Source organism: Thamnophis sirtalis, unplaced genomic scaffold, assembly GCF_051295495.1.
Source record: "Thamnophis sirtalis isolate CommonGarterSnake01/CBP01778 unplaced genomic scaffold, rThaSir2_p1.2 scaffold_8, whole genome shotgun sequence".
NCBI lineage: Eukaryota > Metazoa > Chordata > Lepidosauria > Squamata > Natricidae > Thamnophis > Thamnophis sirtalis.
In genome coordinates this window covers 8,041,672-8,178,828 of record NW_028261388.1, presented here as the reverse complement: position 1 = coordinate 8,178,828, position 137,157 = coordinate 8,041,672, and the positions used below count along the sequence as shown (strand labels likewise).

Genomic DNA, 137,157 nt, shown 5'->3' with positions numbered 1-137,157 from the left:
GCTGTAACGTAACCCTAAACCTAACCCTAAACCTAACCCTAAACCTAACTGTAAATCTTACCTTAAATGAAATCGTGGTTCTGTCGGCGCGCTGTTGTCAGCGCGCTGTTGTCGGCGCGCTTTTTAAATCGCGGTTTTAGCGCCGCGGTGTTGTCGGCGCACTTATGATGTTCGCGCTTTTGACGGGTCACGGCTGAGTTCATCTGGTGTTAACTGCTTATCTGAGTTCCTGGCATCCTCCCAACTAGTTTGATTTACTGCCCTGCTACTTCACTTCTGTCAAGGCTTCTTTTATAGGCACTTGGGTGAAGAGGGATATGACATCAAAGCTCAAGAGTAGTTCGCTGCGTTGTAGGTTTTGTTTCTTTATTGTTTCTATGAAGTGGAGTGAGTTTTGTACATGTGAGGTGATGGATTCTGGATAGGGTTGGAGTTGTTTGGCGAGGAATTTGGCAAGATTCTGTAGAGGTGAGCCTATGGCGCTGACTATGGGTCTGAGTGGTGTTCCTTCTTTGTGTATCTTGGGGAAGCCATAGAGTTTGGGGCATCTGGTGCGATTTCTCCACAGGTCGCCCATGAGGCCAATGATGAAGGAAGACATGGACACGAGTCTTCTCTCGGGATGAGATGACCCAGAGCATAGTCTGGATGACTCTTTTATTGAGCATACACAAGGAAAGGGTGGAGTTGCAAGGTCCATATGGACCAATCATGGTTGTACAAGTCTATGGTATATGGTAACTCATTTACTTCCATGTAGACCTCTGAACCTAGAGAATGCCCATAGTCAGCAAATAAATCTTTTACTAGCATGCAAACTTCTGACCCCTACTTAATACTGCAGAGTCAGCATGCAAACTTCTGACCCCTACTTAGTGCTGAGAGTTAACAAGTTGTGACCTCTGCCCTACTTAGTGCTTCAGAGTCAGCAGTTTGTATTACTGAGCTTATGGTATGGTTAATCATTACTGCTGTTGTATACATGTTCCAGCATAGCTATGCATGCCTACACTTATGTTACAACAATCTGGAAGATTTCTCTCTGGGGATGATTCTTTGCTGGATCTCTTCACTGATGGCAGAGGCTTTTATTTTGGATTTGGTGGTTTTTTTCCAGGTAGGTGGTGGGAGTCTGTGTTTAGAGGTTTGTAAGCATGGTCTTGGAGTAGGTTGGATAGTTTGGCTTGGTAATCAGACGTGTTCATCACCACTGTGGCGTTACCTTTGTCTGCTGGGAGGATGATTACGTTGTTGTCTTTCCTCAGGTTGGAAATCTCCAAAACAGAAAACTTCAGCAAGAGAATAATTATGGAAGCTATTGAAATAGAGAAACACCCCCACAACATGAATAAACGTGACGATACCTCCCGCCTACCAGACATCTGGAAACCAGCCCTAGTCAACAAACGAGCCATCACTCAGGCCATTACAACATGAAACAACAGTAGACACACAGCCAGCACCAATCAGCACCAATGTACCAATCATGATACAACCACACAACCAATCATTCCACTTACTGAAACAAAGGGTCTGCATCAGCCTCCTAGTGCGGGGCTTTGGGTGAAGGGTTAGGGAAGTGCCGCTGGTGGCAAAGAGCCGGAGGGCCTTGTTCCAGTAGGACTGCATCATGGCCTGGAACTGGCTGACCATCTCAGCCTGCTGAGCCTCCAGGCGCTGGTACCTGGCCTTGCAGTCCCACAGGTCTTCCCTCTGCTTGGAAAGTCTATGCTTATAGTCCTCAGTGAGGTGCTTCTGCTGAGCCTCCTTCTCGGTCAGATCTAATTTGAACTGAGCCAGCTCTTTTGCCAACTCTTTCTCCTGGTGGCTGCTTAGCTCCAGCAACTGCTTCCTGTTGGGGCCCTAAGGAGCCTGGGCGGGCAGGTGAGGAGTGGTTGGGAGGGGAGGGGTGAGTAGAAGCTGGTGAGGTGCCCCTCGGCGTGAGTGACATCGAGTTGGCCATGCCCACCCTGTCACATGACCACCTAGCCATGCCCACCCAGCCAATCATTAGGGAGATCATATTAGTGGTCCACGAGATTTATGAATTTAGTGGTCCCTGAGGTCCAAAAGGATAGGGGCCCCTGGTTTATAGAAGGATTCAAAGGGATCTAAAAGAAATAGGGAGGAAACAATTATCTCTGATCAAGTGCAGTGAAGAAACTATAACTGGTGCAAAAATAAGAACAAATCTATATCTGGATTTAGATATGACATAAAGTGGTAGAGTTGCTTGGAAAGCAGCACAATACCTGAATTTTCTGATTCTTGTGTTAAAAACCAAACTTGTAATTTTTTGGGAACATACAGAAATTGAAACTGTTATATAGACAGAAGAAGCTAGCAGGTGATTCTTTCTACTTGTGAATTTAGAATGGAGCAGGAACACTTAGATACATGGTCACGACCATAATTTGTTCCATAACTTTGGTTATGGGTTCCATAACTTCCATACCTTTGGTTCAGGGAAGCCTCCGGAGGGCAAAAAACAGCCGAAAAGGAAGGCCGAAATCAGCTGGCCAGTGCGCGCATGCGTGCTGGAGCTGACAGGGCAATACCTCACGTGCCCTAAGAAATGGCTCCATGTGCCACTCATAGGCTCGCCGCCATGGACCTATACTATATGCCTTAATTAGAATTTGTCATCTTAAGAGTAATTTTGGAATCATCTGGGGTTTTTTTTCCAAAAAAAAGTCGTATCTAATACTATACCTCTTTTTTTTTCCTGCAAGGCCCACTCCAAGGCACAATTAAAACAGGATATAAATACTAAAGCTCCTGGTTTCGCCGGAAAATATTTATTGAGAGGCCTCTTTGTAAAGAATGCAAGCCGTAACATAGTAATTTAAGGTCTTGATCTCCTTCGGATGTGATTCAGAAAGAGAGACATTAATTGCCCAGCTGTTCCCCAGCAATTTGTAAACTGCTGCCTTACTTCTGAAATCATCTTCGTTGGAGGTCTGCAATGCCTTTTCAGAACCTTATCTTTTCAGGGTCTAAGTGCAAAACTGATTTCTCCATAAAATTCATGAAAATCAAAAGAGGGTATCAGCTATGGGTATGTTCCGATCGGTTCTACCACAAAACCGCAGACGACAAAATCGCGGTCGACGAAAGCGCGTATGTGACGTCATCACAGCGCGACGAAAAAGATCGAAAAATGTAAAAATAAAGCTAAAACCTTCCCCTAACCCCCCCAAACCTAACCCTAAACCTAACCCTTAACCTAACCCTAAACCTAACCCTTAACGTAACGAAAAACCTAACGCTAACCCTTAACCTAACGCTAAACGTAACGCTAACGCTCTAACCCTAACCCTTAACCTAACCCTAACCCTAACCCTTACCTTTATGTGAATCGGCTTGCTGTAATTTAATTTTTATTTCAATTTTTCGATCTTTTTCGTCGCGTTGTGATGACGTCACATATGCGATTTCGTCGACTGCGCTTTTGTGGAACGCGCTTTTGACGGGTCACGGTTCCGATCTAGGCTTCCCCAGCAGCACAAAGCTGAGTCTTCGTCCCGATAAACCCTTTTTATTTAATGTATAGTGAATTCCTCTCCAGCAAAGTCTCGGCCCCCAGCCTTTCAAGATAGTTCACAATTACTGACCTTTGTCAGGCTTGGAGAGTGGCCAGGTCGATATCTTTCAGAAGCCGCGATACTTGGCAAGAATGCAGGAATGAACTAAGGGTCTCCCGCAAAAACCCTTTCGCTCCTCTTTTATTCCCTATGGGAGGCATTCACTGTCCACCTGTGGTCTTACTCCCAAGTCGACCCTTGTTCTTTAGCTGTTCCCTTCGTCTGGCAACTATGCGCATGGGCACACTGGGAACAGGCTCCAGCTGTTCGTCTGCCTCACTGATGCCTGACTCCAAAGGCTGATTGTCACACAGCTGATCATTGGAACCAAACAGGTAGTAAAAAGAATGGTACTGGTTCGGTCGAACTGGTAGGATTTTTTACTACTGGTTCAGACGAACTAATCCGAACCAGTAGCATTTCACCCCTGGGTCATATGTGGAAGATTATCTGTATGCAGTTGTTTAAAGATGCAAATTAAGAAAACTGAACGTATTTACAGTGTGAGTGAGATTGGCGGTCTCAAAATGTGGTATCTAATCACATTTTGAGACCGCCAATCTCACTCACACCATAAATATAGCAGGAGAAAATGTTTTACCCTCCCCCAATTTAATCAGTACTGTGTAGAATGTCCTTGGACAGAAATATAGCTTTCGTACATTTATGGTAACTAATAAAGAATCTTTCGGGTCTTGCATTTAGAATTATTCCTCATCGCAGAATATGTATGTATGCATGTATGTATGTATGTATTTAGAGTTACAACCCCTGGTATGCCCAAATATGGCATTCCAAGAATCATGCAGAATTCAATCAGAGTCCAAGGCAAAACAATCCTTAAAGTTCCAATTTAATAAGTCAGACATCTTAGCACTTCTGTGGAATCCCAATTCTGGAAGTTACCTAGGATTCCCACCCAGTTGAAAGTTCATGATCTTGTCCCCACACCCACAAATCCATCACATGGTCCAATCTTCTTCCACACTGGCATCTCCACCCAGCTGGTTCCGGTCAGGTGCAGAGGTGCAGAGACAAAAGATGACCTTGGGCTTCTAGAAAAGAATGACAACAACACATTCCACAATTCTACTCCTTTCTATTCCCCCCTCCCAACTACTACACTAATGAAACAGCATAATGAAATAAAAGAGAGAGTGGCAGGCCAAAGATCCTAGAAGGGATATAATGGCAGGCCTGACAGACTCACTCTTAATAGCCCCCACCCTCCTCAAGAGCCCACAGCAGATGTCGCAATTAAGAGATAAAGAGATAGCTAGGTCTATTCATAGGCAAATGCCCTCACCCAAGATCCCACTAAGATAGGATTAGCCCTCTACCCATCTAGCAACAGAACTCACCACATGGCACTTGGGAAGATTACATCACCCAGCAAGGCTCAACCAAGCTTGGGACTCGAGACACTACACAGTTACCCCTGCATGGCCCCATGGGAGTCTGACAACCAATCAGAATGCATTTCTTACACAGGAACAGGAAGCTCCAAGGCAGGGCCCAAGAGAGATTATAAATCTTTCTGTCTCTCTTTCTCCCACACATGTGCTTTTTCTTTCGGCCAGGATCTCAAACTACGTGGTCCTGTCCACCATTAAACCATCTTTCCAACAAGCTTCCATGTTTTCATTGTCTTTTCTTCCCACTTGGAACTGAACCCAGATGGACATTTCTTCTAAACCAAGAACAGGCCCAGTTCAACATCCTAAAATGGCAGGGTTGTTTTGAGCTGAAAACAGAAACGAAGGCAACAAGATATAATCCAGGAGAGAACAGATGCTCTCTCTTTTTTTAAAACCCTGTCCTAATACCACTTGGTTTTAGGGATTTCCTAGTACATATATTTAGAACTCCTGCCTTAATTTCTTGGCATAATTCTTAGGATAAGACTGCACACGTTCTATAGAATGGCAGGGATCCAGCGGCCATCTCTAATCCTGTCCTTGGCAGAGTGATGTCGCTGTCACCCTTGCAATTCTCATTACCTTTAAAAAAAAAACCACCAGGAAACCAAGGTTATTATAAATATTTGCCAGCGCTGGAATGCAGCCCATTCTGTGGGAGGAAATATAGCAGACTTGCTTCAGATGTCAGCAATTTTGCATAGAGTGTCAAGGATTAGGAAATGGAACATCACACTTCTATAATGGCTAGGGAAACCTGGGAAAATTGCAGCCTTACTAAAAATAAGGGGCTTATTTTCACGTTATGTAAGTGATAGAAAATGATATTAAAGCTCCAAATGTTTTGAATGTGTCAGGATGCAATATTTTGGTGCAGAATATTTCCCCTACAAGGGAGGTAGAAATCCCCCCCTCCCGCTTTGTCAATGAGTTATTAAGGCCTAAGCCACATAACAAAGATCTACCTTCAGGCAGAGCTATAGTAGGAATTGCCCTCACCACATGGCACCTGGGAAGATTACATCACCCAGCAAGGCTTAACCAAGCCTGGGACTCAGGACAGCCTACAGAGTTGTCCCTGCATGGCCCCATGAGAGTCTGACAACCAATCAGAATACAAGCTCAAATTCAAAAGCCCAGAGAGGGTATAAAACCCAGGCATTCTCAGCATCTCCCCTCCTTTCCCCCCAGGACCTCAAACCATGTGGTCCTATCCATAATCAATAAACCTTCTTTCCAAGCAACTTCCATGAATCCAGTGTCTTTTCCCCCACTTGGAATTGAACCCAGATGGTTTCTTCCAACACTAACACCAAAACTTGGCCTCTGGAACAGGAAGCCTGAATCTTTTAAATACAGCATCTGGTTCTGCGACCTGAAAATTTTTGAAAACGGAAGCTATAACTTAAAAAACTGAGGGATTGCATCATCTCTTCCCTGTAACAACTCTCTGAAGCAGGAGGAAGTCCAACTGGCATTTTAGTTACGTCTCATGTTTGCAGAACAGACAATCATGGCCTGTGGTTTCATAGTGTAGGAGGTTAACACCCACCCCTCTCCTAGGAAAATGAGATATTTTAGGAATTATTAAAAGGGCAGAATATTTTCCCCTAAAAGAGAGGCAGAGACCCAGCTTTGTCAACGGGCCATTAAGGCCTGAGCCAGTCTATTCTACATAACAAAGATCTACCTCCTTTAAGCAGAAGCAATAATAGGAATCTCAAAGCCCTTTCATTACATCATCACCCAGCAAGAGTCAACCAAGCTTGGGACTCAGGACAGCCTACAGTTGCCCCTGCGTGGCCCCATGGGAGTCTGACAACCAATCAGAATACAAGCTCAAATTCAAAAGCCCAGAGAGGGCATAAAACCCAGGCACTCTCAGCATCTCTGCCCTTTTTTTTTTCTTCACCCAACATCTTCAAGGTACGTGATCCTGCCCAACATTAAAACCATCTGTCCAAACACCTCCATTGTTTCCAGTGTCTTTCTCCCCACTTGGAATTGAACCCAGAAGGACATTTCTTCCAACAATAGAAAGGTGCAAAGGAGGAGGGTTTGAGTTGGTCAAAAGATGGTGACACAATATCCTAACTATGTCAGAGAGAGAGGGAGAGAGAGGGAGGGAGGGAGAGAGAGGGAGAGGTGGAGAAGGAGAGTGAGGGAGAGAGAGAGAGAGTGTGTGTGTGTGTGTGTAAAAAAGAAAAACTAGAGAAAATTGTTTCCAATAATTGAAAATAAAAGAAACCAGTGTGGCTTGCATGCAAGAAAATATATATATATATATTCCCAAGTTGCAAGTAAATCCGTTCAAAATCAGAAGGCAAATGACTCAATGGTCACCAACCGTGGTCCTAAGAAAGGCAGAATGAGGGGACAAGCAGAGCTGCTTCCAAAATGGAGCGTAAACTTACGCAGAAATGCCCTTCAGAGCTTACCACCTCTTGCACGCAAAAAGATATCCGAAGAAATTTTAGCCACATCTTATTCCTCGTGACCTAGTTTTCGGTGTCTAGAATTTCCTATGGGGGCCATTGAATAAGAGTGAAGTTGTTCTGCCAGAGAAAGATACAGTACACTGCGAATCAACTCTAAAAGATCAACTCTAGGTCAATTTTATGTCCAGAGACCAATGTTTTATTACTATATAATGAGTTTATAGCACAGGGGTCATGTTTAAGACATGGGAAGCTACTAACATTTCCCCCCCTATTAGTATGATGTTATTTGGCATGATTCTTCCGGTGTTTGGAGGGGACCCTGAGCATATTCGTCCTCTTTCCCAAAATATAGACTTTTGGAGAGCCAGTTTGGTCCAGTGGTAAGGCCTAAGCTACAAACCAGGAGACTGTGAGTTCTAGTCCTGCACTTAGGCATAAAAGCAAGCTTGCACGCTCCTCTCCCGGCCACCTGTTGGAATGACCTTGGTTCCCACAGGAAATTTTTTTTGCTTTGACTGCCAGCTAAGTATCCCCCCCCCCATCCCCTCTACTGCCTTGTGGCAACCCTGAAGCCACAAAGATGGCCCCAGCCAGTTCAGAGGTGGGTTCCTACCAGTTCGCACCTATTCGGTAGAACCGGTTCGCCAAATCTACTGAACCGGTTAGAAGAGGTTCCACCAGTGGACCCGGAAAGCAGGCCACACTTACAGAAGAGGTTCCAAAAAATTTTCAAACCCACCACTGGTCCTTGGATATGATTATTCTACACTATCATGCTCATATTTATAAAACTCAGTGCCTCTGTGAAAGGTAAGGATGACTACTGCGTTTGTGGTGCAATCAGAACATTGCGTGTGTTGAAGTTGTTTTAACGCAAACCAAAGATGCCTTTTAAAAAACAAGTTTACATCATCTTCTAATGCATGCCAGTGCTGTGTGTGAGGTGGTTCTGACAAGTGTCGTCGGCATCTTCATATCCGGTCACATGGGCGTCAAGCCACTCCCATCCGGTCACATGGGCAGCAAGCCACTCCCACAAAGGAGGCCACACCCACAGAGTAGGTTCGAACAATTTTTGAAACCCACCACTGAGCCAGTTCCACTTCAGGATTGACACTTGCCTTAGGCATGAAAGCCAGCTGGGTGATTTGAGGTCATTCACCAAGGAAATGGTGAGTTTTAATCCTGCCTTAGGCTTGAAAGCTGTCTCGGTGAACCAGATGACAAGCGTCTAAATTTTGATCACGCAACCATGAGGGTGCTGCAACAGTTGTTGAGTGTGAACAATAGTCCGTGGCATTGTAGCTTCAAACTAGGGGTGAAATCCACTTACCTTTTGGTACCGGTACAGTAGCAATGTGAGCGCGCTTGGACGCTCCCACGTGCCACCTCCGTAAATGCACAGGCTCTTCTGCGCATGCGCAGGGCGTGCCTTCCAAGGTAAGCAAACAGCGAGGGGGAGAATCTGCAATGCCACACAATTTATATCCTGCTTTCTACCTAATATAAATCATGCATCGCAGCTGAACGTCGGAAAAAAACGTTTCGCCCAAACCGGTAGCATTTTTTTTTTTACTACCGGTTCGAGGGAACCGGTCTAAACCAGTAGCATTTCACCCCTGCTTCAAACGGTCGCTTTAGTGAATGGTTGTAAGTTAAGTACACCCTGTATCATAAAGCATGACTCTTTTTGTCCACGTAGCCAGAGGTCTTTGGCCCCAAATGACAGACAGCTACAGATTTAAATTCTGAATCAGTCCAGTTGAATTATGGATATGTCACTTGGGGCTGCTGACAGCATCTTTTGTTTCTGACTCAAAGCCTCTCCCAACAACCCTTTTCAAAAGCAAACTTTGAAGAGTTGTTTTCCATCCGTTGTTCTGCACCATCCAGATGTTTTCCCCAAAGTTACCACTTCGGTTGCGGAGAAGTGGCATTTTCAACAACAGTGTGTTGGCAAACCTGGGGCACACGGAGCCCTCTCTGCGAGCATATGAGCCGTCGCCCCGCTCAGCTCCACCGCGTATGCGCGCGCGCCTCCTGCTGGCCAGCTTATTTTTGGGTCTCTGCTGCGCATGCTGAGATGTGCGTGCACGCATGTGGGGGATTGCGCACCATGGGGTTGGGTGGGGAATGGTTTTTGGTTTCAGGATGCTTCAGAGAAGCCAACTAGGCACAAAATGGGTGTGGGGGTGGTGCATCTCCCCCCATGACCCATTTTCTGTCCCAGGAGGTTTCAGGGAGACCAGCTACACCCAAAATGGGTGTGGGAGGTGTGTGCAGTTCCCCCCCCCCAGGGCCCATTTGTTGTCCCAGGAGGCTTCAGGGACGCCAGCTAGATAGACTCAAAATGGGTGGTGGGTGGTGCAGCGCCCCTCCCCCCCATGGCCCATTTTTTGTCCCAGGAGGCTTCAGGGAGACCTGCTAGGCCCAAAGTGGGGGTGGGGAATGAGTGCGCCCCCCCCCCATGGCCCATTTTTTGTCCCAGGAGGCTTCAGGGACATATTGCGGATTAAAGTTAAAAGATAGTCTAAAGCAGTGTTTTTCAACCACTGTGCCGCGGCACACTAGTGTGCCGTGACATAGTGTAAGGTGTGCCGTGGGAAAATTACTTTATATATAGTCAATATAGGCACAGAGTTAAAATTTTTTAACATTTTCTAATGGTGGTGTGCCTCGTGATTTTTTTCATGAAAAAAGTGTGCCTTTGCACAAAAAAAGGTTGAAAAACACTGGTCTAAAGAACTTTTACTTTTTCCCTAATTTAAATGGATTGTTCTTTAAAAAAAAAACTCCTACATACTACACATAATTTATGCAAAGATGATAAAGGCAATCAATCACAGCTGGATTTGCACAACAGACCAAATAATAAACCATAGTTTCAAAAGTATAGTTTATTTACACAATCTGCTTCTTTCCACTAAAAGCTAAGCTACACTTCATGGCTACACATTATCTGATCTCTTCCTAATGTTAAATTCTGCTAACATTGTCAAGTACTGTTTTTTTCAGTATAACACCGGGAGGGAAGGAACATAAGACCGCTGGACCAAAACCACCGTGGATTAGGCTGAAGCCAAAGCAAATAGGAAAAAAATGTTCTTTAGCTTTCAATACTCATATTTTTCTGCTTTCTTTTTTCCTCTTCCTCCCTCTCCCTGTCTGTCTTTTGACCAGCACAATATTGGGAAAAACATCTCATCAGAAACCTGCTTGTAGTAACTATAGAGTAGTCCAGTGTTTCTTAATCTTATTTTAAATTGTGTGGACTTTGGTTGCAAGATTTGAGCAAAACGATCCAGGGGCCACACTAAGTTAGAAGTATTCTTCCCCAATTACCATATTTTTCGGACTATAAGACGCACCGGAGTATAAGACACACCAAGATTTTGAAAAACAAGAAAAAAAAGTTTTTTCCCTCCTCGGCCCCCAGGAGCACTCTGCAGGCCTCCCAAACCTTCTGCATTTTTCACAAAAACAGGGCACACAGAGGGTTTAGGAGGCTTACAGAGTGCTCCCGGGGGCGGGGAGGCCAAAAACACGACGTGTGTGGGGTTTGGGAGGCAAAAAATGGGCCTGTTTTTCACCAAAATGGGGTGTGCAGAGAGTTTGGGAGGCCTGCACAGTGCTCCAGGGGGTGGGGAGGGCAAAACACCCATTTTTGCAAAAAAAAAAACCAGGTCTGTTTTCTGCCTCCCAAACCCCCACGCATTGCATTTCCCCCTCCCCAGCCCCTAGGAGCACCCCGCAGGCCTCCCAAACACTCTGCACACCCCATTTTTGCAAAAAAACAAGCCTGTTTTTTTCCGAAAACGGGATCCATGGGGCAGGTTTTCCGGAGGCCAAAAATGGTTGTATTCGGTGTATAAGACGCACCAACATTTCCACCCTCTTGGGAGAGGGGAGTGCATCTTATACTCCTAAAAGTACAGTATTTTTGAAGTGAGCACAGCCCTAAAAGTAATACTTTCTTAGCCTGAAACTTAGCCAAGTCTTATCTACCCTGACTGGCAGATCCCCAGTGTTGCAGATGGGAGTTTTTCATATCATCTGCTACCTTATTTATTTTTCAACTAAAGATTCTGGGAGTTTCTTTCTGGAATCTTGCCGGAGCCAAGCAGGTGCTTTGAGCTGTTGCCAAGCTGCAAAAAATTTGAAGACTGAAAGCTGACAGATAATAGCTTGATGTGCACAAATTGGCAGGCTAAGCCTAGGAATGGTTATACCCATTATTTGCATGGCATTCCAAAGACTACATATACAAAACACCCACACTGCCAAATACAACAGCAGGATATAAAATTGAAATTTGTTTCCTGTGTAAGGAGACTTCTGTTTTCCATAATATAAATGTAAATCTATGTAAATATTATGTTGGGAATTTGGGAATGGAATTAAAGTTATATATAGGACACATCGCCCCCAACCAGTAGTGGGTTGTAGGCGGTAGGGCCCGGTACAGGCGTACTGGAGCCTGCCCGGAACACCGGATACCGTTCCGATACAGTGCTCCGGAGGACCCACCCGCCCGCCTGAGCTCCTTACCAGTCTTTTAAGTCTTCTGTGCTTCCGCGTACCCGCATGGCACATATAGCACCTGCGCGATGCTCCAGGAACCCACCCCTGGAATCACTGCAGTGAGTCATATGGTCATTAAACAAATCCATTCTCCCACTGATTTTCCTTGTCTGAAGCTGGGTGGGAAGATCTCAAATTACATGACCATGGGACCCAGTGGTGGGTTTCAAAAATTGTTCGAACCTACTCTGTGGGTGTGGCCTCCCTTGTGGGAGTGGCTTCTCGCCCATGTGACCGTATGGGAGTGGCTTGCCGCCCATGTGACCGGATGTGAAGATGCCGACGACACTTGTCAGAACTACCTTAAATTACCTCACACACAGCACTGGCATGCATAAGAATATGATGTAAACTTGTTTTTTAAAAGGCATCTTTGGTTTGCGTTAAAACAACTTCAACACACGCAATGTTCTGATTGCACCACAAACGCAGTAGTCATCCTTACCTTTCACAGAGGCACTGAGTTTTATACATATGAGCATGATAGTGTAGAATAATCATATCCAAGGACCAGTGGTGGGTTTCAAAATTTTTTGGAACCTCTTCTGTAGGTGTGGCCTGCTTTCCGGGTCCACTGGTGGAACCTCTTCTAACCGGTTCGGTAGATTTGACGAACCGGTTCTACCGAATAGGTGCGAACTGGTAGGAACCCACCTCTGATGGGACCCTGGAAAACATTATAGATACATGCCGTGGTGAAGGGCCCACATTTTGATCACATGACCAGCGGGATGCCATGACAGTTACAAGTCTGAGGACTGGTTGCAATTCACTTTTTTTCCAGTAACTTCAATCAGCCGCTAAACAGATGGTAATAAGTGAAGGACTACAGCTAGTCCTCAACTTACACCAACAGTTCATTTAGTGACCATTTGAAGTTACAGTGGCACTGAAAAAAGTGACGTGATCCTTTTTCAGACTTACGACCTTTGTAGCATCCCCACGGTCATGTGATCAAAATTCAGACAATTGGCAACTGATTCATAATTACGATGGTTGCAGTCACGTGCATGGACACGTGATCCCCTTTTGCAACTTTCTGATGAGCAATGTCAACGGGGAAATCAGATTCACTTAACAACCATGTTACTAACTTAACAACTGCAGTGATTCACTCAACAAATGCGGCGAGCAAGATCGTAAAATGAGGCAAAACTCACTTAACTGTCTCAATTAGCAACAGACATATTGGGCTCAATTGTGGTTGTAAGACTCCCTCTACTACATTTAGTAGCGACTGGAAATCCTTCTGAACTTTTTGCTGAAAAATATGGAATTTATAATTTATGAATTTCCTGATTAAAAGGGTAGATTATGGAAAGAAAGAAACTTACATGGAACCTTAAAGAGATAGAGTAAAATAAAAATGTACTTATTATTGTTGCTAAGATTAGAAGCTACTTATTTATTATTCTTTTCTCCCTTTTTTCTTTCTCCTTTTTGCTGTACCTATACATTTAATGAAATCTATCAGGGGTGGGTTCTAGCCAGTTCTAACCTCTTCTATAGAAGGTTCCACAAATCTATCGTGCTGTTTAGAACCAGTTCCAGCTCCCTCCCCCCCGCCTGTCCGCACCAAGCTTACCCTGCCCGCCGCTCACTGATTGGCTGGCTCCCCAATCGCCCCGCCCACCTGTAAGAGTCCTATCTAAACCTTAAAGTCTTAAAGCTGTCAAGTTTGAACACCCCTGGGGTTGTTTTTTTTTTCCTAAAGGGCTAGGGGTGGAAGGGTCTTGTAACATGACAGCTTTAAGACTTGCGTGCTTCAAATGCCAGAGTTTCTGAGCCAAAATTTTGGTTGCTAAGCAAAAGCGTTGTTAAGTGAGTTTCACCACATTTTACAAGTTGGCCACACCCACCTAGTCACATGACTGCCAAGCCACTCCCACTCAGTCCCATGGCCAGCAAGCCACTCCCACAAAGCAGGCCACATCCACAGACGAGTTTCTAAAGAGTGTTGAAACCCACCACTGACATATGTATGTATGTCTTTGGTTATTTGGGTTTTATCCCGCGTAAAATAGGAATTGTCTTGACGACGTTTCGACGAAATCTCACTCGTCATCTTCAGGCTAGTTTGCTCCTGGAAGAACGAAGCCAAGCAAACCAGCCTGAAGATGACGAATGAGATTTCGTCGAAATGTCGCCAAGACAATTCCAATTTTACACATTTTTATGTGTGTGTGTGTGTGTGTTCCAGCATAACTCTGGAATGCCTCGAGCAATTTCAACCAAACTTGATACACAGATGACTTACTCTCTAGAAAAAAAAATACTGTGGGGGGTAAGACACCTCTAACACCCCTCGGTGTGTGTTTGTGTGTGAGAGGTGGTTTTCAGCAGGTTCTGACCAGTTCTGGAGAACTGGTAGCGGAAATTTTGAGTAGTTCAGAGAATCCGTAAATACCACCTCTCACTGCTGGCCCATTGACCGTTTCGGTGACTCCATCCAGCCACCTCATTCTCTGCTGTCCCCTTCTTCTTTTGCCCTCCATCATTCCCAACATTAGGCCCTTCTCCACTGAGTCCTTCCTTCTCATTAGGTGGCCAAAGTCTTTGAGTTTCCTCTTCAGGATCTGGCCTTCTAAAGAGCAGTCAGGGCTGATCTCCTCTAGGACTGACCGGTTGGATCACCTTGCAGTCCAAGGGACTCGCAGGAGTCTTCTCCAGCACCAGAGTTCAAAGGCCTCCATTCTTTGGCGCTCAGCCTTCCTTATGGTCCAACTTTCCCAGCCATCCATTGCAACTGGGAAAACCATCGCCTTGACTATACGCACAATACAGGATTAGGAAAAATAAATACCTGGGCAATTCCGGGTATCAGCTAGTAGATCATAGAAAGCCAGCTCTTCTTCTCTTCCTGAAGTTTTCCGAGTAATGCTAAATAAGTTATTTCCTATGTCTATTCTGAAAAAAAAAAAGTTCTTACAATCTTTCCCTGCCTCCCTGGGATTTCCCCGTGGTCTCCCTTTCAAGTACAGAGCAGAGCAGATTCTTCTTGCGATCAACCAACTTTGTGCCAGATGCCGGAAGGCATGATTAAAAATGAATGGGAATTCTCTGAAGCAACGCTGCAGCCTGAACATCAAGTCTATATTTATCTCAGGAAACTCCCTTTAGGACTGCAGCAACTCGTGCAAAAACCACGTTAACTGGTTTACACAATGTGAACGAGGCGCTCCCATTCACACGTTCCACCTTTCCGTCCATTTTTAAAATACAGGTAGACCTAGACTTAATTTAGTGACCGTTCAAAATGGCACGGAAAAGTGACTTATGACTATTTTTCACACTTACGACCATTGCAGTATCCCCATGGTCAGGCGATCGAAATTCAGACGCTTGGCCACTGACTCATATTTATGACGGTTGCAGTGTCCCCGGGATCATGTGATCCCCTTCCGACAAGCCAATGTCAACGGGGAACCCAGATTCACTGAAAAAAACGTGTTACTAACTTAGCAACCACAATGATTCACTTAACAACGGCAAGAAATGAGGCAAACATCCACTTAACCATCTCACTTACCAACATACATTTTGGGTTCCCCCCCCCCTTTTCTCCGTGTGATTGATAGGCGGCTTATTTAAGCTTAGGAGTATAGGGCGCAAAGAAATGTTATTTATGTTTAAATGAATTAATGGGGAAATGCAAAAGGAATATGAAATGAGATAAATATTGGTGAAGTTGGAAGAATTTCACCTACTATTTGTATTGTTATTGTTAATGTTGCCCCAAAGAGATTTGACCCAGTCAATGCAACGTCCACATATTATATATGTTTATTATGAGCCGAGGTGGCGCAGTGGTTAAATGCAGCACTGCAGGCTACTTCAGCTGACTGCAGTTCTGCAGTTCGGCTGTTCAAATCTCACCGGCTCAAGGTTGACTCAGCCTTCCAACCTTCCGAGGTGGGTAAAATGAGGACCCGGATTGTTGTTGGGGGCAATATGCTGGCTCTGTAAACCGCTTAGAGAGGGCTGAAAGCCCTATGAAGCGGTATATAAGTCTAACTGCTATTGCTACTGGAAAATTAAAAAAAATATTTGAAAAAAAAAACCAGCCACCTAAATTTTGGCTCAACTGCGGTCGTTAAATCGAGGACTACCTATAGTGGAAAAGGCAGGAAAAAACACCCAGGGAAGGCAACGGCCCACGAGAGATTTCTCGCCCGCTCCCACCCCTCAGGAATGCCGGTGACGTCATCGTCCACGAAAGAAATTGGGGGGGGGGGGGAAGACCGGGCAGAGGAGACGGAAAAAAAAAACCCCGCAGCGGTCCTCCACGCTGCGTCACCGCATTCTTCCTTGTGACGCAGCCCCGGCGGGGCGCCGCCAGGAAAGGGGGCGGGGCGACAATAGGGTGGGGAGGAGGGATGACGGCACGTCACGTGCAGGGGCGTCGGGGGTGTGGCCCCGCCACCACCACCCCCTCCACTGCCTTCAAGGCGGAGCGCGTCACGTGGGCTAGCAATGTTTTTTTTAAAAAGGAGAGGGCGGGCCGAGAGAGGCCCCATTTAAAGAGAATGGTGCCTGTCACGTGATCCGGGCGTCCCGGAAAGACCTCGGAGGCGGCTTCTTCGGCGGCCATTTTCCCCGCCTGTGGTGGCGGAGTCGGGGGGTGGTGCTGGGAGCAAGGAGGAAAAGGCGACGCCCACTCGGGCGGGGAGAGAGCAGAGGCGGCCTTTCTCCCGGGTGACGAGCCAGCCCGGCCCTTCAGGAAGGCGGAGCTCGCAGCTGGGGCGTCTAAAAGGGCTGGGTGGCGGCGTGAGGGCCGGTCGGCCGTGCCTGCCCGCCCTCCTTTTCCTCCTCCCTCCTCCTCCTCCTCCTCCTCCTGCTCCCTCTTTCCCATCCCCGCTTCCCCGCCAGGATCAGCCGCGGCCGCCGCGCCTGGGAGCTGGGCACCATGTCGGGGCAGAGCCTGACCGACCGCATCACGGCGGCGCAGCACAGCGTGACGGGCTCGGCCGTCTCCAAGACCGTCTGCAAGGCCACCACGCACGAGCTGATGGGCCCCAAGAAGAAGCACCTCGACTGTGAGTCCGACGCCGCTGACGCCGCCGCCTCCTCCTCCTCTCGGGGCTGCCTTTCTTTTCCCCTCAAGCCGTTTTTTCCCCCCTCAGGCCGAGCCTCCTCCGCGGCTTTTCTTTCCCCCCCGCTCGGAGTCGAGGGAGGAAGGGGCGCCTCTTCGGGGTCGTGGAGCCTAAGGGGGGGGGGCGCTTTCCCTCAGGGCTCCTTCCGTGACGAAGGGTGGCAAAGTTTCTTAGGGCAGCTTCTTGTCAACCCCTCTGGGTTTCTTTTCCTTCTTATCCGCCTCCTCTTTTTATTCCCCCCCCCCCAAAAAAAAAACTCTTGAAGGAATTTGCCTTGGAAAAAGCGCAGCGTTCCTGTTAATTTGGCCGTCAGGAATATGTGGCTCCTTCGTCCTTCGTGAGGCATTGTTTCATAATAATAATACTCATAATACTACTCATAATACCACTAATAATAATTTTTTGAATATTCAGTTGACTGAGTTTCATGTTTAATGAATAAGGTATATAATAATAATAATAAATATATACTTTATTCATTAAACATCAGTTGACCGAGTTTCATGTTTCATGACTAAAGTATACAATAATAATAATAATAATAATAAATTATTATTATTTTAAGAGGGTACTTGGTTGATACCTAGGCCGTTGGCAGCAACCCTTATCGACCATTAGCACTACTCAATGGCATTTGACACATTCTTAAATGTTCAGTTGACTGAGTTTCATGTTTCATGAATAAAACTTTATAATAATACATTTTAAAATGTGTTCAGTTGACCGAGTTTCATGTTTCATGACTAAAAGTATAATAATTATAAAATAAAATATTTGTGATGCATTTTAAATGTTTAATGGGCTGTTTTATTCATGTTTAATGAATAAAAGAGACAAAAATAATAATAAAGGTCCTTTCAGCACCATTAGGCTGATTAAGTCCCGCTCCCCCCCTCCCTCTGATGCCACGCTGTTCCTTGGGCTTTCTGCGGTTTTCCTTCACTGCTTGACGGGGCTGCCTTTTAATTTTGGCTTTTAAATGAATTTTTCCTGTGCTTCCCCCCCCCCCCTTTCTTCTCCTCCCTGATGTCTGAAATCTGCATTTTTGTGGCAGCTTCTTCCGGGAGTATTTCTAATTAAATCCTGCCCCACCATCTCTCAGGTTTTTCTGATTCGGAAGTTTCACCTCCTTTCAACCATTCGGTTCTTTTGACTCTTGTAGGTATACAGGTGTGATCTTCAACTAGGAAACCAAAAGCAAGAATAGTAGTCCTTGACTTTCAACAGTTTGTTTAGTGACCTTTTGAAGTTTACAACAAGGCACTGAAAGAAGTGACTTATAACCTATTTTCACACTTAACAACCACTGTGGCATCCCCATGGTCACGGGATCAAAATTCAGATGCTTGGCAACCGACTGCTATTTATGACAGTTGCAGTGTCCCGGAGTCATGTGATCCCCTTTTGCAGCCTTCAGACAAGCAAAGTCAACGGGGAAGCCAGATTCACTTAACCACGATTAACTTAACTGCACTGATTCACTTAAGTGTGGCAAGAAAGGTCATAAAATTGGGTAAAATTCACTTAAGAACAGAAATTTTGGGCTTGATTGAGGTCATAGGTTGAGGACTATCTTTATAGAGTTGCCTGACGGCGAGATAGGCCACCTATAAGTTTAATAAATAAATATTGTGGGAAATTTAACCCTTTTTCTCCTCCCTTCCATAATTTTAGTTTAGCCTTGGTTGTTTGGGAAAGTTGAGAACCTGAAACCACTTTTCTGGTTTTGCCCTGGTCCCCGCCTTCAGCACAATAGGGATAAATTTGAATTAGGTGTCTCTAACCCTAATTGCAAAGGCAGTATAAATGATAATTTAATATTTAAGGGATTAAGTAGCTGTTTAGGAAGCCAACAGTAGTAATTCTTCACCTATTAGTGAGGCTTTTACTTTCCTCTGAATTGAATATTTTATTGAAATATTTAGTAGTTTTTAATGAAGTCATGTGGAGGGATATGATCTATATAGTGGGTATCCATTAACATGAGAGGAAGGATTTTTGACATCATATGATGACCCTTGTTGTTACTTGTATTGCCCCTAAAGAGTTTGACAGGGCAAACTTTTCATCCCATTTCATAACCCTTTTCATCCCATTTCATAACCTAAGCTGCACTGCAACATTACAATAATTTCATTTCCTGCACTCTCAAATTAACAAGTGTTGCTAGTTAGCTTTAAGGGTTTCTTCCTGTTAATATGTGGGATCAGTCTTCAACTAAATGGTTACATGTGACAGGGAAAGTTAGCATTTAGTAAAACCACATTTTATTGACTGACTTTTCTGGCTTAAAATTGACTATCACAAACTTGTTTGAAATTGCCTTGTGGTGTTATATAAAGTAGATATTTGCATTCTGAGAACTTAATTGCAATTCAGAACCATCTCCAGCATTTTTTGCTCAATTTATAGTCTAGATCTAACTTGAAGAATGATTTCATATGATTAATTTTCCACAGATTCCATGTTTATAAAACCTCTGTTCTGGATTTATAGTTCATTGACCCCAAACATGTTATTTCCTTCACTTGGTTTTTTTTGCTCCTTATAAAATGTCTGAAAAATGAGGAGAAATAGCCTTTCTGGCAAATAAAATATTTTGACCTATGTTTCAGGGTTTTTAAAAAAAATGTTCATTATATATAATTGTCAGTAAATGCTCTTAGGTGTTGGCTTAAAGTAATAGCAATAGCAGTAGACTTATATACCGCTTCATAGGCCTTTCAGGTCTCTCTAAGCGGTTTACAGAGAGTCAGCATATTGCCCCCAACAATCTGGGTCCTCATTTTATCCACCTCGGAAGGATGGAAGGCTGAGTCAACCCTGAGCCGGTGAGATTTGAACCGCTGACCTGCTGATCTAGCAGTAGCCTGCAGTGCTGCATTTAACCACTGCGCCACCTTGGCTAATGTTTCTCAACCTTAGCAACTTCAAAATGTGTGGACTTCAACTTCCAAAATTCCCTAGCCAGCAAGGCTGACAGAAGAATTCTGGGAATGGAAGTCTGCACATCTTTTTGCTGAGGTTGAAAAACACTGGTTTAGAGAACTCTTGGAAAAATCTCCTACTATTGGGTACTTTTGTATGGTACCTGATAATCTCAGTTTTATGCACGGTTAAACACTAGGCACATTTTCTGAAAAGAAAGCGCTCTTCTCAATATCTCTGTTGAACATAATTCTTTAGTCAAAAGGAGAGCTGAAGGGTTTTTTTTCCTGCACTGCCTTCATTATTTTGAACTATAATTTAGAGCTTTTTGCATTGAGAAGAATACATTGATTGCTCTCCTCAGGATTCAGTGATAGGGAACTGAGCCTAATGTTTTGTGTTTGACTAATTCATTAAGGAAGCAAAGAAGCAAATTTGTGCTCTAGCTAGAAATAATGAAAGCAATAACTTTAGATCTCTTACATGCCACAATATTTATGAGGAAGGCTAGATTTTGTTAATGCATGTGGTCTTACAACCCTATCTAATGCCAGAAAGGAACTTTCAGCTAACTCAGATTGGCAAGCAAGTTAATAGAACAGAGTCGGGTCTTTACCATATAATTTGGCCTATTGAAGCATTGAAAGCTATTTGTACCATTTGTTCAAGATGCAGTTTCATTTATCTTCTAAATGCTGTTTTTAATCTGCCAAGTGGTTCTGTTCTTACGAAAGAGTTCAGAATACTTAGCCTCTTAATCCCCATTCAAACTGCTCCTTTTCCCCACCTATCATCCATAACTAACTGATTAACAGAATAATAGAGTTGGAAGGGATTTTCTAGTCCAACCCCTTACTCAAGCAGGAAACCCTACACCATTTCAGATAAATGGTTGTTTAATCTCTTAGAAACCTCCAGTGATGGAGCACCCACAACTTCTGAACGGAAGCCATTCCACTGGTTTATTGTTCTCACTGTCAGGAAATTTCTCTTTAGTTCTAAGTTGGTTCTCTTTTTGATTAGTTTCCACCCATTATTTCTTCAGGTGCTTTGGAGAATTTGCTCTTTGTGGTAGTCTTAACCCTTAGATATTGGAAGACTGCTATTATGTCACCCTTAGTCTTTCTTTTCATTAAACTAGACATACCCATTCCTGCAATTGGATTAATAAGGCCTTGGTTACTTTATTATATAAATAAAAGCCTGGATTCAACATTTTCTCTGCTAAAACTTTAGATGTAATTTTCAGCTTTATGCCTTATCACTTCCCAAGCTAATATAGTACAGTGGTTGAAGGATCATAGAGAAAATTTGAGTTGCTCACTATAACAAATTGTACTTTTAAATTAATTACAATAGGGAAAGCCTAGATTTTTTTAAAACATAGGTTAAATTTATGCTGTGTCAATAAGATTCAGGGAGAAACACCTGGAATTTTGAATGCTGCAGCCTTCAAATGCTTGATTGCATCTGTCCTTCTTGTGATTTGTCTACTTGTTTTCTGTGAGCCGCATCTGTATACTAAATCCTCTAACTGACATTTATTTGACACTAGGAACACTGCAGCTTTCCAGTAATGCTTTTACCATATGCTCTGCTGTCTTTGGAATCCCACGACTGAAAAAATCCCCTGCTATGCTATTTTATAATTCCCAACACTCGTTCTTTTTTTATAACTCAACTCATTAATACAATAAAAATAACTATACTTAATCAGTATGTGCTCACATTGTTGTAATGCCAGTTATAATTGCCTTGTGGGTTGGACTTGAACAATATCTCAATCTGGACAAGATAATCTCCGGGAGACAGGGCTGTAGGAGATGACCAGGCTGAAGCCGGAGGGAGGGGTCAAGTACATCATCAGTCTCAAGTGCCTACATGAGATCTAAATCCAGATAACCTTGAATTCTTTTGACTCTTATCTGCTGCCAATTTGTTTTTACTATTAGTTCAGATTCTTGTTGAATGTGTTACCAATAAACCAGTTTTCATTTGAACCTGCCTTGATTCCTGATTTCCTGTGCTTGAAAAAGGCTTTGACTAAGACAATTGCATTGGCAAGATCCAACCTGTTTGTTTCACAGGGCTTTTCTACAGTGAAGGCCAGATTTGAACTATGTGCAATTTGGTTGCAGCTGCTTGCTGCATGGATTGTATAAAGTGAGACCTCCAACTAAAGCATGCAGAGTGATTCTGAAGTTCTTATCATTTTCCACTTAGTGATTCTGATGCTTTCTAGAAGGCTTACAAAAACTGATGTGCACTTTTGAGTAGCTTTCAGAGTTTTGTGATGGTTTTGTACTTGAAGATGCCAGCATGTACTTTAACCAAAATGCAGCCTCATTGGTGAGAGATGTCTTTAATTATTCTTGTATTTATTACAGGTAGTCCTTGATTTACAACCACAATTGACCCCAAAATTTCTGTAGTCAAGCAAGATTGTTGTTAAGTGCGTTTTTCCAATTTTATGACCTTTCTTGCCACAGTGATTAAGTGAATCACTGCAGTTAAGTTAGTAACATGGTCGTTAAATGAATCTGGCTTGCCCGTTGACTTTGCTGGTTAGAGGGTCACAATGGGGAATCACATCACCCTAGGACACTCCAATCGTCATAAATACATGTCAGTTGCCAAGCATCTGAATTTTAATCACACGAGCATGGGAATGCTACAAGGTGGTAAGTGTGAATATGCTCATAAGTCACTTTTTTTCAACAGGAATGGTCACTAAACAAATGATTGTAAGTTGAGGACTATCTGTAGCTATGCTGTGTGAAATGATTAACTGTTCTATGGAGCCAATGTCATTTTTCAGGTCAAGAATGATCTAGGAATATCCCAGTTGGTGTATCTTTTGCATAAAATTGATGCTTTGCATATCCCCAAAATTCCATCTTCATCAGTTGCTTAAGGCAGTGTTTCTCAACCTTGACAGCTTTAAGATATGTGGACTTCAACTCCCAGAATTTCCCAGCCATGTTTTAGATTTTCTAGATATTGTTTTCTTTATTGCTTTTATAGCTTTGTGGTAATTTTGTAAACCACCCTGTTTATTCATGGCAGGTGGCATATATATCCAATTAATAAGTGAATTGTTTTTCCACGCTAGGACTATAGTTAATCAATTTCTAACCAGTATTGTACACCTACATGCTTAGGTGCTCTATTAAGCATTTCCCTAAATGAGGTCATGTAAAAAATTTTTTTGCAAGCTTGATTTCTTTAAAATTGAAAATAGAAGTGCCTCTCAAATGAGCTCTCTTGGGGATTGAAATCATTTGGAACAAAGTTGCTGCAGTTGAATCACCTTGTTTTGAAGACTTATTTACACATCTGGGTTGGAATTTGTTTTAGAAATTCTGAAACAATTCTCCACTGCTTAGCAAATTGTGCTTCATCACTTCAATTTGTGTTGTCACAAAAACCAATTTATTTCATGGGGGCCTGATTTCAAGGAATATTTGGACTGTTTATTGATGATGGACAAACAGCTGTCCACACCAGTTTCTCATCCAAAGTAGAAATAAAAATAGCCACCTGGTTTTTTTGTTTGTCTATGCAGCATTGTGGAAATCTGTTTGCAGATTAAATGTTCTGACTGAATGTTAAGTTTTAGTAACCACACATGAACGATCGGCTGTCTGTAGAATAGTCATTCCACCTTGCCCTCATACATTATTTCTAACCTTGACATTAAATTTTTTGTCTTCCTCAAAACCTTTCTTTCATTCTAAAATAGCTAGTTTTAGGACGGTCTGTGTTTTTCATAAAATAGCAACTGTAATTTCAAAATGGGTTTTGTGGCACTAATAACAAGAGACTAAAATATCTTTCGCCTGTGTTTTAGATTACAACTCCTTTCATGTATTATCAGTGCTGCCTGACATTTATGGAGAATTTACTGTAGTCCTGATATCTTAATTGGATGAGATTGGTATGTTTGTGTTAAAAAGAAAACTCCAGTTAAAGGGACTTGCATACTACAGTTTTCCTATTATGCCAGAAATAGATGTGCTTGAGCCTAAGGAGTGACCAGCATTATTGGTCTCGCACAGAAATCTTGAGCAGAGACATTAGAATTGTATTGTTTTTATCACAGTGTACCTGCTGAATAAAGAAATACCATTATTTTTTTTAAAAAGCTAATCCTTCTTTGAACTTTAGGATGACAAACTGGCTTTCACATGGATGGAAAGTCCAGCTTTGCAATCTTGAGGGAGAATTAGTATGATTTATTTATTTATATTTCTTTTATTTGTATCCTGCCTGTATTATTTTTACAAAAAGCTCAAGGTTGCGAACATATCCAACCCACTTTCCTCCTATTTTCCCACAAAACAATTCTGCAAGGTGACCCGGGCTGAGAGAGTGATTGGTCCAAAGTCTGGCTTTTGTGGCTAAGGCAGGACTTGAACTCCTGGTCTGCCACTTTCTAGGCTGGTGCTTTAGCCGCTAGAGCAAACTGGCTCTCTGATGATGATGATGCCAGTAAAAAAAAGCATGAATGAACAATTTATGCAAAATGAAGTTGCTTGGCATCTTGCCTTGAATTCCTAACTGTTGTTCAATTTTAGATATTGTTAGAATTTTAAATTAATTTTTATTTAGTTTGAGACAGATTTCATCACAGTAATTGGCAGATATTTTTATTCTTTGTTTTATGTATGTATGTAAATAACTCAAGGAGGTAAACATATATAATACTGTACAGTACTCCTTCCCCATATTTTCCTCACAACAGCAATCTTGTGAGGTGGGTTTATACAATATAATAGCAGAGTTGGAAGGGATCTTGGAGGTCTTCTAGTCCAACCCCCTGCCTTGGCAGGAAACCCTATACTGTTTCAGACAAATGGCTATCCAACATCTTCTTAAAGACTTTCAGTGTTGGGGCATTTACAACTTCTGGAGGCAACTTCTGTTCCACTGATTAATTGTTCTAACTATCAGGAAATTTCTCCTCAGTTCTAAGCTGCTTCTCGTCTTGATTAGTTTCCACCCATTGCTTCTTGTTCTACCTGCAGGTGCCTTGGAGAATAGTTTGATTCCCTCTTCTTTGTGACAGCCCCTCAAATATTGGAAGACTGCTATCATGTATCCCCTAGTCCTTCTTTTCATTAATCTGACAGAGAGTGGTTGGCCCAAATTCACCCAGCCAGCTTTCATGTCTAAGGCGGGTCTACAATTCATTCATTTTGTTTTTAGCCTGATTCCTTAATCACTATATCAAACTGGCTGTCAGATATCTTAGCAAAGTTTATAATGAGTATCGGGATTTCATTTGACTTTTGTTGAAGTACAAGAAGCCCACGATTTACAATTTATTTAGTGACCGTTCAAACTTAACAACAGCACTGAAAGAAAAACCTCATGACCATTTCTAACATGACTATTGTAGCATCCCCTGTGGTCACATGAGCAAAATTCAGACACTTGTAACTGATTCCTGTTTATGACAGTTGCAGTGTCCTGGGTCATGTGATCCCTTTTTGCGACCTTCTGACAAGCAGTGTCAATAGGGAAGCCAGATTCACTTAACAACTGTGTCACTAATTTAACAGTGATTCACTTAACTGTGGCAAGAAAGATCTTAAAATGCGCCAAAATTCACTTAACAACACTAACTTAGGAAAGAAATTTTAGTCTCAGTTGTGGTTGTAAGTCAAGGACTATATAATTCAAATTATTGTTCACATAATATAGTCAGTTGCATAAGAATCCCTTAAATCTGAGTGTAAAGTGTAAAAAATTCTCAAGGTTAGAATTATGTAGTAATCCTTCAGCTAGTCACCTAATCTTGTTTAATTTTTTTAACATAATAAAGAGATGTGAATATTTATCCTCACCTTTCCAGGTATAGTAATGCTAGGTCTATTATTTAGAATTGTTGATTGAACCTTTCTTTCAAAAATATACATTTCTAATGTACATTTGCTCTCCTTTCTCAAGAGCTCTTTGCTGAATATTTTTTTCCTTTACTTCTTCTACTGTGGCACTTATGTACCTAAATCTACTTTGTGATATGATTGCTCACATGATTGCTTACTGCATAATGTGTTTAATAATATCCTGTGATCAAATGTGCAGTTTCTGGTCCTCTGGGGCTATGAATCCCTTTTAAAATTGAATTAATGGGTGCCAGCTAGAAATATTTTGATATTTAATTTATTCTTGCATTACAGTATTACAGCTGCAATTCTTTTTTTCCCCTTAATATCACATTTTTATTACCCCATATAATCTAGAGGCCCGGATTAGTTTTTGCTTGATCCAATAAAATTGGACAGCCTCATATCAGTGTATGGTACTGTGTTTCCCCAAAAATAAGAGGGGGTCTTATTTTCTTTTGACCCCCGAAATAAGAGCTTGGCCTTATTTTTGGGGAGATCTTATTATTTTTGAGATGTGGGAGGTGGCAAGTGTGATCACCTCATGGCTGCTGCTGTGTTGCAATATTTTTGGGGAGGGCTTATTTTTAGCACATGCGTTCAAAAGCCCGATTGGATTTATTATCTGGGGAGGTCTTATTTTCAGGGGAAACAGGGTAGATTTCACTGGTACAATCAGTGGAGTTTTAGATGCCATTGCATCTAAAATTGAATCAATCATAAATATGTGGAGGTTCTAGCATTCTGTAATAGCAATGAAATTGATACTATCTAGATAGCTTCCTGTTGCTTTTACATTGATGCATGGATTGATATAAATTGCAGTCATTAAGAGTCTGCTCCGTTGTGTTCCACAGGTTAGTGTTCTTTTATTTTAATTCATTTTTTCCCCTGAAATTTTAGCATTGGGATATATAATGTATGTGTAAAATGTAATTAGAACTAGGCTGAAGCTTTTAGTATGATTAAATAACACAGCTAAGGTCAGTTCAAAGCTTTAGTTATATAAAAAAATAGTATTGTCGGCATCAGTTACTCTAATATTGCTAGACAATGCCATATTGTCTATAATACTGTTGGCCGTCTGCCCTAGGATACTTCCTGAAAGTTACCCATTAGCCCGCAAAATATCATTTCAGAAATTCATTCTGAATAATAATGCTTGCATTGTTCTGTACTATAATCATTTAAGTAATCATTCAATTCAGAATGGTCAATTAGCAGTTCTTTTCTCTTGTTGTAAATAGCAATTACCTGATATCAATAAATAAGGTTTATTGCACAGAAAATATACTTTCGTGTAGTAATGTTTTGCTTGGTGTGTATATAATTGTTTTAAGTATAACACACTAAGTCTTCAATTGTCATTACAACTTTGGTTTTTTCACTGGGAGCACTTGTTCCAAGAATAAATTGAGTTCTCTTTCAATTATTTTTCCAGCAGCATTTCTATGACATCTGATCACTCTTTTCAATGAGAGCTCTAGGTTTAGATGATTGCTCACTGGTGCTCTCTTTGGAATTTGGAATAAAGTATTGATCAGCAGTCAGATATTATGTCCTATGATTCCTACAGTACTCCTAAATGATGCTCAAAATTAAAAAATAACATTTTAATGTCACAAATCTCAAGGTTATAACATTAGATCCCAAAAATATTGAGAATGAGATGTACAAATTCTGTTGAGTTTTGCTGATGTTTTAAAAGGATGGGGAGAATAGATATGCTATCATACAGTAAGCAGCAAATGCTACTGTATGATAGCATATCTATTCCCCCCATCCTTTCTACTGGGAAAGATTGCTGAGCCTCCTAAAATATTTATTGGAAATATATGAGGCATTTATCTCCAACCAGTCACATTCACAAAGCATGTGTTCTTTTCCTCCCTCCCTCCCTCCCTCCCTCCCCTGATTGTCCCTCATACAAGCCTTTATTGATCCTACTCCTCTATATGATATGACACACACTGATCTGTCTCAGTTTTTGATCTTGGCTCTGTTTTATGGAGTTAGATGCCTGTGTAGTGTTATCTACGGTATCTCTAATCTAAACCAGTTAGTGTTAGTTGCGGATAGTTGTGACCTTGGTGAGCGATATGGAATAATTTTAGCTCTGCCTATTACAAAACAAAAAAATGTTTTGTATCTTCAAAATCTACAAATAATACCTTATTTACCCTGTTTAACAAGCCTAACATAAATGTGTCGAGATTGTGTAATTGTGTGTGATACTAATGATAATGAAGCAATATCATGCAGAATATGCTGTGAATCCATACACATCTTTTAGATTATAAAGACCTTTTGTTTCAGGCTAAGGACCTTTATGATTGCCACTTTGATATAATTCCAATTCCTGTTATAGAACAAAGCAGGATAGGTTTTTTCAAAATGTATAGTCAAATTTAATCTCTTTGATTCTTTCTAATGGTTGATTCCAGTGATACTTATGGCTTGCAGCTTTATTTGCCAAATATTGTTCCAGATAGTTAATATTTCAGTGATCCTCAAGAAAATAAAATTCTAGGATTGTGCTTCAAAACTAATAAGGGAGGGAAATATGTGGGTTTGAGTTGACATGTTACATAGCAGCCATTTAAAGAAAACCTGCTTGTTTCATAAAAAAATATAGACTATAAAAATATAGTCTCTGGTACTATTCCGGTTACCTATAATTAACTTTGAAATATGTCCACACTAGCAGAAGAGACTTAATTTTCAGTGAGCTGAATTGATACCCATGAATACTCTCTTTAAAGAGGTGGTTACCTATTATTTCTCAGAATTTATATCCTGTTTTTGGACAGTAGGTTGAGGTAAACAACTTGATAGTTTGCTAGGTTTTTTTACATGTATATTCAGTCTGTGATAAAAGTTTCCGAAAGCTCAGCTCAGATGACACACATTTGAGTCTGTCTGAAAATTCATTTCTCAGGCACATGGATTGCTGACTACAGTGGGTTTTCCAATAATTATGTCTACAGCTTTTATGTTTAATGCAAATTGGGATTACTGATGAGATGCTGGTTATCTCTTGAGAGAAGGCTCAGAACATGTTGATTATCTCCAATTTCAAAAGTACTTTTTGATATTTCCATATAAAATGAAAAAGTGTAAAACTAGTTAAAACCAGTTCTTTAACATTCTTACTTCAATACTTTATTATAATAAACTATTCAATCGTGTGCTTTCTAGTAAGCAGTTCACAATGGGAAAGATTACGTGAGAACTAACTGCAGGCAACTGAACCATTGCCTCATTCCCTTTCAAAATTGTATTTAGATTCCCTGCTAGAGAAGATGGAAACATGAGTATATGATAATCAGGAGAAGCGGTCACTGCAAATATGGTTTCACAACTTTTCTTATAAGACTGTTGAGTGCAAAAAAGTGTCATTCACTAGGACTTCTACATAATTGTGCATAATACTATAGAAAACATGAAATGGTGAGTTTGTTAAGTTCATATTTTTCAGTGGTGATTTATTAAGCTATTCCTGTAAAAATAACATACGAACTTAATACAGGATATTGCATCAGTGAGAGGGTCATTTATCACATTCTTTTCAGTTGTATTAAAGCTCTTGAATGAGAGCTTGGCTAATATTCTTCTATCGTTGACCCTTGGCTCCACAGGATATTTAAAGAACAAATGGAATTTTTTTTAAAAAAAAGACAAAAACAAAATTAGATTTTTCCAGATAAGGACATGAATCTGAAGTGGAAATGTCAGGAGATCTCAAACAGTAGCCTATAAGATATATTGCTGTTGCAGCTTAACTTTCTCTTAGTTTCAGAGCTTCATAGTTTTAAGTTGATCTCTGTAGTTAATCCTAGGAAGCATTATAGTCCCATTACAATTTATGTCAATAAAATTGTACAGTTAATGTGTTTATTTTATGATATTGGATACTATCTGAAGACCAAAAACAGACTTGTGAGCCTTCACTTCAGTTTATATGACATTTGAGTTATTTCAGTAATGAGGTAGTATTTAACCCTTGACAATTTCTTGGATGACTGGACCCTATGCCATGAGGGCTTTATGGATGACAACCAGTAAATCAGTTTCTTGAATTACGTCAGGGAACTTATTGCTAACCGTGCAACTTGCAGACTGGAGGTGTGTTACATGGGCACAATGAGACTTGCCCATAACTGCTTGTGTTGGCATATGAAATAGTGTAGAGTAGGTTATTGCCTGCTTTGGATGAACCTATACAAGAAACCTTGGAAAACATGGTATAGTATATTATCACTGAAAAGGGAAAGTTTTTAATAGAGGCATTTGGGTTGCCTTGGATTTATGGATCACAACTCTTATCAGTGAATTAATTACAATAGGTAAATAGAGTCCCTTACATTCAGAGATGGTGGGTGTACCTGGGAAAAGTAAGTGCAGTAAACAAATCAAGGTTGGCAACTGGCCACTTAGCGAAAGAGATTAGGGATGTGGTTCTTGCTTTAATGCATTCAGAGCATCTGCAGTAGAGATGAGCAACCTTAAGTCAGTTGGGACATGCTTCTAAATAAGATTTTTGGCCAGATGAAGACCACAAGATTTCCACCCGCAGTAGTAAACTAGAGATAATTGCTTTCTGAATGGCTGAAGTCAACAGAGTCACAATCCTCTATGCCAGGGATGTCAAACTCAATTTCATTGAGGGCTGCATCAGGGTTGTGTTTCACCTTGGGGGGGACATGGGGGCGTGGCTAGCTCAATGTCACTCGTGTCGGGGGCGCCTGTGGTGGCCTGAGTGCTCTGCCAGGTAAAACCGGCTCCTGAGCTCCATTTTTGCTGACAGAAGCACTACAGGCCAATCCTTCACTGTTTCCAGGGCAGCCCCACAGGTCAAATCTAAGTACCTCGCAGGCTGGATCCAGCCCCAGGGCCTTGAGTTTGACACCCCTGCTCTATGCTGTCCATATTTTATTTCCCTGTAAATTCATAATTGAGCATTCCCCTTCCCACTGATCCCCATCTGCTGAATGCTTGCATTTAAGAAAGTTCATGCTGTAATAAATGCATTCTTTAAGCCGCTTTGCAATTTTGCTGCAGTACATCAAACTGTCTGAAAAGTCCAGTGGAACGAGTAAAGTACACGCTTAGTTCTTTTAAAGCCCACTGGTTCTCCGTGAGGCTCTTATAATATCCTCCTGTTGCTTTCAGTTACAGCTGGGTTTCATTGCAGTGATGGGAATTTGAATCCAGGCTTGGCGGATCCTGGTATGGTACAGTGCCCATTGTGCACTTAGAGGGGCATTGCATGCCCCTCCTCCATGAGGCTCTGCCCCTTGGGCACATACATATTTAAAGCAAGAAATCAAACTACGAAGTAAATTGAAGGAGATCAGAGGCAGCAGCATTCTTAGGAATAGGAATAGCTTTGCCCCCCGCCCCCCATCAAGGCTTCCAGGTTTGGCTTTGCAATAATTAGCAAAAGCAGCTTTGTTTTAGAAGGCCTTTGGTTCTTGATGGATGGAAATGATTGATGCCAGATATGTAGATCTGTTACAATATTCATGTAAGTGAATCAGCTTCCCCATTGACTTTGTTTGTCAGAAGGTTGCAAAATGTAATCATGTGACCCCAGGACACTGCAGCCATCATTAATATATGCCAGTGGCTGAGCATCTGAATTTTGATTGCATGACTACCACCTGAACGGCCACTGAATGAATGGTTGTAAATTGGGGACTACCTACATTTCTGTATTGACCTTATTGTCTAGGTCCCACCTACAGTCTGTTTAAGACTTGGACTGTTTAGAAATTTTTAGCAATAAGTAATATATAAAAGCAAACATCAGATCTTGTGCTCGATACAGTGAAGACTGTTTAACATGCCTGCTGAGAATATGCAGGATGATAATTAGCAGAAAGGTTATAATTACAACTAAGGCCTTTCTTTATCCCCTCCTTTTTAATAACAGGAAGAAAATGTAACTTTGATCAGCTGCATGCTTTGCCATCTTAAGCTTCTGGTGCTTTTAGAACTTTTGATTTCCAAACATGTATTTTCTCTTAATACTTCACTTGTGAAAATGTTTTTCTCATCTATAAAATTTAACCTGAGCTTATATCTGGTGACATATCATTATAGGGAATGTGTATTGTTGTATACCTGCAACAGGCTGCTGAAATACTAAACTGTTAGGTTTCCTTTCTTTTTTCCTTTACATTTCTGTTTGGGGATTATTTTTCTTACTACTGGTCTTGTTGAAGGGATTGGAGTACAGTGACACAGTTGATAAATCACATAAATCACAACTTTGTATTATATTAATAACAGGAAAATGCCTTCCCAAGGGCCATTATTTCTTTTATGTGTCTCAAAGACAGAATTAGCTACACTTCATAATTTTATTTTAGGATGCTTTGAACTTCTAAGATCCCTGGTTCGTGCAAAAATGACATTGTGGTTTAAATTCTAATTTACTAAACAAATCCATATTTAAGACTGGTTTCTTTTGTATTTTATTATACTTTTGCTTTAAATGATAATTCCTGCTTCCTACCTAATGACAAATAGGAATCTCAAGAAAATGTATATTATAATTTGAGGGTAGAAAGATCATCACATGGCCTGTTGCCATTTTATTTTAAAAGAAAAAAATTATTCTTACACACAGCACAACAAATCTAGTGATTTTGAACTAATGCATATTATCTTTTGGAATAAAAATCTGATCCAGATCCAAGGTGGGCAAAAAGACTGGTAATAAAATGGAAGCTGGCTGCCGGAAAGAAGGCCTCTATTTATTTGGTTTTCCAGAAACTTGTGACAGCAGCATGTTTCTGGGGTGGCTGACCAAATGGGGTTGGGATAGGTGAGCTTTTGTACATTCTTTGGAGTTTTGTGATTGAGATCTTGTGTAAGAAGAGCATCCTTTGATATTTTAATGGCTGTTGTCAGATTCCTATGGGGTCATGTAGGGGTCATGGCTGGCTCATCAGACAGAAGGGGAAATGCAAATCCTAGGTGTTTTGTTTGTCTGAGCTAATCTTGTCAGCTTACCTAATTGTGTTGCTTATTTGGAGTCTCTTTGCTTATGACTAGATTGGCCCAGTCTTTCTGAATGGATACAAAATCTCCATTCCAAGACCAGCCTCTAACACAGGGGGTCCCCAAGCTATGCTGTCTGGAGAATTCTGGGAGTTGAAGTCCACAAGTCTTAGAGTTGCCAATTTTGAAGACCTCTGCTCTAACATTCTGCCCCTTTTAATATTCCCCCCAAATATTTCATTGGGGCTGGGGGGCTTCCCACACCCTTGAGTGAAAAGAATGGTAACTAAAAGTTTCCTTTAAGTTGAGCTGACTGATAACTTAATGGACATGTGAATGTCATTATCCTGGCAATAATATAAAAGTAGTTACTGTCCTTTTTTAGGGGCATTATTTGATTTCCCTCCCACCCTCCCCCCGCCAGGATATGATATTTCTAGTGGCATCGCTATAAAGTCCAATTGTGCGTGTATTTTTCTATTTTGAAAATGGTTGCTGTACTTTATGGAGTTGTTACTCTTGAGCAGCTTGCAAATATTTGTACTACTTCATGTAATTCAAATATTAACTACCGTACATTTCTTTATGAGTAATTGCTTTCATTTGATGCACAATGTGCTCTTTGTTAACGCATCTCCATTTAGTATTGTATCACATCCTTTTAAAAAAACATTAGAAACCTTTATAAAAGGATATCACTTTCCATTACTACGTACTTTCCAACTTTTATTGGTTGTCTGGTGAATAGTAGGAATTAAAGATTGAATATTTGAGGCTTTTCTGCAGAATTACAGTTAAAACACAACAGTAATTTATTGCTAGATTAAAAAAGCAAGACTTAAAAGTTGCAACACAAATATTCCGGTTCACAGGACAATTGCTGTTACCCATGTTGTGTGACCTTTGTACATTTCATCTTGCTCCCAACTCATTCTGCTGGATACCTATTTACAAGTCTAGTGAATCCTGTTCAAATTGGATTTTTATTGCTATATTCGCCTCAGGTGGACCCAGACTACTACGGTAGAAAATCAGTATGTGTTTCATGTAGACTGAAAATTTACTTAGTTTTGTCTTAATGCTTATCAGCAAGAGTGCATGGGGGGGAAAAAACCCTGCTGAATCAGACTGACATTCCTCCAAATCACAATTTTGATTTCTAATGCCCAGTCAGAAATGGTTTTAAGAAATGGAGAGGCATTTTGTGAAACTAGTATTCGGAAGCACACATGGCCTCACAGTAAGGAATATTTAATCCAGCCATGATAATAATGTTGATGGCAAGTATATGCTTAGAAGGATCTTCTGAAATTCTAAAGGGAGGCGGTGGCTCAGTGGCTAAGATGCTAAGCTTATCGATCAGAAAGTTCAGCAGTTTGAATCTCTAGTGCCGCGTAACTGAGTGAGCTCCTGTTATTTGTCCCAGCTTCTGCCAACCTAGCAGTTCAAAAGCACGTTAAAAATGCAAGTTGGAAAAAAAGGAGCCACCTTTGGTGGGAAGGTAACAGCATTCCGTGTGCCTTCGGCGTTTAGTCATGCCGGCCACATGACCACGGAGACATCTTCGGACAGCGCTGGCTCTTCGGCTTTGAAACGGAGATGAGTACCTAGAGTCTGGAATGACTAGCACATATGTGTGAGGCAAACCTTTTACCTTTACCCTACTGAAATTCTAGCTAAAAGTATGTGTTAGAAAATGTGCAGTAAGATAAACGTGCTGTATATGACAAAAAAAACCTGTTATAAACTTACAATAGACTCCCCGAGAAAGATACTTATACCCCAGTTCCGTTGTTCCTTCTGCATTTCAGGTAACTGGCTCACTTTTAAGACTGGTCACAGCATTCTGTGGTCATATGATGCAATTTATGATTTTATTTTTAGTGGAAACTGGCCCTTTTAGCTGTAGTCAGCAAAAAAAATCATAGGGATGCATTATCTTGATTCATAACTATGGAATTCACTTAACAACCAAAGCCAAAGAGATTGTGAACCAGGAGTTAAGAAATTGGGGTAAAAACCAGGCGTTCTAGAGGCTCCATAAACACAAAAAACACCCCCAGATGGGTGACTTTGGGCCAGTCATTTTCTCTTTGTTCCCATCTTTCCTCACAGAACTGTCGTTACGGGAAAATTAAGAGGAAGGAGAAGTATTAGGTGTGTTTGCTGCCTTGAGTTACTTCTAAAAATAATAACAGCAGGGTATGAATGAATACAGTTGGTCATGTGGGTGCTGAACTTAATGTTTCTCTCATGACTTATGATGGAAATTCTGGGCTCCTTTAAGGTCAGGATTACCTGTAATAATAAAGCATCTATTCAATTCATATGGAAAAGTTGGAAATTTGTGTGGTTTTGACCACTTTTTGCATCTACCCTTTGAACAATTGGAATGTAAACTTGTACCGGGTTGCCTGGCTTAATGATTACCCTCGGATGATTAAATGTTCAGATAAACTTTAAGGTGTAAGCAGATTATTAGGAGTCATGAAGTTCCACAGAGAAAAAGGCAGTGATAAGTGAAAAGGGTCATCTCAGTTTCCTTCCCTTGTTCTAGATTATTCTGTTGTCCCTCTGTTGGGTTAAGAAGAAGGAACAGACTATTCCTTTCATGCTGAATGTTTCTGTGTGCAGAAACATTTTGAATTTGTACTATTTCAAATGCGCAGAGCTTCGTTTTGAGTTTGAAGCAGCTGTTTTGCATCTGGAGGGGTGTGCTTTGGTCAGCTTGGAAATATCTTGAATTATTTCATCATTCCACTCATTTTTGTTCATTAGTATAAATCCACACTCTTTCATGGCCCCATGGCCCCTTTCTACTGCATTCAAAGCAACATTGACACACTCTATGTCCATTTTCCATCCATTCCAATGGAAGGTTAATTTTATCTTCTAACTTCTTACAGAAGACCCTTGTTCCAAACCATTTAGCATGATCTTTCCCTGTATTTCATTTTGAATTTGGCAGTTCAAATCTCACCGGCTCAAGGTTAACTCAGCCTTCCATCCTTCCTAGGTGGGTAAAATGAGGACCCAGATTGTTGGGGGCAATATGCTGACTCTGTAAACCACTTAGAGAGGGCTGTAAAGTACCATATAAGTCTAAGTGCTATTGCTATATGCAGAAAGCATAACCACAGCTTGGTTTTATCCCAAGCGTGGCCATGCTTTTTTTTAGCAAGCTTGAGTTCTAAACTAGAGACTATCTTAAAAACCAACATATACTGTTGCTTAAGAACAATCCCATGAATTGCTTTGTCCGGGTGGTGCCTTGACAGAGAAACAAATGCAGGTTGAGTTTGAGATGTTCATTTTAGTTTTGAATTATTGGAAGCTCTTACATTGCAAGCTAAAGAATTTCAGTTTGGTTTAATTGAAATTAGAAATGTAGTTCATAATCACTTTTTTAATAATCTAGCCCAGTGATGAGCCAAGTGCTCAAAGCGTGTGCGCACACCCCCAAAACACAATGTGCCCACCCACACATGTTCCCTGCCCCCCACGCATGCCCGCGTGACAGCCCCTGCATGTGCCGCACACCCCTGCACATGCCATCACCTCACATGTGCCCCGCCTCCCTATGTGTGCCCCTCCCCTGTGTGTCTCCCACACATGCACGGCAGAGACCCGAAAACTAGCTGGCCAATGGGAGGCACATGCGCATGTGCGGCAGAGCTGAACAGGGGCGACGGCTCACATGCCATCAGAGAGTGCACTGCATGCCACCTCTGGCACACATGCATTAAGTTCCCCATCACGGACCTAGCCTAAACCAGAGAAGATGGGAAACTGAAAAGCCCAGTTTAAATTACTCTTTGGAAACTAATTGCATATTAAAGGGTTTTTCTTTAAGCAAGTCTTTGTTGGAAGCAGACATGGATGCTAAAGTTCTGAGGCATACTGGATATAATGCTTTTTATTCATTGTGTTTTAATATGTTTATGTATCTAATTGTGTTTAATAATAGAGCTCCATTGTTTGGTTAGTCTTTGAACATATTTGGAAAAAAGGCAGGATATAAATTCCATAAATGAACAAAGCCAGTCTTTTCAATGAATTGTGTGGTTGACCATATCGAAAGCTAGCATTTAGTCATGAGAATCAAGAGGCAGGAAGCAATTTGGTCTCATTCAGGAAGTGGGGACAATATATATTTCCAATACTTCATTTGTGGAAACAAAAATCCTCCACATAAAGAAATTTCATCCAAATAAGATATTAATAATAAGGTTTTCCTCTAAATAGTTGCATATGCATATTTCCTCCTTTTCCTATTAAGTTGCCTTCTTTCTCCTCCTCCCCCCTCCCTTTTTTTTCTCTGACATTAAAACCATTAAACTAAATTTGGCAGTGAAACTGTCTTAAATGTTTGTAATGCTTTTTAAACATTTTTAACCAGCTCAATCACTTAAGTGGATCGGTGGCTGTAAGTCTCTAACCTTGTTATATGGCAACTTAATTCTTCCTAATGGTCTTGGCATAAACCAGCTTAGTTATTCCTAATTGTCAAGGCTGCTTTTTCTCTACTGGTCTACTTTGTGAAGGCAGGTTCTAGTAGAGCCACAATACCAGTGGTAGGTTGCAGGCGGTACGCCCCGGTACCGGCGTACTGGAACCTGCCCGGAGCACCGGATTCCGTTCCGGTATGGTGCTCCGGAGGGCCCACCCGCCCGCCTGAGCTCCTTACCTGTCTTTTAAGGCTTCTGCGCACATGCGCATGGCGCATACAGTTCCTGCGCGATGCTCTGCGGAACAGCCGGAGCATCGCGGAGGTGCTAAGACGCATGCGCGCATCCATGTGGGCCCGTTCCAGCTGTGGAATGGTTGGAATGGGATCCAGAACCCACCACTGCCCAATACCCATGGATAATGCCGAGCAATTTCATAAACTAGAAGTTACTAATACTGAGAACATTAGTATTAGGGTCTGAAGCAAAAAAGCACTTTGGAGTGGGTGTGAATGTGTGATTTGCTGCATTTGTCTGCACATCCTTAAGGTAGCCATGACTTTCTCCATAGTGAGGGGAGGAGTATCCAGGATGGGTTGACCTTATCTTCTCGTTGATTGGACTGAGTCAGGTAAGCTCTTGGTATACATCCCTGATCCACCAGGCACCGCCCAGTTATCGACTCAGTCCCTCAACTGGATGGTTTGCCATTCTGGATCTCTGATAATTTGGAAATAATTTTAAAGAAAGAAATAGAATTAATTCTTCTCCCTAGAGCAGTAGCCGCAAGCGAGCTGGACAGCTCCCTGAGTGGCAAGAAAGCCTGTCAAAAAACCCCTTGGGGCGGCATGCTGCCCAGTGAGACAAGTATCACTCAGAAAAAGAAATCTGCCGGGCAAGCAGGAAACAAAGGGCACAAGCCTTCCAAAGGCAAGCCCTGCTGCGGAGGCTACAGCGGCACCGGAGCGCTCCGCCGCTCCCCACACTTCTCTGTGTCTCATTCCAACCGGGGTCTCTGGTCAAGAAGGTGACCTCCACCACCATAGGCAGGTGGTTGAGAACCTGCATTGCTACGGCCTACCAGTCCCAGGGCACACATTCACCGAGCCCCATCACAGCACACTCCACACGAAGTGCGGCCACCACTGCGGCCTGGGCAACACAGGGCTCATTGACAGAGATATGTAGGGCAGCCACGTGGTCTTCCCCCCTCACCCTTCGTGAGGAACTACAACGAGGCTTCGTTTGGTCGCAGGGTATTACGGGTGGTTCACAGGACAGGGGACACACCCCACCAGGCGTAGTTTGGCCATGGGCCCTCAGTATGTTACCCTCCCTAGGAACGTGTTAGATTTGGTACGTCCCATCCTGGATACTCCTCCCCTCACTAGGGAGAAAGGGTGTTGATACTTAACTGATACACCTCTTCTCATAGTGGGGGAGGAGTATCCAGACCCTCCCTGTCATGGTAATGTAACATGTGTTATGATGGATGTTGCATTAATATGTTCAAGTTATAATTCAATAAAGAACTTGAAACCTTAACAAAAGTCTGGAGTGGATGGCACAACAGGTTGGATAGAGTTTCGCCAATAACTGGGCGGTGCCTGGTGGATCAGGGACGTATACCAAGAGTTTATCTGACTCAGTCTAATCAACGAGAGGATAAGGTCAACCCATCCTGGATATTCCTCCCCCACTATGAGAAGAGGCGTATCAGGTAAATACCAAGGCCCTTTTTCTGGCCTTGCGTGGGAGCTATATGGAACCAGAATGGCAGATATTTAAATTAAAAATTAAGTGCTGACAGAGGGCCAGAAACCTGTTTTTCTAACTATAAGTTGCTAACAAGGCACTAAAAGGTGATTGCCTCCTTAGACCTACAGTTAGCCAAAGGAAGATAGTTCCACAATGGATCAAAAACTCTTAATTCTTCTTCTACCTTCTTGTAAATGTAATTCTCTGTTTTCAACCACAAATTTTTCTAAGCAGATGCCTGAGTGAATAATTCACTTTTACAAGCAGTAGCATGATAGATGTTATCATAATAGATGTTAAGATGTCTAAAAAGCTGTCTTTTGGTGATATAAATTCAAAATAGTCTTTTAGGAAGGTGTTGAGAAATTATGTGAAGATAATGATCTTCACATAATGAAGATAATGTTGAGCTTCCTGTTTGAAACCTATTTTCTCCCTGTGAATTTCATCAGTAGTTTAATTTAGCAGTAAAAATTAAGAGTAGTACATGATTTTACTTAATTTTTGTTTTCCTACTATTGCAGGCAGAGCTCAATTTACAGCCGTTCATTTAGTGACTTTTTGAAGTTACAGCAGCACTGAAAAAAGTGGCTTATGATCATTTTTCACACTTGTGACCTCTGCAGCATCCCCCATGGTCACATGATTTACATTCGGGTGCTTGACAATTATCATATTTTTCAGAGTATAACACACACCTTTTTCTGTCAAAAAAGAGGGTGAAAATCTGGGTGCGTCTTATATACTGAAGACAGCATTTTTGGCTTACTGAAACCATGCCTCCTTTGAAAAAAATGGCCATGCATAGCCTTTAGGAGGCTTATAGAGTGCTCCTGGGGGCTGGGAAGGGCAAAAATGAGAGAAAAATGAGCCATTTTTTGCTTGTTTGTGCCCCCCCCCCCCCGCCCCCAGGAGCACTCTATAAGCCTCCTAAAGGCTATGCTGCCCCTTTTTTTACGAAAACAGGCCCATTTTCACAAAAAAAACAAGCTATTTTAGGGTGGTCTGCAGAGGGCAAAAACTTCTTTTTTTAATTTGCCTCTTCAAAATCTTGGGGCGTTTTATACTCCGAAAAATACATTAACTCGCATTTATGACGGTTGCAGTGTCCCACAGTCATGTGAGTCCCTTTTGCCACCTTCTGACAAGCAAAGTCAATGGGAGAAACCAGATTCGCTTAACAACCGTGTTATTAATTTAATAACTGCGGTGATTCACTTAACAACTGTGGCCAGAAAAGTTGTAAATGGAGTAAAATTCACTTAACACACTTCGCCACAGAAAAGTTGGGTTCTATTGTTGGTCCGTAAGTCGAGGTCTACCTGTAGAGGAATTCTTTGGCGTGGGATCTAGAATGTATTCTATGGAAGAGGCACGGTTTAAATCCAGATGTGCTCTTCTTTCAGTGGCTCATGGGACCCTGGGGGAATAAGAAGCTTTTCCTAATGGAATGCAGCTTGTTTGGCTTGAAATATCAATATGCATTTTCCTTCTTTTTCAGATTTAATACTGTGTACGAATGACATGAACGTAAACATCCCACAGTTGGCAGACAGCCTATTTGAAAGGACAACTAACAGTAGCTGGGTAGTAGTCTTCAAATCTCTCATCACAACTCACCATCTCATTGTTCATGGAAATGAGGTAACACCTGCTTCTCTTATAACTCTAATTAATGCCTGTGAAACATGTTAGATCCCCCTTTCCTATAATTACCAGCAATTGTGGCCGGTTGCTAGGCTGGGGAATATTGTTTTGGAAATACATATGGGTCCTTTTTTCTCTCTCTCCCTGGTGGCTTTCTTTTTGATCAGGGAGGGGAAAAAGATAGTTAAAAAGAATAAAAAGATAAAGGACTAGCAAATACATGTTGAAGAGCAAAATACCAGAATATATCTCACAATCCAATTTACATACAAAGGAAGACTGGTGTATTTTGGTGTCACAAGTGTATTTGCACCTCAGCTTAAAAGTGCTAAGTCTGCTAGTTTCAAAACAAAACGCAGTCTGAAGGACATTGTATTTTAAATGATACTTGTTAGTTATTGTATGATAAACAAAAGAGGGAACAGGGTTCCGGGGGTGGGGAATTCTATACAAATTCATCTGAGAAAAAGATGTGTGTTACACTCCTTGGCTTGAAGTATTTCTGCAGGCTGTATATTTGTGTCCATGTACAACATGCAACTGTGGTTCTTGGTAAGAGGTCCCTTGTCTCTTTATCTCTAAAGGAGATATTTAAATATACCCTAATTTTGAAAGCCAAACTGGTAAAACTTTATCATGGGTGCTTTAGGTTAATTCCTACTTCCATTCAGTTTTTATATTTAGTTCATATGCTGTAAATATACGTGTGTGTGTGTGTGTGTAAATGTAAAGGTTCCCCTCGCACATATGTGCTAGTCGTTCCTGACTCTAGGGGGCAGTGCTCATCTCCATTTCAAAAATGAAGAGCCAGCACTGTCCGAAGAAATCTCCATGGTCATGTGGCTGGCATGATTAAATGCCGAAGGGTCATGGAACACTTACCTTCCCACCAAAGTGGTTCCTATTTTTCTATTAGCATTTATACATGCTTTCAAGCTGCTAGGTTGGAAGAAGTAACGAGTATCGGGAGCTCACTCTGTTATGTGGCGCTAGGGATTCAAACCACCGAACTGCCAACCTTTCTGATCGGCAAGCTCAGCGTCTTAGCCACTGAGCCACCATGTCCCTGTGTGTGTGTGTTCTGAAATTTCTTAATGCTACTATAGATAGTCCTCGATTTACGAATGTTTGCTTGGTGACTGGTTATCATTATAACCTACCTGAAAAAAGGGAATTATAACTTGGTCCTGAAGTTGCAATGGTCATGTCACACACACCCCATACAGTCATGTTACTACATGTTTGGCAACATGGCCACATTTGCAGCCTCCTATAATCGCATGACTTGTGTTTTATGATGGTTTTGCTGAAAATTGACAGCTGTTTTTGGTTTTTAGCAGAACCATGCCATAGAAAACTCTGGGTTTCACATAATGACTGCCATGTTCATTTAATGGTTTCACAAAGAAGGTCATAAAATAGAGTTGATCACGTTACTGATCTGTTTTAGGGTCATCATGGCATACCATCTTAATGGGCAGGCTCCGTTATGATTGTATGTTGAGTACTATCTCTATTTAGAATCTCTTCTGAAGTGTAATGTGAATTGTGCCTTTCCCTGAGTTTTGGCTTCCATTCTCCTAAAGATTAATGTTTTCTTAAACCCTTTTAGCTAAAAACAATTTCCAATTGTCCCCAATTAAAAGTAGAACAATACTCCAATTATAATCCTCCGCTGTGAGCAGAAACAATGCTTTTCGGTTTGCCTATTTAATGTTGCCTGTACTAACGTGTCTCAGGTATATAATTGTCCTCGCAAAAAGGGTGGGGCAGACCAGTGTATTTACAGAACAATGATGCTATATCATTCTGACAAACATATCCGGAGTATTAAACTAGCTCCTCATCTCATACTTCTATACTACAATACTTTTATTTATACCGTGCAATTCATGTCTTTGGCATTAGTGAGAACTTTATCAGTAAAGAAACAGGAAGCTGTGGGCTAGACAAGACTGAGAAATTAATGGGCTAGATATGAGTCATCCCAAATGAGCATCATTAACCATATGGTTAAATCGTGACTGATTAAATGACTAAAGTGCCTTGCCATACAGTTGTGTGCATTGTTCTAAGTAGGCCAATGGTGAACCGATCCAAGTTTTTAAAGCAAATTAGCCGTATCTCTTTAACTTTCAGATAAGGTTTTAGTTCCTCTGACAAGATTTGCAATCAATGTCACTTTTTATGGGATGATAGGCTAGTAATTTTTCTCGTAATAATTCATTTCCAGAGAAATCTGTTGGCTCACAATGGTTTTCTTTAACCTGGTGAACAGACTATATTTATATACTCGATTCTCGGAATTTTAAACTCCATTTCGCTATGTGAAATATATTGAGCCATGTACAGTTCCAGTTGAATAACTGAGTCATTTTCTTCCTTCCAGCGTTTTACCCAGTACTTGGCTTCCAGAAACACATTGTTTAACTTGAGCAATTTCTTGGACAAAAGTGGATTGCAAGGTAAATTCTTCGATCTGTGTCAAATAATCCCTAACTTTTTTCTTAATAGTGTTTTGCAGTTTTATGTCCAATGAAATAGTGCCTCTGCGACGCTCCGGCTGTTCCACGGAACATCGTGCAGGCACTGTACGCACCATGCGCATGTGCGCAGTCTTATGTCCAATGAAATACTCTAACAAGAAAAGCTAAATTGCACTATGATAGAAACTAAAAGCCCCCCTTTTGCCCCCCTGAAGAACACATGTACATGTTTACAAATATGTTTACTTCATTAGTTGCATTGAGTGCTTGTAAAAAATGGGTTGGTTACATGGGTGACCCACTTCACAAGTGTTACAACTTATGACCGTAATGGGCAAGTCTATTACAATTATAAGTTGAGGACTATGTATATTGCAGTTTTATTCAAGCTGATCAATAAACCACTACTCGCACTCCCAGCTTTGACGTTAATAAGCAAAATGGGGGTGGAGTGGGGGAGCCCAAGGCATAATATCTGACGTGATTCATAGCAAAACATATATGCTGCTGATAATTAACAAACTGATTCAAATACATAAATTTGCTAGTGGGCAATCCTTTGAATGTCACCTCTTTAATATTAATCTGGTTTCACATAAGAAATAACTTGCTTTCTCTTTGCTTCCTTTAGGATATGATATGTCCACATTTATTAGGAGATATAGCAGATATTTGAATGAGAAAGCAGTTTCCTACAGACAAGTAGCTTTTGACTTTACAAAAGTAAAAAGAGGGTAAGTATTTCACACAGGTGAACCCATCACTTGTTTGCAGCGCCCGCTTTAATCATGCAGAATAATTTAGAATCTAAAAATTCAAAGAAAAATTCATTTTCAAAGCTTCAAGGATCTGATCCTTTCTGGAAACTCATATAGAATTTGCTTAAACTATTTAAACATTAGTACTATTGTAGATAACTGTTATATTACCCCTGCTAAATCCACCCTGATAATATGCAACTATTCGAAAACAAAGCAATAACAGCATACAAGCAATGAAAATCAACAACAAAATTAGCCTCCTAAAATTAATATACAATGAAACGTATAACTCTTGCTAAAATGGGAAATGGAGACAAACAAATAAATGGACCAGGAATTTTGGGCATATTGTTGTAATGGGGAAAAAAAGTAAAATTATAATAATTACTGTATTTTTAAGATTATAAGACGCACCTTTTTACCTCAAAAAAAAAAAAGGCTAAAAATCTGGGTGCATATTATATGTTGAATACAGAATTTTTTGCCTCCTGAAACCCTGTCTCCTTCACCCAAATGGCCTTGCATAGTTTGTAGGAGGCTTTCAGAGAGCTCCTGGGGCTGGGGAGGGCAGAAATGAGCAGGAAATGGCCTATTTTTTGCTCAATTTTGCCTCCCCCCCCCACCTCCAGAAACACTCTATAAGCCCATTTTTCACGAAAAATGGGCCATCTTTGCTTGTTTTTTTGAGGGGGGGGCGCGTCCCCGCCAGGAACACTCTACAAGCCTCCTAAGGGTTATTCATGCCCTTTTTTGGAAAAAGGGGGGGGTCATTTTCACGAAAAATGGGCTGTTTTGGGGAGGTTTGCAGAGTGCAAAAACTTTTTTTAAAAAATTTGCCTCTTCAAAACCTGGGTGTGTCTTATACTCCGAAAAATACGGTAAGTGGCTTTATGACTTTCTTATAAGCATAGTCAATGGGGAAGCCAAATACACTTCACATTCATGTTATTAACTTAACTACTACAGTGATTCACTTAGCATCTCTGGCAAGAAAGGTCATAAAGAAGGGCAAAATTCATTTTTAAAATGTCTCAATTAGCAACAGAAATTTTGAGCTCAGTTGTGGCTGTAAGTTGAAGACTTCCTGTACTACATTTAGTAGCGACTGGAAATCTTTCTGAATTTTTTGCTGAAAAACATGGAATTTATGATTTATGAATTTTCTGATTAATCGGATAGATTATGGAAAGACAGTAACTTATATGGAGCCAAAGAGATTAAAGAAAAAATAAAAATGTACATATTATTGTTGTTAAGATTAGAAGCCACTTAATTATTATTATTTCTTTTTTTTTTGTCTCTTTCTTTTTTCAGCTTTCTATTTTTTTCTTTGTTTCACTTTAGCTTAAAAACTATTGCTTTTGCTCTGTGGATAAATTTATTTTTTAAATGCACATACACAACAAATCAATATAGAATGAATACAGAGACTTTCTTTTTAAAGTTGTGGTGTATTCTATTAACCAGTGACTCAGTTGTCAAGCACTTTCATTTTTCTTGTGATTGCTTCAAGGAAAGTAAACACTTGTTTCAGAGAAAGTAAAAAAAAAACCACCGTTGATGATTAGGTTCATTATGTACTGATCCAGGTAGTTGGCACAATTGATCTGAAAATAAGTGGCATCAGGCAACATGCATGTGCAAACTTTAGACTATTGCAGACTAACAGCCAGAACTTCTAATTGGATGGAAGTTGAAGAATGTGGGGGATAATTCTTGAAAATCTACTAGCCTATCTGGTTCTTAAAACCCCAAACTAGCTCCCAGTTTGTGTATTTTAGAAATTCCAAACTACATAACTAAATAGTTTTAATGGGGATAAAAGGGTAGTTCAGGAATTACTCCCAGTCCAAATCATTACTTTGATGTGCATACCTGAGAAAAAGGAAGTGGAAAAAAAACATAGCAGTCTTAAACCTCTGGAAACATCTGTGGCAGGTATTATACCAAATCCATTTACTTATCTTAACAAGTTTTCTTTTGTTTAATAGAGCTGATGGAGTCATGAGGACAATGAATACTGAAAAACTGGTAAAAACTGTACCAATTATACAAAACCAAATGGATGCACTGCTTGATTTCAATGTAAGTCATTTTAGCTACTCATAAAGGAATATTAGAGAGGAGCTTTTACATGATCAGAATTAATCTTGTGGCATTGGTTTCAGTTTACTGAATTAATCTTGATTTAATTTATGTCTCATTAATGACATCTAAACACCTTGTTAAATTTGCATAAGGTAGTAAAAACCTATGTTTGCCTACAAGTAGCGTATTGTCTTTTATATTCTTTCACTTGTTCTTCCTATATATATATATCCTATCTTATCCCATCCCATCCCATCCATCCATCCATCCATCCATCCATCAATCTATCATAGAACGTACATATTTCATGACATAAAAATATGTATATAGCTAAATATATTCGTGAAGTATTTAAAATACACTGTTGTGTTAGAGAAAATAGATTTTGCATCGACAGTAGTTCAGAACTAATAGCTGGGTTGAAATGTACTCAAACGTGGTTTGTGTTACCACTGTTTAGAATTCATACCCTGGTTTGAAGTTCAAAATGTAAGGTGTGGATCATTCTTACAGTTCCTTCATACCTAAAATGAAGTAGAAATCCAGAACTGTTAGTAGGCCAATGTAGCAAGACCAGACTTTGTCCCACTGAGTTCTTCTGTTAATCGTACAGATGAAAGCAATCAAAGCTGGGGAATGTGATTGCTCTGGGCCCGTGTTTTTCAAGCATGACAACTTTTAAGTTGCGTGAACTTCAACTTCCAGAATTCTAGGGGTTGAAGTCCACTTATGTTAAAGTTGACAAGTTGAACACCGCTCTGGAAACATTGTAGGCCCTTTAGCAGTTAGCTGCTATGCCTGCCTTTTGTTCATTAGAACCAGATTTGAAATTGGGGAATGAAACTCACTTCAATTTTCTCTTGGCAAAATAGTCATTTCTAACCTCTAACCCAGAAGAAATGCCCTCGTTAGTTGGTGTTAGATAGCAGTCAATTCGCCTGGCTAAACGATACAGAAAACACAACCAGATGGGCTAAATCTACTTTATTGTAAGACTTCATCAAACAGAATCTTGCAAGTCTGAAAGTACGAACTTCCTGCCACCAACTTTTAAACCGCCTGATCAATTAGGGTGGGTCCTTCCTCAGTTTCTTCCTCTAAGCATTAAGTCTTTGGCAGCTTCCCCTTCTCTTGTCTGATTGATTCCAAGGCAACATCTCTTTCTCTCAGATTTGTTTGTATCTCGCCTTTATTATTTTTACAAACAAGCCATGGCAGCAAACATACGCAACAACTTCCTCCTCTTATTTCCCCACAATAACCACCCCGTTAGATAAGTTGGGCTGAGAGAGGATGACTGATCTAAAGTCACTCTACTGGCTTTCATGACTAAGGCTGGCCGTAAACTCACAATCTCCCATTTGTTATCCTCGTGCCTTAACCATTAGACCAAAATGGCTCTAGCCCAAGGTCCCCACACACTCCATTACTACAGTAGAATGTTGACAGAACCACACACATTTATGAGAAAGGGATAGACTTTTTCCCCCCCTCTCTCTTTCTCCATACATTGTACATAGTTGCATTACTCTGGATGAATAACTGCAAATCAGTTTCCCAATGTGGGATAATATTTATGAAAGGATATTTTAATGTGATTTTTGTTGAATTGCAAAGTTTGGGAAGGGCTACAAGTAGGAATGTAAGTTTGCCGTTTTATTTTCATCAGTAAGGTAAAGGTTCCCCTTGCACATATGTGCTAGTCGTCCCTAACTCTAGGGGGCGGTGCTCATCTTAGTTTCAAAACCGAAGAGCCAGCACTGTTCAAAGACATCTCTGTGGTCATCTAGCCAGGATGACTAAATGCTGAAGGCGCATGGAGCTCTGTTAACAATTTATCTTGCTAAGTGAGTAATTTGTTAAGTGAGTTTTGCCCCACTTTATGACTTTTTTTGTGCTACATTTGTTAAGTGAATCACTTTGGTTGTTAGCACAGTTGTTAAGTGAATCTGGCTTCCCCGTTAACTTTGCTTGTCAGAAGGTTGCAAAAGGGGATCGTATGAGCAGTGGTAGTGCAGGGGTTAGAATGCAGTATTGCAGGCAAATTCTGCCCATTGCCAGGACGTTCGATTCTGACCGGCTCAAGGTTGACTCAGCCTTCCATCCTTTCGAAGTCGGTAAAACACAGATTGTTGGGGGCGATATGCTGACTCTGTAAACCGCTTAGAGAGGGTTGTAAAGCACTGCGAAGCGATACTTAAGTCTAAGTGCTATTATTATATGACCCCGGGACATTGCAACCGTCATGAATACATACCATGGTCAAGTATCCGAATGTAAATCACATGACCATGAGGAAGTTGCAACAGTCACTAAGTGTGAAAAGGGTCGTGTCACTTTTATTCAGTGCTATTGTAACTTCAAATGGTCACTGACTGAACTGTTGTAAATCAAGGACTACCTGAATGAGTTTATATGCAATGTCAAAGGAAGAAATCTGTATCCGCAATATGAAGTAGAAGATAGTTTGGATGTTTTTTTTCCCCTCAGTTTGCTTAACTTCCCTCTTTCTCCCTCTCTCTCCTTCTCCCTTCTCCTCTCCTTTTTTTTTAACAGGTCAACAGCAATGAACTCACAAATGGTGTAATTAATGCAGCCTTCATGCTCCTTTTCAAAGATGCCATTAGACTTTTTGCAGCATATAATGAAGGGATTATTAATTTGCTGGGTAAGAACTTTCTCAGTCACTTACTCCTTATACTTAGTAAGGTTGTGAATTTCATTTTCATTGTTTTTCAAGATAATTTCAGATCAGCCTTTAAGAGCGGCTTTCTTTACATATAAACAGAAATAATCCTGAATACAAGCTGATTCAGAATAATTTTGACACAATTGGTTCTTTAAATTATAATTTTTCTGTAAAACCATTCACCACACATCAAATTACACTTTTTCCTTTGTTCCTTCTTTATGGAATGTGGCAATGTTGGCAATAGATTTCATGTTAACTCAAGTTTTGTTGTCATAACTTATGTTGTTAGAGTGTTTTAAGGATAGATGCCAAGACCCTGAGTAGAGTAAGCAGGTTACACATTTCCATTAATAGATAATGCCCTCTACACACTGTATTAAATGTAATGTTATAATCAAAAATTCATACTTCACTAGTCACTGTGAATCAACTCCATGTAAAGACGAAATGAAGGCTAGAAAATATGACAATTTGTAGTTTGTCTCATTCTTGATAAGTTGAATTTCTAATTTCTGCTTTTTAAGCTACAGGTAATTGGCTTACTGTAATTGTGCCTGCCATAAATTGGGGCATCCCTATTTACGGTGGTAAAATGGGATGCCCCATGACCTGACCTGTTCTTGCAACGTTTTTTGCAATGATCAAAACCATTGTTAAACAAACCTATTATTCACATATGGCTGAACACCACCAGTTCTGGCTAAAATGTCATAAATCATGATCATATAACTGCAGGGCACTGCAGATGCCATAAATACAGACCAATTGCCGAGTTTCCAAATTGCAGTCACAATTGACAATTAGCAGGGTGCAACTTGCAACTTCAAAACTGGGTTGTAAGGGGGGAAATGTCTTGGCCAAGACACTTCCAATTTTACACAGGAGAAAACCCAAATAACCAAAGACACACACACACACACACACCACACACACCACTTTATATATAACAAGGGTAACCTTCGTGATATTTTTAGAGCAGCTCAAATATACATTTATGCTGTGGGATTTCATTTTAGTATTTAGTATAAACACAGGCTTTTTTAGAATTCTAATTTTAAGTAATTACCTGTTTGAATTTAATTCCAGCTGGCATCCCACTCGTTCTTATTTTGGAACTGTTGTTGGTGTATCAGACCTTCATAATACATTGACAGGTTGCAAGGAAATGTTTGTGATGTTTAAGATTTAATAATGTGAACAGTTGTGAACATCTCTGACCTTTGTAACTGTGTAATACACAGATTTTTTTCTGTAAACAAGATGATTATCACGACTGTTGTCATTTTAAAAAATTTCCTTCTGCAGAAAAATACTTTGACATGAAAAAGAACCAATGCAAGGAAGCCCTTGACATATATAAGAAGTTTCTGACTAGAATGGCAAGAATTTCTGAATTTCTCAAAGTTGCGGAGGTAAAAATTGCTTAGTCCCTAAAGAATATTCTTACTGTTTTATTATTTACTATATTTTGACTGGATATTATTGTCAAGAATTTATGGAATGTTTAGACATTTCATTGAAAGCTTACTTCAGTGCTTTTGAATCTTGGCCATTTTAAGATAGGTTGACTTCAATTCCCAGAATTCCCTAGCCATGGCTGGCTGGGGAATTCTGGGAATTGAAGTCCATCTATCTTCAAATGGCCAAGATTGAGAAACACAGGCGTAGATTAAACCACACTGAAGAGAAGTCCAATGGGAGGATTAATATTGGTGCAGATATAGATTTTGTGAACATTTCATTCAAGTTGGCTGCTTTCCAACACTGTTGATACACAATACTGAGGCCTTTATCTCATTAAATCTCTTTGTTCTTACAGCAAGTGGGGATAGATAGAGGAGACATACCAGATCTTTCTCAGGTAAATTCATTATGATTAATTATTATCTTGGTATACATGCCATCTTCAGTTGTCAAAAAGACAATTTTGATGGAATTTCATCATACTTACAGAATGGATTTTTTTTTTGTATAAAAACCATAAATTTAAAATCTGCAGTTTTCCCCATGGTTCAACTTTTGCACAGACGATTTTTAAATTCTTCAGGATTGATCCTTGAAAAGCTTGATAGTTTTTATTCTTGTCTGCCATTTTCCCTCTTTAGGTTTATATTTTGAGGCTTTAAGCTGTTGATATTTTTGTTTCATTTTAAACCTTTGTTGCCACGTAGAGTTACTGTGGTGAGAGAGATGGAGATATATTTATTTATTTTTAAATTTTCCCTTAAAGTGCTGTGTTCTTGAATGTAAATCATATTTTGAATTTTCGTATCAAGCTAAAAAAAAGTACCTCAGTACAGCACATGATTGCCAAGAGCCAAGAAAGGATGACAAAGATTTATAGTAATTAATACACTGATTTGGCTTATAGTAGCTGCTTTAAAATTGTATTCCTTGGAATGTGGAATCAATGCCAGCTCTTAAATGTACCACATTATCTGCTTTTTCCTTAAATTTATGATCGTTTTTTAATCTGTGTCTGACAATATAATGGAACCCCATATGCTACTTAATACATTTTAATCACTGGAGAATGATAACTTTATATTGCTGCCAATCTTGCAATTACAATTAGGCAGCAAGTATAGGGTTACAAACTAATAATCCTGAAGATTATGTTTTATGTTTTTTTAATGGTTTTTAATGCTTTTGATTTTTTTCATTATTTTTGCTAGGTTTTTGGTCATTTCTGTACCATAAAAAAGTATACAATCATAACTGGCTTGTCATTTCCCAGGGAACAACCCAGATCTTCAAGGACTTAAATAGCACTCAAATTTATATACCGCTTCAAAGTGCTTTACAGCCCTCTCTAAGCGGTTTACAGAGACAGCATATTGCCCCCAACAATCTGGGTCCTCATTTTCATTGACCTCAGAAAGATGGAGGGTTGAGTCAATCTTGAGCCAGTCAAGATTGAACTCCTGGCAGTGGGCAGAGTTAGCCTGTAATACTGCATTCTAACCACTGTGCCACCATGCCTGCCTGCCTGCCTTCCTTCCTTCCTTCCCTCCCACCCTCCCAATAACACCTAGACTTATACTGCTTCACACTTCTTTACAGCCTCTCTCTAAATCGTTTACAGAGTCAGCCTATTGCCCCCAACAATCTGGGTCCTCATTTTACCAACCTTGGAAGGAGGGAAGGCTGAGTCAACCTTAAGCCGGTCAGGATCAAACTCCTGACAGTCTGCAGAATTAGCCTGTAATAACTGCATTCTAACCCCTGCACCACCACAACTTACAAAACATCCACAGACTTGAGGCTGGGAAGGTTAACATTAAATATTTTGGATTTTCTAACCAATTGATGAATTGTCTTGTAGGCACCAAGTAGTCTCCTGGATGCTTTAGAGCAGCACCTGGCCTCCTTGGAAGGAAAGAAAATCAAAGATTCCACTGCTGCTAGCAGGTATGTGTCGGAGGCTTTTTGTAGCAAGCTGGGCATTGGGTAGCATGCAAGCTTCTTTGGATATGCTTTGCATATTTTGATGATTTTTGTAGCTGGTTCCTTTGCCTGACAAAATTTCATACCAGCTGATCTGCTTTGTGAGAACAAATGGAAAATTATATGTGACGCTCTCTTAGAGGGCAAAACCAGTCTTGGTCCTTGTGTTTGTAAATATAAAGAGGTTTTGTGGACCTCTTAAACATGAAACTCTGAAATGGTGTCTTGGGGAGGTTTACTCTAGGAAAAAGTGGCTCACCTTTGTTCCCAACAGCAGTAAATCTGTGGGACAGGTTTGACGACTGGTCGAAGTGCACCCTGTGAATATTTATATCTCAGGGTGGACAAGAAACTGGTCTCCCCAGGTTAGTCCAACACCATAATGCCGTGATGGCAAACCTATGGCACGCGTGCCACAGGTGGCATGCGGAGCTCTCTCTCTCTCGGCATATGAGCCGCCGCCCCAGCTCAGCTCCACCACGCATGTGCGTGCCTCCCACCAGCCAGCTGATTTTCATGACTCTGCTGTGCATGCAGGGAGAGAGGGGCGCTTGTGGAAGACATGTGTCCATATGTGGAGGGGTCATGTGTGCATGCGTGAGGGCAGAGGGGAATGCGTTGCGATGTGGTGCACCCACCACCACCCGTTTTTGGTCCCAGGAGGTTTTAGAGAGGCCTGCTAGGCCCAAAACGGGGTGCAAGGGGGATAATGCGTGCATGTGCAGGGGGTGTGGGGCGCTCACATGCACAGGAGGATGGTGCGCACATGGAGTGTGTCATGCACGCATTACATGTGTGGGCAGGTGCTTTTGGTACACAACAATAAAAAGGTTAACCATCATTGCCATAATGGCTACTAAATCTTTCATAATTTATTGGATATAAACAGACCCTACTCATGGTCACTTATGCCCTAGTCACTTCCTGTCTTGAATATTACAACAGGCTCTACATGGGACTGCTCTAGAAGAGCATCTGGAAGCTCCAGTTGGTGCAAAATGCAGCAGCCCACATGGTTTTGTGCAGACACCGGTGCACACATGTATAGCCTCTCTTGCAGGAGCTGCATTGCTTGCCAATTTGCTTCTGGGTGCAATTTAAGGTGCTGGTTGTCACCTTTCAAGCCCTTCATCACTTGGGACCAGTTGATCTGAGGGACCGTCTCTTGCTGGTCACATCTACCTGGCCCATCAGAGCAGGGAGGCAGGGAATGTTGCGAGTCCCAACTCTGAGGGAGATATACTTGGGTGGGACTGAGAAGAAGGGCCTTCCCCGTGGTGGCTCCCTCTCTCTGGAACATCATTCCCCCAGAGATTAGAATAGCCCCCACTAATACTCTTCCAGAAGGCGCTGAAGACCTGGTTCTGGCAGCTGAGCCTGGGGAACCCAGAGCGGGATGAAGCCCATTAAATGGCTCATGTGATTGGCTGTCATCGGGGCAGGAGATGGGGGGGGTGATTTTGTTATATTGTACTATATTAATTTATTTGATTCTTTTTGTTCATTTTTATTGTTGTAAGTGGTTTTACATTCTGTAAGCCGCCTTAAGTCGCCACGGGCGAATAGGTGGCAATATAAATAAAATAAATAAATAAGTAAGTAAGTAAATAAAACCCAAACAAAACAAGATACATAAAGTTCTCAAAGCTGGACTGATGATTTTGCTCTTTTATCCCCCCGAAGCGTCGTGTTATTTTGAATAGCTTAAAAGTCACGCCTGTGAGGCACATAATTGGGAATGAACACAGCCTAAATCAATAACCAGTCTATTAATCTAGTATAAAATGTAATAAAAACTTCAGTCCCAGCATTGTGTTGAAGGAATTATTAATAAATGCATTGTTTGTTGCTTCTCTCGTCATCTTTGTAAAAATTAAGATCTCCAGGAGTATATAAATCTGTTGGGATTCAGGCAGAAAAGCCACTCAATTCTAGGCCACAGTAGGTCCATCTGGTCAGAAAAGGGGAGGAGTTTCCATTTGGAATGCTGAATAAATGAAAGTACAGCAGAATCCCTTTTCCTATCTACACTGTATAACAGTCGGTTTCCTATTGTCCTGTTTTCCTAGGGCTACCACGCTTTCCAATGCCGTTTCTTCCCTCGCAAGTACTGGCCTCTCGCTCACCAAAGTCGATGAAAGGGAAAAACAAGCTGCATTAGAGGAAGAGCAGGCCCGCTTAAAAGCTCTAAAGGTTGGTGTTGTTTTTTTTCTTCCTTTAGACCAGGGGTGTCAAACTCGATTTCATTGAGGGATGCATCAGGGTTGTGTTTGACCTTGGAGAGGGAGGCCAGGGGGGAGGGGGGGAGGCCAGCTTGACATCACTCATGTCGGGGGCACCTGTGGTGGCCAAGTGCTAAGGACTTCCCTCAGACCCTCTCTCTCATTATAATCTTCCTTCCTTCCTTCCTTCCTTCCTTCCTTCCTTCCTTCCTTCCTTCCTTCCTTCCTTCCTTCCTTCCTTCCTTTTCCCTTCCCTGTTCATTCTCCTTTCTTCTTCCTTCCCCTCTTTCCTTATTTTCCCTTCCTTGATATCTTCCAAATCTTTCCTTTGTCTTTGTCTTTCCTCTTTCCCTTTCTCCTTTACTGCCCCTTCTTGCATGCTCAAATGTAAAAGGGGAAACATTTCTCTTTTTGATTTGCTTTTAGTTTGTTTTGCTAGTCCTCTGCCAATAAAAATGGTGCTTCGGGGGCAGGGGCTCCTGCAGCCACCCCAGGTCCATTTTCACCTTCTGCAACCCTTGACCCTCCCGAGCTCTGTTTTCACCAGCAGAGACATGCGGGCCAGTCCTTTGCTGTTTCCAGGGCAGCCCCATGGGGCAGATCTAAGTACCCGCCTTACATTAGACACCCCTGCTTTAGACCAGTGTGTCTCAACCTTGGCAAATTTAAGATGTGGGGACTTGAGGAACTCATGCTGGGGAATTCTGGGAACTGAAGTCCGTGTAATTAAAGTTGCCTTGATTGAGAAACACTGCTTTTTAAATCAGTTTCTGTATGTTCGATGCCCCTTGGATTGCAGATCATAAACAGGTTGCTTGGGCCTTGGTTTAGTTCATGTGTTATTGAAGCCAAAAATGACTTGTTCTTGGGCATCAAGACAATAATAATATAATACAATAGCAGAGTTGGAAGGACCTTGGAGGTCTTCTAGTCCAACCCCCTGCCTAGGCAGGAAACCCTATACTGTTTCAGACAAATGGTATCCATCTTCTTCTTAAAGACTTCCAATGTTGGGCCATTCACAACTTCTGGAGGCAAGTTGTTCCCCTGATTAATTGTTCTAACTGTCAGGAAATGTATCCTTAGTTCTAAGTTGCTTCTCTCCTTGATTAGTTTCCACCCATTGCTTCTTCTACACTCAGGTGCCTTGGAGAATAGTTTGACTTCCTCTTCTTTGTGGCAACCCCTGGGATATTGGAAGACTGCTATCATGTCTCCCCTAGTCCTTCTTTTCATTAAAGTAGACATATCCAGTTCCTGCAACCGTTCTTCATATGTTTTAGCCTCCAGTCCCCTAATCATCTTTGTTGCTCTTCTCTGCACTCTTTCTAGAGTCTCCACATCTTTTCTACATCGTGGTGACCAAAACTGAATGCAGTATTCCAAGTGTGGCCTTACCAAGGCATTATAAAGTGGTATTAACACTTCACGTGATCTTGATTCTATCCCTCTGTTTATGTAGCCTAGAACTGTCTTGACTTTTTTGGCAGCTGCTGCACACGGCTGGCTCCTATTTAAATGGTTGTCCACTAGGACTCCAAGATCCCTCTCAGTTACTACTATTGAGCAAGGTACCACCTATACTGTACCTGTGCATTTTGCTTTTCTTGCCTAAATGTAGAACCTTACTCTTTTCACCATTGAATTTCATTTTAATCACCTGATTTTTTTTTAATTCTGGTTTTACTTTTCCACTAGGAACAGCGTCTAAAAGAGCTTGCAAAGAAACCCCACTCGTCTTTAACCACAGCCTCTTCCCCCGTGTCTAATGCTGCAGGAAGTATAATGACCACCCCAGCTATCGATATTTTTTCCACCCCCAGCTCTTCAAACAGGTAAGATTCAGAATAGGTGGGTTTTTTTCTTTTTGCCAGGTGTTACTTTGAGAGAAATGCCACTCTCTTTCTAACGTCAGAGCAACTTGACAGACAAACTGAAAGCTCTCAGCCCAATTCACCTCACAGGGTTGCTGTGGTAGAGACAATAGGACGGGAAAGGTGCATTGGATATGTTTGTAGATTGTAAAAAAATAAAAGTGGGGTATGAATAAATAATAAATAAAAAGAGGTCATAATGGCCCTGTTAATACTCCAGCATCATTCCTCACCCCGAAGTACATTGCAGGAAGAGGTTTTTGGTCCAGAGGGGGATACTAAGATGAGGTTCTGTAACATAGAGCTACTTTGAGCATGGCAGCCTCCTTTGAATTGGATGAACTGCCTCTTTTAAGTTCCAGCTTTGGTTTCTCAGGAGGTAAATTCTGAATCCCTGCTTCAGTCTGGGTATGTTCCCAGGGGCTGTTCTGAAGGGGTTCTTAAATGGAACAATGGCGCTCTTGTTTAAATATTTACGATGCTCTTCTGTGTGTTATTGTTTCTGTAGTTCATCAAAGCTGCCAAATGACTTGCTTGATTTACAGCCAGCTTTTCACCCAGGTGTGAATCCGATATCCTCCGCACCACAAGTGGGAGGGACCTGGGCAGGTAAGAGGACTTGTTGTGATTATTACTTGGCCACTTTCACTCTTGATAAAAATGCACAATTCCTCTCTGTATTTGGTTGATAAAAGTTATTATTTTAATACTTCTAAATATGTGGATCACATATTTCTTTAAAGCCTTAAAATTTTCATGGACCAGAACAAGTTTTTTGTTTTGAATTTCCATCACAATTATTGAATTGCTATTTATTTTATTGGGCTGCGGTGTTGTGTAAGTTACGAACAATGTCCATAATCGGCTGATTTGCCTCTATTCTTTGAGCCATATTTGCAAACACAGGTGGGATTTCAATAGCAGGACAAAATATATGGCTAATAAGAAAAAGAAAAACAAACTAGCATCATGTCAGCTTATTTCCCGTCTCCAAACTGTGGGCTCTGGGTTGAGCTGTACTGATGCTTTAGGGCAGAGGTCCTCAAACTTGGCAACTTTAAGACTTGTGGACTTCAACTCCCAGAATTCTGCAGCCAGCTGGCTGGAGAATTCTGGGAGTTGAAGTCCACAAATCTTAAAGTTGCCAAGTTTGGGGACCCCTGCTTTAGGAAGTGATAGATAAGACGCTGAGATTGTCAATTAGAAAGTTTGACAATTTGGCAGTTCGAATCCTTAGCACCGCGTAACAGAGTGAGCTCCCGTTACTTGTCCCAACTTCTGCCAACCTAGCAGTTTGAAAGCATGTAAAAATGCAAGTAGAAAAATAGGGACCACCTTTGGGGGGAAGATAACAGCGTTCCGTGCACCTTTGGCATTAAGTCATGCCGTCCACATGACCACAGAGACGTCTTCGGACAGCTGGCTCTTCGGCTTTGAAACAGAGATGAGCACCGGCCCCTAGAGTCAGGAACGACTAGCACATATGTGTGAGGGGAACCTTTATCTTTACCTAAGCAGAGACTGGAATACGTATGTAGGTGTTTAGATACCTAAATTTATAGATTAAAATTTGAGAAAGCGTCTCTCAGACTTGAATAAAACAATTTTAAAATAATTCAAGGGAATGGCACATAAGATGCAGGTTATGCATCACTGTTAAGGAAGTTACGCTTAGCTCATTACAATTCTATTCTAAGACATAAATGTGTTACTGGTATCTTCCCCATTTCCATTTCACAGTAATGATTAGTCTTCATTTTTGCATCAAACCAGAGGGAGTAGGGCTTGAACTGTTAGATTGGCTTTAACAAGAGTAATAAGTAGGTTTCAGTCTGGTTTCAGTCTATGAATAGAAAAAAGATTATTTGTAGAAACACTTTGAAGTACGGCAAAAACAGGAAAATTCCCTATTACTATATAAGGGTTGATCCTTTCAAAATCCAATTTTAGGATACTAAGCTTAGGTTCTTTGTGGGCTGTTATTTCATATAAAACTTTTTTCAGCCATATAGTCTATTATTCATGAAACCATTTGATGTTAACATATTATGTCCCATATTTATGTATTTGTTGCATTTGCTTTTCCATCAGGAACTCAAAGTGACATTCGTACTGTTTCTCAACTAGTCAAGGAATTAGATGTAGTTCTTCCACTATGCTTTTCCAGGAAAATTTTTAAAATTTTTGCCTCATTAAAATTCAGTCAACAGTTTACAGTATTTGGCTACTGCATTTTAAATGTCTATTTTTTCTTAATAAAAACGTGCATTTCAGTGTATAAACACAATTATTAAACTTCTGTAAACTAAATAAAAAAAATGCAGCCAACAGACTAAGCCATTGTTTAAAAAAAAAAAAGCAGAATTCTCTGCAAGAATAAAATCTTGAATATGAACTTGATATTGTAGCTTTCCAGAATTTAAGAATTTTTTAAAAAACAACCATAAACATCATGATTCTGTTTTGTATTTGCTGCTTTGCTGTTTGAAGGGAATCGTGGATGGTAGAGAGAATATTAAAAGCTCTTTACGTTAGGATTTCATTTCCTCTTTCATCTGTGTTCTTTTTTCCCCTAAATAACAATGCAGATCTTTATCCTGCTTGCTTTTGTTATCTGATCTGCCTTTCACATTGCAACGGGATTGTTATGCGCTTTCTTTTAAGCACTAGTGTATTATGTGGTCTGAATCAGAGTAACCATATTTATATGGTAGCTGTTCATTAAAACGGGAGGGGGCTGAAGCAACCCCCCCCCTTTTTTATTGTGATAGCCAAAGTAGCATCCTATCTAAAATTGTTTACATGGAAGAAAATCTGTAGGAAGGCCATAATTATAGTTCTGAATGTTTTCCTTGAGAAAATGATAAGCCATTGTAAGGTTTTTACTCAATCTATCATTTGATGCACATGTTCAGCTTTGTCTTCTATCACCTACCCCATAATCCTGTGCTAGAATGGAGCTAGGATTATGCTCACTGAAAATTATGGAAGTTGAAGTCTAACTCACCTGGAGAGAACAAAAAATTTGGAGAAAGCTGTGTAGCTTTTTGGCAGAAAGCTGCTTTTGGCCTTGAAGAAATGGAGAAGGTCTGGATGAAAATAGATTTTATTTCATTTAATTTTAATTTTAAAATTTGTTCAACGCATTTAATAGGATTATTCCACTTTTTTCCTTTCTATCATGCTGAAAGTATAATTCAATAGCGACCCCAGGGGTCCCGAGCCCCCATTTTGGAAGAGGCACAGGCCTCTTTGAAAAGTTCATTTCTGCTCTGAGATTGTGATTGGAAGCTGAACCAAAGGTGCATTTTCAAGGGGCAACTGGACTTCCTTTGCTTTTCGTTGAAGGCGTTTTGCTTCTCATCCAAGAAGCTTCTTCAGTTCTGACTTGTGAATAGAGTCAGATTGAGTCAGAACTGAAGAAGCTTCTTGGATGAGAAGGAAAATGTTTTCAAGGAAAATCAAAGAAAGTCCAGTTGCCCCTTGAAAAAGCACCTTAGGAACAACTATGACCTGGATGACTGAGAATCTCCATAGACCAGGGAGTCAGCAACCCACGGCTATGGAGCTGCATGCGTCTCTTTCATCCCTCTGCTGCGGCTCCCTGTCAGCGGTTAGCTCCACAATTGATAGGGCTTTCGGTTAGACAGGTAGAGGAGAAAGGATGCTGCACTAGAAGGAGACTCTATGGTGGGGAAACCAGACCCATTCAGCTCCAGAATTGAACCGGGGGGGGGGGGGCTTCTGGTTAGGACCTTTGTGGCTCTGAGTGTTTAAGGTTGCCAACTCCTACAATAGACATTGGAAGTTGAAGTTAGAAATACTTACTAGATGGCATTAGAGGGTTCCTGTTTGCAATTTTGTTCATAGAGGAGAAAGCTAAAAGATAAAATCTCCCAATTTTAGGCTTGCTTTTTCCGTTACCTGCATTTAGTCTCCATATTGAACCGAGAAAACTCATCTCTAACCTGTAAAAAAGACTAGAAAAAGGCTTTTAATTTTTACAGGCTCTTATTATGCTTTGATGATTTTTTTTTATCAATCCATCAAATTTTTTAAGCCAACAGTGTAAAATAATACAATACAATACAATAGCAGAGTTGGAAGGGATCTTGGAGGTTTTCTAGTCCAACCCCCTGCCTAGGCAGGAAACCCTATACCGTTTCAGACAAATGGTATCCAACATCTTCTTAAAGACTTGCAGTGTTGGGGCATTCACAACTTCTGGAGGCAAGCTGTTCCCCTGATTAATTGTTCTAACTGTCTGGAAATTTCCCCTCAGTTCTAAGTTGCTTCTCTCCTTGATTAGTTTCCACCCATTGCTTCTTGTCCTGCCCTCAGGTGCTTTGTAGAATAGCTTGACTTCCTCTTCTTTGTGGCAACCCCTGAGATATTGGAAGACTGCTATCATGTCTCCTCTAGTCCTTCTTTCTATTAAATAGACATACCCAGTTCCTGCAACCGTTCTTCATATGTTTTAGCCTCCAGTCCCCTAATCATCTTTGTTGCTCTTCTCTGCACTCTTTCTAGAGTCTCCACATCTTTTCTACATCTTGATGACCAAAACTGAATGCATTATTCCAAGTGTGGCCTTACCAAGGCCTTATAAAGTGGTATTAACACTTCACGTGATCTTGATTCTATCCCTCTGTTTATGCAGCCTAGTACTGTGTTGGCTTTTCTGGCAGCTGCTGCACACTGCTGGCTCATATTTAAATGGTTGTCCACTAGGACTCCAAGATCCCTTTCACAGTTACTACTGTTGAGCAAGGTACCACCTATACTGTACCTGTGCATTTTGTTTTTGTTGCCTAAATGTAGAACCTTACTCTTTTCACCATTGAATTTCATTTTATTAGATAGTGCCCAATGTTCAAGTTTGTCAAGATCCTTCTGTATCTTAAGCCTGTCTTCTGGAGTGTTGGCTATTCCTGCCAGCTTGGTGTCATCTGCAAATTTGATGAGTTCCCCATTTATTCCCTCATCCAAATCATTGATGATGTTGAAGAGTACTGGGCCCAAAACAGAGCCTTGGGGTACTCCACTGCATACTTCCCTCCATGAAGATGCAGTTCTATTGAGAACTACACGTTGAGTGCGGTTGGTCAGCCAGTTACGACTCCATCTGGTAGTGATGCTGTCCATCCCCCATTCTTCTACTTTATCTAGTAGTAGGTTATGGTCTACCTTATCAAATGCCTTACTGAAGTCCAAGTTAACTATGAAACATTGTACTGTGAGCCACTCAGAATGTTAGGAAGTGAAGGAACAAAAAATCACTGAATGAACGAATGAGCTCTGTGGAATTCATATCCACAATTCATAACCATTTTCGTTGTATACATGATGTACAATGACAATAAAGGCTATACTATATCCAAAATCCTTAAGGATCAGAATGAGCTACTGATTTATTTGCCTTTGATCTCAAATAGGGTTCTCTGATAATTGCTGTATAAAGTATTTGAAAGAGGTAAAAATAAAAAAATAAATGGTGATGCCTGTGATGGAGAGAAAATTGCAAGTTCAACCAGCAACTGAGAAGAATATTTCATAGAGTTCATAAAATGGGCCCTAATCTTCAGAGTGATTCATGCTCTAATACATTTGTCAATCTTTAAGGAGATACAAGACTCGAATCAGTGTTCTATTTGACAATAGAAACTGGTTGTACAATGAACGACGACAGTACCATTATACAGTTTCAAACAAAAGGTGCTTGTGTTGGACATACCAGTTCAGTATCTAACCCACTGATAGGAGAGTTGACAAAGATTAATTGCATGCACAGATGGTAAAAGTCCAAAGTGAAAGTTGACGCCGGGACTTTCCTTCCAACAGTGATGGAAGTACACAAACCTCCATCTTGAAGAACTGGCATTTCCTTTCCATTTATTGATTGACTCGGTAATCCAGTCCCATCAAGTCACTGTTGACTCTTAGAAACCACATAGATGGATTCCATTTCTTACTTCATTTTTGAAGCTTTTTGAGATTTGCTTGGGTATTAGTAAATGTCTAGGTTAAATAGATAACTCTATATAGCAATGAAAGGAAACTTTTGCAGTGTTCTAGCTCAGCTTGGAGATAACATCTAGCCAATCTCAATCAACTTTGAAAAACTAAGCCTGGTCAGACCTGATTAGTGCTTGAGTGATAGGCTGTCAGGAAATCCCTAGGCTATAAACTAGACTGGAAAATTTGGAAGAAAAAAAAAAATCCACGGAAAGAGCAAATCACTTCAATATTGTTGTCACGAAAATCACAAAAATATGTTCATGAAGTCATCACAGGAGTTGAGCCGGACTCTGAAGGGACCTGTATATACACTGAACAAATTAACTAATTTAGCTTGATCAAGCTAGCTATTTTGATTTGAAGACAAAAGACATGATTCAGAGCACATGGGGTTATGAACACAGCATCCGTTTGCAGCTCTTAAAATCATTTCCCAGAATTGCTGAACAAGTCACGCAGTCTCAGGAAAAAAAGCATAGCTGTTTATCTGTTTGAAAAAAAACCCCAGATAAAATAGCAACTTGTTAAGATGTTGCTTTCCTTTTGTAGACAATGCTTGGGTATTGTCTACGGGTAGTCCTCGATTTATGACCACAATGGAGCCCAGAATTGATGGCGCTAAGTGAGAAATTTTTAGTTTTGCCCCATTTTATCACTTCCCTTGCCATGTTTGTTAAACGAATCCCTGCAGTTGTTAAATTAGTAACGTGGTTGTTAAGTGAATCTGGCTTCCCCATTGACTTTGCTTGTCAGGAGGTCACAAAAGGGGACTCTGTAACCATCATAAATGTGAACCAGTTGTCAAAGCATCCAAATGTAAATCATCTGACCATGGAGATGCTGCAGTGGTCATAAATGTGAAAAATGATCATAAGTTGCTTTTTCCAGTACTGTTGTAATTTCAAATGGTCACTGAACGAACTGTTGTAAGTCAAGGACTACCTGTACAGTGCTCTGAGTTTGATGAATGCATGCACCATCTCCTTGTAAGTGTAATTAGTAGTTCTTTTCCAGGTAAGGATAGTATGCAAACCACTGAGTGGTCACATCTTCTATTAATCAGTGTTCGAAATTCATAATTGTAGCTTGACAGTCCACTTAACTAGACATAGCAGCCATTCTGCCCATTATAAAAGAGTGGCTGATCTTTATTCAGGCCACAAAGTAGAACGAGGACACAGACTTATAGCATGCATTAACCAGAATAATTTAATCTATCAAATGTGCCCCCAGGTTTTATCTAGATGCAAGCTTGTCAGTGGATATTGAGAGTCCATGACTGGAGGAGACATGGCAACAGGGTCAGCCAACGAGGGCTGTTTGGAAACTGAAAAAGTATTTGGTGTGTGAACAACAAGGAGGCAGCAAGGAGCCTGGGCGTGGCTTAGTTAAACTGTTCTGTACTAAAGCTCTGAGTCTGTTGAGCTCTAAACGAGTCAGCTGCTCGAAACTGAAACTGTTCTCTGCCTGTGTTTGCTTGTATTTACTACCACGTAGGAAAAACCTGTTTGGGTATTGTCTATTTACTTCATGCGTTATATTGTATATAAAGAGAAGTTAATGAATCCTGCTGAATCAGTTACCTGTGTGTGCTTTCTGGGTGTGATTGCTGCTGCAAACTCTGAAGTCATATCTGCTTATGTTCTTCCTGAATACTAATGCACCGCTAATTTGGTTCCCCTTCCTTTTCCTTCTTGCTCCACCTGGACTGTTGCAGATCCTTTCGCATCCACTCCCGATGCCGTTGACGATGCCCTTCCCAACTTAAATCCTTTTCTCACAAAATCTAGCGATCACCTCTCTGTCTCCTCTGATGTACACCCTTCTTTCACTTCTAGGACACCAACCCATGAGATGTTTGTTGGTAAAGTACTGGCTGGCTAGCTGGCTTTTCTTTTTCTCCGATGGGACCGGCCAATCTGAGGTCTTTCAGTAGGAGGGGGGCAAAAAAGAGTCCATTTCTGAACATCTTTCTTAATATCTGCCAAAGATTTAATTCAGGGGTCTCCAAACCTGGCAACTTTTAAGACTGGTGGACTTCAACTCCCAGAATTCCTTGGCTGAGTCTTAAAAAAAAGTTGCCAAATTTAGAGACCCCTGATTTAGTTTAACTGCAGGTAGTCCTCGACTTGTGACCACCATTGGGACCGGCATTTCTGTCGCCAAGCAATACGGTCTTTCGGCAAGGCATCACGTGCCCAGAACGACTTGATGGCTGTTTTTGCCATGTTTATTAAGTGAATCATGGTTGTTAAGTGAATTGTACTGTCGTTAGCCAGATTCAGCTTCCCCAATTGATTTTGCTTAGCCGGCTGGGGAGATTGCAAATTATGCAGCAACCACCTTGACAGACACTTGAATTGCAATCACATGATGGCCTCTGGAGTGGTACCACAGTGTAACTTTGAACAATTGTTAGCAAAGACTTGTAAGTTGAGGGCTACCTGTATGATCGAGTTTTGCATTCCTTTCCATCTATCTGTCTGTCTTCTCTCTGATTGACTCCGTATCAATTAGTCTTTTTCATTGATTTTCCCCTGTGGAAGATGTTAATCTTTGCTTCAGTCAATCATTAATATTGTGGTGCCAGACACATAAATGGTCCTACCATAGGGAGTGTCCCAGTGATCTGTACCAGTTCATACCCTGCTCGGGTATGAGTTCTCATAGATCCCCAAAACGTCTTGTGACTTTGGTCAGTAAATTAAGGAAGGCGCAGTGCTATCTGACCTCAGAAATGTAACCCCTAAATCTTTTGTGCCCAAACCTGTGACTTTCAGTTTAACTGTTCTGGTTGTCTAGAACAGTGTTTTTCAACCACTGTGCCACGGCACACTAGTGTGCCGTGACATAGTGTAAGGTGTGCCGTGGGAAAATTACTTTATATATAGTCAATATAGGCACAGAGTTAAAATTTTTTAACATTTTCTAATGGTGGTGTGCCTCGTGATTTTTTTCATGAAAAAAGTGTGCCTTTGCACAAAAAAGGTTGAAAAACACTGGTCTAGAATGACTTCAATCTGGTTTTTTAATCTGATCCCCTGGAAACACCCATTATAATCATCCACTAGAGGTAGCCCTCGACTTATGACCACAATTGAGCCCCAAATTTTTGTTGTTAAGTCAGACATTTGTTAAGTGAGTTTTGCTACAGTTGTCAAGTGAATAATTGCAGTTGGTAAGTTAGTAACCTGGTTGCTAAGTGAATCTGATTTCCTCATTGACTTTGCTTGTCAGAAGGTTGCAAACATGACCTAGGGACACAGCCACGGTCATAAATATGAACCAGTTGCTAAAACATCTGAATTTTGATCACATGATCATGGGGATGCGTCAAAGGTCATAAATGTGAAAAACGGCCGTAAGTCACATTTTTCATTGCCGTTGTAACTGTGAACGGTCATTAAACAAACTATTGTAAGTCAAGGATTACTTGTAATCAGCTCTCCCACTTTACTTTTTCCCATTTTTGAGATATAAAATGTAACAATGTTCTGTCTTGTCTTTGGATAGAATAAAACTATGTTTCTCTGTCTCTGTGTTGGATGTCTTGTAGTTATAGTCTTAACTTAAGGTCTGAATGTTTGGTTAACTATATAATAGTGTGCACTGTATTTTTTTTTCTTTTCTTTTTCCATAACATTCCTTCTTTGCTCTTCTGCTTCATATGCTTCTATCAGATTCTTTTTGTGGCCCACAAGCTTATCCTAATGCTTCCCATTTCTGCAATGAACCCTCAACTGTAGCTGGTCTATTTGGAGGTGGGTAAAAAAATTTAGCGCACAGGACTTTGATTCCTCATGCAGACGGAGGAAGATAGCTGTATCACTTTCAGAATTCCTACATTTTTAAACCGTCAGGGAATAAATTGTGAGTTCTAGTCCTGCCTTAGGCACAAAGCCAGCTGGGTAACCTTGGACCAGTCACACACTCTCAGCACTAGGAAGGAGGCAATGGCAAATCACTTCTGAAATCTTGTCAAAAAAACCCAAAACACAGGGACAGGTTCAGGCAGTTGGCAAGAGTCAACGCTGACTCAAAGACATTTAAAGAAAGGGAAAAAATAATTGATGTTCTTTAAGCATCAAAGGGCATTTTCATTCTCTTTTTTGAAAAGCAATAAATCATCCAAAATGTTATAAATTCTGTTTTTTCCTATTAGTTTCCGCTGTTGTTGAGTCATAGATCATAATTGTATGTCTTCTGGTGATATTCCAAAGGTGCTTTTTTTAAAAAAACAACTTGGACTTTCTTTGATTTGCTTGAAGACGTTTTGCTTCTCATCCAAGGAGCTTCATCAGTTCTTCTTCAGAACTAAAGAAGCTTCTTGAGGGCGAAGTGAAATGTCTTCAAGCAAAGCAAAGAAAATTCCAAGTTGTCTTTTGAAAAAAAGCACCCTTGGGACAAGCATGACTTGCATGACTGAGAATCTCCATAGATATTCTTCTGGTGATGGTTTTCCTAAGTAAGCCCACTGCCTTTATAAATTTTTATTTATTTTATGACCTTGAGATAAAAGTTCAGCAAGTATAAAAAGGCATTCTGGTTGGTGTTTTCTTAAATAGGAAAACTGACATGCAGTTGATATCAGTTTTGGTTTTATAGCAGCTTTAAAATGGAGAATGTGGGAAACAGTCTGCACTATTTAAGTAATGCTGAGGAAAAGTGTGATGGTTTTTTTTCCAGATTGATGCCAGTTGTGTTAGAAGCTGCTTAGTACAATGTCCTTATCCCATTTGGAAGAGAGTACATATAGCAATAGCTCTTAGACTTGTATACCGCTCACAGTATTTTACAGCCCTCTCTAAGCAATTTACAGAGTCAGCATATTGCCCCCAACAATTTGGGTCCTCATTTTACCCACCTCAGAAGAATGGAAGGCCGAGTCAACCTGTATATAGTTATGTTTTGAGTTGTTATCAGCAATGATAACGTATGGATCACACGGTTCTGTGGGAAAACATTCTTTCTTTGGATTTTTGGATTGTCTGCCGACCTAAACCTCTTAAAAACATAACAGGGATTGAAATGAGCAGCTCATGCTAGTAAACCTCAGTTAAGGATGTGAAATAATTTGCCATGTACCATAGGAATGGACCAGAATTCTTTACACAATCAGAAATTAATCCTCAATTACAGAAAGCATTGGATGCAATTATTGTAGCTAGAGGTGATGAATTACTAGAGTTTCTGGATCTAAAAGGGTGACGACTTCCTATTACTCAACAAGGGTGTTACATGTTCTGTTGGATTCTTCTTATGTATTAGTAACACAAGGATTAGTAAATTTAACATTCCATACAAAGATGTAGAAAAATTAGGAAAATTCAAAGCGGAGCAAATGTGTTTTGTTATCAGGATTCAGGAACATTGTCAGTGTTCCAAGTAATAGACCCGTAGCAAGCAAAACGCCAAGGCGGGTGGATTCCTCAAAGAATAGCTTTATTGGATATATCATATTGGCACAGATTTGGTGAAAACCAACTCTGAAGGTTCCAGTGGTTTTCACCTACCGTATTTTTCGGAGTATAAAACGCACCAAGATTTTGAAGAGCCACTCTATAGACCTCCCAAAACGGCCCATTTTTTGTGAAAACGGCCCCATTTCCCCCCCCAAAAAGGGCATGTATGGCCTTTAGGAGGCTTGTAGGGTGCTCCTGGGAGGTGCCCCCCAAAAACGAGCAAAAAACAACCCGTTTTTTGCCAAAATGGGCCCGCTTTTTTTTTAATTTAAAAAATGGCATGCATAGCCTTTAGGAGGCTTATAGAGTGCTGCTGGGGGGGCAACATTTCTGCCCTCCACAGGAGCATTGTGAAAGCCTCCTAATGGCTATGCACGAACATTTTGGTGAAGGGGGCAGGGTTTCTGGAGGGGGAGGGAATGCTGTATTCAGTGTATAAGAGAGACCCAGATTTTCATCCTCTTTTTTGAGGGAAAAAGGTACGTTTTATACTCCGAAAAATAAGGTAATTAAAAGTAAAAGTTTTCCCTCAACCCCAAACAGTGACATGGTCCAATCAAGACACTATCTGGTTGCCTGGTGACCTCACTCTTCCTTCCTCTGGCTAGGTGTGAGGATGTCCTTGGTTCCCAAGAGAAAGTATTTTGTTTTGGCTACAAAACCCCAGCTATCTCTAATCCCCCCTCCCTATCTCTCAGCTCCAGTGTGGCAGCACTGAAGCTCCAAGATGGCTTCGGCCAGGCCAGCTTCAGGGTTGACAAAAGTTAAGAGCCACTTTAATCAGCTCAACAATTCATCTTGTCCTCCTGGATTTGCTGGAAACGCCCTTCATTATTTTGTTTATAGAATCTTACTCAACATCCTTTTACAGTTACTACCGTTTCTGATTAACAGCAAGCAAATTTTATCTTGATAAGTGAATAACTGGGAATATCAATCATTCGTTATTATGGCCATAAACTAGCATAATGGGATGATTTACAGTCATAATAAAAGAAGCATAAAATGTATGCCAGACATAAAAAGTGAAAAATCTGAATTATACATGCACATATACACACACAGAGTATAAAAGCAATAAGGTAAGACTCCAAAAAGGTATGGGAGCCTTAGATAGATATAGGAGAGACAAAGGAGTTACAATGAGGAAATTTATAAGGTTACAAAACACCCCCAACATAATAAATTTGGTGCCTATTGGTTTAAATTTATAATGTAGGCTGCTACAAAGAAGAGGGGGTCAACCTATTCTCCAAAGCACCTGAAGGCAGGACAAGAAGCAATGGATGGAAACTAATCAAGGAGAGAAGCAGCCTGGAACTGAGGAGAAAATTCGTGACAGGGAGAACAATGAGTGGAACCACTTGCCTTCAGAGACTGTGGGTGCGCCTTCACCCACAGGTTTTTAAGGAGGGGTGGACCACCATTTGTCTGAAATGGTATAGGGTCCCCCGTTTGTGGAAGGGGTTGGACTAGAAGACCTCTTAAGGTTTCCAATTTTGTTATCTTGATCCCTAACATATGCCAGAAGTCTGAATTTTGATCAGTGCTGTACAATTTATCTCCAATTGCAATGTGGTGTAAGAAGCCCAGTTAGGAACTTGAAGCTCTTCTATGATTGGGAGTAGAAGAGTATTAAAAAGTTTTTTTCAACAGAGGCAAACCTTTAGATGGAATTGAAACTGATTAGTTAATTAGTTAAGTTAAGGAAATACTTGGAAGAAAGATTCTGATTTCCCCCCCTGTTTTCTGTGTTCGCTTTTCTGCCTATCTGGTCTTCCTAAAAATAGCAAGCGGTCATATTTTGAGTTCAGGAGCTTGTAATAAAATTCTGAAATCAGAATCTGTTTTTTTCTGAAGTTCTGTTTCCTGAATTTATTGCTATGTTTTCATTCAATGATTTCAAATTTTGGATCAAATACATTTGCCTTTTTTGACATTTTGGCACTCTATGGCATACTATTATGACTATAAATAACTATCCGCCTATCTATTTTCTAACCCCCAAAAAGGGTCACCACCTCAAACTTCTTTTTCAAATAAAATGATTATGTGTAAAGTTTTAGTTCTTGTATGCCACTTCCAGGTCTACAAAAACAATAATACTTTTGAGGGGCTTGTATTCAGCTAACCAGTTATACCTACAATACAAGCTGTCTGTTTCCATGCTGGAATTGTATTTTCTTTTCTGCTTTCGGTCCCTTGCTTTGCTATTTCCAATAACACATTTATTGTTGTCGCTATTGCAAAATTTGCCTGGCAAAATTTCTTTACATTCAAGCTTTACCAAAACTGTACTTGCAACAAAAGGAAACACGTTTCAATTTACATGGCATTGTATATACAGACGGTCCTCGACTTACAACAGTTCATTTAGTGACGGTTCAACGTTACAACAGCACTGAAAAATGTGACTTAGGGCTGTTTTTTTTTTTCTCATGACCATTGCAGCATTCCCAAGGTCACATTTTCAAAGTACAGACGCTTGTCAACTGTCTCGTATTTATGACGGTTGCAGTGTCCTGGAGCCATGCGATCCTCTTTTGTGACCTTCTGACAAGCAAAGTGAATGGGGAAGCCAGATTCCATTAACAACCGTGTTGCTAACTTAGCAACTGTAGTGATTCATTTAACAACTGTTGCAAAAAGGGTCATAAAATGGGAGAAAATTCACTTAACCAATTTCTCACTTAGCAACAGTTAAGTTACAATTAACAATTTCTGGGCTCAATTATGGTCGTAAAGTGGAGGGCTACCTGTATTTCTCTTTTAATATTGTCAGCAAACTCATAGCACTTCTATTTCACATTACGGTCTTGATTTATCAGTTGAAATATCAGTAGATTCATCAGTAGATTCAGCATACAAAAATTGGCATAGTTATTTCTTTAAAAATTGGTCCTTGATCCCACCCAATTTTTTGGGTGGTGGTTGTTGCAAGAGGCTTAATAAAAGACAAGTCATATGTGGATATGCGGATATCTGTGGAAGATGTAGCATGACTGCTTGATGGAAACGGAGTGTAAAACATGCTCGGCTTCAATGGCTGATAAATATTTGTGGGACATTAATTTAAAAACCCAAGGTTGAGGTAGATATAATGTAGAGTCTAAATGTCATTTAAATGTTTGTGATTCAAATATAGGGATCTTTATGGATCGGCCAGCGGTAGAGTAGAAATAAGTCAGGAATCCTATTCAGAGGAATTCTTGAAAACTGTTTTACAATAACGCCAGCTCAGTAGTAATGCTAAAATTATTTAAATCACGGGTCTCCAACCTTGGCAACTTTGAGACTTGTGGACTTCAACTCCCAGAAGTCCCAGAAGTCTTAAAGTTGCCAAGGTTGGAGCCCCCTGCTCTAAAGCACATAAAGTACATAAAAGTATATTTTAGTATGACAGACAGATAGACAGGCATGGAAAGGAGGGTGGGAGGGAGATTACCTCAGGTCATCTGGTTTCGGGAATACGTGTCAAACAATAAACAAACGTATTCCTTCTGTACTTCTCTAGATACGAAAAATGAACCTTGCAGTATTTTCATATTATTTTTGCTGTCAAGCAGAAGTTGAATGGCCATCTGTTAAGGATACTTTAATTTGCATTTCTGAAATGGGCAAAGTGTTGACTCAGTGACCTCTAGGGCTGCTTCCTGTTCTGTGATTTTTCTGAATCATGGAACTGCCCTCCAGTTCCTGATTTCTCATCCATCACAATAATTTATGGCAATATTTCTCGTCTGCAAATTGAGGCAAATTGAGAGTATGTGTGTATACACACACAGACAATCTATCCCATTTTTTTTGGCAGGGTTTACACCATCTTCTGTTGCTCCATCGCAGCCATCAGCAGGCCTTAACGTCGACTTTGAGTCTGTGTTTGGAAACAAAACTTCAAATGCATCAGTGGATTCTGGTGGTAAGTCTTTTAAGTAGCCCTTATTTAACCCTGTTGTGATAAAGGAGAATATTTTTAGATTGGGGTTGAAATGAGGGGCTCTTGGTGCTTTCTGAGCGGGGTTGTTTTCTTGCAGACGTTTCATTACCCACCTAGGTAACATCATCAGTGCAGTGGTGTGCATTAGCATTGATCATGTTACCTAGTTTGGGTAATGAAACGTCTGCAAGAAAACAATCCACCTCAGAGAGGACCAAGGGCCCCTTAATCCTGTTCAGAGAGTAAAGAAAAATGGCACACAGCTGTATGAAGATCTCTCTGAGTTTTCCGAAAAGGAGTCTTTTAAATGCCATGTTTCCCAAGGATGAGCAGATTGCATTTTCTCACCCTCAGTGAAGCGATTTTTTGTTGTTGTTCACCAAGGCTAATTCTGGAAGAGCTTGTAGGGTATAATCAACTTTTTCGGCTGCAAGATTCCTTTTACTCTTGTTTCAGGTTTGATCCCAGACTTTCTGGAATTGTCAAGTTTATTTTACAGAAAAAAGATGGCAGTATTCTAGTTACCTTTTTTTTTTGTCCTTTGAAGGATAGCAGCAGAATTCCTGAAGTGTTTTTTAGCTGTACAGATAGTCCTCTGTACAGCACTCAAAAAAGTGACTTTATGACCATTTTTCACACTTAATGACCATTGCGGCATCCCCATGGTCATATGAGCAAAATTCAGATGCCTGTCAAATGCCTCATACTTACAACGGTCACAGTGTCCTGGAATTATGGGATCACCTTTTGCAGCTTTCTGAAAAGCAAAGGGAGTGGGGGAGCCCAATTCACTTAACAACCCTGTGACCAACTTCAGTGAATCACTTAACAAATGTGGCAAAAAAGGGTCGTAAAATGGACAAAATTCACTTAACAAATGTCTCAGTTAGCAACAGAAATTTGGGGCTCAATTGTGGGAATGTCAAGAACTAACTATTGTGCTAAAGTTTTACAATACTTATGTGTTGCTATCTGCTAAGATAATTGAAAAAGTTCTGTGACATTTAATAATGTGTCTTATTTTTAAGGCTTTGATGAATTAGGTGGACTTCTAAAACCAACAGTGGCTTTTCAGAACCAGAATCTTCCATCTTGCAAAGCACCACCCAATAAGTTAGTATTAGATGACTTGGATTCATCTCTAGCCAACCTCGTAGGCAGTAAGTATTTGTACGGGACTTATATAAAAATCAAAATTTAAAAGGAATGAACTTTTTTTCTTAACAATTTTCTTGTTTTGTTTATAGATTTGGGCATTGGAAATGGGACAACGAAAAAGTGAGTTTTTTTAATAGGTTATTTTCCCTTCTAAATACATGTTCACAGCAGCTTTACATGACTTACCAAATTCATATTTTAATGGTATGGATAAAGATAGTGTTGCTGATTGGGCGAGTACTGTAAATAAGCCAGTTGTGACAGACCAATATTTAACATCTTCCATCTACCCCAATAATATCCATGCTGCGGATGGCTACTTGTTCTCTGCTCTCTACCAATCCTCCTCCTCCTCCTCCTCCTCCTCCTCCTCCTCCTCCTCCTCATATACAGGCAGTCCTTGACTTAATTGAACCACAAATTTCTGTTGCTAACTGAAACAATTAAGTGAGTTTTGCCCCATTTTGTAAGCTTTCTTGCCATAGTTGTTAAGTGAATCACTGCAGCTGTTAAGTCAGTAACAAAGTTGTTAAGTGAAGCTGTCTTTGCGTGCCAAAAGGTCGCAAAAGCTGATTCATATAATCCCAGGATGCTCCCAACTGTTGCAAATATGAACCAGTGGCCAAGCGCCTGAATTTTGATCACTTGACTATGGGGAGGGTGCAGTGGTGATAAGTGAAAAACGATCATAAGTCACTTTTTTCAGTGCCATTGTAACTTCGAACCATCACTGAACAAATGGTTGTAAGTCAAGGACTCCCTGTAGAGACGAAGGATGCAAAATCTCATTCTTTGGGGTGGCTTTTCTAACATGCATACATGTGAGTTTTAATACCTTGAACATTTATTTATAGTGATGTAAACTGGACCCAGCCAGGAGAAAAGAAATTAACAGGCGGTTCCAACTGGCAGCCCAAAATCGCACCCACCACTGCTTGGAATGCTTCAACCATGGTAAGCAGTTGTCATAAGGCAGGAGTCCCCAACCCCTCGGCCGCAATCCACTATCAGGCCATGGCCTATTCGAAACTCAGCCGTGCAACTGGCAGGCCGGCGCACATGCATGTGCGTGCAGCTTGACTTGCGTGAATGTTGTGTGAGTGTGTGCCAGCCTGCCACCCATGCAGCCCAGTTCACTCCCCCCTGCCCTCCAGCTAGGCCACCAAACGCAAAGGTTAGGGACCACTGTCATGCGCAGAGCATCAAAAACGGGATGTGATTGTCGTCCGGGTGGGTGGGTGTGTACCCGAACCGGATAGAACCGGCTGAATTGCATCACTGCATGGGGTTGTTGGAATGGCTGGTTGTAAGTACCACTGGTTCAGCACTGTCAGAAGTTCAAATGCTCACTGAAAGAGTGGCCATTAAGCAAGGACCAGCTGTTTCTGAATATTCTTAAGGCAGTTTTTGTTCTAAGAATACCTTATAGTATTTAATGAGTAGAACAAGGAAAGAGGAGTCAGAAAAAACACAAGGCATCAAGAGAATCATGAAAGAACACACAATTGTCATACTTCTGTTTTAATGTGAAGGCTAAACTAAAAAAAAAACACCCCACCTTCCAGGCATGTTTTGCTAAAAAAAAATGAGACTGAGGTTTGCGGAAATCTGTTTCCCTTGACCTCCCTAACTCTTGGTCAAGAAATATTTCTAAATCATTTCAGAGAAAATTAGCTGTGGAAGCAGTCGTGATATGCCCTTCCAACTTCTCTGAGTCAGGATCCAGTTCTTATAGGACTTCATACAACAAAGAAATCCTTGTGACCATTACAACATCTAGCACTACCCTAATTTTTCATACCTGAGTGAAGACTGAGGCTTCCAAATAAATTGTGCAATAACTTTAAATTTAAAAACCAGACTTTTTAAAAAAAAAACATTCCCCAATATTCTTACAAATCACATATATGGGAATGACAATTCTGAAATGGGTGTCTAGGAAGCATGGGTGTAATCAGGAGATTTTGGTTTTGTGTTATACCGTATGCAAAGTTTTTGAGTTTTCGTGATCTATTGGAATCGGAAAAAGTAGTGTTTTGCTTTAATCTTCTGCTTTAACACTAAATGTTGTCTCATTTTTCTCGCCAGTGTTTTGTCATAAATTACTGAAGTCCAGTATGTCAGAAATACATGAAGTGTGACAAATGTGCCTACAGTAGATTACGTTATATGTTTTGTCACAGACTTAATGAAATCTTGTTAATTTTCTTTGTCGCTCAACGTCTTACTGGTTTACAAGAATGTGTCCTCGGGGTCGTTAAGCACACTTGTAACCAAAATGCTTTTGTGTATATTCCGTTGTGTAAGCAATCATTTCTAATCCAGTGTTATTGCATTGTGTAATTGTTCTTCCGGGGGAAAAGCAGAATGGCATGCATTTTCCACAATACGTAAGTGAACAAAACTTGCAGCCTCTATTTTTTTATTTTATTTTTTTGCAATCAGATTGGCATGCTGATATTAACCACTACAGCAGAATCTCATAATCCCGCTACTCCACACTTCTGTTAAGATCTTTTGGGCATGATGGAAATTTTGAACAGCTTCTAATACGTCCAGATTTTAAGGACGCCCTTTTGAAGCCACGAATGGCATGAAGAAATATTCACAATTATTTTCCTGCTTTCACTCTTGTCGTTTGCTGCCCAATTAGCTGGCGTGTCGCGTCTGCATTGCCTTTTCAAATGCATTTGAATTTGAATAAATGAAATGAAAAAAGGCGTCCGTGCGTACAAATAATTGCATGAAATCTCACAAGCTTCTTTCCACTCCCACTTACCATAGAGTTGATTTCAAAGAGGGAGAGACCAATACATTCTAAAATATCACTGAATGGAGTGATATTTCTCATGTTGGGTCAGTTGATTAAAAAAATGTCTGAACTGCAGTGCTATCTCATTCCACTAAAATAATAATATTTTTTTTAAAAATCCGCAAATGGCCTAATTGTTCATAATTATTGATAAGAGCTAAAGAATGAAGTCTCCAAATACTTTATATTCTTAAATACCTACAGGTAGTCCTCAACTAACGATCACAATTGCGCCAAAAATTTATGTAGCTAAGCAAGACAATTGCTAAGTGAGTTTTGCCCCCATTTTGCGACCTTTCTTGCCACGGTTGTTAAGTGAATCACTGCAGTTGTTAAGTTAGTACCACGGTTGTTAAGCAAATCCGGCTTCCCCATTGACTTTGCTTGTCAGAAGGTTGTGAAAGGGGATCACATCACCCTGGGACACTGCAATCGTCATAAATATGAATCAGTTGCCAAGTGTCTGAATTTTTGATCCCATGACCAAAATGCTACAAAGGGTGAAAAACGGTCATAAGTTGCTTTGTTCAAGAATAAGGATATAAGCAATAAGGAAATAGTAAATCACTTCCTTATTATTGCCAAGAAAAGTATGAGGTTGTCCATGAAATCCCCAGAGATTGAGATTTGACAGAAGGGAGAATTTGTAATGTTATTCACCAAATTTTGATGACATGACCATGGGAATGCTGCCACAATTGTAAAAAATGCCTATCAGTCACTTTTTTTGATGCTGATTGGGCACCTCACAAATGGTTGTAAGTTGAGCACTACCTATTTTTGATGTAAGTTCAACTGATAGAAGTCTTTATCTTTAGATTATCTTCTCGTTTATTCAATCTGCTCTATAAGTGACGCTTACGACTGAATTTCCATGCATCAAAAATCATAGTAACTTTAATTCTTCAGCTCTTTTGGTTTTACTTTCCCTATTATTGGTCTTTCCCTATAATCTCTTCATGGAGAAGAAAACCTTAAACTACCTTAAACAGTTAAAAAATGAGCAAACCTATAGCCATGTATATGCTTATATATACCGTATTTTGCTATGTTAAGCACTGCCATTTCATCAATCATAGTAAACAATAGCCAATTGGATTCCGTCGTCCTGTGTAACAGTGTAGTCCATAGGAAAAACACTGTGGGTTTTCCTTCATTCACTTTTATGTTGTTGGAAAATCTTTTTCAGACAGTTGAATTTCTTATAAAATTATGGGTATTACCTGCACGTCCTTTAAATTCAAAAAACTGCATAGCAGGATGACTGGTCCCTATACTACACACGTGTTTTTCTGCTTTACATTTTAAGGAGCAATTGGCCTCTTTCTATGATTTTTGCATTAAAGTTCATTAAGGCTAATTAACCAGCAGCTTGCCTGCAGAAATCGTGGGCGCTCCATCACTCGAATTTTTAAAAAGAGACCTGACAGTCACTTGTCTGCGATGGTCTAGATTCTCCTGCTTGAGCAGGGAGCTGGACTAGAAGACCTCCAAGGTCCCTTCCAGCTCATTCCTTCTATTCTATTCTAAAGCTCTCGTTTCCAATAATTGACCAAAATTACATTATTATTATTGCTAAATTATTGCTGATCAGAAGGAGGAGGAAGTGGTACATGTTAAGTTACTCTTAAGCACAATTGCTTGCAAAGAGAAATATGTACAAGGTTTTGACTATTGGGAATTTTGTGGCATTTGGGATTTTGGTTTGAAAATACTTCTATTTTTGAAGTATTATGAAACCTTGTTAAAATGAACCATGAAGGAGGAAGGGAATTCCCAATCTTCCTGAATGTCAGTTAAATATGAAAATTTGTTGCTGCAGTGGATGATTTCAAGAAGCAGATGATATATAGAATGTACAGATGTCACAAAATTAATATGAAATTAAGGATATCCATACCTAAGCTATGTAGGTTAAAATGCTAATTAACGTAAAGGCATACGTCTTACAAAACACCTTGTCAATATTAACTGGCAATGACGTGGAGAAAAAACTTAAGAATTTATATGTGCTAGCATATAGTTGTTGAACTTTATGCAAATACCTAGCACAATCATCTAATAATTGTCTAAAGTCCATCAAGTTTGGAGTTCATTTTCATGCAGTTTTAGGGATTCATTGAGCGATTGTTAATGTTTTGGTAAACTTCCTACCTAAAATATAACAATTTAAAGTAGTAAGTTGGAGTTGTCAGCTCTGTGAAGATCCCCATATTAACCTGGACCAGTTCTAACCTGTAGATATCTCAGGTATCTGCAACTCTGCCCTTGGTGCTTAAAAAGAGCAGCAGTTCCCAAACTGCTTATTTTAATCAGTAATTAGTTATTCTAATGAATTATGTAGTTGCCAGTTGTGGTTCAGCTGATAATGGAGATCATACAAGAGTATTGTCAGTTAAATAGTTCAGTAATTGTGTTAATTCTTTTATCTTGTCCCAGTTAAGAGACTTTGGTGATCTCCCTTCAAAAATATCAGACCCAAAGTTAACAACAAAAACCAACATAAAATCAACTGTGTCTTTTATCGTTTCTTCTTTGGGGAATTGATTGATTTATCCACTCATTCATCAAATTTATACGGTTTATGTTGCTACCTATCTTCACGAACAAACGATTTTAGGTGTATATTCTTAAGATATACAGAACAATTATTATCATTAAAAAATGTAAAAATTGATAAAAAACATGGTTAACAAAGAGAACAAAGCAATGGTGTGCTTTTCCCATTAGGCACCCCCTATCATGGCCTATCCTGCTACAACGCCAACAGGAATGATGGGATATGGAATGGTCAGTAAAGTTTGTATTTTAAGTCCTTTGTGGAGCATTGATTTGTTAATACATCCCCTTCCAATATATTTATTGTGCTTGTCTGTGTTTATGGGAGAAGGCTGTTGTTTGACAAGATGCCACATACCCAATGGGCAAGATGAATCTGTTTCAATTCTAGTTTTTTTTGTTTCCTGGTTTGTGATCTCAGTTTGCTAGGAAAATCTCTCATGGTAAACTACTTTGAGCACATTATGGGGGGGGGGGGGAGTGGGAGACAAATTATAACCCCAAAGAATAATGCACTCTTTTGCTTCCAGTCTTCTAATAAGTTCCAGATGTGCTCCAGAATTTGTACAAATGTACAGTTAAATTTAGAGTTAACTTAAAACAGATGTTTGATATAAGAAGCATTAACAATCAGGCTCAGTTATTACAACTGAAAAGAAAGGGGTGCTTTCTGAATACGAATAACTTAAAATGATGCAAGAACAGACGCGGTGAAAGAATTTTGTAGGTATTCTCTGGGCTGGAGCTTTTTTGCGGGGGGGTGTGTGTGTGTCTTTTTTGGAAAAACAAAGCAGATTCTTGTTGGCCATTCCTAAAATCAGATGTCTCTAAACTTAGCAACTTTAAAACCCGTGGACTTCAACTTCCAGAATTATCTAGCCAGCATGGGAATTCTGGGAGTTGAACTTCACGAGTCTTAAAGTAGCCAAGTTTGGAGACCCCTGCCTAAAAGCACAGAGAGGTTATATAGAGAAAGTCCCTCCAGCAAAAATGACAGCAAAGTGTCTCCAGTGAGTTCTTTGTGGTAGCTGTGATGGCTAACCCATCCTGCTATTCCATAAATATTCTACTGTCTTGTTAACAGAAGATGATGGTTGAAAGCATACTCTTAATGGTGTGGGCATTTCACCATTTTAATTTACTTAATTTCATAACATTAATTCTGTGCTATTCTGGATTTTTAGCCATCCCAAATGGGAGGAGTACCAGTAATGACGCAGCCAACTTTAATATACAGCCAACCTGTCATGAGACCTCCAAATCCTTTCGGTCCTATATCAGGAGCACAGGTAGGTTTTAAATTCTACTCTGCAAGGAAGGCCCTCTGTTGAGAATGACGAAATCGGTTAAAATATTTTGTAATCGTTAGTGGCAAGCAGACGTATCTGATTCAGATGTTAAACTAGTTTCACATCCAAGGCAGTTTTCATTCTGAGCCAGATGGATTTGCCCAAATGGGTCTCAAGAAAGCTTATTATACACGAGAAGACTCCAAAGATCTGAGAGGAGAGTTGTTCAAAAGAGGTCTTTTTAAATATATTTTTATTATTTTTACATTTAAAACAATGCAATACTGCGAAGTCGAAGTGACCATACATTCACATTATATACAGCTAGTATCAAGCCATTAACAATTACCCTACTTAATGCATTGTCTATCCTTCTGTCCAATCACAATATATACATTCTGTTCCAATCTTGTCACCTTGTCTTATACCAATCATAAAATCTGTTCCAGACTTCAAAATATTCCGATTCCCCTTTATTTTTAAGTTCAAGAATGGGCTTATCTGCTTCCGCACAGGCCAACACTTTTCTGATTATATCTAGCTCTGATGGTGTATTTTCTTTTTTCCAGTATTGTGCATAAGTTACGCGCGCCGCAGTTAGTATATATATATAATTAAAGTGTATCTTTTTTAATAAAAATATATTTTTTGAAAAAAGAGGTTTTGAGGTGACAATCAAATTATTGGAGAGGTTACAGTCAGAGTGGTACAAGAAAGGTAGAATAACTATTCACAAATGAATTCATAAATTTAAAAAATAGTATTTTTCTTCTGTCAGAGAAGTTGAAACTGAGGAGGCACCAGAAGAGTTATTAAAATGAATGAATAATACATGTTTTCAGGGGGTGCTTTAGAAGGAAAGTTATAAAGAAATTTGTCTCACTATCCAGATGAAGTAGAAAGTTTGTACTTCTGAGACTTAAAGTATTACGCTGGTTTGGAGGCCTACAAGCGTGTTCTCGTTGTACCGATGCCATTTGGCCTTTCCTTTTTATTTATAATGAAGGAAATGTTCCATTTTTGTTCTTCCCTTACACGAGAATGTGAAAATCGTCCCCTTGGGTGCATTCTGAAATCAAGATGGCACTGAATTCTGTGGTGTCTCTATGTCCACAAACTTGCTTTCTTAAGCATTTGGAAAACACGTGGAAGGTGCTGAAACCCGAGAATTGATTTTGTAAGATAAGAGATCCCGATGCACATTGAAAAGGCTTGTGTCTATTTAGATCTTCAGAAGGAATTAGATAATGTAGAACTTTATAGCAGGGGTGTCCATCCTTGACAACCTTAAAACTTCACCTGTGGTGTGGACTTCACCTGGCTGCCTGGGGAATTCTGGGAGTTGAAGTCCACAGGTCTGAGGTGAGGTCCACACGTCTTAAAGTTGCCAAGGCTGGACACCCCCTGCTTTAAAGTATCAAACCAAAACTGTCCTTAGGCTATCCAAAAAACAAAACAAAAAAATGAGGCCAGCAGTATTTTCACAGATAGGACATATTATGGGAGACTTCAACCATGAGCTATTCCTTCCCCTCTACTCCTGAATGAGACAGCAGCAGAAGAATTTGTAACCTGAATGCTTGGGATTGATCCTGGCCGTGTACTTAAGAATGAGGAAATCAACATCCTCAGTGGAAACACTTTCTGGGTTTGCCCTGGAATTAAACCGTTTGTGGTTCCTCGCTGATCTTGGCTTGGCTTTACCGATGTCAGATTTATGAGAGTTTTCTTGCTGAGGGAACAAAGGCTTGTTGTGAAGGTCTATTTGCTAGCTGGGAGTCCCCTCTACTTGACCTGCCTTAGCGTTTCGAAGGAGTTGTTGTTCCTTTTGGTTCACCTGTGGGCGTTGGCGATTCCTTTGTTAGTCAAGCTGCACGAATGTGAACTCAATATATCAACCAGAGCAACGAGAGTGAATGAGCCTGGACTTTTCACCATTTTCCATGGAACTGAAAGAGGCCATTCCTGTCCCTTTCTCTTCCTTCATTAAACCTCCCCATAGTTTCCTCATTCTTTTCTCTTCCACATCCACCTGCTTCTCCCCAGCCACAAAAGCACACTTCCTATTCTGTGTGTGGTCCTGACCTACGGATAGGTTTTTTTGCATTTAAGGGTGCTTGTAAGAGGCTGTCAACGTGACCAGTTTTAGTAACTGCTACAGTCAGAGCTTCACCCAGAGCACAACAGAAAATATCTCAACCATCGCTCAGCGGGCAAGAGCAGAAAAGTCAAAACTTAGACGTTTTACTCAAAGAAGCTCTTATAATACAGAAGCTCAAATACAGCACATTTACCGTATTTTTCAGACTATAAGACGCACCCTTTTCCCTCAAAAAAAAAAAGGCCGGAAGTCTGGGTGCGTCTTATACACTGAATAGAGCATTTTTGGCCTCCCGAAACCCTGCCCCCTTTGCAAAAATGGCCGTGCATAGCCTTTAGGAGGCTTCCAGAGTGCTCCTTGGGGCTGGGGAGGGCAGAAATGAGCGGAAAATGGACCGATTTTTGCTCATTCCCCCCCCCCCCCCCAGCCTCCAGGACCACTCTATAAGCCTCCTAAAGGCTATATATGTCCTTCTTTTTTTTTTCTTTTTTTTTGACAAAAGGGCCGTTTTGGGGAAGTCTGCAGAGTGCAAAACCTTTTTTTTATTTATTTGCCGCTTCAAAATCTTGGTGCGTCTTATATTCTGAAAAAATATGGTAGGCGGTCAGGTCCTCTATTTAAAACATCCCCAAGGTTTAATGCCTAATGGCTCTTTTGACCCTGCCTTCTTGCCACTTGTTTTATTGTCTTGCATTGTGTTTGGCTAAAGGTCTCGCCTTCCCTCAGTCCCTTTGCTTCCAAGCCTTCCCTTTATCAGCTTTCACAGCAAGAGCCGTTTACGAATAACTGATGGCTTCCTAACAGCAAAAGATTCACCTTTTTCCGTTCAGGCTAAGTGTCTATGGAGATTCTCAGTTTCTGGAGTTCAGAATGTCCAGTTGCCTCTTGAAAAAAGCATCTTTGGGATGTTCAGGCTATAAGGAAATTTATGCGATGGAGAGGAGAAGAGAGGAAAGGAATGGAGCAGAGCAGAGCATGTAAGAAATAGGACAGTGATGATTAACCTTTTCAGTACCAAATGCTGAAACTGGAGCACACGCATGCTGGAGCACCAGAACTCGGAAGAGAGCAGCTCATATGCATGGCGGCCAGCTGCACTTCTAGGTTCTGTCATGCGCACCGGATAGGTGGTCCAGAGCACATGCACACTGGCCAGCTGCTCTCTTCCAGCTGCCGTCGTGCACATGCGCCAGAATCCAGAAGAGGGCAGCTGACCTGTGCCCATGCTCATGACGGAACTCAGAAGAGCAGATGGCAAAGGCTCTGTGTGCCACCTCTGGCACGCATGCCATGGATTCGCCATCACGGCTGTAGGAAATTGACATAACAAGGAAGTTGTGTCGATTACTGAACACTCAGCAAGTAATTTTGGATAACATAAGCTTGTTTATTCATTTGATAAACTTCGGAGGCTGCGCAACTCCCTAAAGACTCTGGATGGTATAGAATATTAAAAACAGTCAAAACCATTATAACCAAGAAAAAAGAACCATAACCCTCCAGATTAGGATGGGTTCTCAAGGGAATTTCCAGGACTTCAATTCCCAGAATTCCAAAGCCAGAAGGATCATTGATGAGAATTCTGGAAGCTGAAGTCCACACTCCTGGAAATTCCCAAGGTTGCTCCAGACAGTAATAAAACCCATTATCTTTAACGCTGGCTTTCCGCCCAAATGGGTCTCCTCCATTCCCTTAGCCCAGGGCACGGGGTCAGAGCCAGGGTTTTCATGGCTAACTTAAACCAGGTTGAGGTACGTTGACGTGCTTTCGTTTCCTTTGAGCCGTTTCCTCAACTGAGGGAAATGCCTGGATGAAAGAGACTCCATGCAAGCATTAATACTATCAAAGGCAGAGGAACAGATGCGTTTCATTTTATTTAACTCCCCTGATGAAGTTGATATCCTGTGCTGGAAACCAGAACATGGAAGGAATTAAAATCCCATGGGAAAGCTTGGATCAGAGTGATATTTTAGGCATTTGTGGGAATCTTGGGTGCTTTTAATAGGATTTCGTTCTACCTTCCCACATTCAGTGTGACTGAACTGTTGTGTATATACGAAAGACAGAAATATTTACTTTTTTAAAAATGCCAATTTGCGGCTGTTGTTTGGAAGACGGTTTCCATGGTAGGAAGAATTAGCTAAGCTTTTTAAGTATCCTGGACCCACTTGTAGATTCTATTCTAAACATAACTAGTCTATTTTTAGCGGGAAGCAAATTCTGTCGTGACAGTTGACATGGAGCAGGCAGCCACTTTCACATATTGATAATATTTATTTACTTACGGTTTTGAACAGAATTTAAACACAAGGGGAATTGTCTTAAAAAGGGCTCAGAACAGTAACGGGGAGAAAAATTCCTTTCCCTTCACCTAATTTGTACAGCCAATCTAATAACATGCTAAGGTGAGAAATACAGAGGTATCTTGGAATATAGCATAACATAGAATAAGAGGCTTGGAAGGGACCTTAGAAGGTCTTCTAGTCCAACCCCACTTGGATTAGTCTCCAGTTGTGTTGTCTGTAGTAGACTAACATTGAAAGTGTCTCTCAGAATATCTCTGAGTGAGCCGTATGTAGGCTTAAATCTGGAAACAAGGGTTTTAATTTTAATTTTAATTTCCTCAAGGTTCAGAAATTGCAGTAAAACCAATAGGTAGAATTGCTTATCTATTAGCCAGTATTGCCTGCTCTCGGGAAAAGAGTTGTTTCCTCTGGGCTGTCTGTGTTCCTTAACATCCCTATTTGTGGCCTTTGAATTCTTACTAATAAAGTGATAAGAACTAATGAAAACTCTAAAATATGCATATATCAGTGGATGCAGGGAATCCTCAACTTACCACCCGTTGCTTAGCAACCGTTTCAGGTTAAAAATGGACCTCCTGGGGAGGGCGGTGCTTACGGCCCAAATTCAAAGTTCTGATACTTCCAAACACACATCCGCCATGGTCACATGATCTTTAAGCACTGGGCAGCCAGCCGGGGTACACAGCCATTTTGCAACATCCTGTAAGTCACATGACTGCGTTTTACGACACTTTTGTCGAAAGCTCAGCATTTGCTTCCAGTTTTACGACCATGGCATTGGCTTAACAACTATGACAAAAAAGGCTTGTAAAATCGGACATGTCGTTGTGGCGCAGCGGTCAGAATGCAGTACTGCAGGCAAACTCTGCCCACTGCCAGCAGTTCGATCTTGACTGGCTCGAGGTGGATTCAGCCTTCCATCCTTTTGAGGTTGGTAAAATGAGGACTCAGATTGTTAGGGAGCAATGCGCTGGCTCTGTAGGCCACTTTAGAGAAAGCTGTAAAGCACTGTGAAGAAGTGTATAAGTCTTAAGTGCTATTGCTGGGTCACATGGATAGTTATGACCATCAGGACTTACCACCATAATGGGCAGGCTCCACTATGGTCATAACTCAAGGACTCCCTGCAGTGCAGCTCTACCCTCCTTTTCCTGAGTTGTATCCTTTGGCAATGAAAATGTTGTCCAATGCAACTCATTCTGTCTGGCAGCAAAACTTTCAGACACATTTATTCCTTTTAACATGATTTGCCAAATGCTGAGCCTGGAAACCATCCAAATGAGGGGAAGGCACTCTGCCACTTTGCTGTAATCCTCGCTCCATTTTTAAAGACAAGTTCTTCCCTTCCAGAATTCTATAACTGACCTCTTTTTTTAAAAAAAAATTCTCCCTCCCCTGTACAAACACACACACACACATGTAGACCCAACAGTTTAGGCTACGGTGAAAGGTGGGAAGTGATTGTAAAGGCCTTTTTGGTTGAAACGCTGACTCTGCCTGTAATTTAAATAGAGAATTTTACCCACTGGACGTGAAGTACCCTCAATATAAAATAAAATAAAAACAAGAGTAGTGAAAAGAAATGGTTGCAGATAGCCCCCTAGAGGGGACAAAAGCAAAATAAGCAATGCTTTATTGTGAGCTCCATTGCATAAGAGGAGTGGTGGCGCAGTGGTTAGAGTGCGGTACTGCAGGCTCCTTCAGCTGACTGCTAGCTGCAGTTTGGCAGTTCGAATCTCAACAGGCTCAAGGTTGACTCAGCCTTCCATCCTTCCGAGGTGGGTAAAATGAGGAACCCAGATTGTTGGGGGCAAGAGGCTGACTCTGTAAACTGCTCAGAGAGGGCTGTAAAAGCACCGTGAAGCGGTATATAAGTCTAAGTGCTATTGCTATCTTTACTTTTTGACATCTACCATACCATTGGAGCACAAATGGTATTTTTCATGCCACGATTCTTTTTTTTTTCCCTCTTCCCCTTTTAACCAGTCCACTTCAGCTGTAACTTACCTTTTCTCCTAACTGCTTTCTCCATCATTACATTTCCTGCCTTTCTGGTTCTGTCATTGAGGCCTTCTTTTTCTCTCTCTCTCTCCCCGTCTCCCTTTCCGCCATCTTCTCCCCCAGCTGTCTGCCGCTTCCAGCCCATCCTCTCAGAGTCCACACAGACCTTCAGGAAACGACCCCTTTGCAGAGGTCTCCTTGCAGGATTTCTTATAGGATCCTTTAGGTATTGCATGTTCATTTCGTGGGTGGGGTGGGGTGGGGTGGGAGAAAGTTGGCCAGCTGGATGCTGCCTCCTAGGAACAACCCCTTCGTCCTCACAGAAGGCTCCCTCCTTGCCACGAGCGCATCAAAATGTCGTTCCCGTTGGAGAGGTCTCTACAAAAAGTTGCATGTTTGGATGGTCTGATTGGATGAGCTCCAGCAAACTTTCCCAATGGTGCGAAATTTTATCGCTGCCACCAAAACTCTGAAAACAACGTCATGTTGGTTGAAAATAATGAAATACGCAGGGTGTGCCTGTTGGATGTGGAGGGACCTCTGAATCGGATCAGCAACTGGTATCTTGAGATGCCTCTCTTGCTACGTTCCTGGGTGTCGTAAGTGAGCCCCAGGTCCCACAGATCCGAATCTCTCCAGTTGTCTATGTTGATATCAAACAGATCTACACGGAGATCGTAAATCACCATAATTTTCGCTCCATAAGACACTCCTGAGCATAAGATGCACCTAGGTTTAGAGGAGGAAAACAAGGGGGAAAAAATATGTCTGCCTCTGCCTCCCAGCTTCCATCCGCTATTCATCTGGCTAGGGTCCTTGCAGCAAACAACAAACCCCTCCGTGTCTGCTGCTGGGGAACGCAGGAGCCTTGGCTTGCGAGCAGCTGATCAGCGCTTGGATCGGCTCCTGGAATGCCGCCGATCAGCTGTTCCAGGATTGCTGCCACTGTTTGCCACTGCTGCCTGCCGCCCATATTCGCTCCGTAAGATGCACATTTTCACCCACTTTTGGGAGGGGAAAAAAGAGTGTCTTTGGAGCAAAAAATATGGCAAATCTTTTTCTAGTCTTATTGTGATCCCATAATGACTTTTTTTTCCTTTTTTTTGTCCTTCCATCACATTTTTGGATTTGTTTTGCATTAGGTTTTTGGTCTAAAAATCCTCTCAACCATGGCCTTCGAAAGAATAATTACTACTTTTGGAGACCCAGTTTGTGTTGTAATTGCCATAAAGCCATTTTGCACTTATTCTGTTGTCCCCTCTAGCGCTGTGATGAGTTGCCCTGTTTTGACCGTGATTCCATTTCTCCCATCTTCTTGGTTACCACCTGTATTTTAAATTCCATATTGGGCTGAAGGGTGGCACAAATAAAACAGTTGTGATGACTATGCCCACATCCTCCATCTCGGTTGAATGGAAACCAATTGTACATTTGTGTGTCATAGGGCAGTTTTCTCCAATAATTTATCTTTCATTATAGAGTGACGTTGGAGTGGTGCAGTGGCCTAGAGGTGGTGCTCCCGCCTCACAATCAGGAGGCTGTGAGTTTGATCCTAGGTAGAGACAGATATTTCTCTCTCTGGGCACACTGAGAATATATCTGCTGAACAAAACTCCACATTGGCGACAGGAAGGGCATCCGGCCATTAAACACCCTGCTAGCTCCATTCAGTTGACCAGACTGCACCCTTCATGGGATTATAGGGTCATTCATAGGAGGTGATGATGATGATTGTAGAGTGATGTTGAGTACATCAGAGATACTTTGGAGGCTTCCTTTAGGTTTTAAACAGGTGGCTAGCGAAGGGCTGAGATCAGAAGAAATTAAGACAGAGTTGTGTGCTGACATTGTTAAGGTGATCTGTGACCTTCCTTGGTGCGCTCTGAGCATTGCTTTCTTGCAGATGTTTCGTCACTCAACTAGGTAACATCAGTGCAGCGCTGCTGATGTTACCCAGCTGGGTAATGAAACGTTTGCAACAAGAAAACGAACCACGCTCAGCGAGCACCGAGGGACCCTCCCACAGTTCACAAGCTCCAGATATCCTCTTCTACCGACAAGCTAATCTTGATTTCCTCTTATTTTCTCAGATCCAGTTTATGTAATCCAGTCTGTACGCCAGGCGGAGTGGATGGAGCGAGGGGGGAAAAAATCCCAGAAAGACCCGTGTGCTCAAGTGACCAACCCTTTTTTTGCAGCTCGGTCCAAACGGAGGTTCTCTCCCAGCAGCTCTCCAGTAGAAGAGACTCAAATCATGCAGAAGCCCACGACAAAGCCCTCTCGGCCAACTTAAGGAAATCTCAGCACCTTCGGCGTGGTATAAAGCCAAGAATTGCCACAAATTTGGTGTGGGATCTTTTTTCTATTCCTCTCCCCTTCCCGCGGTAACTTAACATGTTAGTAACTCCTGCCCCCCCCGCCCCCCCCTATTTTATAACATTGATTTGGTAATCTATGAAAGAAGCTACCTATTCTGCTATTTGGTGTTCTGGAAAGCGCTCTTGGGAATGAAGAGCTGGGCGCCTTGTTTTTCCTTAACTTCAGTGGCTTTTCTCTCTAGAGGATCAAATCCTAACACTTTTTATTCTACAGCCCCCCTCTCTCCATTTCGTCACCAACGTTAGTCTCCCCTACCGAAAAAGTTTTAACTTAAAAAGGAGAACAGGAAAAAAAAAAAACCAACCCAACCCACCGATTTATATATTCCGTTTGCATAGACATTCCTTTATGTATTGTTTGTATTTATTTATGATTCTCCGTTTAAAATGACAAAATGTATCACAAATCCTCCTCCCCGGAGAAACGAACGCCGATGTATACTATGGGTCTCCCGTTAAAGAGTTTGTCTCTCCTTTTATTATTATTATTTTAATCCACCGGAAGAATTTCTAGACAATTCTCAATCCACAGTTCCTGCCCCGCGGAATATTGGGGCACGTTTCCAGCAGGTTGAAAAAATGCCCCTTTTGTGGAATACCCTCCAGGAATTAAAAGAGCAATCGACTGACCCGACAAGACGGAGTTGCCAGTTCTGCTAAAGATTTGGGGAAGAGGGAGGGGGGAACAGCTGACTGGTGGGAGCATGGTTGTCCTTCCCCCCCCCCCCCCCCGACCAGGAGTCGTCCTCCGGTGCTTTGAGAAAAAGCTTTTCCTTGCTTTGTGCTTGGCATGCCATTTATCTTACACTTGACATAACAGCCTTTTCCAAATGAATGTGAGGAATTGCTTTCACTTTCAAAGACTTTCCTTCTCTGTATAAAAGAAGAAAAAAAACACAAAACGAGGAAGCAACGAGGGAGGGTTCTGGTGTATTACGTGAAGGGGGGGGAGGGAGGGAGGGAGGGCGCGGGGGGGGAAAAAAGTCGACTTCTTTTCTGCGTTTGAATCATGTACCAAGAAACAGAACGAACATCTCAGAAGAGAAGTCAGGCCTTTTTTGCGATGGGCAACCCAAACCATGAAGTTCTCCAGGGGAAAAGCGCCATTGCATCTTTGTGTTCGGGATGAGTTCCTGGTGCCCTGGGTCCTTGGCGCATAGGAATCCTTTTTGTTCTTTGGTGAATTTGAAAACAGCACTGTGGATCGGTGCTATATGTAAATATATCCTATCGGTTTTAGGTGGCATTTGGGGCCTTAAAACAGGAGGGGATAGTCTGGGGGCATGAAAGCAATTCTGTACATGAATTAAGCATATTTGCTGCGTTGTCTCTGCAGATTCTATTTTTGTTTAAAATGTTATAAAAATGTATGTTAGCAAAAAAGGTGGATTTTCAAATAAAATGCAGCTTCCACAAACCTCTTTTTTTTTTTTTTGTGAGTCGTGGTATGAATCTGTTGAGGGTGTGAAATGTATTTCTATAAGGGTTTCTGGGCCAAAATAGCAATGTTTACTTATTGTATAAATCCAGGAAGCGAGAAGAAAAATTATCAACAGCTGCTGCAGGTAATAATATCCTGTGGTTTTTGGACTGAGGTCTTCGTGAATAGTCCTATTTATTTTTGGTATTTATTAAACATTTATAGGCCGCCCTTTTCCCTGAGGGGACTCAGGGCGGCTTACAATAATAGGGGAGGGGAGTGAAGGACAAAACACAAAAAGAAAATGTGAGTAAAAATAATTAGCGGTAAAACACAACATTCATTCAACAGGGCTCTGCAATCCTGAACACTCTTAAGAGTCATTTGGACCCGTTTCCCACAGAAAAGAAAACACCAGGAGCCACAAAACCTGGTGGGCGTGGTCAACTCAACGTCACTCCCTCCCACCAAGTCACATGACGCACACACCCCAGTCACGCCTACCCAGTCAGTCATTAGGGCATGGAACCAGTTGTGGAAAAACCGCCAGGAACCACAAAACTCTCGACATTCATTCATTTATTCGATTTTTAGGCTGCCAAATCCCGGAAGACTCCGGGCGGCTTACACAGAACAAGAAAAGAAAAGCTGGACATCTCTCCCCCCCCCCCCCCCCGGTGTGTCTCCCTCTTCCCTTCTCTCTGTCCCTATCTCCTGCCTCTCTGTCTATGTCTCTCTCCCCCTCCCCTCTTCTGTATATATATCTGGCTGGCTGGCTGGCTGTGTGTGTCTCCCCCCCCCCCCGTGTGTGTCTCAGTTGGGGGCTCTTTTCATGTCCCCCTTAAGTTGTTCACCAAAGTGGTACTCATCTATTTACATGTGGCGGCTGCTTTTGAACAGCTGGGTTGGCAGAAGCTGGAGTGAGTGACAGGAGCTCGCCCCAATGCATGGCAGCAAGCCTGCCGATCGTCAACCCAACCAGATGTTCTCTTTAGACATAGCTACTTTCTGCCTTGAACACCATTCCATTACCTTCCAATATGAGAGAGATTTTGCCCGGTCTTTCTAAGCTGTCGTAAATTCAAATGGTTGTAAGCTGAAGATTGCCTCTACTTGGGAGTTGCAAATTCTGAGTCCAGTTCATTTAATTCAAAATTCTTTAAAATGGGGTTTTAAGTACTTAGTACTTCTAGTGATTCTGTTGAGTGCTGTGACTTATCAAATCAAGTTTGCTCACTTCCTATTTTTCTGTTAGAAATCATTTTCCGTAAGAAAATATTTAAAAGTACCACTTCCCCTTTCCAGAGAATTTTTATTTATGCAAGTATGTATGCCAAGCGTAGCTAGGACTGGTTACTCATTTCTCAAAAACTACTGAAAAGTAGGAATATGGGACAACAACTGCAAGCAGAAATCCGACCCTTTTTTATTTCATCTTCTAGAAAACGACAGGATTTTCTTAATATTTGAAAGCTGAGAACTGTAGCTTTTGAGGGAAGATGGAAAAAGCTTTCCTCTTTTTGCAGGCCACCCAGAGATAAGGCTTCATTGGAAGTTTTTCATCTGCTAGACTCTTGTGGCCTGCCGGTGGCCAGCATAGCTGGCAGCAGAGTCGGACAGTGAGGAGGTTGGGGAGGAACATGGGCCAGTCCTGGGGGCTGAGGAAAGCTCAGACGAGGGCTCTACATTGGAGGCAGAGGGAACTAGAGAGCAGTGAGGCAGAAGAACAGCTGGAGCCTGTTCCCAGTGTGCACATGCTATGAACAACTAAGAAATCAGGGTCGACGGGAGCAAAGCCAAACCTTGGAAGCGATTGGCCCCTCCCACAGGAAACAAAAGAGAACGAATGGGGGAGTGGGCTTTTGCAGGAAACAATTTGTTCATTTGGTTGGTTCAAAAGTGGAAAGTTCTGTGTGTGACTTTAAGAGACTGCCAAGTTTGCCTGGTTCCATCACAAAACCGCGGACGACAAAATCGCGGACGACGAAAGCGTGTATGTGACGTCATCACAGCGCGACGAAAAAGATCGAAAAATGTAAAAATAAAGCGAAAACCTTACCCTAACCTCCCCAAACCTAAACCTAAACCTAATCCTTAACCTAACCCTAAACCTAACCCTTAACGTAAGGAAAAACCTAACGCTAACCCTTAACCTAACGCTAAACGTAATGCTAACGCTCTAAACCTAACCCTAATCCTTAACCTAACCCTAACCCTTAACCTAACGCTTACCTTTATGTGAATCGGCTTGCTGTAATTTAATTTTTATTTCAATTTTCCGATCTTTTTCGTCGCGTTGTGATGACGTCACATACGCGATTTCGTTGACCGCGCTTTTGTGGAACACGGTTTTGACGGGTCACGGTTTGCCTTGCCCTGCGTTTAGAAACTAGTTATCTGGGAGCTCTCCAAACGAGATAAGGTGCGTGTAGATAAATATTCCTCGGAAAGACTGTTTGCTAAACCTTGCTGACTGTGAATGAAAGGAATTCACAGTCGTGTAAATAAAAGAGGTTTTGCAGGGACCGAGAGTTTGCTTCTCGCTTTCTAAGGAAGCCAGAACACAGACATAAACAATTCATACACTTCGTTTCCGTAACAAGCAAGTTTATAATCTGATGGGAACAAATGACAGGAATTCGGCAATACAACATATATTCTTTCCCGGTGAGTCCAACGCAAATCTCTTTTAATTTGATCAGTTGCAAAAAAACACCATCAACAATTAACAGCCAATATTTTTAATATTCCTTCCTCTTTTTCCATATACACAATGGCCCCTAGCACCAAAAGGAAATTTTAAGAGGCTCCGAAGTATCTGAAAGGACCTTTTCCCCTTTGCCTTCCTCAATTTTAAGGAAATACAGATTTGATCATACGGTAAGTGATGTGCTGTGAAGCCTTATTCGGGTCATACCTCTCTTCCAATTGACTTTTGCTGGGCATTTCTTTGAGGTCTTCATGAATTGGCATCTTCTGGCCCACGGCGCACATTAATTTCACATCCAAAGGACCCAGCTCCTTATAATCCTTGATTCAGAGCAAAAGACAATGGTATTAGGCAAAAGTCAAGGTTCCCCTCGCACATATGTGCTAGTCATTCCTGACTAGGAGACGATGCTCATCTCCGTTTCAAAGCCGAAGAGCCAGCACTGTCCAAAGACGTTTTAGTTTAGTTTAGTTTTATTGATCTTGTATGCCGCCCACTCCCGAAGGACTCCGGGTGGCTTACAATAAAACAAGGGAAGGGGGGTAATACACAAAACAACATATTGAAAACACAACAGTCACAATTTCCGACGGGCTGGGTATTTCGAAAGCCCCCCGGCCTGCTGGAGCAGCCAGGACTTAACAGCTTTGCGGAAGGCCGGGAAGGTAGTAAGGGTCCGGATCTCCACGGGGAGATCGTTCCAGAGGGCTGGAGCTGCGACAGAGAAGGCTCTCCCCCGGGGAGTCTCAAGCCGACATTGGCTGGCAGATGGAATCCGGAGAAGACCTAACCTGTGTGATCTAATCGGTCTGTGGGAGGTGATCGGCAGGAGGCGGTCTCTCAGGTACCCAGGTCCGATGCCATGAAGGGCTTTATAGGTAGCGACCAGCACCTTGAAGCGGATCTGGAGACTCATGGGTAGCCAGTGCAGCTTGTGGAGGATAGGTGTGACGTGGGTGTACCTGGGTGCACCCACGATCGCTCGCGCGGCTGCGTTCTGGACCAGCTGAAGTCTTCTAACACTCTTCAAGGGCATGACAAAACACGGAGGGCGTACGGAACGCTGTTCCCTTCCTACCAAAGGCGGTTCCTATTTTTCTACTTGCATTTTTACAAGCTTTTGAACTGCTCGGTTGGCAGAAGCTGGGGCAAGTAACGGGAGCTCACTCCATTACGCGGCGCTAGGGATTCAAACCACTGAACTGCCGACCTTTCTGACTGACAATCTCAGCGTCTTAGCCACTTAGCCACCATTTCCCTTTTAGGATGGTATTATTTGGTGGTAAATTTGATTGAATAATTCCAATTTTCTCTAAACCATGGGTGTCAAACTCAAGGCCCTGGGGCCGGATCCGGCCCACCGGGTGCTTAGATGTGGCCCGTAGGGTGCATCCTCAAAACAACAAAAGAGTGGCCCGCGTTGCCTCTGCCAGTGAAAACTGAGCTGAAGAGGGGCGCGGACAGCCCTCCCGAGCTCTGTTTTCACTAGCATTGGGTTGCAGGAGGCCGTCGCAGCCGAAAACGGAGCTCAGGAGCCCATTTTCGCTGGCAGAGTGCTCAGGCTACCACAGGCGCCCCCAAAATGAGTGATGCCATGCCCACCCTGGCCTCGTCCATCCCAGCTTCTGGAGGCAAGTCTATCCAAAAGGGATCGACTGAACTTCCATAATTCTCAACCCATCGAGTTCTCCCACTCCACCACCACCACCACCGAATCTTAGAGGGGGACGATAAATCTTTTACCTTGAAGTCGTTTGTATCTTCGTACAGCAGAGGAGGTAGAAACTGATTGGTGGACATTCCCCGCAAATAAACCACTTCGAAGTCGTCCGCCGACTGCTCCTCCGGTTCTCTTATCTCCTCACTTGATTCTGGGTCTGCAGAAAGGACTAGATCCTTTGCGGACTGCACACGTTCCTCTTCTTTTATGAAATAAATAACAAATTATTATTTTTTTCATTTTTATTCCCCGCGATCAATTTGACATTTCATTGCAGAAGACAGACAGACAGAACATAGAAGTAAAGTATTGGAAGGGACCTTGGAGGTCTTCTAGTCCAGCCCATTGCACAAGCAGGAGACCATAAACCATTTCAGACAAATGGATGTCCAATCTCTTCTTTAAAAACCTCCAGGGATGAAGCGACCACAACTTCTGGAGGCAAGTCATTCTACGAAATAATTATTTCATCAGGAAATTTCTCCTCAGTCCTAGGTTGCTTCTCTCCTTGATTAGTTTCCACCCATTGCTTCTTGTTCTATTCTCAGGTGCTTTGGAGAATAGCTTGACTCCCTCTTCTTTGTGGCAACCCCTGAGATATTGGAAGACTGCTATCATGTCTCCCCTGGTCCTTCTTTTCATTAAACTAGACATACCCAGTTCCTGCAATGGTTCTTTATATGTTTTAGCCTCCAGTCCCCTAATCATCTTTGTTGCTCTTCTCTGCACTCTTTCTAGGGTCTCCACATCTTTTCTACATTGTGGCGACCAAAACTGAATGCCGTATTCCAAGTGTGGTCTTACCAAGGCATCATAAAGTGATATTAACCCTTCATGTGATCTTGATTCTATCCTTCTATTAATGCAGCCTAGGACTACATTGGCATTTTTGGCTGCTGCCGCACACTGTTGGCTCATATTTAAGTGATTGTTCACTAGGGCAGTGGTCCCCAGCCTTTGTGGCTTGGCTGCATGGCTGGGGGGGGGGGCAGGAGAAGGGTATCTGACCGCATGAGAGGTGGCCTCGTGCGCGTGCATGCAGCTCCACTCACACGAAGAGAAGCACAACATTCTCAGCTAAAGTGAATCAGGTACTATGAAAGGTTTTACAGCTCAGTCGGAATAACTATGCGCCTTTCCCCACTGCTGAGCTTAAATAATTCTCCATTCTTGAGTTGGCAGAAAACTGCACCAGTGGCAAATGTACTGTACTGTCCCTCTTGCCAGTTCTTACCCTGTCTCTCTTTAAAGTCATTGCAGTTACCTATTTTCTTCTAAGGTAATGGATGCTGTTGTGGCCCAGCAGGAGCCGTTGGAGCTGCCACCAGACTTTGACAGCGAGGGGCCCTATGAGTCGGCTCTGGAGGATGTGGAGGACCCTGGACAGGGTTCCGACTCTGAGCAGGGCGCAGAGTGGCTGGTTGGCCACCAGGAGGCACCTGAGCCTTGGACTAGTGGGGAGGAGACAAGGGAGAGTGAGCCGGAAGCCAGTAGTGAGTTGTTCCTGGATGCACGCCATCAAAGAGCTAATAGGCGTCAGGAACAATTACGCAATTACAGGAGGTGATTGCACTCAGCTGGTGGTCATTAGGGTCCTCTCCAGACTATAAAAAGCTACTTGTGCACACGCCCCTCTTTGCAGAAGTCAACACAGAATCGAATGTCGGAGAACTTTGTATGAGCTTGGCAAACTGGATTGCTGCCAAGCCTTATCTGTGTTTATTGCTGCCCAAGCTTGTCTGTGCTGGGTTGCTGCCAAGGACCTGTTTGTCTGTTAATTAAATGCTGTAATTTATCTCTGGCTCGGAGTGTGCTTTGGTGTGGAACGAGGGTGGTCAGAACAGATGCCAAAGTCTAATAGATTTTGCACACCTTGAAGCTGTTCTTGTTGGAATAAGTGGAAATAGGCTACTTTTAATACTGGTACAGCTAACGATGGAGCTGCCTCATTTATCAGTTGGGGAAGAGATGGAGGCAATGTCATGGAGATACTGAAGAAAAATGTTTCCAGACACGTTTGTGCTGCGCTTAAATACAAATAAGAAAAATAATATGAGGTTGTAGTAAAAATCCTGCGTCTAGGGTTTGATTCCCCCTGGCCTTCGAAGCTTTCCATCCTAAAGTTTCTCCTTAGTCAGCTGGTACCTCCATCGTATGTTTGAATGGTGTCATTTTGTCAAGAGGAACAAAACCAACTTGTAGAGATAGAGGAAAGGTGACGAAGAGGCCATGTGCAGCACACTGCCATGACTTGGTAACTGTTTACCTCAGATGCCTATGAGCTCACCTAATTAAACAGCACCAGGTACCGCCAGGAACTATGAAGATATGTGAGGCTCTACCCTGGCTGGGGTGTTCTTAAAGATTGACAAGGAGAACACACCAATTACGATGCTGTTGCTATAGGCTCTTTGCTCTGCTTGTTAAAACGGTATAAAAAGTAATAAACTCTGTGAAGGCAGAACCCTGCTATGACTGGTTTCTGAATCCATCACCAACTCATATGTGTTTGCTATTAATGAATTTTAATATTAATGGGTTTTCGTGCCCCTTCTGGCTTCTGTGTGCGCATCGGTCTGCCTCTCGCGTGGCCCAGTTCCAAAGAGGCCACAGCCCGGGCATTAGCCCCCCCCTTGCATTAGGACTCCAAGATCCCGCTCACCATTACTACTATTGAGCCAAGTCACAAGCCTATGTCGCAATTCTCAAAATAGCAATAGCAATAGCAGTTAGACTTATATACCGCTTCATAGGGCTTTCAGCCCTCTCTAAGCGGTTTACAGAGTCAGCATATCGCCCCCACAGTCTGGGTCCTCATTTCACCCACCTCGGAAGGATGGAAGGCTGAGTCAACCTTGAGCCGGTGAGATTTGAACCGCCGAACTGCCGATAACAGTCAGCTGAAGTGGCCTGCAGTACTTCACCCTAACTACTGCGCCACCTTGGCTCTCCCCCTTCAGTTTTGAAAACTAGGGACGAGAGGTTTGTTTGCAAGTTTAGCCAGCAGGGCTGACCTTTAGATTTTGCAAACATATAGATCAGGGCAGGGATGGGTTGCCACTGGTATTACTGCCAGCTCGGTGCATGCAAACATTTTGCGCCTGCGTCCTTATTTGCGAATAAAAAGGTCTGTGCATGTGCAAAACCTTAAAAACTGGGGGGGGGGAATACATTTTTGCAATGAAAAGCATTTTGCGCATGCGCATAAACAAAAAACAAGATGGCGGTGCCATAGGAGAACCGGTTCAGGGGCATGGCAGGCCTGGGTCGCTGCCGGTTCCCAGCGACTCAGGCCGCCAAGTTACTACCGGTTTGGCCAAACCCGGTCCAAACTGGTAGGAACCCACCTCTGAATCAGAGTTTCACAAACTTGGCAACTTTTAAGAGTTGTGGACTTCAACTCCCAGAATTCTCCAGCCGGCTGGAGAACTCTGGGAGTTGAAGTCCACAAGTCTTAAAGTTGCCAAGTTCGAAGACCTCTGATTTAGATATTGCAAGCAAGAAAAGAAGGAACGGTGTTCAATCTAGCGTACAAGTTGCCAAAATGTCCTTTCTTCTGCCAGAAAAAGTGAGAGTGCTTGTAAGAAAATGCATCTCAATCAATAAATCTTTCGTTACAGTTAAAAATTAAAACATGGAAATAAAACAGCTCAAACCATGCTAGCATACTGTGTTACCATCAGTGATGAGATAATTGAGGGGCAGCCAAAGACTGTCTAATTTTGCAGACAGTATAGAGACAGTATGGATAGATTCAAAGAAACAGTATTATTATATTGAGCCAATAGTAACAGCTGTACATTAAAAGAGACCAGAATTTTCTGGCTATTTTGTCAGCTAAAAAGTCCGAAAACGGGGTACAATATAACAGGACATGAACTCTGGTTTCAATGCCCCCTTGCCTACACCTATGAGACAGACAAACAGCTGCAACCTGTTCCCAGTGTGCGCATGTGCAGAATTGCCAGACGAAGGGAACAGCTAAAGAACAGGGGTCGACTTGGGAGGTGGACGATGAATGGCCCCTCCCAGAGGAAATAAAAGAGGAGCGAAAGGGGAGTGGAGTTTGCAGGAGACAATTAGTTCGCTTCATTGGTTCGTGACTCTCCGAGACTCCTTGCCAAGTTTTGCAGATATCGGCCTGGCAGCTCTCCAAGCCAGATAAGGTCTGTGACTGTAAATCCTCCCTTGAAAGACTTTGCCGGATGTGAATGAGCAGAATTCACAGTCAATTAATAAAAAGGATTTTTGTCGGGACCAGAAATTTGCTTCATGCTCTTGGGAAGCCCAGATCAGAACAGATTCAGACTGTTCAGCAACTCCCAAACATTTATTATATGAAAATAATTCAATAAATACTACTATTAACTAATGATACCAAGAATGATATTAATAACGAGCACAAGAAATAGATTGTCCTGTCAACCCTTGCAGGTCAATGTTGACCATTTAGGAACACACATACACTCCCTAATTTCAAGCTAAGAATGTGAATTCTGTAACTATCTGGAAGCTACTGAATCAGTTAGGTCTAGGGAAGGGGTGTTAAACTCAAGGCCCATGGGCCAGATCTGGCCCGTGAGGTGCTTAGATCCAGCCCACAGCGCCATCCTGGAAACAACAAAGGACCAGCCCACGTTGCCTCTGCCAGTGAAAACGGCATGGCCCTCCCGAGTTCCGTTTTTGCTGGCAGAGGGTTGCAGGAGGCCATCGCAGCCGAAAACAGAGCTCGGGAGCCCCTTTTCATTGGCACAGCGCTTGGGCCACAGGTGTCCCCGACATAAGTGACCTCAAGCTGGCCATGCCCCCCTGAGGTCAAACACAACCCTGATGTGGCCTTCAATGAAATCGAGTTTGACACCCCTGATCTAGAAGTTAAAGCACCTGATTAGAAATCAGGAGATTGTGAATTCTAGTTCTACCTTATGCATGAAGGCCAGTTGGAGGAGTAGGGGCCAATCTCCTGGAGACTGTGAGTTCTAGTCCCACCTTAGGTATGGAATTCTGCTGGGTGAATTTAGGTCAATCACCAGGAGATAGTGAATTCTAGTTCCGTCTTAGGCATGAATGCCAGCTGGGTGACTTTTGAGCCAGTCTGAGCCCAAATCACCTCATGAGGTTGTTATCGCGAGGAAAAGAGAAGAAGAAAGGAGGATTAGTATGTTTGCTGTCTTGACTTACTTATAAAAACAGCAAAGGTGGCATATAAATAAATAAAATAACGTCTGAAGACAGGTTGGCAGCTTCATTCCTCAAATTCACCACTACTACTTCAAGTGCCCTTCTTTCATAATTCACAGCTGCAAGACTTAGGCACATCAATCTGATTCAGACAACAACAACAACAAAATAATGAGGTAACTACCTTCTTCTTGATCCATGCTTTCTCCGGGAAACTTCAAGCCAGCTCCTTGAGTAAGAAACAGCTTCCTGGAAAATGCAAAACATAGCAAAATGTAGGATGAAAATCAGTGGTGGGTTTCAAAAATTGTTCGAACCTACACTGTGGGTGTGGCCTCCTTTGTGGGAGTGGCTTGCCACCCATGTGACCGGATGGGAGTGGCTTGCCACCCATGTGACCGGATATGAAGATGCCGACGACACTTGTCAGAACCACCTTAAATTACCTCACACACAGCACTGGCATTCATAAGAATAGGATGTAAACTTGTTTTTTAAAAGGCATCTTTGGTTTGCGTTAAAACAACTTCAACACACGCAATGTTCTGATTGCACCACAAACGCAGTAGTCATCCTTACCTTTCACAAAGGCACTGAGTTTTATAAATATGAGCATGATAGTGCAGAATAATCATATCCAAGGACCAGTGGTGGGTTTCAAAAACTTTTGGAACCTCTTCTGTAGGTGTGGCCTGCTTTCCGGGTCCACTGGTGGAACCTCTTCTAACCGGTTCGGTAGATTTGACGAACCGGTTCTACCGAAAAGGTGCGAACTGGTAGGAACCCACCTCTGATGAAAATAGTAACCCACCAGAAAACAATGGCGAAAGCCAGTTTGTGGTGAAAGTATCTGGCTAGAAACTGGAAGACCAAGTTCCAGTTCCACCTGAGGCACCAAATCAGTTAGATGGTCTTGGGCCAGTCCCTCTCTTTCAGCCCTAGGATACAAGCAATGGCGAACCACTTTCAAAATAAACCTTGCCAAGAAAACTGCCAGGACTAGTTCAGTGATGGCTAAACTTTTTGTTCCTCGTCTGACGAAAGCCTGCATGTGCGACTGTGGCGTGTGGCACACATCCCACGCGCACGCCGCCCCCCCTGCACATGCGTGCATGATCTAGCTTTGGGTCTAGCAGGCCTCCCTGAAGCCTCCTGAAACCAAAAATGGGGTGCAGGGGTACCCCACCCCTCCCCCCTGTGCATGCATGGGCATCTCCGACATGCACGACAGAGACCCAAAAATTAGCTGGCTGGTGGGAGGTGCGCGCGCATACACGGTGGAGCTGAGCTGGGCGACGACTCGCGTGCCCGCATAGAGAGCTCCGCATGCCACCTGTGCCATGCGTTGCCATAGGTTCGCCATCATGGGACTAAATCCCCAGGAGGTTAAAACAACAACAGAACAAAGCCCCTTGACTCCTAAGTGCCAAAAAAGAATAAAAATAAAAATCTAGATTTAACTTCAACTCTGGGGAATTCTGGGTTTGAAAAACACTGGCCTATAGCGGAGGTCTCCAAATTTGGCAACTTTGAAGACTTGTGGACTTCAACTCCCAGAATTCCTTAGCCAGCCATGTGGATTGGGGAATTCTGGGAGTTGAAGGAAGGAAGAAGCAGAGATTGCATTGCCCGGGCTCATAAATACATTATCTCACATTTTGTCAGTGTTAAAGAATTTATGAACGGGAATAGCCATAACAACAAGTCAGCCAATGGGAACTGTTTGATGACTGAGACACAGCTTGGAGCCTGGGCGTGGCTTAGCTTAACTGGTCTGTGTATATAAGAGTTTGTTTGTCTTGATTTGAGGGTCCTTGCTTCTACTTCTTGTCCTTGCACTTGCTACTTCTTCTTCTGTCTACCATGTTGCAAGAGCTGCATGGGTATTGTATACATGCATCATGTTTTATATTATAGTATATAAAGAAGTTTCTTCTACAAATGAATCCTGTGTATATAAGAGTTTATTTGTCTTTGCATAATTGTTCAAGCTTCTGGCTTCTTGGCTTCTTGTCCAGAGGTGGTATTCAGCAGGTTCTGACCAGTTCTGGAGAACCGGTAAATACCACCTCTGACTGGCTCCGTCCCCATCTATTCTCTGCCTCCCGAGTCCCAGCTGATTGGGAGGGAATGGGGATTTTGCAGTAACCTTCCCCTGGAGTGGGGAAGGAATGGAGATTTTACAGTATCCTTCCCCTGCCACGCCCACCAAGCCCGCCCGCCAAGCCAAGCCACGCCCACCAAGCCACAGAACTGGTAGTAAAATAAAATTGAATCCCACCACTTGTCTTGTCCTTGTACTTGCTACCACGTTGCAAGAGCTGCATGGGTATTGTATACATACATCATGTTTTACTTTATTGTATATAAAGAAGTTTCTTCTATAAATGAATCTCCTGCTGAATTATTTGCATGTGCGCCGGCTGGATAGCTACAAACTAACACATTTTCCATGTTCAGATCACACATTTTTTAAACCTGCTTACAGAATTAGTCACATTTCATCATTCCCACCCCATGCTGAACAATTAAGTGGACTGGGTTTGTCCAGCATGCTGTGCTTAAAAAGGAAACAAAAAATGAATCAAAAATGTATAAAAGAATCACCACGACTCATTGGATTCAACGGCTGTCAACAACTCGGTTAAGCGAGCTAAAGTTATATCATAACTTTTTTAGCCTTTTTTACCTGGGTACTTTAAGAAATTGTAGTCTCCGTTCAAAGAGTTTGTTGATGAGATAGATATTTTCCTTCTCAATTTCATGGACAGCTTGTTCTAAACCATTCACTTCCTTTCGATAAGCTTCAACCTGCCATAAAATAGGAAACCTAATTCTGAAGTTCTAAGAAGTTACATGCATAACTTAACAAAGCCGTTCCCGCATTTCTCTCTCTACAAAATGAGTCACAATGCGGAATGCTTTGTTCAAGAATGGAGTTGAAGGTGGCTTGCTGAATGTAGAAAAAGCAGGAAGAAAGCAAGAAAAACAAGGGAAGGTTGTCTGAACTCTTGGCTGAATTTCTCCAATACTAAAGGAGGAGGAAAACAAGGATGTGGGATGTCTCCGAGGAATGAATATTTGTCAAAAGAAGCCAAAACAGCTGAATAAAACAACAAACATCTGCTCACCTTGTTATAGGGAAGTGAAAGTTAGATGCAGTGGGAATATATTACTTAAAAACTACATAAACAGTACAGTTTTTGCCAATACAGGTAATGTGGTCCTAACCAGGGCTGAATGCTACCGGTTCGGGCCGGTTCACTAGAACCGGTAGTAAAAAAAATGCTACCATTCGCACCAACAGGTAGTAAAAAAAATGCTTTAAAAAGAAATAAAAATTTCCGACGATCAGCTGTGCGAGAATCAGCTGTGCCTGATTGTCTGTGAGGCTCCTGCTTGTTGCAGGGGCCGTTTTGGGTGAAGTCCAGCCACTTTTACATTGTGAGTCAGTTGTGCAGCTTTTGTATTATGTTTGTGTAAAGTGTGATAGTTGGTTTTTGAGCTCTCTGTGACTCTGTGAGGTTCCTGCTTGTTGCAGGGGCCGTTTTGCGTGAAGTCCGGCTACTTTTACATTGTTTGTGTGTGTGTGTCAGTTGTGCAGCCACATCCACCCGGTCATATGACCACCAAGCATGCTTACCAGTGGTGGGTTCTGGGGGTTCCACCACAGAACCACGTTCGACTAAGGCGCGCTCGACGAAACCGCGTAGCTGACGTCATCACAGGGCCACAACAGCGCGGAGACAGAGGCACGCTGTAAACGCTAAACCTAAAATTAACCCCTAAACCTAACCCCCTAAACCTAATCCTAAACCTAACCCTAAACCTAATCCTTAACCTAACTCTAAACCTAATCCTTAACCTAACCCTAACCCTAACCCTTAACCTAACCCTAACCCTAACCCTAATCCTAAACCTAACCCTAAACCTAATCCTTAACCTAACCCTAACCCTAACCCTAAACCTAATCCTAAACCTAAACCTAACCCTAACCCTAAACCTAAACCTAAACCTAACCCTAACCCTAACCCTAAACCTAACCCTTAACCTAACCCTAAACCTAATCCTAATCCTAACCCTTAACCTAACCCTAAACCTAACTCTAACCCTTAACCTAACCCTAAAGCTAACCCTAAAGCTAACCCTAAAGCTAACCCTTACCTTAGGTTGAATTGGCTTGCTTTCAAAGCGCTATTTAAAGCGCCCTTCTTTCTCCACACTCGCTGTTGTCGCCCTGTCGATGACGTCAGCGACGCGGTTTAATCGGGCGCGCTTTAGTCGAGCGTGGTTTTGTCGTGCCACAGGTTCTGGGGTGGTACGGCCCAGTACGGGTGTACCGGTGGTAGCTGGGAGCAGCAGCCACCGTACCGGAACAGTGGCTCGTTGGGCCCACCCACCTGCCTGGGTTCCTTACTGCTTTTTGAGGGAAACCAAGCCAATTGTGCACGCACGCACAGCATACGCTGCCTGTGTAACCTCCGCCAAGCAGTTGTGGCGTCGCAGGGCAGTGGCATGCGCATGTGTATGCAGTGCGCGTGCCTGAGGACAGCCAGCCCCGTTGCAGCATACAGGTTGCGACGGGATCCAGAACCCGCCACTGATGCCTACCTGGTCACATGACCACCAAACCACGCCCACCTGGTCATATGACCACCAATATGGCAGAGCCAATTGACCAACTAAGATAAGTTGGATCATTTAAAAAATGAAGGGATGGAAACAGTGGTGGGTTTCAAAAAAATTTAGAACCTCTTCTGTAGGTGTGGCCTGCTTTGTGAGAGTGGCTTGCCGGCCATGTGACTGGATGGGAGTGGCTTGCCAGCCATGTGACTGAGTGGGAGTGGCTTGGTAGTCATGTGACTGGGTGGGCATGGCCCACCTGGTCACGTTACCGCCAAGCCAGGCCCACAGAACCGGTCGGGAAAATTTTTGCATTTTACCACTGGTCCTAACCCATATTTTTCAGTACCGTTTTAACTTTGAGTTGTCAGTAATTTGAGGGCTACCCGTAGTGAGAAATTTAATGAACAAAAGAGACCGTATTAAGAGGCCGATGGATTTAGAAGAAATCAGACCAGCTTTCAAGGAGAGGAAGAAGATCCAGACAGATAGACGGCCTTGGAGTCGTTTTGATTTTAGTTTGCTAATTGAGTTTTTCTCTTTCTTGTTGTCTGCCTCCTGCCTCAATTACTTTTGGCTCTCCTTTTTCTTCTGCACTCCGCATTAACGTTGCTTCTCCCCCCATGATGGGAAGTAAGTAGCGCTGCCAAAACTCTTTTAGCTGGAAATGCTGGGATCTCGGCCAGGCCTGCCATCAGTAGGAGGGAGGTGGGTGCCTCAGGTGACGGATGCTGGGGGGAAAGGGGAGGCGGTAGGCCTCCCTCCTCCTATTTTTTTACTCTTAGGAGCCAAAACCACAGCACTGATTATGTTTACACGTTGCTGGACTGAACAATCAACAATCCAGATGTTGACGTTGGAATGGCCCCCTAGCAGAGCCATCAGGCAGGACCAGAATCCAGGGGTGAAATCAACTTACTTTCGCTACCGGTTCGCAAATGTGAGCGCATGCACCACCTCCACGCATGTGCAGGACCTTATGTGCATGCGCAGAGCGTCAAAAACAGGATGTGATGACGTCTGGGTGGGTGAGCGGAGCCTGCTACCATGTGGGTCTGCAAAGGTAAGTTTGCGTGGAGCGTCAAAAACAGGAAGTGATGACGTCTGGGTGGGTGGGCGGTGCCTGCTACCATACCCGAGGGGGGGGGAGGCGCCGTGCCACGCCATTTAGATTAGCTAGAAAGCAGGAAATCTGACGACTCTAGCTAATATAAATCATGCGTCGGAGCTGATCGTTGGAAATACAGTTTTGCTCGAACCAGTAGCATTTTTTTACTACAGGTTCGGGCGAACCGGTCCGAACTGGTAGCATTTAACCTCTGCCAGAATCTACACAACGGTTCCAAAGGAAAAGACTCCCATGGGTTAATTTCTTGGTAACTCCATAAACACATCCACATGCACCGTAGTCCTCAACTTACGACCATAATTGAGCCCAAAATTTATGCTGCTAAGTGAGAAATGAGTTGAGGGAGTTTTGCTTGACTTTTCGTGCCACATTTGTTAAGTGAATCACCGCAGTAGTTAAATGAGTCATCCGGTTGTAAAGTGAATCTGATTTGCCCATTGGCTTTGCTTGTCAGAAGGTCACAAAAAGGGGAATCGCGTGAGCCAGGGACACTGCCGCCATCATAAATGTGAGTCAGCTGTCAAGCATCTGAATGTCAGTCTTCCCACCAAAGGTGGTTCCTATTTTTCTACTTACATTTTTACATGCTTTCGAACTGCTAGGCTGGCAGAAGCTGGGACAAGTAACGGGAGCTCACGCCGTTACGCGGCGCTAGGGATTCGAACCACCGAACTGCAGCCTATTTCCCCTAACGATCTGTCTCCTCATTTTAACGACCTCGGAAACGATGGAAGGCTGAGTCAACCTTGAGCCAGTGAGGATCGAACTCCCAATAGTAGGCAGAGTCAGCCTGCAATATTGGATTTGAACTTCTGGCAGTCAGCAGAGTTAGCCTGCAATACTGCATTCTAACCACCATGGCTCTAACTGTGTGATAGTAAATTTGCTACCCTTCATTTCAGTCTTGCAAAACGTAATAGTCAAAATATGGGCCCCAATGCTCAGTGGATCCCTTATCTTCTTTCTGTAACCATTCGACTTCCTGTCGACCAGTGGATCTGCTCTCCATTCGTTTTCTGTCCTGCCAAAATCAACTTACCTCTTCTTTTAGCCATTCGTATTCTTTAATCTCCCTGCGGCTGATCTTGTCAATGTGCTTAACAGCATTCTGGGAAAACAATCCAAATACCCCAGAATTAAAATTGTAATCTTTACATTGAAGGATGCAAGAAAACAAAGTTTTAGACACAGGATGCCAAGACATATATCAGAAAAATGTCACCCGATACCAAGTCAGTTTTATGTTTTTCTACTCCCATTAATTTTCCAGAAGATCCTCTTAACAGATAATGACATGTTATACAGGTAATCCTTAATTTATGACCATCATGGGGCCCGCCCATCATGGTCATAAAAGCATGATGGTCATAAATTGGGTTACCCAATTTAAATTTTAAAACCTTTTTTTCCAGCTGTTGTTAAGTAAACACTGTGGTTGTAAGGTGACTACTGCAATCATTAAATGCCACATTCATTAATTGGTCTGGTGCACCAATTGCGGCCCTATTTGGACCGGGAGGCGCTTCTAACGGTCACTCATGCCCTTGTCACCTCGAGGCTGGATTATTGTAACGCGCTCTACATGGGGCTACCCTTGAAAAGCGTTCGGAGACTGCAGTTAGTTCAGAATGTGGCCGCGCAGGCGATATTGGGTGTGCCGAGGTACACCCACGTTACACCTATCCTCCGTGAGCTGCACTGGCTACCTATTGGTCTCCGGACTCAATTCAAGGTGTTGGTTATTACCTTTAAAGCCATACATGGCTTAGGGCCAGGATACCTTCGAGACCGCCTGCTGACAAATACCTCCCAGCGGCCAGTTAAGATCCCACAGATTGGGCCTCCTTCAGATGCCGTCGGCCAAACAATGTCGGCTGGCGGGCTCTTGGAGGAGAGCCTTCTCGGTGGCTGCTCCGACTCTTTGGAACCAGCTCCCCCCGGAAATCCGGACCATACCCACTCTGATGGTCTTCAGGAAAGATGTAAAAACTAGGCTGTTCCGGCAGGCCTGGGGCTGTTGACCTCGCTGTTGAGGTCCGGCCCCGACTAGAATGAATGTATGAGGGGTGTCTGTTGTTTTTAAATTATTTTGTCGTTATGTGTTTTTTATATTTTTTGTAAGCCGCCCAGAGTCCTTTGAGATTGGGCGGCATACAAGAACTCATAAATAAATAAATAAATAAATAAATAAATAAATAAATAAATAAATAAATAAATAAATAAATAAATAAATAAATAAATATATTGAATTAATGGTTCACTATGGACTGGTTTTGATGTAAATCCAAAAGACAATGCCAGTGTCTGGCGAAACTGTCATAAAATGTGGTTGCTGAGCATCAGAAATATGATCACACAAGCGTGCGAAGGTCAGCTGTTGAAACTTTGGAACTGGAGTGGGCCCGTCATAATTCGAACAGCCGTAAGTCCAGAACTATTTCTATGAAAGCATCATAGCGTTCTACAATAAAGTATCAATATCATCCATAGTACATTAAACCGCAAAGCAATAGGAATAGCATGTAGACTTATACACCGCTTTACAGTGCTTTACAGCCCTCTCTAAGCGGTTTAGAGAGTCAGCCTATTGCCCCCAACAATCTGGGTCCTCATTTTACCCACCTCAGAAGGATGGAAGGCTGAGCCAACCTTGAGCCTGGTGAGACTCGAACTGCCGAATTGTAGGCAGGCAGCAGGCAGCAGAAGTAGCCTGCAGTACTGCACTCTAACCACTGCGCCACGCTGGCACATCAGCTGCTGAAAAGCTCAAAGGAATTTGGTAGTACCTTTTCCAGGTAACAAATGTTCTTAAAAGACATAATCTTCTATGTGGCATCTTTTTTTTTATACACCTATGAATAAAATTTTATTAAATGGTACTACTGGATTCGTTCTGATTTTCGCCACCATAGTTAAACACGCCTCTCCCGCCCCAGATTTACTGAAGTTAAACGTAACGTGTAAACTAAAGAACTGCAGTGAAGAGTTATCTTGCTAAGTGGCTGAAATGTGATTGTGTGACTGCAGGGGTGGTGAGGTAATTGTAACTTTGAGGACTGGTCATAAATTATTGTGGTCCTCCAGCGGCTTGAAGTGAGGAGGTTGGGGAGGAACAGGGGCCAGTCCTGGAGTCTGGGGAAGGCTCAGATGAGGGCTCTGCGTCGGAGGCAGAGAGGGGGCCAGGACCTTCTGGGAATTATGTGCTGCCTCCAGAGCCTCCGGAGTCGGACATCAACGAGGCAGAAGAACAGGGGGAGCCTGTTCCCAGTGCGCACATGTGCAGAGCTGCCAGAAGGCAAGTTAAGACAAAACAGTTAAGGCAAAAGGGGTGATTTGGGAGTAAGGCAGGGGTGGGTCCCCGCTAACCGGTTGGTCGGCGAACCCGGAAGTAAGTAACTTCCGGGAACGGCGAAGGGCCCACCCGCCCGCCCGTGCTCCTTACTGGTCTTTGAAGGCTTCTGCGCTTCCACGCAGGCGCATGGCACATACAGCGCCTGCGCGATTCTCCGCGAGCAGCTGGATGGCACATAACAGCGCCTGCGCGAGTCTCCGCGAGCAGCTGGAGCATCGCGCAGGCGCTAAGACGCATGCGTGAACTGTGCGCGTGCACGAGGACGCCGCCGGCCCCATTCCAACCGAACCGGTTGGAACGGGATTAGCAACCCACCCCTGGAGTAAGGCTTGGAAATGATTGGCCCATAAGATATAAAAGAGGAACAAATAGATGTGAGCCTTTGCAGGAAACAACTTTGTTCGTTAGTTTAAACTCTGAAGCTCTGTTTGTGCTCTGTTTGACCTGGCAAAACTAATTGGCAATTAGGTCTCTGGCAGCTTTTCAAGGGAGATAAAGGTGGGTGCTTATCAGCCTTACCCTGAAAGACTGTGACAGACTTCTGTCGGACTCTTAACAGACTGGTTGTGAATCATTACAGGCTGTGAATGCACATATAATTCACAGCCATTTAAATAAAAAGGGTTTCTGGGACTAAGCGTGTGGTTTTTATTGTCTCAGGAAGCCTAAGTCAGAACATAAATATCTTTTTTTGAGTCCCTTGTAACCTTGAATGGTTGTCAAGTGATCGATCATAAGTCGAAGCTACTGTATGCCATCCTTTTCGACTTAATTTCTCCCAGCCGGGTCAAGACTTCAAGTCCCAGAATTCATCAGTTTGACAGGAGTATTTTGGGAAATTTCTAATGCAGTATTTCTCAACCTTGGCAACTTGAAGATGTCCGGACTTCAACTCCCAGAATTCCCCAGCCAGCGAATGCTGGCTGGGGAATTCTGGGAGTTGAAGTCCGGACATCTTCAAGTTGCCAAGGTTGAGAAACACTGTTCTAATGTATCCGGCAACAGCTAACTCTGAAAAACCAGACAAGGAGATGCAGCTGAGCATCTGAATTAGCAAAATCAAACACACCTCAGTGGCCCATTCTTTCTTTAACTCCAGCTGTCTCAAAGTGGTTTTGTCAATTCTTTCTTTTGCTTCTTCCAAAGAAATTCTAAAAAATTCTAAAAAAGGAGAAGGGTTTTTTGAGGAGACAGAACATACAGAAAAGAGATCTATGGTTGTTTTTTTTAAGATGCCATCCAGAATGTAAATTACAGGCCGTCCTCAACTTACGACCACAATTGAGCCCAAAGTTTATGTTGCTGAGTGAAAAATGTGAGTTTTGTCCCATTTTTCTTGCCACATTTGCTAAGTGAATCGCTGCAGTTGTTAAAATTAGTAAACGGTTGTTAAGTGAATCCGGTTTTCCCATTGAGTTTGGTTGTCAGAAGGTCGCAAAAGGGGATCAAACGACCCCAGGACAGTGCAATTGTCATAAATGTGACAAGAATCCAGCTGTCAAGAATCCAAATGTAAATCATGTGACCCCCGGGGATGTCGCAAAGGTCCTAAGTGTGAAAAATGGTCATAAGTCACTTTTTCAGTGCTGTTCCAAGTTTGAACAGTCATTAAGTTGTAAGTTGAGGACTACCTATATTCCAGAATTAACGACAGCAATTCTGGTTTGCCTCAAGTTCGGGTTGCCATATAATTCGGCGTTACTTGAGCAACAATTGTACTGTCTCTCTATTAAAAACGAAGCGCCAATTTTTGCTCTTTTTGGCCACTACACAAAGCTTTCTTCAACTTAGTCGAGTGATTCCAGATGTTTTCTTTCCGTTGTTCCCAGAGTTTCCCACCAGCGTGGCCAAGAGGCATACAGGCTCCTGAAACATCTGGAAGACGCTATGTTGATTCAGCCCTGGGGTTCTATCTGTCCCGAGTTCCTCCAAACTTAAAATCTGGAAATAATTAAGAAGGGGAACTTCTTGATTCCACACTTGACGTTGCACTGAATCGGCCAACTGGCAATAGAGAAACAAGGAGGATGAAGTTCTGATAGGATGTTAAATTTAATAGCTGGAACAGTAACGCAGTGTTTCTCAACCTTGGCAATTTGAAGATGTCCGGACTTCAACTCCCAGAATTCCCCAGCCAGCATTCGCTGGCTGGAGAATTCTGGGAGTTGAAGTCCGGACATCTTCAAGTTGCTAAGGTTGAGAAACACTGCAGTAACGGGTACAATGGGCCAGAACACACACTTGTAGCTGATTGGTTGGAGAGAGCTGCTTCCTGAGGCAATCTATGCTGTGATTGGTTGCTTTGGGTGCAAAGGGGGAGCATTGTTGCCTGTCGTCCTCCGGCCCTTCCAGGAGCTGAATCGGAGGAGGAGAAGGAGGAGGAGGCGGCGTGGGAGTCAGCGCCAGCATCAAGGCAACCTGAGAGCTCCGAGGGGGAAGAGGGAATGGAGGTGGCAGAGAAAGAGAGACAGAGGCAGAGTCTGGACCATCCATCAGCCTTCAGATAGAGAGTCAACAGCCCCCAGGTCTGGATTTGGCTGATGAGGAAGAGGAGGAACAGTTGGGTCCAGTGCCTGACGCGCGGATGCCCAGAAGGCAGAGGAGAGTAGAGCAGTGGAAATCTATGGGCCGATAATTAGGATAGAAGAAACCAAGTTCTCTGTAGGCCTCTAACAGACCCTTACCTTTCATTTCTTCAAGATCTTCCTTCAACTTTTTAATATCCTGTTCCAAGAACTGAATCTGACTTCCGTGTTCGGTGCATCCCACATTTTTGTAGCCGGTCCAGTAGTCAATCTCAGTTTGTTTTTGGACAAGTTTCTGTTCAACATAATGTATCTGGAAACGCATGTCTAGGGCAAGGCAACAAGGCATCGTTTTCAGTACGGTTATAGTAAAAATAACAGTGGTTGCGTCACAAAAAAGGACGGACAGTGTTCTGACCTAGGCTTCCTGAGATAGTAAAAAGCACACGCTTAGTCCCCCACACCCTCTTTTTATTTCAAGGGCTGTGAATGATGTTCATTCAAGACTTGTGGACTTCAACTCCCAGAATTCGTCATGCTGGTTGGGGATTTCTGGGAGTTGAAGCCCGTGGACAATGCTGATCCAGCCCTCGATGAAATCCAGTTTGGCACCCCTGCCGTAGCTCTATGATGTGGGTCTCCAAACCAGTGGTGGGTTCCGACCGGTACACCCCGGTACAGGCATACCGGTGCCTGCTGGGTCAGCAGGCACCGTACCGGTACAGTGCTTCGGAGGGCCCATCCGCCCGCCCGCCTGTGTTCCTTACCTGTATTTGATCCAACTGGGCCATTTGCACATGCGCACGCAGCGTATGGTGCCTGCGCGATGCTCCACCGAGCAGCTGGAGCATCACAGGCGGTGAGTACGCATGCGTGCGCAACGCACGTGCACGTGGTGAATGCTCAGCCCTGTCACAGTGTACCGGTTGTGATGGGATCCAGAACCCACCACTGCTCCAAAACCTGACCACTTAGTAGTCCACAAGTCTTGAAGTGGTCACAATTGGGGGCGCCTGCTCTGTGAGATAAATTGAGAAGAATAACTAGCCCAAGGTCATCCAGTGATTTTGTGCGGCTGAAGCAGTGGTGGGTTGCAGGCGGTACGCCCTGGTACAGATGTACAGGTGCCTGCGTGGAGCACCAGGTACCGGTATGGTACGGTGCCCCGGAGGGCCCACCCACCCGCCTGAGCTCCTTACCTGTATTTTAGCGCTTTGGCATTTCCGTGCACACACACGGGGTGCAAGGCACCTGCGCGACGCTCCCCCAAGCAACTGGAGTGTCGCGGAGGCTCGTGGAGCCGTTGCAAGAGGTAAGGACGCATGGGCGCGTGTGCGCGCATGCTGCGCAAGTTCATGTAGTGGATGCCAGGCCCCATTGCAACCGTACCGGTTGCAACGAGATCCAGAACCCACCACTGGGCTGAAGGTAGACTAAAAATTGAAGATTCTCCTCTTAACCGCTTCATCCTACCAACTTTCCTAGTTCTTAAATTCATGCTTGCCTCTCATTCAGCTGCTCAAGATGGAATAGCTGCAGATAATCTTTGACTTACGACCACAATTCAGCTCAACATTTCTGTTACTAAGCAAGACAGTTAAGTACATTTTGCTTCAATTTACGGCCTTTCTTGCCACAATTATTAAGTGAATCATAGTTGTTAAGTTAGTAGCATGGCCGTTAAGTGAATCTGGCTTCCCCATCGATTTTTCTTGTCGGAAGGTCGCAAAAGGGGATCGCGTGACCCCCAGGACATTGCGACCACCATAAATACTAGCCAGTTGCCCAGCATCAGAATTTTGATCAGCAAAATTGCACCATGGGAATGCTGCAACCATCATAAGTGTGAAAAAGGATCATAACTCCCTTTTTTCAGTGTCGCCGTAACTTTCATCAGTCAATAAATGAATGGTTGTAAGTCAAGGACCACCTGTACATCTGTTCCATTTTTTCCCACCAGCGTCAAAGCAGCCACTGAGGAACATCCTGTGAACAAAAATTCCTTAAAGCCCTCCAGAAATGATAGCAATAGCTCATAAGGCTTATACACCTCTTCACAGTGCTTTCCAGCCCTCTCTAAGCTGTTTACAGAGTCGGCCTCTTGCCTCCAACAACATGGGTCCTCATTTTACCCACCTCGGAAGGATGGAAGGCTGAGTCAACCTTGAGCCTGGTGGGATCCGAGCTGCCAAATTGCAGGCAGCCGGCAGTCAGCAGAAGTAGCCTGCAGTACCACACTCTAACCTCTGCGCCACCGCAGCTCATCCTTGTTCTTAGTCCCTCGAGAAGCATAGCTCACCTCTGATAAGTTTCTCCTGGTCCTTGATGTACTGCCATTTGGACATCATGGCTTTCTCAACATCATCCCGAGTAACAATTTCTATGTTCTCGAGCTCCTTCTCCTGTTCTTTCAGGGCCGCCAGGAGGGCTCGGATGTGTTCAATCTGTTCAGATTTGAGCTGCTGATTCTGGTGGCAAGAATAGAGAAGAAGGCATACTTTTAATCTCTACAGAGATTCTTAGTCACCCAGGTTCAGTGGTGGGATTCAATTTTTTTTACTACCGGTTCTGTGGGCATGGCGGGGCTTGGTGGGCCACACCACGGGGAAGGATACTGTAAAATCCCCATTCCGTCCAGATGTGGTATTCAGCAGGTTCTGACCAGTTGTGGAGAACCAGAAGCAGAAATTTTGAGTAGCTCGGAAAACCGGTAAATACCACCTCTAATTGGCCCCTCCCCCTTCTATTCTCTGTCTCCTGAGTCCCAGCTGATTGGGAGGAAATGGGGATTTTGCAGCAACCTTCCCCTGCCATGTCCACCAAGCCACACCCACAGAACTGGTAGTAAAAAAATTTGAATCCCGCCACTGATTCCGTCATCACTCCAGGCAGAGGTGGGTTCCTACCAGTTCATACCTATTCAGTAGAACCAATTCGTCAAATCTACCGAACCAGTTAGAAGAGGTTCCACCAGTGGACCCGGAAAGCAGGCCACACCTACAGAAGAGGTTCCAAATTTTTTTGAAACCCACCACTGGTCCTTGGTTATGATTATTCTACACTATCATGCTCATATTTATAAAACTCAGTGCCTCTGTGAAAGGGAAGGATGACTACTGCGTTTGTGGTGCAATCAGAACATTGCGTGTGTTGAAGTTGTTTTAACACAAACCAAAGATGCCTTTTAAAAAACAAGTTTACATCATATTCTTATGCAGGCCAGGGCTGTGTGTGAGGTAATTTAAGGTGGTTCTGACAAGTGTCGTCGGCATCTTCATATCCGGTCACATGGGTGGCAAGCCACTCCCATCTGGTCACATGGGCGGCAAGCCACTCCCACAAAGGAGGCCACACCCGCAGAGTAGGTTTGAACAATTTTTGAATCCCGCCACTGATTTCCTCATCACTCCAGGGCAAGGATCCTGTAAAATACCCATTTCCTCCCCACCCCAGTAACTGTGCAGAAACAACGGAAGAAGACCCAGACGATCAGCTGGGATGCCGATCAGCTGGGACTCGGGAGAAAGCAAATAGATGGGGGGGGGAGCCAGACAGAGGTGGTACTTGCTGGTTCTCCGAACTACTCAATATTCCCGCTAAAGAAGCTTCTTTGGATGAGAAGCGAAGCGTTTTCAAATAAAAAAAATAGAAAGTCCAGTCGCTTCTTGAAAAAAGCACCTTTGGGAAGAACTTTTGATGGTTTGAAAAAGTGAAGGATTGTGCAACTTAACTGAGGCACGAGCATGCAAAACCATCCGACATCAAAAAGCTATTTTAGAGCAACTTCGCTGTCCTCTGATGATTCTGGTGGAAATAATGGATTCCCTTGGTGCTTTATTTATTTATTTAGCATACATTATTTATGCGGCCATCCTTTCTCACAAATGGGGCATCAAGCACTATAGTTAAACATTCCACAACTATCTAAAATCAATTAAAAATAAATAAAGGGAGAAAGTAAAGAGATAAAACCCAAGAACATGGGACAATGGAGTCCTGTAAGAGCAAACTCCACTCCCTTCTTGCCCTGATGATGTTACCTGGTTCAGTAATGAAACATCTACAAGAAAACCACCAACTTCAGAGACCATCAAGGACCCCAACACAAAAGCTGCACAACTGACTCACACACAATGCAAAGGCAGCTGGACTTCACATAAAATGCTCCCTGCAACAAGCAGGAACCTCAGAGAGAGCTCAAAAACAAACTATCACTCTTTACACACACACACACAAAACCCCACAAAAGCTGCACAACTGACTCACACACAATACAAAAACAGCTGGACTTCACACAAAATGCCCCCTGCAACAAGCAGAAACCTCACAGACAATCAGGCAGAGCTGATTGTAGCACAGCTGATCGTGGGAACTTTTAAAAAAAACTTTTTAAAAGATTTTTTTTTAACTACCGGTTCAGGTGAATAGGTAGTAAAAAAAATGCTTTAAAAAAGTAAAAAAAAAAGTTGTGTGGCACAGCTGATTGTCGCACAGCTGATTGTTGAAACTGTAAAAAAAATTAAACCATTTTTTTACTACTGATTTGGGGGAATAGCTAGTAGAAAAACGCTAAAAAATAGTTTTAAAAACCCAGCTGATTGTCGCACAGCTGATTGTTGAAAGTAAAAAATATTTAAACCAATTTTTTACTACTGAATTGGGGGAATAGGTAGTAGAAAAATGCTAAAAATAATTTTAAAAACATGGCTGATTGTCGCACAGCTGATTGTTGAAACTGTAAAAAAATTAAACCATTTTTTTACTACTGATTTGGGGGAATAGGTAGTAGAAAAACGCTAAAAATAGTTTAAAAAACACAGCTGATTGTCGCACAGCTGATTGTTGAAACTAAAAAAAATTAAACCATTTTTTTACTACTGAATTGGTGGAATAGGTAGTAGAAAAATGCTAAAAATAGTTTAAAAAACACAGCTGATTGTTGCATAGCAAAGTTGTGTGGCACAGCTGATTGTCGCACAGCTGATTGTTGAAACTAAAAAAAATTAAACCATTTTTTTACTACTGAATTGGTGGAATAGGTAGTAGAAAAATGCTAAAAATAGTTTAAAAAACACAGCTGATTGTTGCATAGCAAAGTTGTGTGGCACAGCTGATTGTCGCACAGCTGATTGTTGAAACTGTAAAAAAAATTAAAACCATTTTTTTACTACTGAATTGGGGGAATAGGTAGTAGAAAAACGCTAAAAAATAGTTTTAAAAACACAGCTGATTGTCGCACAGCTGATTGTTGAAACTAAAAAAAATTAAACCATTTTTTTACTACTGAATTGGTGGAATAGGTAGTAGAAAAATGCTAAAAATAGTTTAAAAAACACAGCTGATTGTTGCATAGCAAAGTTGTGTGGCACAGCTGATTGTCGCACAGCTGATTGTTGAAACTGTAAAAAAAATTAAAACCATTTTTTTACTACTGAATTGGGGGAATAGGTAGTAGAAAAACGCTAAAAAATAGTTTTAAAAACTTTTTTTTTACTACCGGTTCGGGCGAATTGTAGCATTTTTAAACCTGGATCCACTGCTGCTTCTCAGAAGCAATTATTAGACATTTAAAAGCAGGTATGTGAGGAACGTATCCTCAATTCTTCTACGTTACAAAGAGGTGCTCCATAACAAAGACGGCGTCCCTCCTGAGACTCAAGGAAGTCCATTTGCTTGCTTACTCTTTCTTTGCTTCTCTCATTCTCAGCTTCCAGTTGCCTGATTTCACCCAGTAGCTGATCAATGACGTCTTCCTTAATCTGAATTCTGAAGGTAATTCAAGACAAAAATCAGCTGTCACACTTTCAGAAAACACAAGCTCTTTTTGCAAGGAAAGATAGAACACCAGTGGAATAAACGGGTTGAACATTTGAATTCTTTTGCTTCAGGTTTTATTAGCAGGAATACAGTCAGAGGTGGTATTCAGCCGGTTTGGACCGGTTCACCAGAACCAGTAGCAGAACCCACCTGCCACAGCTCTATGCTGTCCTATTTGGACACATTTTTGAGGCTGGGTCAGTGGTGGGTTACAACTGGTACGCCCCGGCATGGGCGTACCGGTGCCTGTTGGAAGCACCTGGTACCATTCCAGTACGGTGCTCGGGAGGGCCCACCTGCCCGCCCGCCCTCCTTACCTGTATTTGACTCAACTGGGCCATTTGCACACGTGCACGGAGCGCACGCCGCCTGCGCGACGCTCCGCCGAGTAGCTAGAGCGTCGTGGGCGGTGGGTACGCATGCACGCACTGTGCATGTGCACGTGGTGGATTCCTGGCCCCGTTGCAGTGGGATCCAGAACCCACCACTGGGTCGGGCTAATATGCAGAAGGCGCGCATCTATGGAAAGTGCATTTGCGGAAGTCCTGGGAAAAGCGCGGAAGGGGTAAAGCAAAGTAAGCGGGCGCACACCTGGTGAACTGGTGGTAAAAACCCACCGCTGAATACAGTGAAAGCTTGAGTCAATGAATGTTGATGCAACAGAGCAAAATCCCAATTTTTGTGGCTATTTTACTGCAATATTTATCATTTCCATTATGCAAATGAAGGTAAGTGATAAAAATGAGGTCATTTGCATTGAAACAGATGACATCTAGAGGTGGGTTGCTCCCAGTTCGGCCAAACTGGTAGTGGTGATTTGGGTCTGGGTCGCAGAATCGGCAGCGACCCAGGCTGGCAACACCCCCCCCCCCCCCAAACTGGTTCACTGGTCTCTTCTGCCATTGCTGGCATGTTTCTGTGCATGCACAGAACAATTTACAATTAACTGCACATGCGCGAGCACCGTGCAGCGGGTGCATGCGCAAAGCACGCACGTAGCAAACCAGTGCCAACCGGTACAGGAACTCACCCCTGATGACATCCTCTCTGGCTGAAATGGGCAACTGAGAGTAAGGGCTAATCTCTCTTCCCAACTGGTCTACTACCCAATTTTTTTCGGCAACTGATTAATCAACCTGAGCTGGGAGCACACATTTAGTGGTGATTTAATCAAGCATTTAAAGAATTGTTTTTACAATTTTTCCCATTATTGTATCCCAAAGAAGATGACGGCTACCATTTCCTATCCCATTTCTTGGTAGTTTTATGTAGAATGGGGGAGGGGGGGATAAGAGTTTGCAAGTTTAATAACATTTATATGCTGCCCAATCCCGTAGGACTCCGGGCGGCTTACAGTACAGAAATAAATCAAAAAATAAAATACAGAGAAAGAAAAGATAGATTTTAAAAAAACCAGCACACCATGCACTCCATTCTAAATGGGGCTGGACCGTATTCTGGGGTCATCAGCCCCAGGCCTGCCAGAACAGCCAGGTTTTAATGGCTTTCCGGAAGGCCGAGAGAGTGGGAAGGGTCCGGATCTCTGCGGGTAGATCATTCCACAGGGCCGGGGCAGCTACCGAGAAAGACCTCCCCCGAGTAGTCGCCAACCGGCATTGCCCGGTCGACGGTACCCGAAGGAGGCCCAGCCTGTGAGATCTTATGGGTCGTTGGGAAGTATGTGGCAGGAGGCGGTCCCGCAGATAGCCAGGTCCCAAGCCCTAAGATAAATCAGCAATGCGCCTCCACAGTAGACATAATCTTGGGAAGAACCTTTTTCTGCCCCTTTTTCACTTCTCAGTGTGGGGTCCTCTAACTTGACAACTTTAAGACTTATGGGCTTTAACTTTAACTCCCAGAATGGCTGGCTGAGGAATTCTGGAAATTGAAGTCCACAAGTGGCAACTGAGATGTAATTCCTTGTTTTGTGTGTACCATCTAGGACTTGGAGCGATCATGAAGTTTCGGTTTGACCATGGACTTTGAGTTTCATCACAGAGGGGACAGCATTAATTAATCCAGTGGCCAGCAACGGCAATTGAGATGTCATTCCTAGCAGGGCCTTGTTTTGTGTGTACCATCTAGGATTTGGAGGGATCATGGAGGGGTGAGGATTAAGCGGTGTGGTGGTCTAGAGGTGGAGTTCTTGCCTCACAATCAAGAGGTTGTGAGTTTGATTCTAGGTAGAGGCAGATATTTCTCTCTCTGGGCATGAGGAAAATATATCTGCTGAACAAAACCCCGCATTGGCGACAGGGAAGGGCATCCGGCCAGTAAACACTCTGCTAGCTCCATTCAGTTGTCCAGACTCCACCCCGCAAGGAATTATGAGGTCATTAAAAGATGATGATGATGATGATGATGATGATGATGATGATGATGATGATGATGGAGGGGTAGTTAATCTAATGGTCAGCTGGGGAATTATTTTAACCCAGTCCATACTGGGGCTAAATCTAACCAGGTTCAATGGTTATTCAGTTGGATCTTTGACTCTGCTTATTTGTTTACAGATCAATACTCCATGCCTGTTGGGTCTCTTGGCTAGTGGGACAAAAATACCATAGAAAAACAATTTTCAAACTTTTTCAGGCTGCGAAAACAATCAGAAAAAAAACATAATCACAGAATCCTCCACCAAGAGGTAAAGTTCTAGGAAGAAAATGGGCTGTGTTTTGAGTGAACTTTTTCTCTCTCTGGGTCTCTTATGAAATTCCATGTGAAACCTGTAAGTTCCCTGCTGTAGAATATATTTCCCAGAACATGGGTTGACTTATTTGTAACCAAACAATAAAGTCATTATGCAAAAATGCCAGTGACTACTGTATATCAAGTGGAAGCTCTACTTTTAACTCTCAGTGTTTAAATTTTGTGCATTTATTTCCTCCTGCCTATCCTACGTAAAGCCTACCAGCAATTTTGGATAGGAGAAACAATTTCCATCACTGTGTATGAATCACATTTTATAATTCCCCTTTTCCCTTTAACGCTCCCCTCTTAAGTGTTGCATACACATTGGCTCTCTAAATTAAAATATTTACTCCAACTTCAAAGCCCTTTAGTATCTTCATGTATATTCTGCCGATTTGTAATTTGGCTTTCCTGAGATTAGATTTCCGCTCTGTTCCATGGGTTGAAAAAACAGTCTTAAGACTAAACTTTGCATAATAAAGATGGTTATGAATTGTCCTTCTTAGTTTTGACTGGAAGCTTACATGACGCTATTCCAGGGATCAGCAATCTGTGGCTCTGGAGCCACATGTGGCTCTTCCATCCCTCTGCTGTGGCTCCCTGTCGTCATTGGTAAAAGGAAAAAGGACACCGCACTAGGAGGAGACTCTATGGTGGAGGAAGTGGACTTCCAGTCGGCTGATGGGAAAGGAAGCAGCGCTAGGAGGAGACTCTATGGTGGGGGAATTGGACTTCCGGTCGGCAGACGAAAAAGGACGCAGCGCTAGGAGGAGACTCTATGGTGGGGGAATTGGACTTCCGGTCGGCAGACGAAAAAGGACGCAGTGCTAGGAGGAGACTCTATGGTGGGGGAATTGGACTTCCGGTCGGCAGACGAAAAAGGACGCAGCGCTAGGAGGAGACTCTATGGTGGGGGAATTGGATGTCCGGTCGGCAGACGAAAAAGGACACAGTGCTAGGAGGAGACTCTATGGTGGGGGAATTGGACTTCCGGTCGGCAGACGAAAAAGGACGCAGCGCTAGGAGGAGACTCTATGGTGGGGGAATTGGACTTCCGGTCGGCAGACGAAAAAGGACGCAGCGCTAGGAGGAGACTCTATGGTGGGGGAATTGGATGTCCGGTCGGCAGACGAAAAAGGACACAGCGCTAGGAGGAGACTCTATGGTGCGGAAATTGGACTTCCGGTCAGCAGACGAAAAAGGACGCAGCGCTAGGAGGAGACTCTATGGTGCGGGAATCGGACTTCCGGTCGGCTCCAGAATTGAACGGGGGGCTTCCAGTTAGAACCTTTGTGGGTCTTTAAGGTTGCTGACCCCCTGAGCTATTCCTTCTACCCATAGGTCTGAGCTCTTGGAGAAAATGTGAGATATAAACCTAACGGATAAATAATGGAAAAACATCGATAGGTAACTAGGGGAATTTACACTAACAGCTCAAGGAAAGCTTAGCGGGATTGTTGGGCATAGAAATTTAATTGACGATCAAACAATAAAATAACCCTGAAAAATGGCAGATGGGAGAAGACAAAATTTAATGAGGGCATGAATAGGAACATGTTACAACTGTCATCCTAATAACCAATCACTGAAAAAAGTATAGGTAATCCTTGACTTGCGACCGGTAGCATAGCAACTACAGGTAATCCTCGACTTACAAGAGTTCATTTAGTGACCATTCAAAGTTACAACGGCATTGGGAAAAAGTGACTTATGACCATTTTTTACACTTACGACCGTGGCAGCATCCCCATGGTCACGTCATTTACATTCGGATGCTTGACAACTGTCTCGCTTTTATGACGGCTGCAGCGTCCTGGGGTCACGTGATCCCCTTTTGCGACCTTCTGACAAGCAAAGTCAATGGTGAAGCCAGGTTCACTTAGCAACCGTGTTACTCATTTAACAACTGCAGTGATTCACTTAACAACCGTGGCAAGAAAAATCGTAAAATGGGGCAAAACTCACTTCACATGTTTCTCACTTAGTAACAAACCCTGGGCTCAATTGGAGTCGAGGACTACCTGCATTCAAAGTTATGACGGTCCCCGAAAAAACTACTTATGACTCGGATTCAAAGTTCTCATAGCCGCTCCCCCATCCCTGGAGTTACATGACCACATATGACCACACAGCATCCCACAATCTTGTGGCATCTCGCCGTAGGATTGGACTAGAAGACCTCAAAGGTCCCCTCCAACTCTTGTATACTGATAGTGTTTTAAAATGAAATGTTTTTGATGACATTTGATCATTGCAAATCCTGTGATTTAGTATTTTTTCCCCAGCAAAAAATGAATTTTTTAAAAATTATGTAAAAGTAAATAATTGGTACTTACTTATAGTTTCTGGCAAAAAAAACCAACCCTGCCCATTAGATAGAATTTGTTAGGAATATAATCTAACAGTTGGGTTGGCAATATATAAATCATGTAACAATGCTGTACCTGTTTCTTTAAATCATACTGTAAAATGTGATTCGTTGCTGTTTTTCCTCAATCAGCCATAAGAGGGAGCCAGAATGACTGTTAGCTCTCTGTTTGTTAGATGCTGGGCTGATCTGATCTGAGTGTTTTGGAAGCTGGCTGTTAGAAAGTGCCGTGAGCTATTGTAAGTTTTTGCAACTGTTAGCAAACTTTGAGTATTGAACTGATTATATGATACTGGACTATGTTATTTGGATTATCCCTTAACTGAAAGACATTGATGATGACTATCTTATCCGTGAATCACTTGGACTGTTTGATGGACTCTGATACCTCTATTTCCACGGAAGTAAAAGCTTATTTAAACTGCAGTGTCTCTGTATGATGGTTTGTGTGTTCTCCAACACAACTCTCACAACGCTTCTCCGAACGTACTCGCTCTCCCAACGGGGAGCTTACCTAACAGAATTGGTTCACTTCACAACCATCATGTTCATTTAAGGACTGTTGCATTTGTTTAATAACTATGGCATTTGTTTAATGATCAAAGTGTTGGTTTAATGACCACTGGCAAAAAAAAGGTAAAAACATGACTTAACTGCAATTCCAGCCTCGATTACAGTTTATAAGTCAAGGACTTCCTCTATAGGTGTACTCCTGCCATTCTATAAGCTCGAGTAGATAGAGAATATTTGTAGTATTGCTACACCCCTCCTGCTCCCCAAAATAGGTAACCAGTTCACTAAATAGAGCTAAAGTAAAAATTCTGAATTTTCTACAATTTATACATACTGAAATGCCAATAGGGCTTCTGGAAAATAAGTCCTAGGCTCTTTGGATATCTGTGAAGTCCCTTTCTTCTTCTTCTCTTTCTTCTTTTCCTTTGCCATGGCTTATGTCTTTATAAGGTCAAACAAATCTAGAGGTCAAGAAAGAGAATAAACTAAGACAGCACATAAGCAGTAGGACTGATGATTCCAATACGACCCAGATTTCTTAGAAATCTGTTCTATTAGGTTCCTTAATATTGATTTCCTGAGGATGTGGTATAGAAAGCATCCTAAATAACAATATTTATCTAGCTTTCCTCATTATCTTTATCACAGTTCTAGGAGAAAAACTTATTTATCAATTGAAAGTTGAGTTTTGGAAACGTTTATGGAGATTCTTGGGACGCGGTGGCTCGATGGCTAAGACACTGAGCTTGTCGATCAGAAAGTTCGGCAGTTCGAATCCCTACCGCCGCATAACGGAGTGAGCTCCCGTTATTTGTCTCAGCTTCTGCTAAGCTAGCAGTTCGAAAGCATGTAAAAATGCAAGTAGAAAAATAGGAACCACCTTTGGTGGGAAGGTAACAATGTTCTGTGCGCCTTTGACATTTAGTCATGCCGGCGACATAACCATGGAGACGTCTTCGGACAGCGCTGGCTCTTTGGCTTTGAAAGGGAGATGAGCACTGCCCCCTAGAGTCAAGAACGACTAGCACATACAGTATGTGCGAGGGGGAACCTTTACCTATGGAAATTCTCAGTCGTCCAGTTCACAGTTGTTCCAAAGGTGCTTTTTCAATTGGCAACCGGACTTTCTTCATTTTTCCTTGAAGACCTTTCACTTCTCATCCAAGAAGCTTCTTCAGTTCTTTTCCAGAACCGGAGAAGCTTCTTGGGTGAGAAGCGAAACATATTCAAGGAAAAAAAAACCAAGAAAATCGAGTTGCCTTTTGAAAAAGCACCTTTTGGATACGTTTTGGAAAGCAAATCTCCAGCAGGTGCAAACTTTAATTATCACAGCTTTGGCTGAATAAACATTTGCAAGCTATTTTAATCAGAGGAGCAAAAGATATATTTATTAATTTAGGACTGATATGCTAATATAAATAAGGCATGACAAAAGATGATTGTTTACACTGTTAATAATGGAAAAGGTTTTTGTACAATTTCAAAACACCCAGATTCCCCCTCCCTCCACACACACTAATGAATTCCTTCTACCCTAACTAAAATGAAAGAAGATAAAACTTTTACTCTGTTAATTGAATTGAATTGAATTGAATTTATTAGATTTATAGGCCGCCCAATCTCGGAGGACTTCTTGAAGATTTAAAATGAGTGAAGTCTGGAACAAATAAAGAAAGCAAATTCGTATTTCTGGCTTGTTGTACTGTATATGTGAAAGAAGGGGCATTTTCAAAAAATTATTTGATTTCTTTCTGGTTTCTTCATTACTAAAGGTAAAGGTTCCCCTAGCACATATGTGTTAGTCGTTCCTGACTCTAGGGGGCGGTGCTCATCTCCGTTTCAAAGCCAAAGAGCCAGCGCTGTCTGAAGACGTCTCCGTGGTCATGTGGCCGGCATGAATAAACGCCAAAGGGGCATGGAACACTGTTACCTTCCCACCAAAGGTGGTCCCTATTTTTCTACTTGCATTTTATGTGCTTACGAACTGCTAGGTTGGCAGAAGCTGGGACAAGTCACGGGAGCTCACTCCATTACGCAGCGCTAGGGATTCTAACCACCAACTGCCAACCTTTCTTATCGACAAGCTCAGCGTCTTAGCCACTGAGCCACCCCATCCCTGATTTCTTCATTACTGGAGACTTTTAAAAAGAGACTGGGCTGTCATTTGTCCAGAATGGTACATAGGGTCTCCTCCTTGAGCAGTGGGTTGGACTAGAAGACCTCCAAGGTCTCTTCCAACTCTTTTCTTTTTCTGTTCTGTTCTTCTTCTCAACCCTCAACAATTCCATTTAATGTTTTCAGAAGGCTCTGGCTTTTTAAAGTAGAAAACCCATATTTTGGCTGCTGTTCCCAATTCTTTATTTGTGTTAAAGAGCAAACCCAAACACAAACCTTCTTTCTGGAATTGAGACAGGCTCCCCTTCAAGAATTTTTTTTTCCAATCAGAAATAATTGTGTCCTGTGTCCGAAGCAATGGCGATTCTTCCAGATGACAATCAAAAGGAAGGGAATGGAATGTGCTACAAATATCTTTGCTCACCCCCAAATACCACAGTTATGGAGTTTGCTCTCCAAGTGTGATTGTCCCCTGAAGAATTCCAAAACATGGAACATATGGCAGCACTTTAATAAAATAACATATTTCAAATGTTAGTTCACGAACAGTACAGCGTTTTATTAGAACACACTGTAACGTATTCAATGCATTTATTTCATGTAGACACGTAATATGTATATATATATATTTATTAAAGAAGCTGTTTTATGAGAAACATTCAGATTTGGTCAGTCTTACCCAAGCCCCTCTAAAATTAAAGGAATTTGAGCTAGCTGCTTTAATTTATTGTCTCACTGCATTCAGAGTAATATTTCACAAATAACTTGGCTTCCATGCTGGTATTCCAAGGAGCGATCAAAAGACGTTTTGTGGTCTCAAAATTATAAAATGACAATGTCTACTGCATATAGAGAAAACTTGTATAAGATGTTTTATAGGTGGCATCTACCCCCGACCAGAATCGCAAGAATGTTTAAGAATAAATCAGAAAAGTGTTGGAAATGTCACCAGATACCTGGCTCATACTACCACATGTGGTGGACTTGCACTGAAGCCAAAAGATACTGGACTAAAATCCACATGTGGTTGGAGAAAATGATACACAAACAAATAGACTTTAAACCAGAGGTCTTTTTATTGGGAATTTTACCAGAAACCTACAACAAAGACTTAAAATATTTGATTGTAAATGTTGTAACAGCAGCCAGAATTGTATTTGCAAAAAACTGGAAAAATGAAACAATACCAAAAGAGGAAGAAATCATTCGAAAAATAATGGACTGTGCCAAAATGAGTAAATTGACATTTGAAATTAGAGAGCAAGAGGATGAACAATTTTATAAGATATGGGACTTGTTTTATCAATGGCTAAGGGAAAAAAAACAAAATTTTGGAAATGAAAAATGATACACTTATGCCTTAATTGGAAAAAGTAAATGATGATATAATTATGATGTGAAATAATTCAACAATGATATAAGGAAGTACTAATATAAGGACTGGTGATATAATGTATAAGGTTAAGAACTTATTATAATGATATTTCGCTGCTGATAAGGCAATTCCAATAGGGGAACAAATGAAAACTGGTATATATAGGCAGCGATGCCCTGTTGAACAATGAAGGAATAAGATCTCTGTTTGAAGGTATGAAATGCAAGGTTAACAATGAATAGAAGTATATTCTCTGGGGGAAAATAATGCTAATGTTAACTGAATATATATTGTAGAAGGAAAATGAGACCTATAGTTACATTAGAGGAAATATCTGAGATGGTAAACATTATTTGAAGATGTAGATGTTAAAACAACCGTAATCAAACGACATGCTGCATGTGATGATGTTTTTTCCCCCCCCCTTCCTTCTTGGACTTTTTTTTGTCCTTTTTGGCCTCCCCCCCTCCCCCTACCTTTTTTTCCCCCTCTCTCCCTTGTTTTATTTTGTTGTTTTTTGTTTTTTAAACCCTAGCTTATTGTGGTGCTTATTAAATATACAATAGAGAGATACGGAATGTATAAACTTGGTAGGGATGCACCTGTGATTAAAAGACATATTGTATGTGAAGATGGGTTCCCCCTCCCCCCCTTTTTTTTTATTCCATCCTCTCCCTCTCCCATTGTTGTCTGTGTAATAAAAAATAAAAATAATTTTAAAAAAAAGACGTTTTAAACACAGCAGAGAATGAAAAGGATTGAGTTAAGAACAAGACATTCTTCCGTTAAACAGGAATTGAGTTGTTTTTAGGTTTTGCACGAAGGAAGGAGGGAGTGAGGGAAGCAAGGAAGGGAGGAGGGAGGGAGGGAAAGGAAGGAGGAAAGGAAGGGAGGGAAGGAAGGAGAAAAGGAAGGGAGGCAGATAAAAGGAAAACATAAGAATGGAAAGAAGAAAGGCAGAAGAAAGGGGGATGAAGGAAAGAAGATCAGAAGGAAAGAAGGAAGGAAGAAAGGGAAAAGAGAAAAGAGAAAAGAGAAAGAGGATGGATGGATGATGGAAAGAAGAGGAAAGGGGAAGAAAGGAAGGAAGAAAAGAATGGATGGATGGATGGATGGATGAATGAATGATGGAAGGAAAAGGAAGGGAGGGAGGATGGAGGGAGGGGAAGGAAGAGGGAAGGGGGAGGGACAAAAGAAAGGAGAGGAAGAAGATGGATGGATTTAGTTTAGTTTAGTTTATTTATTTATATGCCGCCCTTTTCCCTGGGGGGACTCAGGGCGGAACAGATTAACACATGTAAAGATGATGTAAAGAAGAGGAAAGGAAGGGGAAGGAAGTTAAAGAAGGAAGGAAAGGATAATGGATGGAAGAAAGAGGAAGGAAGGAAGGAGGGAAGGAAGGAAGGAAGGAAGGAAGGAAGGAAAGGGGGAAAGGACAAACGAAAGGAGAGGAAGAGGATGGATGGATGGATGGATGGATCATGGAAGGAAGGAAGGAAGGAAGGAAGGAAGGAAGGAAGGAAGGAAGGAAGGAAGGAAGGAAGGAAGGAAGGAAAGACTACTTTTGCCATCCTTCCACTCACCCACTTCAGTCGCCTCCAATCCCGTTGCCAATGCAGGCGCCCACCTCCTCCTGCTCAGCAGCGCCGCCCTCCCGCCCTGCAGGGGAACTGCCTTACCCAATTTCTCTCTTCTTGGAGGAAGATGGGAGGGGGGGATTTCTGCTTCGAGCTGCTGCCTTTTGATTGGCTGCCACTGCAAACTTTGCTAAGTTGCCGGGGTAACCGCGCTCAGAGAGTCCAAGGAGCAGAGCGCCGGCTTCCTCCAGCGATTCCTTCTCCTTTTTTAACGGGATAATGGCTCCCCCTTGTGTCACAGATTCAAAACTGCAATAAATTAGACGCCGGTGAAGAAAGTGGGGAGCTGGTAAAACTCTTAATTTGGTCTTCAAAAGTCAGTCGTGCCTTTGGTTTTTCCTCTCTATATTACAGGGACCATACAATATTTTCTTGGGGGGAGGGGAATAAAGAACAGACCTGAAAAGGAGGGAAATCTGAAAAAAGTTCACGAGGATAAAAAATGTTTATGTACAAAATCTTTCTGTAAGTTAACTCACAAAGGAAAATTCAAGAGCAAAACCAAGAAAAGAATTAAATAACTCTAAAACAGTGTTTCTCAACCTTGTCAACTTGAAGATGTCTGGACTTCAACTCCCAGAATTCCCCAGCTGAAAGCCCTGTGAAGCGGTATATAAGTCTAACTGCTATTGCTATTGCTACTGGGGGTCGAAAAGCTCAATAAATTGCATATCTGCAGATGTCGCTCATTGGCGGTTATGATGCATATTTTGAGTGACCGAGAGCCGCAGCAGAGGGATGAAAGAGCCACCTGTGGCTCCAGGGCTGCAGGTTGCTGACCCCTGTCCTACAACTATAGGCAGCTCACATCGAACATGGTTTATTGGACCTGGGTACTTGAGAGACCGCCTGCTGCCAATTACCTCCCAAAGACCCATTAGATCACACAGATTAGGCCTCCTCCGGGTTCCATCTACCAGCCAATGCCATCTGGCTACGACCCGGGGGAGGGCCTTCTCTGTTGCAGCTCCGGCCCTTTGGAACAAACTCCCCGTGGAGATTCGGACCCTCACCTCTCTCCTGGCTTTCCGAAAAGCCGTTAAAACCTGGCTGTGTCGGCAGGCCTGGGGTTGATGAGTTCCCTTCCCCTCTCGACAGGTGTGGTTGTTGGTCATTTTAAATATTAAATTTTGTACTTGTATGTTTCCCCTTCCCGTTTAAGTTGTTCGCTGCCCTGAGTCCCTTTTAGGGAATAGGGCGGCATATAAATAAAATAAAACTTAAACTTAAAACATTGTGGTGTCAGACCAAACATCCCCCCAGCTCAACCCTCCTCCATCCTGGCCCAATGCTTGGTGAAAAAGCTGACTGGGGGATTTGGGGAATTGAAGTCTACATATCTTAAAATGGTTAAGGTTGAGAAACACTGATGTATCATCTATCTCCAAATCAGGGGTGCTGAAGTTTCCCTCTTATTTAATAATTCTCCATCCACTCATGAATAATTATTTTGTTCAAGCGCCCCCTTTTTTGCTAGATTCATCCCCTTATCAAAGCGAAAGAGATTCAAGGGCGAAATTTCATAACCAAATCAAAACATCCCACTCCAGTGATTTGGCACAAACCTCTCCCAAACGAGTCCAATTTTCTTATCAAGTAAAAAAACATGTTTAAATATTTATTTAGCAGGAGGAGGAGGCTGTTCTTGTCAGCTGGCTCATGACCTCAATTCTTTTTGGGTGGATTTCTTTTCCACCAAGTTAGCTGAGTTAGCACATGCTTTGGCCAGGCTAAAATGGCTTGTGGTCAGCTCTGTAACAAAATAAAAGACAGAAAGTTGTTTGTGTTACTAAAACTGGAAGCTTAATCTACACCCACAGCTTTTGATTGATCAAATCCTTCCATCCAATTAAATGAGTTTTCTAGGGCTTAAAGACAGAAACTGGACGATAAGGAAAGCTTATTTGCTGTGCCAAAGAATCACATTAGTCATTATACTGTTGGAAGAAATGTCCTTCTGGGTTCAGCTCCAAGTGGGGAAAAAGACACTGGAAACATGGAGGCTGCTTGGAAAGATGGTTTAGTGATGGACAGGACCTCATGGCTTGAGCTCCTGAAGAGAAAAGGGGGAATCACATGCTTCCCAACATCTGAAAGAAAAAGAAAGGGCTTGCTGAGAATTCCTGGATTTTTTATACTCACTGTTCAGCCCCACCTCTCTGTTTCCTCTTCCTGTGTAAGAAATGCATTCTGATTGGTTGTCGGACTCCCATGGCGCCATGCAGGGGCAACTCTGTAGGCTGCCTTGAGTCCAGGTTTGGTTGAGCATTGCTTCTTCACAGGTGCCCTGCGGTGAGTTTCTGTGGAGGGCTAATCCTACCTTTGTTATGTAAAGTAGGCTAGCTCAGGCTTTATTTTAATGGGCCATTGACAAAGGTGGGGGCTATTAAGAGTGAGTCTGTTCCCTGCCTAAAAAGACGTTTCTCCACTTCTGAACCAGGGAAATATAATATTCTGCCTTTTCAATATTTCCTAGGATATTTCATTCTTCCAGGAGAGGGGTGGGTGCTAACTTCCTACAATACCAAGATACATTTTTTAAAAATTTAAAATAGTTGCACAAAACTTTAAGCCCCACAACCAAATCATAGATATCCATACGCTATCATTTTAATCCCTTCCCCCCCCCCTTTTTGCTCAGGTCTTTCACTAAGATGTCAGGAGCTGCCTGTGTCCCCCAAAAGCCAACATTTTGGGTTCACGGAAAAGAGAATTTGTAACTAATTGTAAATTGTTGTTGTTTTAATCCACTTTCTATAAACCCAAAATAGCAATTGCTTCAGATTGGGGTGACTTGATGAAGCTCAAAACCTAGAGAGGACCAAGGAATGGGTGGTGATAGAATTAAGATGGTGGATTATCGTTAGGATTGTTTACTGTAACTTATTAACTTTGATTAATTTTGATTAGTATTAACAATATGTATTAAGGTATGAGGGAAAGGCACTGTTATGATGAGATTACTATTAGAGAATACTACTATCATTACTGTGATGATTATAACTCAAAAGAACTGTAACCAGACAACACACTGTCTACATAGATTTTGAATATGTTGTTCTTTTTTATTTATATTAATAAAAAGGGGGAAAAAACCATTATATTAGAAAAAAATTTTAAATGTTTTGATTTAAAAAAAATTAAGATGTTGGCACACATGTTAATATGGCTTGTAAACTTAGTTTACCCCACCAAAACAGCCAAGAAATAAGAGTTTGAGAAAGATGAAATGTGAGGCATTTATGAGATGCTTACGCTATTATCTGAATATTCTTAATCCAAGCTTGTTTCCGCTTTTCAGCCCTGGAAGAGAATTTACATTGCACTGCATTGCATTGTTATATATATCCCAAATCAAAACCCAAATCCTATCCAAGAGAAGGGTTATATGGGATATGATAACGTCTTCCAGTATCTTCCAGTATTTGAGGGGCTGTGAGAAGAAGGAATTGACTTATTCTCCAGACCACCAGAGGGCAGGACAAAAAGCTGGTTAAAGAGAGATCCAACCTAGAAATAAGGATAAACTTTCTGACAGTGAGGACAATTAATCAGTGGAACAACTTGTTGTGGGTACTCCATCTCTGGAGGTTTTCAAGAAAAGGGTGGACAACCACTCATCCGGAAAAGTTTAAAGACTCCCGCCTGTAGGAAGTTATCACCCAACCCTCTCCCAGAAAAAAAAAGAAATATCCTAGGAAATATTGAAAAGGCAGAATATTCCTCTGGATGTGAAAAGGAAGAAACATGTTTTAAAAGACAGAATGGCTGCCTGTAGCTTCCTGCCATTCCCCACTTTGTCAATGGGCCATTAAGAAGGCCAAGCTCGTCCACTTTACATAATAAAGAGTTCTCCCCTTCAGCTCCAGGGGGATGGGATTAAGGCATGATAATATTGGCCTCTTTACCCAACTTGCCACATGGCATCTGAGAACTCAACCAAACCTGGATTCAAAACGCAGCCTAGAGAGTTGCCCCTGCATGGCCCCATGGGAGTCTGACAACCAATCAGAACACAAGATCGAGATCAAAGGCCAGAGAGGGCATAAAACCAGGGACTTTCAGCATCTCAGTCCTTCCTTCTCTTCTTCTCCACCAACACTGAAGCATGTGATCACCTTTTCTGTTCAGGAGCTCAATCCATGTGGTCCTGTCCACCATTAAAACCATCTTTCCAAGCAGCCTCCGTGTCTCCAGTGTCTTTTTCCCCACTTGGAGCCGAACCCAGAAGGACATTTCTTTCAACACGCCTTAAGCACGAGGCTGGACTAGAAGACCTCCAAGGTCCCTCCCAGCCTTATGATTCTATTCTATTCTATCAAATCCGAAAGGAACTAAATTCATGGAAGCTATTGAAGCACATTTTTTTTGTTGGGTTAAAAGACCTTCGAGGTTTTTAGTGGCTCCACCTAAGTCATTTATTAAACTCTCTGCTCTTTTCAAGCTGTGTTTTGCGGCTTGACTGGTGCTACCACATTCTCTGCAAGGAGGTCACCTCCTTTAACATCAATATTTACCAAAGGTTATTCGGTGTTGCTTTTTTTTTTTCTTTTTTTACTTAGATAGTGCAGATAATTGTTGCTTTCTGCTGCAATTTGTTCACTTCCCAATCAAATTGGTTATGTGATGACAATATGCAGTGGTGGCCAAGATTGTGGGAACCTTTTGGGAAAAGTGTATTTTTGAGGTTTGATGGCTTACAGTGGTGGGTTTCAAAAATTTTTGGAACCTACTCTGTGGGTGTGGCCTCCTTTGTGGGAGTGGCTTGCCAGCCATGTGACCTGATGGGAGTGGCTTGCTGGCCATTCTCTCTCTCTCTCTCTCTCTCTCCTTCCTTTTGTCTCTCTGTCCCTTTTTTCTTTTTTTCTTTCATCTCTCTCTCACTCTTTTTCTTTCTTTCTTTCTTTCTTTCTTTCTTTCTTTCTTTCTTTCTTTCTTTCTTTCTCTCTCTCTCTCTCTCTCTCTCTCTCTCTCTGTGTCAGTCTGTCTGTCTGTCTCTCTTTCTGTGTGTGTGTGTATGTGGCAGTGGTGGGTTTCAAAATTTTTTGGAGCCTCTTCTGTAGGTGTGGCCTGCTTTACGGGTCCACTGGTAGAACCTCTTCTAACCGGTTCGGTAGATTTGACGAACCGGTTCTACCGAATAGGTGCGAACTGGTAGGAACCCACCTCTGGATGGCTAATAACACCACTTTTTTTTCTTAGTGGTACCATAAAATTATATATCAAAGGAAAGATAATTTAATCAAGTATGTAACGGTTTGTTCAATTATTATCTGTATTCCATGAAAAGCAATAAAACCCAGTTAATAGAAGCAATCATTCAATCTTGGCTTCACATTATAACAGCTGCAGAACTAAAAGACTTGGTTCACTCCATGGGAAGACGTCGTAAAGCCGTGATTCATGCTAAAGGTTACCCAACTGACACGGTGATAATTTTTGTATATCTCATTTTTTTCCACGGGTTTCACTTTTCTTCTTTATCACTGCTATTCTAATAGCAAATCCTTCATAAAAGGTATTGCATTACATTCTTGATTAAGTTATCTGTCCGTTGGTAATATAATTTTACGGTACAAAACAAAGTGGTGTTATTAGCCTTGAAAACTCAAAAATACTGTACACATTTCCAAAAAAGATTTCCACAATTTTAGCCACTACTGTAGTGAAACTGGGTTTCACTGTGGTCTTCCTAGCTGTTCTGGGCAGCTGGTAGGTAGGTAAGATTCTGGAGCATATCTCAGCTGCTTTGAGGCTTCTAGTTTGGTCCCACAGCCCTCATGTGAGCCGAAGGAGTTTGCCTGAATTCATGTTCATTGCATCAATGACACCATCTAACCGTCTCATCCTCTGTCTTCCGCTTCTCCTTTTGCCTTCCATCTATCCCAACATCAAGGGTCTTTTTCCAAGTAGTTCTCTCTTCTCATTTGGTGTCCAAAATATTTGAGCTTCAGCACCTGTCCTTCCAAAAAACAGTTAGGGTTGATTTCTTTTAGGATTGACTGATTGAATCTCCTTGCAGTTCAAGGGACTCGGAAGATTACCTGATTTAAAACCCAAGATGGAAAATGTATACAATTTTCTTACATCCACTTTGACGTTTTATCAACATTGTAAAAAGTTTGATCATTACAATTCTCTCTGTTAGAGGATTCATTTGTTGCTTAAAACTGCAGCTCCCATTTATACTCCAAGATGATGTATTATTATTATTATTATTATCGCAACAACAGAATTGTATCACAGCGGCCAGTTGTTTCGCTGGATTTGGCATTGATTACTAGTCGGGCCCCACCCAGGGGCCTAGGACGTCGTAACGTATTTTCGTAATATGCGTGCAGATCCAAGCAGTGCGGCTTTTTGCATTTGACTGATGGTGATTTTGTCAATTTTTAACTGTTTTAAATGTAATTCCAGTGCTTTTGGAATAGCACCCAGTGTGCTGAATACCACTGGAATTACCACTGCTGGTTTGTGCCATAGTCGTTGAATTTTGATTTTTAAGTCCTGGTATTTCGCGATCTTTTCATGTTTCTTCTCGTCGACCCTGCTATCACCTGGTATTGCGATGTCTATGATTGTAACCTTATTTTTCTCAACCAGTGTGATGTCTGGTGTATTATGCACCAGTATTTTATCCGTTTGTATACGGAAATCCCATTAGATCTTGACTATCTGATTTTCGGTGACTTTTTCAGGCTGATGTTCCCACCAGTTTGTTGCTGTTTTAATATTATAATTTTTGCACAAATTCCAATGGATCATTCGTGCTACTGAATTGTGCCGCAATTTATAATCAGTCTGCGTGATTTATTATTGTTGTTGTTGTTATTATTATGTTGTTATTAATGATTTTGTTTATCTCAGTTTTATTTTCGCATTTTGTATTTGGGTATCTGTTTTTCTTTTGTTAAACAGATTATTACCAGTGCTAAAAAAAAGACACAATTCTTTCAATGTACCTTACAGTTATAAAATTAAGGAAATAAGAGCAAAAAGACAAAGCAGAAACCAGACATCCAGAGACCAATTTTCTTCTTTCTTTCTTTTTTCTTTCTTTCTTTCTTTCTTTCTTTCTTTCTTTCTTTCTTTCTTTCTTTCCTTCCTTCCTTCCTTCCTTCCTTTCCTTCCTCTTTCTTTTCTTTTTCTTTCTTTCTTTCTTTCTTTCTTTTTTCTTTCTTTCTTTCTTTCTCTCCCCCTCTTTCCCTCTCTCCCCCCCTTTCACTGTTTATCATTGTGGAATTTTGACCTGAGGTCTGTGGGTTTCAGAAGATTTCTTAAATAACTATGCTTAGGAAAACTATATGAGCTCTATACTCATGAGGCTCTATAGTCTGCATAAATGTAATGAAGTTAGTTCAGAACATGAATTAACCCATATTCTGACTTCATGCCATCCACTGAACCATAAACAACCTAATTGGCTGTGTTTCTATTGTATGCACAACTATTAAAAAACAACCACCACCAAGGTTAATCCTAAAAAAGCATTGCATGTTGTGTGAAAGCAGCCATAAAGACTTTCATTGACCGGAGTTTACGATTAATGTTTGAACATAGACAGTACATCCTCTGAAAACTCTTTATGAGCATTTGTAATGTACAGGATTTCTTAGCTGATAGACCAGTGGTGGGTTCCGGAACCTGTTGCAACCGGTACAGTGCAACGGGGGCCCGGTGTCCTCATAAATGCTCGCAGCAGGCGCATGCTTCCTTACCTCCTGCAATGCTCCGCAATGCCGCAATGTGATGCTCCAACTGCTCGGCAGAGTGTCGCGCAGGCGCCATATCCTCCGTGCACATAAGTGCCAAAGAGCTCAAATACCGGTAAAGAGCGCAGGCGGGCGGGCGGGTCCTCCGAAGCACCATACTGGAATGGTATCCGGTGCTCCCGGCAGGCACCGATACACCCGTACCAGGGCGTACCACTCATAACTCACCACTGCGATAGACCAATTATAGCAAAAATTGGTCATGGCTACAAACATGAGAATTGTAAGTGTGTGTGTGTGTGTGTGGAACTTAGTGGCTGATGTGTCATTGCCATACAGGTTGACTTTAAATGGATTTACATGGATTAGAAGTGCAAAACAATTGAATCAGAACAAGCTAGCTTAAGACAGTTGATTATAACAGTGTTTCTCAACCTTGGCAACTTGAAGATGTCTGGACTTCAAGTCCCAGAATTCCCCAGGATTATAACATATGTTGATAACCATAAAAGTGCAGATCTCCATGAATAACAACAAGTAAAACCTGCAGACAATAATCTACTTGCCCAATAAACTTTGCCCGTTTATTCCAACCAATTTTACAAGTTTGAGCCAATGGAGAAACACAGCTGATTTCTCCCCGCTCCCCCCAACCGCCCAGCTATTGTGCAATCTCAGCTTTCTCTGCGTTGTGGCCAATTTTGTATTGCAAGTAGCCCTCAACTAATGACCCGAGCACCGAAATTGAGCCTGAAACGTCAGTCATAAGTCACGGTCATAAGTTTAAGTGCGTCCCCATGTACTCGTGCCTGATTTTATGATCTTTTTTGTGGTGTTTGTTAAGCAAATGTGGCGGTCATTAAACAAATCCATTTTATCCAACAGATGTTTTTTTGCTGGAAATTGGAAGTACAGGTAGTCCTCAACTTACGACAGTTCATTTACTGACCATTTGAAGTTGCAACGGCACTGAAAAAAATTGACTTATGTTTTTCGCAGTTACGACATTCCCAAGATTGTGTGATCAAAATTCAGATAGCAAGAGCACTAAACGTATTTTTCGGAGTATAAGACGCACCTTTTTCCCCCAAAAGAGAGGGTGAAAATCTGGGTGTGTCTTATACACTGAATACAGCATTTTTGGCCTCCCGAAACCTCACCCCCTTTGCAAAAATGGCCGTGCATAGCCTTTAGGAGGCTTCCAGAGTGCTCCTGGGGGCTGGGGAGGCCAAAAATGAACGAAAAATGACTCCTTTTTGCCCCCCTAACGCCCAGGAGCATTCTGTAAGTCTCCTAAAGGCTATGCATGCCTTTTTGTGACAAAAAACAGGCCTGTTTTCATGAAAAAACGGGCCCTTTTTGGGAGGTCTGCAGAGTGCAAAAACCTTTTTAAAAAATTTGCCTCTTCAAAATCTTGGTGTGTCTTATACTCCGGTGCATCTTATACTCCGAAAAATACGGTATATACCTTCCTGTCCTCTACTATCCTCTGGACTCCATTGAAGCTTACACAGACTGCTTCAGTGACACCATCCAGCCACCTCGTCCCCTTCTTCTTTTGCCCTCCATCGTTCCCAGCATTAGGCCAGTGAGTCCTTCCTTCTCATTTGGTGGCCAAAGTACTTGCGTTTCATCTTCAGAATCTGACCTTCTAAAATGCAGTCTGGGCTTCTTTTAATAGTCCAATTTATGATTGTAACCAGTAACACTTCATTCTCTCAGACATGTAAACCAGACTTTCTCTGGGAGAAAACATTTCGAATATTTTCAAACAATGAAGAGTTGAAAAGTTGACTTTTTTTTTTTTTTTTTTTTTTTGCTGTCACTCAGCCAGTTCTTATCTCTGGGTTGAAAATGTTTTAACTCGAAATCCCTTCTCCA

General features: G+C 42.0%; 2 protein-coding genes across 17 annotated transcripts; one reads left to right on the top strand and one right to left on the bottom strand.

Moving 5' to 3' along the window:
- Nucleotides 1–16,822: 16,822 nt before the first annotated feature.
- On the top strand, nt 16,823–89,805 carry PICALM (phosphatidylinositol binding clathrin assembly protein). Of its 14 annotated transcripts, none has more exons than XM_087721048.1 (23): nt 16,823–17,060; nt 40,652–40,794; nt 43,187–43,262; nt 43,915–44,017; nt 46,036–46,129; nt 48,689–48,800; nt 50,130–50,236; nt 50,644–50,685; nt 52,150–52,235; nt 54,341–54,464; nt 56,198–56,328; nt 56,876–56,976; nt 64,103–64,249; nt 66,066–66,146; nt 71,659–71,766; nt 72,813–72,944; nt 73,032–73,062; nt 73,797–73,896; nt 75,306–75,332; nt 78,485–78,544; nt 79,498–79,602; nt 86,134–86,236; nt 88,101–89,805. In XM_087721048.1, the coding sequence occupies exons 1-22, from the start codon at nt 16,931–16,933 to the stop codon at nt 86,224–86,226; spliced, it is 2,133 nt and encodes a 710-aa protein (XP_087577174.1). In that variant the 5' UTR covers nt 16,823–16,930; the 3' UTR covers nt 86,227–86,236; nt 88,101–89,805. The 14 variants fall into 14 exon arrangements, with proteins under 14 accessions (XP_087577174.1, XP_087577173.1, XP_087577172.1 ...); XM_087721047.1 differs by having other exon boundaries at nt 16,825–17,060; nt 56,192–56,328; nt 75,309–75,332; XM_087721046.1 differs by having other exon boundaries at nt 16,825–17,060; nt 56,192–56,328.
- Nucleotides 89,806–92,398: 2,593 nt separating this feature from the next.
- Nucleotides 92,399–127,658, bottom strand: CCDC83 (coiled-coil domain containing 83). Of its 3 annotated transcripts, none has more exons than XM_087721043.1 (11): nt 127,607–127,658; nt 122,772–122,898; nt 116,730–116,814; nt 113,348–113,516; nt 111,208–111,375; nt 109,593–109,684; nt 106,211–106,279; nt 102,109–102,230; nt 99,604–99,668; nt 94,262–94,440; nt 92,399–92,838 (listed from the first exon to the last, which is right to left on the bottom strand). In XM_087721043.1, the coding sequence occupies exons 2-11, from the start codon at nt 122,867–122,869 to the stop codon at nt 92,662–92,664; spliced, it is 1,224 nt and encodes a 407-aa protein (XP_087577169.1). In that variant the 5' UTR covers nt 122,870–122,898; nt 127,607–127,658; the 3' UTR covers nt 92,399–92,661. The 3 variants fall into 3 exon arrangements, with proteins under 3 accessions (XP_087577169.1, XP_087577171.1, XP_087577170.1); XM_087721045.1 differs by having other exon boundaries at nt 127,515–127,626; XM_087721044.1 differs by lacking the exon at nt 127,607–127,658 and adding an exon at nt 127,511–127,572.
- Nucleotides 127,659–137,157: the final 9,499 nt, after the last annotated feature.

Coding starts and splice junctions, on each gene's coding strand:
- PICALM (XM_087721046.1), top strand. CDS start 16,931: ATGTCGGGGCAGAGCCTGACCGACCGCATCACGGCGGCGCAGCACAGC. Junction 46,130..48,688: donor ATGCACTGCTTGATTTCAAT/GTAAGTCATTTT, acceptor TTTTTTTAACAG/GTCAACAGCAATGAACTCAC. Junction 66,147..71,658: donor TGTAGCTGGTCTATTTGGAG/GTGGGTAAAAAA, acceptor TTTTTTTGGCAG/GGTTTACACCATCTTCTGTT.
- CCDC83 (XM_087721043.1), bottom strand. CDS start 122,869: ATGGCAAAGGAAAAGAAGAAAGAGAAGAAGAAGAAAGGGACTTCACAG. Junction 99,669..102,108: donor CAATTTCTTAAAGTACCCAG/GTAAAAAAGGCT, acceptor TGCATTTTCCAG/GAAGCTGTTTCTTACTCAAG. Junction 94,441..99,603: donor AAGCATGGATCAAGAAGAAG/GTAGTTACCTCA, acceptor ATTTCATAAAAG/AAGAGGAACGTGTGCAGTCC.